Below are 126,794 nucleotides of genomic sequence, written 5' to 3' on the forward strand. Positions count from 1 at the left end.
ATGTCATGGCATAACTAATTGCGATTTATTTTTTGCCATAAAAAGGGGCAAAATTCAATAAATGCCAAGGCTGTTTAAGGTTATCTTCCATGAATATAACATCTCCCTCTCAAATATATGATGCTGTTACAAAGGATATATATATATACGTATTCACATACTGATTAATTTAGAGTATGTATGTTACATTAAATTAATTTATTTTAATGTAATTTAAATCTCTTAAATTACATTGAAATAAATGTTCGTTATTTTCTTCATTTTTGTTATTGGAAGGATGTAGTGGTTAGACAAATTTAAAGAAAATTTAAAATGTTATATCAACCAAAAATTATTTTAAAAACTTTTAAGTGAATAAATAAAGGATAAATTAATATCTCAAAGTAATAAAAATCTAATATATATTCATCTTAGTTTTTCCATTATGTTACATTAAAATTTTACTTTATAATACTTGATGACTTTAAATGAATAAATAAAAAAGACAAATGAATGCAGTAAATTAACAAAATTCTAATAAATTAATATTCATTTTTTATTTTTCTATTAAGTAACATTAAAATTATTTAGATTAGTGCTCCTTCAGTTTTTATTTAAAAATATTAAATTAAAGGTTTAAAATTTTAAAATTTATGTAAATAACTTTAAATTAAAAAAAAAATGAGCTGCAAAAATTTATACAAAATTGACTCTATATATTGTTAGTATTATTGGAATGAGTTTAATATCACAATGTTTCACATTATTAGTTCTAATAAATTAAATTAAGAACATTAAAAAATAGATTTATTTTCTATTTTCTATTTAAAAATTCAACTTTAATTTCAAAAAATTAGTCCGCCAACAACATATTTAAATTTATTATAAATTTACAAAAAATAATATAATTTTCTTTACCAAAATAATTTGCAGGTTCATTGCCTTAATGTCCATCAATCTTTCTCCCTCTTTTTCTAATGAATGTGCATTAATATGGACTGATAAACTATATATGAACAGAAAAGGTTCAAAATAGCTTTCGGATATCAGTAAATGTTAAGCATTTTGGTTACTGAATTGCATCCATTTCTCCATATGTCCTTTCTGTGAAAACCCTTATATACCTTACCTTTTATTTGTCTCACCTCTCCAAGAAACCATCTAATTAGCAACACATCAACAAACCCTGAAAACCCTCAACAAACCAAAAACTTTGACTGCTCCTATCTCCTATCCATCCCTCTAACTTCTCCCATTTCATGAAACCCTAGCTAGCTAGTTTGCTGTTCTGGGGGTTCTTGAAAACTACCCATCTTCTCGTTCCCAACTAATGGATTTTCTTTTAATTTTATTTTTGCTAGAAAATTGATTAGTAGTAGTAGATCATGATCACGATCAATGTAGCCTTAATTCTTTTAAACCATGAATTATTCATTGGTTTGCTGGCTTCTCGCGATTAATTGCAGTCAACCAAGAACTAATCAAGAAAGAAAAAAGAAAAAGAAGAAACTGGCACAAGAAATCGTCCAACCACGACTCTTATTGTATAAATAATTAACCATGGGCAATAACCAGTTTCAGAAGAACCAATTGAAAGAGTTCAGGAGGGGGATACGTGTTGTCCAACACAAAGTATGAAGTAACCCCTAAGAATGTACATGTTGGACCTTTTCTTGTTCCATTCTTCATTTCATGGAACTAACCCTATTAAAACCTTAATAAAATATCACGTCTCCATTAGATTCAAGTACAGTTAGTTGGGGCTTTCTATTTTCCTTAAATTTCTTTTGCACAAATGTTTTGATTAATCTTTCACTTTCAAGCAACAAGGACTCCCCATTCTCCATTGAGAGCAACCTAACTGTAAAATATAAGTGGCTCAAGAAAGTGACAGTTTAGCTAACCTTATGGTTTTCTCAAAAAATGGTCATCATCATCGTTACGACTAATCCTCAACTGAGCACGATTTGATCACAAAATCATCTTGATCTCAAGTAATCATTTGATAAAATGAAAAGCCTTGATTAAACCCACTTAAATACTTCAGCTCCATCCATGATTTCTTTCTCTTACAAGGAGATTGGAAACCAAATAGATGTTTCCCTACCCAGCTAGAAGTCTCAATCATCAGTTGGTTGTTTTGCGGCTTAAATTTAGCATCAATTCCTCACTTATCATACCAAATAAAACTAACTGCATGCCTGATCCAGACCTAATACCTTGATGGGACTTCTTGTATTCGAATCAAGTTGAGTATTTATTTAATATACTTTAGGCTGCTGTTAGGTTGAGTTCTTTTTCTTTTTTTGGGCTTAAATATTAATTAGTTATGGTTGCTTGCCGCATTTAGCTTCAATGGGGGGGGATCCATTCTTATCAAGATGATCTGGGACTACATCTTTTCTTTTTCTGTATGGTAGGGGATGCAAATAATATCTCAATTCCAATATCCACCATTAATGTTCAAATCAATCCACTATGCCACTAGTTAATCAGATTATCCATTCACATGGCACTTGCACTTTGAAAATCAACCTTATTGAGTTCAATCTTCCCTCATCCACAAATGTTTGTATAAATGTATATAAATATATATTCACCTTAGCTGTTTATTACGATATATAATAAAAAATGTAAATACTTTTTAAACCTTCAAATTAAAACATATGTGTTGAGTAATTTATTAAATTATTAAAGTTTTGATTCGATTAGGAAATATGAAAATTTTGTTAAGTGATGATAACCAAAATAGTGTGTTAAAGTTAAAGGATGGTTGTAAAAATAATCAAGTAAGATATATATATATACACACATATATATATATATTAATCGAGTAAGTCAAGTATTCAATCGAGTAAGTCAAGTATCATTCTATGTTAATCGAGTATGAAGTAATATCTCTAATTAGGTTAGAATATTGTTTCTTTTAATCTAGTAAAATGATTCATATAGTCAAGTTATTATATGATTAAATTCCTATATTCGAGTAAAAAACGAAGTTCCTCGAGTAATGCTCTTGCTAGATAAGTCTTGAATTAATTTCAATTAATAAGGTATGATAATTTTATTGAGTGTATCTTGTTTGTAATCAAATAAGCATAAGTTGTGTAATAGATAATCAATTACAAATTTTACTGCATTTGAGTAAAATCAAATGTACTTGACTAAATAGGACTTTGTATTCAAATAGATAGTTCAAATTTCTGGCGATGCAAAATTAATCGAGTATTTAATTTTTATAATCGGGTAATGATTCATATATACTCGAGTAATTTATTTTTTTAATCAAGTAGATATCTATCAAAAATATGCCAAGTCTCTAGACTATTAATTTAATCGAATACTAAAATTCTTAATCGGATAAAGATTTTAGTATACTCGAGTAAACATAACTTTCTAATCAAATATGTATTGAAATTCTCTGTCTCAAAATTTAATCGAGTGAAAGGAAATTTGTAATCAAGTAAGTTGGAAATATAGTCAATTACAAAACATCTATACTCAAATAATAATAAAACTTAGTCGACTAAATACCACTTTGTACTCGAGTAATATTTTATAAAATTTGAAAAATATAGCTATTATAGCGCACTAAATGCAATTTGTCTTGACTTTTCAGAACATTAAATGTTTTCCAGACAAATTGCACATAGATTTTAATTTTGTTGTTCTAACTGAACTTTAAGATGTTGTAGAGACAAAAAAATGACAGTTAAAACACAAAAAATATTCTATCTTCTTGATGGATAGCTTAGCACAAGTATTAAAAAACAGAACACTAGTTAAAAATTGAAGATAAAAAGAGAGAGTTGTTGAAATTATGATATCCGACCCAATCATTAAAAAAGCCTTCAACAAGTGCTTCATCGTTAACATCCAAAAGAAAAAAGAGAGAAAGAGATCAATCTTTTATCTTTCAATCTTTCTCTCTTTGTAAAACCAAGAGAAGTGTTTGTAAATCTTGTACAATATGTATCTTCTCTTGTATCTCTCATTCACATTTTACTATAATCTTGTAAAAGTAAAAACTGATCTTAATAAAAGACATTGATTATGGCTGATCCTGTTTGAAAAATTCATTATTTGTAAAGATTTATAATTGAGTCTATTTTAAAAGCTAGCCAAGTAAGTTTGGTTGAACAAAATCCTTAATAGGGAGAGAAGATAGTCGAGTAGGCATAGCCTAACTACTATACATCTTATGTGTTGTATTATTTCATTTATTTTTACTTACTACTTCAGGTCACTTATTTTTAAAAGGATAAAAATGATTAATTCATTCCCTTTTAAACTAACAAAACTTTACAATATAGTTATGTTATTTCTAACTTAAATACCTTTTTAAATTAAAAAATTTAATAATTTTTTGGAAAACTAGTTTATCTTTTCTCAAATTTATCTAAACTGGAAAGCTAAGAAACAAAGTTTGTGGTGATATTCAAAAGGGTCATCATTGTTTGGGTGAAGTGGACTTTAATTAGTTTGTGAGTTGATCTAAAGAACTCCATTACAATCAATGTTTCTTGCTTTTGGGTTCAGCCCAAGCAAACTGTTTGCATATCATCAGTATACATATCAACTAAATTACAAACAGCCCACTATTTGAGCTTCATATTAACATTGACATTCATTCAAGGTCTAAAACAAATGAAGCCCAGCCCAAAACACAAACATCTTGAGGTACAAAGGGGCATTAATATTAAATAATTTGGAATTCTATATAAAAAAAAAATTCCTGATGGTCTATTACTATCTAAAAACAAATGGGTTAAAAGATAATATGCCAACTTAGACAAGAAAAAAAAACTTTAATTTAGTGCGTTATTAATATTGTATTTATTGAAACATAAAAAAAATCAATTAACATACTAATATGAAATTTAGGTATATACATATATATATAGCCCATTATTAATCTTGTATGCATGTAATAAAATTCATTTTCCCTTTACCAAAAGACATAAATAGTTTTTGGAGCATAATAATTTTTGAAAAATTCTATCGACAGTCCAATAAATTACTTTTCACAGTCCACTCTTATCAAATCCTATAATACTTTTAAAATACTTATTTTACCCTCTCATAGTTTACAGCCCACTCTCTCTTTCTCTCCCGTACTATATATACACATAAACACATACATATATATATACACGTTATTGCTGAGTCAGCTATGACAGTCTACCCACACACTCTCTCTCTCTTTCTCTCTATGTGATGGCCGCGAGGTGGGTTCCACACTCTCTCTCTCTATCCCCCGAATACACATACAGATATATATATATATAATATATATACACATATATATATATATATATTTACACACATACACACAACCCATGGTCGCGGTCATAGGCGTTCCCCGACAGCTGGTAGTCGGGGAACGTGTTTTTTTATTTATTATTTTAATTAAATTTTTTATTATAATAAATTAAAAAATAATATAAATAAATAAATTCTTTTTAAATATCTACATTTTAAGTAATTATAAATTAAGTAATTTTATATAGGTGTGTTTGTGTGTGTATATAATTAATACTAATTTTAAATTTTCTTAAGCATTAACTAATTTAACACCATGATTTAAAATTTAAAATTAGTTAATTTATAATTACTTAAAATGTAGATATTTAAAAAAAAATTATTTATTTGTATTATTTTTTTAATTTTTTATTTATTTATTATAATAAAAAAATTAATTAAAATAATAAAAAAATAATATGTTTCCCATCTGCTGGCAATCGAGGAATGCCCATGGCCATGGTCATATGTTGTGTGTGTGTAAATATATATATATATATATGTGTGAGTGTATATATACATGTGTGTATTTGGAGGACATAGAGACAGAGAGTGTGGGTTGGCTGCCATTGCCAACCCACCTTGGGACCATCGCACAGAGAGAAAGAAAGAGTGTGTGTGGGTCGGTCGCAATGGCGTGTATATATATATATGTGTGTATGTGTTTGTGTGTATATATGGTGCAGGAGAAAAAGAAAGAGTGAGCTGTGAGGGGTAAAATAGGTATTTTAAAAATATTGTAGGATTTGATGAGAATGTGAGCTGTGAAAAGCAATTTACTGGACTGTCAATAGAATTTTCTTAAATTTTTAGGTCATATCTTGTCTTATATTTTATATATTTTTAAACTATTTCATATAATAAATAAGATGAAATTTACGTAATTCATCTCACCTCAAAACATTAACACGCTTGCTTTATACTCGTAAGAACAACGATAATATTTTAACAGAATGAAAAAAAAAAAAAAAAACTAAGAGGAAAATGAGGGGACATGTGCTGCAGCATCATAGTATTTGACTAAGCTCCCTTTGGAAATCAAAACAAAACTGTATCAACTTTGAGTATGGTTTTGCATGATCATATTTCAAATAATAATGACACACAGATGAATCGCAACAAGTAGTGTACATTTCATAAACAATCTAGATTGATTGATAGTTCGATTAATTGCAAAAATATCTCAAGAGGGGGGAGTGAAATAGGATATCTGTAAATTTTAAATTTTAATGACACTACATAGAGAAAGAAATTGAAAGTTTTGAAATATACGATATGTGTTTTGAAACTAAACTTTTTGTTTGATAAGTTTCGAAATATGGATGCAATGTTTTGAAACTAAACTTTTTGTTTGATAGGTTTCGAAATATAAATACAATGTTAAGAAATAAAATTTTCTAATTTTAGATATTTTAAAATCTTAAACCTATAGTTCAAAACCTTAATTTTATCAAAGTAAGGACCTTTTTGAGAAATAATGGGGACAATGTTTATAATCAATCTTCCTAACTTACGAAAACCTTTTTAACTTTTAACAAAATGTCTAGATGTAATTGGTCTCCCCACTTGAAGGATTTTCAATCTCAAACACTATCAATCAAGATAAACAAGAGTTTTATCAAGGTTCACCCTAAAACCATTACATATAATGAGTTTTCAAGGCTAAACTCAAACCTCACAACAATTGATAAGAGTAATTGATTTAATTTTACAACCTAAGAGGATTTATAAAAAAAACTCCTTACTAATGGTTGTACCAACCTGTTACCAAACATTTATACAGAGAGAGCTTAGGAGTAAATAAACCACTTGAATTCGCTTGCTCTTCTTTTTTTCATATTCAATGCACAAGATTGATTTAGGAATGTAGCTTAATGCTTCAATAAATGTTTTTGTTCTTCTCTATCTTGTCTCTCTCCTCAAACACTTGCTATTTATATCAAGATATAAAGTTTTGGGCATTTTTAGCTGTTAGAGACAAGTTTTTACGAAGTTTGATGATATGTTTTGAAACACAACATATGAGGTTTCGAAACATGTATCCATGTGTTCGAAATCTCTGACCTTACAACTGGTCCTGCAGATTAGAATTGCATTTAATACAAAACAAAGACTCTTACCTACCAAGATTTGCTATGATTTCTCTTTTAAATTTGAAATATTTTTCACAAAAATGATTCCAACAACTTAAAAAGTTTTTAGATTCAAGAAAGAAAATTTTCATAAGAATGTATTTCAAATTTTCTTTAATCTGTTGTCAGAAACGATAAAAGTTTTGAAACATAAAATGCAAGATTCGAAACATGAATACTTAGACAAAAATACATTATGAGATGTTTCAAAATATAGCATAAAAAACATGTTTTTTAGAGGATTCGAAATATACTCACCAACACCAAGTCTCGAAACATTACTAACAAAAACATATATTTTGAAATATGAGCAATAATGTTTCGAAACATTATGTTCAAACTTTAGAATTTTCAAACTTTTGAAGTTTATAGTCAAAACTATATATGCAATTTTTGAAACATAATTTGGTTGATTCAAAATATGAGTTTAACACATTGAATTTGAATGCTCTAATTTGATTTTTCATCAACACTTTTTTTCATGTATCAAAAAATATGTCACAACATTGATATGAATAAGCATTATGGGGTTAAGATCTCAAAAGAGAGATTAAAGACCTAATTAGTTGAGGGTACTTATAAAGATACCTTGCTGGTCGAGTATGTAACGGTAAGTAAGAGCAACGACATACTTTTTTTTTTTTAAATTACATAAAAATGAAAATGGGAAAACATGTATTTTTTTTTTTTAAATGTGTAAATAGTTTCAAAATAAGAAACGTTTCTCGTTTTGAAAATAATTTGGAAATACCAAAACGACATCTTCGAGCCATTTTTGTGCTTCGCTGCTTTTCTTCAAATGAGTTTATTGATTTTGTTCAAGGAAAAATTCAAGCATGCTAAAAATTTAAACCTAACAAAACTATGACTTTTTGGCTAAAAAGTAAATCTTGTTTTCTAAAGTTTAGAAGGAACAACTTTACAAAAATACGAGTCTTTTACCATTGTGAGACAAACAATCGACTAAGTTATGAGAGATGCCCCTAAGTAATCAAAAAGCAAGGCTTCGAGCCAAATTGAGTTTATTTTTGGAACAAGAATTTGAATGAATTTAACTGTCACACTAACGTTAATCCTAACACTTGTCTTTTGTCTAGAGAGTTTAAAAGGCTTCAAAATATAATTTGAAAATTATTAGCTAAATCTCATAAGTTTCATTGATTATTAGTTGATTAGGAGTCTTTATTCTGCCAGCTAATCTAACCTGCTGGGTCAACACAAGGGGTATGTTAGACCAAGTCCAAATGTTAATTTTAGCAGCATCATCAATTAATTAAGAATACTTTTTTAGGCATCAATGGGGTTCTTTCTAAAAAAAAAAAAAAAGAAATAAAAAGAAGAAAATAAAATTTTGCTAAAAAAATCTACGGGACATAGATTACATTTTTTTTTTTTTAATAACTCATGTATTCGTGTTTTGTCCGCCTAATTTTGGAGTAGACTGATTTTCTTTTTTGATTCGACTTCTGAATAAATCGGACGCGGTTATAAGTTTATATACTTTCAAACAGACACGCGATCAATCTTTACTAAATAGAGTATTTCTATTTCTACCAAGTATTGAACTTCTGTCATTCTTAAAAAAATTTAAGAACTTTATCAAAGGCAGAGAAAAGAAATATAAGATAGGGGAGAATATATCAAAGTATTTTAGGCATTTTAAAAAAAAAATTAATTAAACACTACACTATCACACAAAAAATAATAATGACAATATCTTATAAATTAGAGGAAGATTTATGTAATCGACTCTACCAAACAAAACCATAAAATGAACACTCGCCATTACAAGGAAATATAATAATATTAATTAATGACCCTTATATAGTATCCAAAATTCTAATACTAATAATAATAATATACCCTTTGGAGTGGCCATCCTAGGTAGCTAGCTTTCTAAAGCTAATTAATAAAAATTGTTAATGCCACAGGAGAGCTGTGTTGGACAATCTTGTCTTGTTCCCATAAAAAGAATAATATATTGCAGAGATTCAGACTCCAACTTTAAATTACGCACATAAATAAATGCACGTCAGCCCACCTGCCCCCACCATAAATATATATATATATATTAATATTCCAATACGACCTACCCCAAAAAAGCAAAGAATTATTCAATTTTTAAAGAATGGAACTAGTACTGTGCCCTACGACCACTAGTAGTCCAGTCAACCTTTTGTGTCATTAATTAGTTTTAATTTATTTAGAATAATAAAAAAATCTATAATATCTAAAGATATCAATGTCTAAGAGTGTTCTGTATAATATAAAAAATATACTATATATTTTATAAGGTATAATATAGTGATAAAATATTTAAAATTTTATATAAAGTATTAAAATTTAAATTAGTGCGGTGACTTAAAATGTAACAATTATCTAGAAGATAATAGTAATATTAAAAAATAAATTTTACATGAACTGTATCGAATATTTATAGACTATATTTACATCTAAATTTATCCAAAAAGAGTATCAGGGATGAATGAAGATCACCCGATCCTAAAAATTAATTGAACGAAATTTGGAGACTCCGATATAATTAAGAAAAATATTATATAACATAAAAACATAATATATATATATAACAAAAGTAGACATATTGTATAGAAAATCTTTAAGTGTTATAATATTAATATATTGGTATTGATATGGATAAGGGATTGGATGTGATTGATTGTCATCCTTGTTGTTGTTAGCGTAAGGGGTGACGCGGATATTAGGTGTAGTTACTGTTGTTAGTTACACGCACATAGTCATGAGTGGTAGGGATGGCTAAACCCCAACCCAAGTGCTTTTAATTATTATTAAACTAAACAATATAGTATATAATAATGATCGATCATCAATCATCATCATGATGACGCCCAGCCCAGCATGCATACACCCATTGAACCAACATACATACACACCACCAAACTATTATAATCCACTAATAACTTATTTTTATTTTTATTTTAATTTGGCCCATCATTATCGTATTTGTTAATGATAAATTGATGCACTAATGATGACCTCCACATGCTCAACTAATTACTAATTTTAATGCTAACCTTTTAATATTTATTTGTCCTCGCGACTGCAATCTTTATCGAAAGGCACTATTTTTTTAAACTCAAAATATTATTATAAATATTTATTTTTCATAAAATTATTAATTAATTTTTGTGAATAAATCTGACTAATGTATTACTAATCTTGTGAGTTAGTGTTTGTTAAGTAAGATATATGATGATACTGGATCGATCACCGATATCTGCCTCCAAGTAAGTACCTGTAAGGGCGGGGTCTTTAATTCCCCGGGAGAACTCCGACGCTCAAGTCAGTAGAAGAAAATACTCGAAATAGAAAGTTACACAGTAGTTAGATCATCCATATCTGTAGAAGTTGACCTCTATTTAAAGCTGTCGTAGAGTATACTCTGAAGAGATAGGATAACCTCTAAACAAGACGTTGGAGAGAATCTCGGTTCGTTCAAAATCAAATATGGGATGAAGATCTAGATGACACGTGACACTTCTTAAGACAGGCACGTGGCGACACCAGGCTAGTAGTCTCCGAGGATAGTATAGTAATTTTGCCCTTAGTAAAATATCATTTCACCACTTGCTCCCTAACTCCTTGAGCTGTGAAGGTGAGGAGCTCGGGCAGCTGAAGGAGTAGTCCTCTAAGCTTTTCTGTTTTTCTGTAAAAAAGAGTTTATTAAAAAATAAATAAGATTAATGATCTCAATTATTGGCTCGCTTCCCAACTCAAAGTCCTCTCACCCTTCTCATGGCCCTCCAACCTTGTGGTCGTGGGTTCGAGCCCCACGGTGGGCGCTAAATGATGATACTGAACCGATCACCTAGGTCTGCCTCGAAGTAAGTACTTGTAAGGGCAGGACCTTTAATCCCCCGGGAGAAGTCTGACGCTTAAGTCAGTAGAATAAAATACCCGAAATGGAAAGTCACACAGTAGTTAGATCATCTATACCTGTAGAAGTTAACCTCTATTTAAAGATGGCGTAGAGCATACTTTGAAGAGATAGGATAAACTCTGAACAAGACGTTGGAGAGAATCTCGGTTGACCGAGTCAATCTCATTCAAAATCAAATATAGGATGAAGATCTAGATGACACGTGGCGCTTTCTGAGGCAGGCATGTGGCGACACCAAGCTGGTAGTCTCTGAGGGTAGTATAGTAATTTTGCCCTTAGTAAAATATCCCTTCACCACTTGCCACCCCAACTCCTTGAGCTGTGAGGGTAAGAAGCTCGGGCAGCTGAAGGAGTAGTCCTTTAAGCTTTTCTTTGGTGTGGATGCACCGAGTATGTCCTACATCGGTTGCCCAGAGGGCAACCATTGAGGGGCTCATAAGTGAGGTGGGTCTCTCGGTCGTCGAATGGCGATAGTTGAGAACTAACCCGCAACTGTGGGCCCCACGATGATGACACGATATGTGTAATACCCCAAAGAGCTCAAATAAGGGTAGTATATATCGAGAATAAGTAAGAAAGAAAACAACACCAGCTGAATACCTTTTGGGCTGAATGCAGACAAAGAACTCCCAAATTAAGCGTGTTTGATCTGAGGTAATCCAATGATGAGTGACCCCCTTGAGAAGTTCCCATAGGCCCATCAAGATAAGTTATCCCGGATCTTCTTATCGCTTGATGCGGGGTGTTACAAAAATGTGTGTCAACAATATATATATATATATATATATAAAATAAGATATGAAAAGTATTTTAGATTTTTTTTTCTTTCCAATATGTTTGTTAAATTTATTTGTCAATCATTAAAAAAAAAAGTCACATGACTTTTTATCTGAATTTTTTCAAATATACTTATTTCTCATTCCCTCAAAATAAATATATTTTGATCCTTACAAATATGAAAAAAAATAATTATATCTTTTAGTGTATTTTAAAAAATTTGATAAAAATATTGGAATGCTTCCTAAAGTTATCTTGATTATTTTAGATCTTAATCTAAAAAATATTTAAATTTTATTTTGATAAAATTTTAATTTTATCTTATTTATTTTAACAAATACTATTTAAATATATACAAAATTATATAAATTCGATGTACAAATAGCACTCCTATATATATATATATATTGTAATAAAGTACGATTGGACTTTCTGACCTGGTGATTGGTCTCTGTGGCATTAGATTTGCATGCCTCGGTCACTTTGTTTACGCCTACTTTTCTAAAAGAATACTCTCTTAGATGTTTTCTTATTCACATATGGATAACATAATATAATAGCATATCACTTCATATCGTAACAAATGAAGGTAAAGATGAAGATGAAGTTAATTAGAGAGATAGAACAAGTATCGGATTGAGTTTTATTATTAATATATTATTATTCTTGTTTTAATTAGCAAAATGGCATTGAAATTGCCTCCGGGGCATAGCTCTGATAAAGAAAATACACTCTGAGATATTATCTTTTGAATCTTCAGGTTCAATGTTCGAGTTCTAGCCAAGAGAAAAATTGAATAGTCAGAGCGATTCTGAAAGTTGAAAATCGCTTGTTGTCTTCATATTTGTGGTGGAATTAGGGATCGAACTGACTGTTGAGTCATCTGATTTATATTTCTTACTAATATCGTGAGGTCGAATAGTTGGAGCGCTTATAATGATATGCTAATTAAAAAAGAAAAGCACTAAAATCAAATATAAACGATGAAGACAAAAAGAAATAAAGAAAGAAATGGCAACCAAATGAGAGCTCTAGAACTTCAAAACAAGTAAGTCTTAATCATCCAAATTCTAGAACTTCAGATTGAGTTATGCATGAAGACTATGAGCATACCCCCCCAAGATTACAAGATAAGCCAACACACTTAAACCCAATTCTTAATCCTACTACTAGTCAATTAAGTGTATTATTATTATTAAGTAGCCTATAATAGCCTTATTCTTATAAAAAGCAGGCAAGCAAGCAAGACCATGTTTGGATGGGGGGGGGGGGGGGGGGGGGGGGGGGGGGGGGGGGGGAAGCATGGTTGAAAGACATGATTATTGTGTATTTTCCTTCCAGATATATATCTCAAATTCAAAGCGCGTCAGATCATTATCTATGAAGAGACCCCCCTCATTCATGCCGCGTAGTTTTCAGACCCTTTCAATTCCAATTGATGCCGCCCAGAGATTCTTTTCACACTGGAGGGGTAAGTTTGTCATTTTACTCCCTCCATCCGTTTCGAATCTTAGGAGATAGGAGACAGAGCCCTTCTACTTCTAGTTAAAAAGGTGGATGGGAACCAATTTGGACTGAGTTGTTGAATGACTTTATTACCCTCCAACCTCCCGTGCACCATGCAATGTTATTAAGGGCATTTTTGTCAACATAATGGTATTGGGGAGTTTTGACGACGGGTCTTAGTTGATTGTTGCCTAACTCCTTGTGGCATCCATCCGTTTGTAATATTAATATTATATTATATTACACCAAAAAGAAATGGGTAAAAACATACCGACTCGAAGAAGGCTGAGGCAAGTGGGAACCATGCTTATCCTTGACTTTCTCATCAAGTGTCACGCCCCATGAAATCATCTCCACCGTCCACGGGTCACTGCTGGAAGCAATCTAGAGCCCTTGACGAAGTTTTGGACGGTCATGATTGCTTGGTATGAGTGGGCCCACCTTACCCAATACACCCACTGTCATTCTTTTGTCATGGAGATGCATACTGTCAAGAGCACCTGTTGGACAGACAAATTGGGTGGAGACATGCTCACCAATAGACGAACATTTGTTCAGGGAAGACTTAGAAAAGGGGGGAAGGGAAAGTAAAAGATAAAAGGTGAATGGAAAGCTCGGAGCTTTCTTTGCGAAGAAAAACTCGGGTAAAGTTTCTCACTTATTTTCTTTGATTCCAAAAGGAGGTCTTTTTTTTTTTTAAATAAATTTTCCATCTTCTTGTATATTTGATCTGGTCATATACTTGAATTGGGTTTCTGGAACTTGCTCTGCAAATATCTGATTCATTTAATAACTTTCTGGATGGTTTGATTTTTGAACCTTTGAATTGAATTCTCTGTTCCCAAAGTTTCTCTCTCTGTGAATCTTATTGATTTTGGACCAATCTAAACTCTTAATCTGCATTTTTTTTGTCCTTTTGGAGAAAAAGGTGTGGACAAAATGGGGTATTTATTTTGAGGGCTGGTCTTAGTTTTCTGCTATTCATGGTCAAATCTTAAGACTTCCTCTACCGCCAAACTCATATCTAACGATGGGTTCATCTCTGTCTGGCTATCTCTGAAATTCCAGGTTGTGACTCCTGATATAATCTCTATTGCCACATCTTGTCTTCCTCTTGCTTGAGGTATTTATCGATCTGTCTATTTGTTTTATTTTGTTTTTCTGTCTCTTTTCTCTTCATTCCCAAATTATGAGTGGATTTCTTAGTTTCAGCCATGGATATCTTCTTCAGGCTTGATGGATCTACATATTGAAACCTTAATTTTGTAATTGTAATCTAAATTTCAATTATTGCCTACGTTGTCCTTAATTTGCCCTTGTTGGTATCCTTTCGATTGATTTGGCAAGATTGACCGGAAACAGTCAATCTTATGGTTGAGATTTATGGTTGAGAGATAGATTTTATCTGGTAGTAGCAGTCGAGTTTTTCTTGTGGGATTGTTTTGTTGATTGTTACAAGTACATGGTTAAAAGAGAAGAGTAAAGCCTCAGGTAAACAGTATTTGCAGGAATGCTATGCTTCTTATGGGATCCTTGTTCAGCAAGTTTATCATGATCAACAGCCACCGTTGCTTGAATTTGCCTAAAGAGCAAAGGGAGTTACTAAGTTGTTCGTCTGCAATATTTGTCTTTCCCTATCTGTTCGGTAACTGAAATCAAAATGCCATCTGAGCGCATCAGTTTACCTTTTCTTGGGAAGGAAGATCAGCAGATGTGCTAATTCAGACAAACCATCTTAGAGGCTTCATATCCTATGATTGGGCCTTTATCAACCTCATGGTTACTTTCAGTCAGTGAAGATCCAACAATTTTGGTAAAAGGGAGCCTAAAGGAAATTCTGGAGTATAAAGAAAATTTAGTAATTGTTTGAGGGGGGCGAATATATGTACATCCATATAAAGATACTCTAGCTAAAAAATGAAGTTTAGAAACTTTGGGGGGACTCCTGAGTTTTCTGGCTACAAAGATCAGCAAACGAGGTTGCTCGTAAACCAATGTCAAGGCTGCCTCTCTTTTTCCTAGCTGTTTCTCTTTGCTCTATTTGGATACTCACAGCAAATTCCGTCACCCCCCCACCCCCCCCCCCCCCCCCCCCCAAAAAAAAAAAAAAAAAAAAAAATGTTTCTGTATACATATTTTACGCATGTGGATAAAAATGGTTAATTCAGCACATATGTTGAAATGAAAAGCTGCTTGTCATTTCACATTCTAATCACTTAATGCTATTCTTTAACTCTTGGGGTTCATTGAAAGGAAACAAGGAATGAGCCTTCTGCTGTTACCAGAAATTCCTAATACCCTAAAGTTGGTATGTGATCAGGAATAGGGTAAACTTTGGCTACAAAACTGTGAATTTAAAGGTCCAAGGTTATTGAAAGTTCTTTTTTGGTTAGTTGAGGATATTTTTAGGAGCGGGAAAAAAAGCATATATAACTTTGGAGAAGGTTGAGTTTTGGCAAAGTAAACAACAAAGCATCACAATTCTTAGTCCTGTTAGCTGGGGATGGCTACAATTCTAGCTCTTCAATCATCTAGCTTTGGAAAAATAAAACGTAAATAAAGTTTTTCATCCTGTTCTACCACACATTTTAGGAAGTGCAAGGTATTGCTTTGAGGTTCACGGTCCTTGTGCCAAAACAATATCTGCATTTCAGATAATGTAGGTTTGCTTTCCTGTGCATCTACGAGTACTGTGCATGTGTTCATGTTCAAGCCTACAACCTAGGGAACAACCTTGCCACAGATCTGTGTTCTTGTCAAGAATAAAGCTCAGGCTGCATCCATGTTTTGAACCTATAATTTCACTGTAGGTTTACTCTGATTACTCTGTAATTTGGTTGATACACTCTTTGTGTTATTGGAGAACTCTGCTCGATGTTAATTTTTGTTATTGCAGTTTGTATTGTCTTTAATGTTATTAATTTGCATATGTTTGCAAAATGATTTTTATCTACTAAATTTTATAGTCCCCTCAAACCCCCAATTGATGGACTTTGATAAGTTCCTTGTACCCCTTCCTTATTTCCTTCTATCCTGTTTGTTTTGGTCTCTCTTCCACAGGAGAGAGAATGTCTCCTTTTGTCATAGGCAGCAGTCGGTTTTTCCAGAGTTTTGACAAGTTTCAATGGGCCAGTAAGGAAAAAGTTATCAGGATTTAAGAACAATAGAAGAGCAGCATGACTGTTGGAGCAGCATGACTGTTAAAATTGACGGTGAAGATAGAATCATCATCTAATGTAAATGACACCTTTAGTAATACCGCAGTACATAATGTGCTTCGACATTCATATTGATCCAGTAGCTTCTCGTCCTAATAGCTAAAATGTGATAAGGGAAAATGAAATGAATTCTTTTGCACTCAACTTGTTGGTTTTTGGGTTTTCAGTACTAAGAGTACAAGTCCTCCTTAATTATTTGAATACCATTGGACATTGTTATGTTAGTAATTTATGAACGTGTCATGACAAACATAATCGTTCTGTGTCTGCATAATTGTTCTTATTTGTATGAATTTCTACCATTACGGTCTGTTTGGCTACCACTTTTTCCCTACATTATTATTATTATTTTTTCTTTTGGCTGGACATAGTCTTCTAATCAGCTTCAGAATAATTTCAGTTGTAAGCAGGCTAATTGGACACCTATCTGCTGTTTCTTCAGGGAAAAACGCAAGAACAGTCACTTGTTTTGTGATTCCACCCGTCTTTGAGAGTTGATTTCAGTTAGAAGTAGACGATGTCTTTAGTTAGGTCCCAAGATCAATATGCCAGATCATATGCAAATTCCAATCTCTACACCCTTAATGGAAGCAATAACAACTCCATTGTATCAACTCCGATATTTGACTCGGATGAGCATAAGATCATGTATGCAACTGATTCTTGTAGCAGCGAGAGTTGTGATCCAAAGTACTTCCTTGACTCCCCAACGGAAGAATTTATAGGGTCATCTGGCCCTATTGACTCAATGAACCGATTTCACCCACAAGGTGTGTCTTCTTACCATCATACTGCTGGTCCTAGGCCCTCCATGATTGTGAAGAATCCATTTGACTCCTTTATGGCCATTAGACGTCAGAATGGTTATCATCCCAATTTTGAGTCAGAATACTTTGACAGTCAGAGTCCGGATATAATAGGCTATGATGAGGATAGGATGAGACTAAAGCTTCAAGAATTGGAGAGAGCACTTCTTGATGATAAGGGTGATCGTGGGGATGGTGATGTTTGTGGCCTTGATCCAGGCATGGAGATTGATGGTGAATGGGCCGATCCAATATCTTGTGCACTGCTCCACGACTCACCCAAGGAATCTTGCTCCTCGGATTCTAATTTTAGCAGTATCAGCAGCAATAAAGAGATATCACTGACATCCCCACCTGGGACTCCAAAGCAGCTGCTTTTTAATTGCGCATCAATGATTTCTGAAGGCAATATTGCTGAAGCATCAACCATGATAGACGATCTTCGGCAAAGGGTCTCAATCCAAGGAGAACCTTCCCAGAGAATTGCAGCTTACATGGTGGAAGCTCTTGCAGCTCGTGTGGCTACCTCCGGCAAAGGTCTTTATAAAGCACTTAAATGCAAAGAGCCCCCTTCAAACGATCGATTATCAGCTATGCAGGTCCTTTTTGAGGTGTGCCCATGTTTTAGGTTTGGATTTATGGCTGCAAATGGTGCGCTTATAGAGGCATTTAAAGATGAAAAGAAGGTTCATATAATAGATTTTGACATAAACCAGGGGAGTCAGTACATAACGTTAATACAAACTCTTGCCCGTCAACCTGGTAAGCCACCGCACTTGAGGTTAACTGGGGTTGATGATCCAGAATCTGTTCAACGTTCCATTGGGGGCCTGAAGATCATTGGACAAAGGCTCAAGCAACTGGCTGAACAACTTAAAGTGCCATTTGAGTTCCAAGCAGTTGCGTCAAGGACTGCATTGGTGAGTCCAGCAATGCTGGAGTGCCAGGCTGGCGAAGCTCTGGTAGTGAACTTTGCTTTCCAGCTTCACCACATGCCTGATGAGAGTGTTTCAACTGTCAACGAGCGAGACCAGCTTCTGCGGATGATCAAGAGCATGAACCCCAAGCTCGTTACTGTTGTCGAACAAGACATGAACACCAACACAGCACCATTTCTAGCCAGGTTTGTGGAAGCTTACAATTACTATTCAGCGGTGTTTGATTCCCTTGATGCAACCCTTCCCAGGGACAGCCAAGACAGGTTGAACGTAGAAAAGCAGTGTCTAGCACGGGACATAGTTAACATCGTTGCGTGCGAGGGAGAGGAAAGAATAGAGCGGTACGAAGTTGCGGGGAAGTGGAGGGCGCGGATGATGATGGCAGGGTTCACGGCGTGCCCGATGAGCCCAAAGGTGAACGAAGCAATCAAGAAGCTTATAAAGGAGTACAGTGAGAGGTTCAAGGTGGAGGATGTGAAGGGTGCCCTCCATTTTGGATGGGAAGATAAAGTGCTGATTGTTGCTTCAGCTTGGAGGTGATGGGTGATGGGTGATGGGTCCGATGGGTATATTACCATTGTTCCAATGTAGCTATGCTCCTCTATACTCATCCTCAAAATGTTTTGAATCATACTGGGTTACTTTGTATTAGCTTCTTCAAGTTAGTAGGAGACACTGGAAAACAAACCCTTTAATTTTGTGTAAGAATGTTAAGGTTTTGCAAGAATTAGGGCTGCACAGTTGTAACATAACCCCTTACCCCTATCTTTCTCCTCCTCTTTGTATTAATTTGTTTTGTTTTGTTTTATCTTCTTTCTGGCTGTATATCTTGATGGCTGCTGTTTCATTGTACTGTGCTTCTTTTTGTTTTTGTACTCTGCAGAAATTTCAACTAAACAAAATATTCTCAAAATTTTCTATCTCCAATTCTTTTTGTTGGATGATTGATCAACTCTAAAGGCAATTTTTTTAAATTTTTTTACCTTTAAATTATGAATTGAAAAATATAAAAAAATATTTTCTAAATTTTTAAAAAATAAATGTTATTATTTCTTAAAACATGAAATCATATTATATTATAAAATTATAATTAAAAGATTAAAAAAAATATATATTCTACAAGTGAAAGGGCTTCAAATGTCCCATTCAGTATTTTAGCAATAAAAAAATATAACGTGAAAGGATATACAAATTTACTTTTTCCACAAACACCTCACTACAAATTATTATTGGTTTGGAGCATAGAAATTTTCTAATGAATTTACTAGAGAGAGATTGAACATGTTATTTGATGTTTTAGACTTCAAATTACATTAATCAAACAATTTCCAATGAGATTGTAGTCTAACTAACAATTTACAAAGATAAAAAAATAATTAGTCAATGATTGTTTATCATAAGTTTACAAAATATATATATATATATATATATATATTCTCCATAAAACCAGTCAGACAAGCGTAGTGATGTTTAGTTCAATTTGGATTTAACAATCCTTAAGAGAGATTTCAAATTTTAGAATCTCTTACATTTGATTGAAGAGATTTCAAGTAATGTTAATTGAAATTGTCATTTCAAGTGCACCATTTTAGATGATACCCATGTAAATTTCATTTAAAGTCCCTTGTATTTCTTGGATTTAGATCCAAATCAAAATGCTTTCAACAATAATGCATTCAAACAACAGGTTTGAAATTTCAAATCAAACGACCCCAATTCAAAGGGCAACCTAAAATTTCTGGCACACCTTTGGTAAGATCAAATTGTAAGAGAGAAAACAAAAATGTTATACAGTAACACAAGTTATCTTGATAGACAAAACCACCAAAATCGCAAACCTAACTGCTAGATCATTTGAGCAATAATTTTCACATATTACTTCGGCAGTGGCACTAGCATTTCATAACTCCCAACAGTTCAATGTAACTGTTTCCCATACAATGATCAACCCAGAATATTATTTCTCAATGGGAAGCAAGAGACGTTGAAGAGGACAGAAGAGCACAGAACTGAACGAAGATGAGCTTTGACTAGTCCGTCCATCCACAAAATACAAACTAGCCCAACTTCATTTTCATTAGCTGTCATAACAAGGATCGGCAAAGCAATAAATAATGTATGTGCATAGCCGCTGATTGTCCATCTTCTGGTCGTAACACAAGTGCTTATCCCTCAAAGCCCCCCCAAACCAATTGGCGTAACAAGTCAGGGACTTTCACAATGATTCTCAGTGCTTGATTCCAACAAAACACAAGCCTACTTCAGCTTGGGCCTGCAACTCTTCCAAGACCTTTACAAGTTTCTCGCGGCATACAGTTGCATCAATTGTTTCTGCAAGCATTTTCCTTACTCTTTCATCATGTACAAAAACAAGAAAAGAAAAGAAAAAAAGAAGAAAGGAGTGAGAAATATATATCAAAAACTTAATAACCTAATTGAACATCCAAAATCGGAAGAAATAGAAGCAGGAACAACCAAGATAGCACTCATGTAAAGATGAATCCTATCATAGTCAGAAACATGGTTGAGATCATGATATAACACAATGAAGAATGGCCTTGTTACTAGATGCATTTGAAGGTATGCATCTACAAGAATCCAGTTGCATAAAGCTTTATACTACAAGTCGAACTAGACACATTGGCAATTATAGATTCAATCGACATATTGGCAATTATAGACTCCCCCTGGTCTCTCCTTTTTATTTTTTGACTTCCAAGATACATTTTTGCATTGATGATCTCTACTACTCCCAAGTAGAGAATGGTAATTCTAATTTCTAGGTGCTACTCTAGTAAACTCTTGCAGTGAGAGTCCAACAAGTCAATTTCATCAGGTAACTTCCAGGAAAAAGAGGAAAACCCTGGCTCCTACATCTTTTAACAAGTCAGTAGATGTATTATGGTGGAATCAGGAAGTATGTCTGACAGCATTGATCCATCAAAGACTAATGTGCAAGACTGCTCGCAACTTCCCATTCCAGCACCATATTCATATGCTACCTAGAAATGAAAAAGTTTGAAAAGTGCACCATGAAAAAAGCCAAATGCCCCCTCCCCCTCCCTCTCTATCAGATAATATTTATAAGCATGTGGAATGTCCATAGAAAGCTAGAATTTTATGTAACCAACCCCACATAGTAGGACGAAAGCTAGGTATATTGTTGTTGTTGTATGTTGGATGTCTATAATCATAGACCATATTACATGCTGCACCAACAACAAATGAAAAGGTATACAGCTGAACCAATTCTTCGTCATCCAATTGAGTCCATAAATGAAAAGGCAAGTCAAGGCCCACATTAGGCATGTGAATTTGAAATATATAAAGCCACAGTACATTGAAGACCATTGGCTACTCAGAATTCAGTTGGTTACAGTTGATCATTAGAGAAACAGTATTCAATTTAACTGACTATAATATAATATATGTTATATGGTCTTCATTTGTTTGTCAGAGTACACATCTTCGTGTGTCTGGAGTATCAATTTTGCCAAAGGAAAAAGATAATTTGAAAAAATAGTTCTAAAATTCAATTGAATATGAATAATATCTGCTGGTTCAATAGACAACAATCACGTCCAGCAAATCGCCAAATGAAGGCGCTGTCTGTTTGCAAGTTAAACATTTTCTAGGGAAATAAATCACTCATTTTCCAGTGTTTGAATGATGGAAAATAAGGAAAATAATTTTATACAGAAAATATCTTACACCGAAAGAGGGAAAATCTGTAAGTTATTTTCTCATTTGCACCAACACTAATAAATTACCATTCCTTACAACAAAACAGATCTACATATAGGAATATAAATATATATATCTATATATAAGTACATACATATAGGTACATAAATATACATATGTATAAATATATCAATACATACATATATACACACACATAAATAAATAACATATGGATATATACATATACATACATATATACAAGTACATGCATATAAAAATACATATATCTATAATGTATGCACCAGTGTTGTTAAAGGCGTGCGCCTAGGAGCAAGGCCCCTCAAGGCGCAGCCATCTTGCCTTGCCATGCCCAGGCGAGGCGAGATCCAGCCAGGCGCGCCTCCCTCAGGCTTACATCCATCAGGCGCAGCTTATTTTTCAGCATGTTTTATTTTTTAAACATTCTTCTTCTTCTTCTGCTGCTGCTGCTAAACTTCTTCTTCTTCTTCTTCTTCCGTTGCTGCTAAACTTCTTCTTCTGTTGCTGCTAAACTTCTTCTTCTTCTTCTTATTCCGCTGCTGCTAAACTTCGTCTACTTTTTCTTCTTCTTCTTACTACGTTGTTGCTACTAAACTTCTTCTTCTTCTTCCTCTGCTGCTAAACTTCTTCTTCTTTTTCTTCTCACTACGCTGCTGCTACTGCTAGCCTGCTTCTTTTTCTTCTTCTTCTTCTTCTTCTTTTTCTCTGCTTCTTCTTCTTCTTTCTTACGTTGCTGCTGCTACTTCTCTTCTTCTTCTTCTTCTCTTCCTCTTGTTCTTCTTCTTCTTCAGTTCTTTTTTTTTTTTTTAATTTTTATTTGTTGATGCCTGCTGCTGCTTCTTCTTGAAGTATGTTTATGTTGTGATTTATTTAATATAAGTTGAATTCTTGAATTTTTTGATAACATAAATGTTGATATGTGATTAAGATCTATTTTATGACTTATTATTCAATTAAGAAGTATATTTTTCTTTCTTCTTAGTCAGCATGCGCCTTGCACCTGCCAGGCGCGCGAAGGCGCGCGCCTCGCCTTGCGCCTCAGGCTCCAAGACCCTTTGCGCCTTAGTGCGCCTTGGGCCTTTAATAACACTGATATGCACATAGCTAATTATTGGAAAATATTTTCACGTCACAAGATAAAAAAAATATTTTACATCAAAACAAACAGAGCCAAAATAAAAGAATTATTTTACGTGTCAAATTCTATACATATGTGATTATGTGAATTGAAATGAACACGGAGGAGTGGTTGTCTTTGTGTGTTCAGTGTCCAGGTCCCCAATGCAATTTAACTACGATAAATTAGCTTGTAATTAGCAAGAAGACAAGATAGAAATTGAATAAAACTGTGAGATTTATGCAACATTATAATGATAGGGGGAAAGCATAAAAATGGAATAATAAAAAAAAGGACAGTATCATGTTCTTAATAGGAGAGAAAAAAGAAAAGAAAAAAGTGCAAATATATAAATATAGCAACATAACAAAGAACTCTACTAGAAGTAGGAAAATGATATGATTTCTTCTCCCAGTTGGTTCCTTCCAGTGAGAAATTGGAATAGAGAACAAGGGGCGTTCCTAGTGCATTAGGCTCTCTACTTTGCAAGGTCTTCCTTTTTACACAACCTTATCTTTGCTTTGCATATAGGAGGGAGGCTTCCACAACTCAAACCTGTGATCTCTTATCAGAGAGGAGCAACTTTACACATTGCAAAATGGAATAGACAGACGACAGAAGGAAAGAAATATAACAAGGTCATGTTTCTTAAATAAATCCCACTGACAACTTTAATTATTCTTGTTCCTGATTGTGTTATTGTTATTATTACTTTTTTTTTTCCCCCACTTTGTCTGATATCCTATAAAGCATGTTTGGATAATAATAATCAATATGCACCTGTGAACAATTGCAGTGTCACCATGACCAGTGCAAATTATAAGCATCGTATTTGTAGGTAAGCAGGAATGAAGGTGCCTGATTCTAGCATCCAAGCGAGTCAAGATGTCCTTCAGCTCAGAGGAAACACTGGATTTGATGCCTTGTCTGCTTGCAGAGTTCTTGCACGTAATCAGTGACATCATCTCAGCAAGTCTTCCATCTAACTTCTCCTTGTCCTCTGCTTGTTTCTTGAAATAGGAATTTAATTCTGAGAACTGGGCCCATACAAACTGCACCTTGTTGTTTGTAACCTAATTTAACATCAAAAAGAAGTTACAAGAGAAAATTTGAGAGTAAATATGTGCAAAGCACACTTTGATCCTCCTCTTCCTTTCCCTATTCCACCTATAATGAAATTTAATAGTCATGAAACTCTACCTCTTTTCTGGCCTTGAAAAGAGCCTCATCATCTGAAGAGACTGGAATGGCATTGGATGATCCAGAAGCATAGCGCTTCACTATAGAAATATTATCAATCAAAGTTGAGATTTTACCACCCTCACTTAAAACAGTAAGGAGCTTCTTCCTTGTGAATGACGGAGGTGAACCATAATCAGGTCCTAATTGCAAGACATGAAAGGTTAATATAATTGTTTTATAATTTTTATATCAAGCATGGAAAACTGCTGGAGACCAATCAAAGACAAGCCAAGACACAGGAAGTCAATCACAAAATGATGTCCAACTCCTTGAGCAATTCCCAAACAAAAAGACATTCATTACTCAACTCTGCTTGCAGATTGAGTAATCCCCTCAACACTTCTAGTGTTGAAGGTGTTCCTCCTACTTACAACTGCTCCCAAGCTCAGGTCAAGAGGGTTGTATTAGGTAGCAGATAACTAGTGTGAAGCTCATTGAATCAAGTATCATGAATTTTAGAGTCTGGAGGTCTAGAATTCAACTAGCCAACTCCGCTTAGTGGAATTAAGGCTTGTTATTGTTAAATTAATAGGATTACTTAAAATGTACCTAAAAGGGAAGTTAAAACTATATAGACTTGAATTACAGCCCATGTTTTATGACTGAATGCCCAAATGCCAGAAAGAACTTAGAACTTGCTATGGTCCCAAAAGCTGTTGAACCGCCATATACCTCTAGGAAGCCTATAGAAAAGCAGAAATTTTTGGATTTTTACCAACACAGAAGCAGATAGGTTTGGTGACTAAGGAGAAAACAAGCAAAGATGAACACATAATGGGAAACAGAGTTTCCTACATAAGACAGGGAACCTCTACTCTGACCAGATGAACCAAAGTCAATGTTGAGAGTAAAAGTGATAATATAAAAGATACAATTAACCCTCTATCTAGCACCTTAAAATTTTAGATGAGATAGTAGTTAACAATTCAACAGTTGGAAATATTGAATATTTTCTCTCTTTATTAAAATGTCCTTCGACCAATAAACAGGCCAATATATGGGGAGGAGGAATATACATATATATACAAATAGGTTTCACAGGCTTTTTCTTAGAGGAGATCCAACCTCAAATTTGAGATTATGTGCGCCCTTAAACATCGTTGTTGTACTTTAGTTTATTTATATATTTATTAGTGATTTAAAAGTTCCATCCTAGATACAAAGTCACCAGATCACTTGGGGCCCTCCCCCACCCAGCGCCAGATCAGTTTCATAATACTGGCATAAATTGAGCAACACCTGCCACAAACTCTCCTGTTTATTTACTAAATCAGTTAAAAGTGCCTCCTTACTCCTCATTCAGTTACATACCCATAAGAAAAAGTTTAAATTTATGTTCAATCACATAAACTTTCTTGTAATTCTGCAAAAAAAAATAAAATAAAAATAAATTTCCTTGTAGCCATTAACAAAACCCCACCAGAATCTTTGCAACCAAGCACGAACAAAATATTGAGTCTTAATTCCTGAAAGAATTAGTTAGGAGAATGATTAATTTTTCCACCGTGCAAACTTCATTGATTAGGAAGATATACATACAGAAAATACCTAAAAAATCTCTAAAAAATCTTCTGCAAACTCTCCTATTTTACAGGAATAGAATAACAACATTAAACTAATCTAATTTACAGATTAGGATTAGTATATCTTCGATATCCTTACTTTGATTTCAAGATTTCTTTTTATCTTTATTCTTCTTTATCTGTTAGGATACTTAGCTATGATCTCTTGATCACTCTCAAACCTTATCCATCCGGCCTCTCTCTTGTCTCTTTCTTCTTCCAACACTCCCCCTCAAACTAGAGAATAGATATCTATTATTCCCAACTTGCCTCTAAGTGCTTCAAATCCTTGTTTCTACATAGCCTTGGTCAAAATATTCGCTTCTTGATCTTCAGTAGGAACATAAGTAAGCCTTATGTCTCCACTCTCTATCTCTTCCTTGATAAAATGTCTATCAATCATGACATTTTTCATTTGGTCATGTTATACCGGATTATTTACTATGCTTATAGCTGGTTTGCTATCACTATAAAGTAGTTTAGGAGAGGTCACAGGTATAGAAAGGTCTTTCATTAACCTTTCTAGCCAAATCACCTCACATATGCATCGTGCAATGGCCCTGTACTCTGCCTCTGCATTGCTGCAAGCAACAACTTGCTGTTTCTTACTTCTCCATGTGACCAAGTTTTCCCCATAGCTTAGTACAATACCCTGATGTGGATTTTCTATCCTCAATGGATCCAGCACAATCCACATCTGCATAACTCCTTATTCCTCTTTCTTTGCTCTTCTTGAACATTAGTTTTTTCCTAAGTGTTCCTTTGAGATACCTGAGGATGTGGTAAGCAACTTTAGGATGTCTTTTGGTTGGGAAATGCATGAATTGACTGATTATACTCACAACATAGGCTATATTTGGCCTTGTGTGAAATAGGTAAATTAATTTACCCACTAGGCGCTTAAATCTTCCTCTGTCAACTCGACTATCTTCATTAGCCTCTTCTCTATTGTTCCAATTAGGCTCTAGAGGAGTGCTTGCAGGCTTACACTCGAGCTTGCTTGTTTATTTTAGCAAGTCTAAGGTGTACTTTCTTTGTGATATAAAGATACCCTCTTTGCTTCTTGCAACTTCCAAGCCTAAGAAATATCTCAGTTCTCCCAGTTCTTTAATTTCAAATGCCTCCCTTAGTTGATTCTTCAAATTCTCAATCTCTTGGATGTTATCTTTGGTGATGATTATGTCACCTACGTAGACTATTAAAATAGTCCTTCCATCAGCTTCCATCTTTGTAAAAAGAGTGTGATCAGCCTGACCTTGTTTGTATCCAAGCTAGTTCAAGGTATCACTAAACCTCTTAAACCATGCCCTAGGAGATTGCTTAAGGCCATATAAAGATTTTTTCAGCCTGCATACCTTTCTTTTAATGTCATCTCTTTCAAATCCAGGTGGTATCTGCATATAAATTTCTTCCTCCAGCTCACCATTTAAGAATCCATTCTTTATGTCTAATTGATGTAGTCTCCAATCTAAGTTGACTTCTAAGGATGGTAATACCCGAATAGAGTTAAGCTTAGCCATTGGTGCAAATGTTTCCTCATGGTCAAGGCCTTGAATTTGAGTAAAACCTTGAGCTACAAGTCTTGCCTTGTAACTGTCAATACTTCCATCTGATTTGTATTTCACCAAACATCTTCCTTGGATGCTAAAAGTGACCAAGCATCCTTGGATGTCGAGCGTCAGAGTGCTTGAATGTATTTCACCAATCATCTTCTCTGAGGATAGGTCTTGAAAAAACAGAATGAGATTGGAAGAATGCCACCAAACATTCCTTTTCCTTAGTTAATTTACTAACTGATAGCAGATTACACTTTAAATCAGGTACATATAGTACTGATTTTAGAGTTAGTCCTGCTATACAAGCTGTTCCTTTCCCTTTTGCAAAGGATGTTGTTCCATCAGCCATAAAAATAGTAATGTCTCGGTCACAAGACTCATAATTGGACAGCATATTAAGACTTGTCATGTGATCTGATGCTCTAGTGTCTACGATCCAACAGCTTTTAGGAAAAGTTTTGGAGATAAGAGTATTTAGCATTACCTTGCTTTGCTAAGGATACCACCGGATTAGAGTTATCTAGATTTTCAGCCTTAATCACCTTAGTTTGACTTAATAGCTCTTGTAAAGCCTCCAATTGATTTACAATTAAGGTGAAGTTTGTTGTGTTTCCCTTTTCAGCCTCCACCATATAGGTAGTTTGCCCTCCGGATTGTCCTCCCTTCCTTTGATTCCTAGGCTTCTAGTTTGCTGGCTTCCCATGAATCTTCCAGCAAGTTTCTCTAGTGTGGTAAGGTATACTGCAGTTATCACACCACTGCTTCTCATTTTGAGACTCTCCTTTAGCTGTGATAGGTGCTTTCCCTCGGGAAACATTAAGTGCTGAGGTTGGAGTATAGACCTCATTGTTGGACTGCCCTAAATCAGATAACATCACCTTCTTCCTGTTTTCTTCTCATCTCACCTTTGCAAAGACCTCTCTTATGGAGGGAAAAGGCTTCGTCCCGAGTAGCCTGCCCCTTACTTCATCTAGGTCTAAATTTAGACCATGTAAGAAGTCAAAGACTCTCTCCTTCACCATCTTGTCATATTTCCTTCCATCCGCATAACACTCCCATGTAATCTCATAAAACAAGTCCATCTCTTGCCACAATTCTGTTAAGGAATTATAATACTTAGTAACAGAACTTATACCTTGTCTTGTGGTTCAAATGAGTGGTCAGATCTGGAAGCATTGGGCTATATGTTCCAGGTCTGAATATATTTCTTAGACTGCCTTCCACATTTCCCTAGTTATGTTATAAAATAGGTAGGTCCTTCCAATCCATAATTCACCAACCAAGCCATAACAATGGCATTCTTGGCCTCCCATATGCCATACGTTGTTGACTCGGGGCTCGGCTTTGAGATTGCACCAGTTAGATAACCTACCTTCCCCTTTCCTCTAACAGTGAGTAAGAATAATTGAAACCATTCTCTGAAATTGGTTCCATTCAATTTGTGTTAGAGTGATATGGAGAGAGTGGCTTTCAATGGCTGTTGGAACAATTGGAACTTGAGTATCCTTCACTGGAGGAGGATTAGTGGTAGAAGTCTCACTAGCTGCTTGTTTTTCAGCCATATCATGGGCTTCAAGACTCCTCTATGCAGCAAGAAACGAGAAATCAGGTGCCAAAAGAACGTGGCTTTGATACCATGAAAGAATTAGTTAGGGGAATGATTAATTCTTCCATTGTGCAAACTTCATTGATTAGGAAGATATATATACAGAAAATACCTAAAAAATCTCCTACAAACTCTCCTATTTTATAGGAATATAACAACAACATTAAACTAATCTAATTTACAGATTAGGATTAGCGTATCTTGGATATCCTTAGTTTGATTTCAAGATTGCTTTTATCTTTTTTCTTCTTTATCTGTTAGGATACTTAGTTGTGATCTCTTGATCACTCTTAAACCTTATCCATCCGGCCTCTCTCTCGTCTCTTTCTTCTTCCAACAATCCCATTTGGTAGGGTTGGCTACATGAATTCTGGCTTGCTAATAATTTCTATCTATAGCAATATCTTCTATAAAGCACTTACAACTCATATCATACCCAAGAATTTCCCACCAAGTTTTTCTTGGTCTTCCTGTTTTTTCCATTGATATTTATTCAGAACCTAAGATGAGCTGGGACATCATGGGGGCAGAGGAAGGATAAGTATTAGCAGGGGAGGGTTGAACTTGGGTCCCACCCCATACTCACCTCGCTGTTCCTGTAAATATCTATTTGTTGCACAAAGCATTAACACAGATACAAGACAAAAGTCTAACATGGCACAAAACATTAATACTGCAGTTTTCAACAAAATCAGAACAGGAGGCAAAAGAGACATGGAAACAACTAGACATTTACCTCATGTGTACGGATAAAAATAATAAGCATTTTCTTCATGGTAGTAGTAAGAACTAAGAAAAAATTTCTCCAGTATTCTTTATTGCCGAAAAGATGCCAATAGAATCCTATCTTTTATTTCAAAAGATTATATTCACCAAAACTAAATAGAAGTCATGATTTTTGAATTCCTGAAATTGAAAGTCTAAATAAGGAAGAAGTAATAACTATAGGCTCACATTAATTCTATTTTGTCTTTCTATGCAAACTCATATTCCTCAACTTTGCAAAGTAATTCATGTGTAAAAACTTGACCAAACTTGATCCATGTGCCTTCCCCACCTAGTTTCCTATGTGTGTCCAATCCAAAAATATGACAGCAACAAGAAGTTAACAGCAACCACAAGCCTATCCCCACCAGGCAGTCTAGGTGTCCACTTAAAAAATAAACACATATACAGTTAATAACAGCGGGAAACGTTTAAGAGGAAATGTCCAATACATGTTGGGAAGTGTCAAATGAGTGTCAATGCTTCTCATTATTTTCAGCACTTCAATCACCACTTCTATTACGTAAAACGTACTGTTGGATAACTCCTCAAATTCAAAATCAGATAGTATGAGATCTTCCCAAAAAACATAGTCGCACATTGGATAGGGATAGAGATAGGAAGGTGATTCCAATTAGGTAGCTGCGCATAAATAGGCCCCTTAGTGTGACACAATTTAGCAACCGGAGTTATTCGAAGAGTTAACCAAGTTATTTCAAGTTGCAAGGTTTTGTCCGTTCAAAAGTTGTATCATTGACTCAGAGTTGATTATCCCCATTTTGGGATGATGGACGTAAGTTTATCAAGACTGCACTATGTTAAATTTTCTAAGTACTCTTTTAATTGCTTTCTCTGTGATTTGTGTGATTCAATCCTAACAGATAGTAAAAAGGGCAAAGAAAGAAGAACAAGAGCAAAGCAAGCCATGATGAAGTGCCAGTTTTTATCACGCAAATCTTAATATCACTTGCCATTTTTTATCTTTAACATTGCCAGTTCCATAGCTGCTCTTGCATCTTCGATACTGTCATGCCCATTTCCAGACTCCTGTATCTCCCTGGAAAGAAATTTTCTGGTGAGCACACGAAGTGCAGTTTTGTAGGATCCACCACGAGGGTGTTTGTACAACACTGCTGTATCAATCACCAGATGGTGAGAGATCTTCAATGCCAACAAATCATTCTCCAATGAGTGTCCAACTAGAATAGTTTCTCTATTGACTAGATGTAGAAAATCTTCCTGAAAATAGAAAGCAACTGTAAGTAAATAAAGAAACAAAAATTAATACACAGCATATTCTAGAAAAAAATGGCAAGACATCAGAAGCAATGCTGATATAAAGGACTAGAACCCATATTAAGTGCTTGGATATTTGCGGTTCATGGATACAAAAGGATCCATAACAAAGGTTTGTTTAGCTCTAGAATAATGCCTTTTTTGATAAATCCAATTTTAGAACATGTAACTGATGCATCATACATCGTAGAGGTGCTTGGGCATGTTGTACTTGTGTCTAGTTTTGATATAACAAAACATTTATATAAAATTATTTTGATAAATCTATAAAGAGAATTTTAATACTTGGACATTGATCAAAAGATTTCAAACTTGTTCAGATTTTAGTAATCATTTTAAACTTGTTCAGATTTTAGTGATCAGGTCTCAACTTGACGCTGAAAAATGAACATATTTGAAATTTATCATATCTGTCTGTCAAGTCTCATGATTTTTGTCTTTAATCTGTAAGATTAACCCATATAAGGAGAGCTAAAAGAAAACATTTTTATTTTGAAAACAATTTTCCAGTTTTTCAATATTGTTCTTAAACTAAATTGTAATGAATTTTTTCATAAACAGAGATCCCCTACTTGAAAGTGAAAAGATGCAAAACCCTGAAAATTTCAGAATTAGTGGTAGGAACCAAATTCTAACTTTTTGTTCTTAGGGATTTTGATTTTTTGGGGGGGATATTTTTATTGAATTTAAATGGAGGGCACATCTTGTTTACATTTATTTTTTAAGTAAATGGAGAATAAAATATAAATTAAAAGAAATGAGGGCATTTACTTAAATGATAGTAAATGTAAATAAGCATAGAGCAGGAAATAGAACAATTGAGCTGAGGCAGACACGTTTCTTCAAACAGAGCAGGAGGTTTCAAAACATAGTTATGTTTCAAAACATTTTTCCAGAGAGTTTGAAAAATCACAAAGTTTCAAAACATTCATCTAAAAGCTTCAAAACATTTTTACATTATATCTCTAATGGCCATATTTTTTACAATGCATAACAGCTCTTTTTCATATCAGACGGCTATTTTCTTCAAAAGCTCAACTGCAATGCCGGAAAGGTGGATTCAGCAAGCATTCAAAAAGCTACAAGCGTTCAAGAGGCTTTAAAGTGTTATATTCTTGTTCAAGCTTTTATTGGTTCGTCTATTGTAAGATCTTTTTAATTCCTTGCTTTATTTGTGCTCCCATCTTCTACATTCTAAGACCTTTAAAGAGGTCATTATTTGTATTAGGATACTGTTATGGGCGATACTACTAGACCTCCAATTAAACCCAAAACTGAATAGGCTTATTTCTATTCCTATTTTGATTAGAATGGGATTATTTCTGTTCCTATTTTTGATTTGGAGATTTGTTTTCCTATTTTTAGTTAGTTTCTCATTACTAGGAGTCTTTGTTTTCCTGTTGGATTAGGAGACTTCAATTAGTTGCTATTTGTTTCCTACTAGGAGTATTTTAGGGTTTGATTATAATTATTCTCTTATAGTATATCAGAAGGCAATAAGAATAATATTATTCCAGCATACTCTGTGTGCAAGAGATCAAATGATTCTCTCTAATTAGTCCTAGCTTTCAACATAGGTAGACAAGGAAGGAGGTCTTTGAAGGGGTTAGCTTCTAATCTGGCTAATCACCAATGGACTCAATCCGCTAACAAATGGGTATTAGAGCCAACCATGGGCGGACAATAATTTCTGACAGGCTTTTGATTAATTCATGAAGAAGTATGGCAAGAATGCATGGAAACAAGAAGAATATCAGACGATTGAGACAGCAGAACGAGAGCGAATGTCAACTTAGATACAAACCCTGATGCATGATATGACGCCATTAAGGTGGGTTCTACAACCTCCGGTGTGGGGGAGGATAGTGTGGATTGGCCAAGACACCAACGACAAGAACTCACTAAGGGCGTTCGCACAGGAGGAGGATTTGTGCCACTCTACGCTAAGTTGGATTTCCCTTGTTACAGTGGCGAGAAAGATCCCTTACCTTGGCTTATCAGTGTGAGCACTTCTTCCGACACTAGTGGACTGCAGAAGAGGAGAAGGTGGGCCTAGCAGCCTTTCACCTGGGAGGAGAGGCACAAATCTGGTTCCTAAATTTTGAAGAGGAAGCTTTGACGTTAACTTGGGTTGAATTCAAGGAAACTACCATGACAGACTTGGTCCCCCCCCCCCCCCCCCCCCCCCCCCGGTTCAAGGAAGTAGATTTGGGGAGCTATCAAAACTGAAACAAACAGGACCGATGGCGGACTATCAACGGAGATTTAAGCAATTGTTGGCAAGCTCAAAGAAGATGACCAAATCACAAGAGGTTGAGATGTATGTCAGTGGATTGCAAGGATTAATACGAATTGATGTAGAAGTACAGCAGCATCAAAGTCTGGCAATGGCTTTGAATTTGGCCAGAATTTATGAACAAAAGAATTTTGAGTCTAAACAAGCTATGGGGCATCCACAAGGGAGACTGCAGCCTAGTAACCAGCTAGCGGCACCAAGATCAAACACCCCTCACAAGTGGAGGTTGATGTGTTTGGAGATGGCAGAGCTTTGTGCCAAGGGCCTGTGCATTAATTGTGATGAGTTATTCACACTGAACCACTTTTGCAAGCGGCTATTTTGCACTGACCTGGTTGTGGACGAGGAAACTAACCAGGAGGAGGAATGGGAATTTTTACCAAAGGCCGCCATATCATTACATGCAATTGCAAGCGTGACAACTTCTCAAACTATGCAGGTCAAGGCTAAGGTAATAGGGATTCTAGTACTAATTCTGATAAATTCGAGTAGCACTCGTAATTTTGTGAGTAGCACATTAGCAGCACAATTGACAGTTTCTAGAGGGCAAACAGGGATTTTCAGTCATACTGGCTAATGGAGTGCGAGTGAGAAGCACCGAGTTGTGTAGACCAGTTGAGTTTACTGTGGGAAAGTGGAAATTGATGGCTGACTTGTTTGTTCTCCGATTAGAAGGGTTTGACGTGGTCTTAAGTGTGGATTGGCTGAGTACGTTGGGCAAAATTGAATGGATTTCATGCACATGACAATAGTGTTTCAACAAGGTGACTAGGTTGTATGCCTTGGGATGGATGGTAAGGAGGTTGAAAGGTTACTTGTGGAGTTTGCCTGACCTTTTTGCCAAACCTCAAGGGTTACCACCACCTCGGAACCATCATAACAGAATTAACTTGCTGCTTGGAAAGAAGCTGGTAGTCGTGGGACCATACCATTACCTGTATATGCAGAAGGATGAAATTGAGAGACAATGTGAGATCATAAATAAACAAGCCAACCAGCACCGTTGGGATCTACAGTTTGCTCTGGAGGATTTGGTGTGATTGAAGTTGCAATCTTCTCATGTCAATAAGAAGTTATTCCCATGTTTCTATGGACCTTTCAAGTGCGCCGCTGCTTTGGCAGCAACGATAATGAGCTATCCTTGCCAGAGGAGAGCAAGGTACACCTTGTGCTTTTTGTTTCATGTCTAAAGTGCTTTCATGAGGATTACCTGCACTGCCACCAGCACTTCTGCCACGTGGGGTGACACCTTGCTTTCACCAGCAAACTCTGTTGGATTCGTAAATCCAGAATGGTACCAGGGAGTTCCTCATTCATTGGGTTGATTTGTCTCTAGCTAAAGCTTCTTTGGAGCAGGAGGAGGTTCTTAAGGCTAATTTTCCTTCATTTGCGCTTGAGGACAAGCACATTTCCAAAGTAGGGGGTGATGTTATGAGTGATACTACTAGACCTCCAATTAAACCCAAAACTGAATGGGATTATTTCTATTCCTATTTTGATTAAAATGGGATTATTTATGTTCATATATTTTATTAGGAGATTTGTTTTCCTATTTTTAGTCAATTTCTCATTACTGTTAGGAGTCTTTTGTTTTCCTGTTGGATTAGGAGACTTCAATTAGTTGCTATTTGTTTCCTAGTAGGAGTATTTTAGGGTTTGATTATAAAAATTATCTTGCACTTGATAAGAAGACAATAAGAATAAACCGTTGAGGCGTAACCCTTCATAGCGACGCACTACACTGCCCGCGTGTAGTGTCAAGTGAGCTAGGGCCGCTATATCGGCACTCGGATATAGTGACAAATGAGCAAAGGTCCTCGCATTTGCTTGAACGGATGCGGGTAAAGAAGCTAGTCTAAAATCAAAAAAAAAAACAAAATCAAATTCAAAGTCAAAGCCAAAGCCAAAATCAAAATAATAGATTAAGGATTGGGTCATGGAACATAAGAATATTAACAGGCAAAGCTATGGAAGTGGTAGATGTGATGATTAGAAGAAAGATTAATATTATGTGCCTTCAAGAGACGAGATGGGTAGGGAGAAAAGCAAAAACTTTATCAAAAACTGAATATAAAATATGGTACACAATAAATGATCGAGCGAAAAATAGAGTGGCGATTATTATGGATAAAAGCGTAGTAGATGAGGTAGTGGATGTAAAGAGAATAGGGGATAGGATTATTATGATGAAAGTTGGTCTAGAAAGAATAACTATGAATATCTTTAGTATATATGCACCATAAGCGGAGTTAGGTGAGGAGATAAAAGCAAAATTCTAGGAGGACTTAGAGGGACTCATACAAATGATACCGAGAAGAGAGAAAGTGATTATAGGAGGTGACTTAAATGGTCACGTGGGTAGAGACAAAAACGGCTATAGAGAGGTATATGGAGGGTATGAATTCAGGAAAATTAATAATGAGGGTAAATCTATTCTAGATTTTGCTATGGCATATGGGCTCATCATAACCAATACTAGGTTCAAAAAACGTGACGAACACTTAATCACATATAAAAATGTCACATCAAACACCCAAATAGATTACTTCCTCATGAGACAAGAGAATCGGTTATGTTGTAGGGATTGTAAGGTGATACTGGGGGAGTGCTTGACTACTCAACATAGACTTTTGGTACTTAACGTTCAAGTAAGAAATTGGAAGAGAAAAAATCACATAAAACAAAATCCAAGAATGAGGTGGTGGGATTTAAAAGGGGAGAAAAATTTAATCTTCAAAGAACAATTAAGGGGTAGAAGGGAATGGAATGGAGGAGGACAAGCAAACTAAATATAGAGGGAAATGGCTACTGCCCTGAGAAGCACGACAAAGGTAGTCCTTGGAGAGACAAATGGTAGAGCCCCAAACCTGAAAGAGTCTTGGTGGTGGAATGAAGAGATACAATTGAAAATAAGAAATAAGAAAACTTGCTATAAGGCTGTATATCAGTGCAACAATAAAGAAAACCTAAAAAATTATAAAGAAGCGAAAAAGGTAACAAAAAGAGCTGTTAGTAAAGCAAAGTCAAAAGCATATGAGAATCTATATAAACGACTTGATACAAAAGATGGAGAAAGGGATATATATAAATTAGTTAAAGCAAGAAAAAGAAAAACAAGGGATCTAAACCAAGTGAAATGCATAAAAGATGAAAACCAAAATGTATTAGTGAATGAGGGAGCGATTAAGGAGAGATGGAAAGAGCATTTCACAAAATTATTCAATGAAGATGGGGAAACAAGAATTAGGTTAGGACATCTTAGTAACTCCGAAGGGAATGTGAGCTATATATTTTATCGATGCATAAGTTCAAAAGAATAAGGTGTTAGAATTATTAGTATATATTATAATTATTATATGTGTGTTTTATTTGTAATTAGATTAAGCCTATAGGTTTAAAGCCCATTATGCTTATTATAAATAATAAGCTAAGAGAGGCTAGTCTCTTAGGTTTTTCTTTCCTAATTATTTTCTCACATGGTATTAGAGCCACCGGTGAGACAAAAACCCTAGCCATCGCTGTATATTTTTTTCAGCGACCGAAACCCTAGCCGTCAAACCCTAACAGCTAACCATCACTGCCCAATACTAGAACCCCATTGTTCGGCCACCATTGGATAACACCGCCACCACCATCGAGTTCGCCGCCCCTAGATTGGTCGACCACCAAAGACTCACCGCCGCTGGACCACCCACGCGCCGGCGAGTGACAGTGCGTCCGCCGGCCATTTTTTTCCTGGCTTCTCCAGATCTGATCGCCGGCGACCCCTCAAGCCACTTCTGATGTCGAAACCCTCGCCATGTCTGATTTCAGTGACGCCGTTTCTGCCCGTGCTCTTCTCGCTCAAGCACCTATTGCCCCTGCTGCCTCTCAATCCTTTACTGTCTCCAATCTTGGGACAATCAATTTTATCACTATCAAGTTGATAGGGTCTACCAATTATCTCTCATGGGCAGCCTCTGTTAAAATGTGGTTCAAAGGGCAAGGCCAAGCGGATCATCTTACCACAAAAGCTGAAAGTGTGCCAGAAGCGAATCAGGCTAGATGAGAACAAGTTGATGCCCAGTTATGTAGCCTCCTATGGCAGTCTATCGATCCTTTCATCATGCAGCTCTTTCGCCCCTTTGAAACTTGTGTTGATGTGTGGAAGGAAGCTGAAGAGTGTTATACAAACGATATCCAGCGTTTGTATACTGTGGTTTCTAATATCAAGAATCTCAAGCAGGAGTGGTCCATGGAATCTTATCTGGGGCAGGTTTGGGCTCTCATGCAAGAATTTGATGCTCTTCTTCCTCTCACTACAACATGCACCGAACAGATTGCTCAACGAGAGAAGTTTTTTATGGTTATTGCTCTCTCCAGTCTGAAACCAGAGTTTGACGCAATCAGGTATTAAATCTTGACCAGCTCTACTAGCCCAACCATGAAGGACTCTTTCAAAAGGTTGTTGAATATGACAGGTGCACATGGTATGTCATCTTCTTCTCATGTTGTTCCTCCAGCCGAATCTTCAGCTCCTGTGTCTCAGGCTTCCATCGTAGGAGGAAATAGAGGACGCAATAATAATCGCTCACGTGCAAAGTGTACCTTTTGTAAGAAACTAGGTCATCTTAAGGACAAATGCTGGAAGAAACATGGTCGGCCAACTGCTCCACCTGCATCATCTACCAGTGCAGCTCATGTATTTCAGAACGATCCTAGTCTTGCTCAATCTCCACCAGGTTCACAATTGGTACCTATGTCTGCAGCTGAGTATAATGCCTTCCTGAAGTTCCACGCCACCCAACCGTCTCATCCTGGTAATCCCATTGCTTGTGTTGCTCAAGGCTCATCTGTTAATCCTTGGATTATAGATTCTAGCGCCACTGACCATATGTGTGGTAATAAACTTCTTTTCTCCTCACTTACCTATTCTGATACCTTACCTATTGTTACCCTGACTGATGGCACCAAAACTGCAATTAAAGGAATCTGCCAAATCACACCCACCTTGTCTTTCTCATTAAATTCTATTTTATATGTTCTTGGTAGTCCTTTTAATTTGATTTCAATTAGCCAACTTACCAAGACCCTTAACTGTTCTGTTATATTTACTCCTATCTCTGTTTGTGTTCAGGACCAGGGTACGGGGCGGACGATTGGCGACATGAGTCCCAGGGTCACTATCATCTTGTTGTGCCTAGTTCGCCGATAGCTTGCACTAGTGTCGCTTCCCCAGATCTTCTCCATTATCGTCTCAGTCATCCCAACTTCTCAAAACTGAAGAAATTAGTTCCTAGTTTGTCATTATTGTCCATGTTTAATTGTGAGTTGTGTCAGCGTGGTAAACACGCTCGTCATTCTTTTTCTCATCGGGTTAATAATAGGGTTGAGGCTCCATTTTCCCTTGTGCACTTTGATGTATGGGGGCCCAGTCGCATCAATTCTTGTAACATCCCGCATCGAGCTATAGGAAGGATCGGAACAACTTACCCTGATAAGCCTACGCGAACTTCCCAGTGAGTCACCCATCCTTGAACTTTCCCAGCTCAAGCATGCTTAACCCGAGGATGTTAATTAAGTAGAAGGAAAACAGAATATATGGAATGTAAATTTAGTAAGAATGCAAGAGTGGAGGATGTTATAATAAAATTGGAAGACCTAATCATACAAAGAAAAGACCATTTTCGATATTTGGGATCAGTAATTCAAAAAGATGGAGAAATTCACGAGGATGTCACAGATAGAATTAAGGTAGGTTGACTAAAATGGAGAAATGCATCGAGGGTGTTATGTGATAGTAAAATTCCATTAAAACTGAAAGAAAAATTCTATAAAATAACTATAAGACCAATTTTGTTGTATAACTCATAATGTGTCAAATACCAGCACGAGCAAAAGACGAGCATATCGGAGATGAGGATGCTAAGATGGATGTGCGGCCATACAAGAAAAGATAAAATTAGAAATGAAGTTATTCGTAATAAGGTAGGAGTAGCGCCAATCGAGGAGAAGATGAGAGATACTAGACTAAAATGGTTTGGTTATGTGAGAAGAAGACCAATAGATGCTCCTATGAGGAGAGTTGATGAAATAAAATAATTAGTCAAAAAAAGAAGTAAAGGCAAACCCAAAGAAGATTTTGGGAGAGACATTAAAGTTTGATATGAAGTGTATGGGCCTAAATGAAGATATGACAAAAGACAAAAATACATGAAAGTCTAAAATTCATGTAGCCGACCCAATATAGTGGGATAAAGGCTGAATATGTTGTTTTATTTGTGCACACGAGATTGAAGAGTTCTCTCTAATGAGTCCTAGCTTTCAACATAGGTAGATAAGGAAGGAGGTCTTTGAAGGGGTTGGCTTCTAATGTAGCTAATTGTCTATGGACTTGATCCGTTAACAGATACACTTGAATAAGCACACCAAAAGTATCCTTTGATTGTATCCATTGTGTGGTGAACCAAGAAACAACATATTACATTGGTTGATTTTAGTTGGGGGTGTGCAATCAACCTTGAAAAAAAACTGAGAAACCGAATCAAACCAAACATTTCAGTCCAGTTCAGATTTTATATAAATCAGTTCAGTTTTAGTTCTTAATTTGCAAAAAACCGAGGTCCTCAGTTCAGTTTTGGTTCATAGTGCTGATAAAACCAAACTGAACCATAGTCTAAAAAACCAAACATAATGTCTGCAGCAACCTTGCATAATGTGGCTCGCCATCTACAAAACCAGAGAAGTACAGCTTGTCTTAGTTTGCAAATGGCATAAGCTTAAGTTAATCATGAAGTTGCATTTCTCTTTTTTCGGGTTAAAGCTGAAGCAATTTGATTGTCTTCGTCAAATTTCAGATATGCATTGTACTCGGTGTTGTTCTGATGGTTTTGCCGCCAATTGGAGGATTAAGGCAGAATAAGGCAAATTACACTCCAAGCAAAGGAGTATGAAATCTACTATTAAGCAGTGCATCAATTGAAATGCCATTAAGTGCTTGAGAAAAACACTTCAGCAGAGATGAAAAGATGATGATGATACTTATAATCACCATGACAAAATGCAAGTGTCAGATTTGTGAAGTAACAGATAGGATCACGGTAGAGTTTTGCTGGATAACATTCCAGAATCATTGAAGCCATCTTGATATTGATGCTATCCTCATTGAATAAATCACCATAAAAACCAAATCCAAGCAACAAAATCTTCTACTCTGTTAATTGCCCCCTTTTTGTAAAACCATCTTCGCAATGATTACCTTACATTTTCTCCAATTTCTAAATAGTGAATTACACTAATCATCAAGTAGAGTTTGCTCCTATTTATTCTTAAGAGTTTTGGGTGTTTCACTTATATATCAGACATACATACAAAAATGACCTCTGTTTTAATCATTTGCTGCTACTTTTCATGGCATAGTGTGAATATATTTGTCACTCTTGCTTTTGTTCTCTTGTCATTTTTCTTAGTTTTCACTTACTTCAATTGGTGAAATAGAAGTGAATTAGCATATTCCTGAAATTATGGTGATATAAAGGTTGATTTATGTTGGAAGCCTGAATTAAATCAGCAAGGATCATGATTTTGTATTTTCTAAATTTTGGTAAAAATCAGTCAACCAAGAAAAGGAACCCGTGCTTGGGTGTTTATATGTAGCTTCAGTTTGGTTTTAATATAAGCAATCTCAAAAACCGAGTGGTTTTCAAAAACAAAAAGAAACAATGACGTTTGCACACCTTGGTGAGGCAAGAAAATCACATCTTATGAGAGGTTGAAGCGGTGAGCCTAGGAAAACCACTTGTCGTAAAGGATTGAGGTGTGCCTTTGAAAACCTCTTAAAACCTATTGTTGGTTGATAGTGAAAATCTCTATTGGGAACTAGGAGAGTGGATGTAGACCTGGTTATAGACAGACCACCATAAAAATTGTTGCGTGTTCTTGTTATTCTTTCATTGCTTAACATCCAAGTCTTTCACATATAATTTTCTCACAAGATTAAAACAATGGAAGTTAGGTTCAATTTCTCTCAATAGCATATAAGAACTTACATTCATCACTTTATTTCAATACTTAATCTAAATAGTTTTTACAAAGAGCGTCTAAATTTTGAATAGCATCAACTAGTGCTTCAATTGATTGTTTTAAAGAAGAGACGTACATAAAGAAAGTTTATTTTCATTTGACTTCACACTTTATAGTCGTTCACACATTTTTTTCTTAAGTATTTTAAATCTAGCTTAATTCATTCCAAGTTTTTAAATTTCCCAATTCACCACCCCTCCCCTGTCCCTGTGAAATTCTTTATATCCTTTGCACTATTAGGGCATATGGACAACGCCTTGGACTTTTAAAGAGGCATTTCTACAATAAAATTAGAGCACAGTCATAAGACAAAACAGAATAAGGCGTCTTTATATCTGAAACCATTTTTCAAGAAGTGAGACATAATAAAAGTAACCACGTTATGTCTAGCATAATGTACAACAAAATAAACATTACCTTTCTTACATGGAATTTGAAATTACAAAACTATTAGCATGGACTACATAACAAGCCCTGCTACAGTAGGCATTTGATAGGAAAAAACTATTTGAATAATTTGTTTATAGTTTGCACAAGGAAAGTATGTTTTTTCCCCTATCAATAAATCATGTGCTATTTCATCAAGACTTCATCATGCAAGTACACACAACATGCAATCAAAAGTTAGCATAAAAACAAGGGCAGAGGACCCAATAAAGACCTGAATATCTTTAAGTGCCATGGTCACGCCACTCAACATTTCACATGTTATTCCACTGAACCTGCATAAATCAAACAATATGCTCAGTTACAAATTAAGATATATAATTGGAGGGTTTAAGGTTTAGAATACTAAAGCCTTGACTGCTTTGACCTATAGTGAGTCCAGTTCAGTTCCAAAGACTATCTATAAGGTCTTCAAACATGCTATGAAAATGAAAACTGGATCATATAACTGCACCATATAAAACATTTACTGAGGTTCTATGTCCACTCCCCCTATTTTGTGACCAAAGAGATCAAGTGCAATTCATCTGAAAGCTATGTCTATTGCAACAGAATTGAGTGGTGCATCTAAAGCACTAGTTATAGCAACTGTTAGCGGGGAGAACAAAAGCACTACTCCAACCGGAGAATTGCAAAACATCCAGACAACCTATAGACTAAATGGTAAGAACTATCTGAAGTGGTCTTAGCTGGTGCGTACATTCCTGAAAAGAAGAGGCAAGCTGAGCCATTTACTTGGTACTGGACCAAAAAAAGGGGACCCTACATTAGAAGCTTGGGATGAAGAAGATTCTATGGTAATGTCTTAATTATGGAATTCAATGCTTTCAGGGATAAGTGATACTATTATGTTCTTAAGTACAACTCAAGAAATTTGGGATGCAATCAAACAAACTTATTCTAAAGTTTGAGATGAAGCCCAAATTTATGAGATTAAAACAAAAATCTCAACAACAAAGCAAGGAAACCGATCAATTACAAAATACTCCAATCTCCTGCAAACTTTGTGGTAGGAAATGGATCACTACCAGTGTATCAAGATGATCTGTAGTGAGGATGCAGCTCTTCTAAAAAGATTTGTTGAAAAAGACAAGATTTATGAATTTCTTGCAGGTCTATACATTGAGTTTAATGAAGTGAGGGTACATATACTTGGGAAAGAGGGCTTGCCATCCTTAAATGAGACTCTAGCTATTGTTCGTGTTGAGGAAGGAAGGAGAGGAGTCATGCTTGAGACTCCTATAGTGGAAAATTCAGTATTATAACAAGAAGAATGCCCATACAACATTCCAATTCTGAACACCAAGGGGGTGAGGCTAAAAGAATACCGGATGGGTCTTAGTCAAACAAGGATCCATTGTGGTGTACATATTATAAGAAGCCTAGACATATTGTAGACAAATGCTGGAAGCTATATAGAAAACCACAATTTGAGAATAAAAGGACAGGCAAGCAGAAAAGGCAGGATGGGTCTTAGTCAAACAAGGATCCATTGTGGTGTACATATTATAAGAAGCCTAGACATATTGTAGACAAATGCTGGAAGCTATATAGAAAACCACAATTTGAGAATAAAAGGACAGGCAAGCAGAAAAGGCAGGAGCGGGCATATGTGGCAAACACTCAACAAGAGAAATGAATTCTTTAGAATTATTGACAACTGAGTTCAACAAGGAAGAAATTACCAAACTGAGACAATTAATTGGATCCCTAGAGAAACCAACTGGATCAGGTACCTGTATCCTAACTTTTTCAGGTATTTCTTCCTTCTCTCATGCACTAAATACCTCAAAAACTACTCTCTCAAGTACCTGGATCATTGATTTAGAGGCCACAGATCATATGACTTGTTCCTCCAAAAAATTTATTTCGTATATTCCTTGTCCTAGAAACAAAAAGATTACTATAACTGATGGTACAACGACTACGATGGCAAGTCAAGGAGATGTTTACATCAACGAATCTCCTACTTTAAAAAATGCCTTGCATGTACCTAAGTTGTTTACTAACCTTATTTCAATTCAAAAACTCACCACAGATTCTAATTATAGGGTGATTTTTCATACCTCTTATTGTGAAATTCAGGAACAAGACACGAGGAGTATGATTGGACATGCTAAAGAGAAAAAAAATCCATATTATCTTGAGGAACAAAGTGGACAGGAGAATAGGATAGCTAAGTTCTTTTCAATATCCTGTATGACTGAATCCTCATGGTCACGTAGAGAAAGAATTTGGGTACAACACCTACGTTTTGGTCATCCGTCTTTTAATGTTCTTAAGATCCTTTATTGTTCAAAGGATTAGGAGGAGAAGAATTTCAGTGTGACATGTGAACTTGCAAAACATAAGAGGACATCCTTTCCAATTAATATGAAAATGAGCTCTCTTCCATTTGCTCTTATACATAGTGACATCTAGGGTCCATCTCCTATTCCTAACATAATTGGAGCTCGATAGTTTGTGTCATTTATTGATGATTGCACTCATTTCACCTAGATTTATCTTTTAAAGAACAAATTTAAAGTGAGTTCTATATTTCCTATTTTCTATAATATGGTAAGAACTCAATTCAATGTTGAGATCAAACGAATCCGATCTAATAATGGTAAGGACTATTTCAATCAGTTCCTTACTTCCTATTTCCAAGCAGGAGGCATAATCCATGAGTCGTCTTGTGTGAATACCCCACAGCAAAATGGGGGAAATATTGCGAGAAGTAAGAAGTAGAATGTTGTGTCAAGATCAAGTGCAAAGGCCGAATTCAGGTCAATGGCCCTTGGGATTTGTGAGTTGCTATGGATAAAAATAATCCTAGAAGATTTGAAAGTCAAGTGGAAGGCCCTTATGAAGCTATATTGTGATAATAAGTCAGCTATTAATATTGCACACAATCCGGTGCAACATGATCACACTAAACATGTGGAAGTTGACAAGAATTTTATAAAAGAAAATGCTTGAAAGTGGTCTAATTTGTATACTATTTGTGCCTGCAGGAAGTCAGCTTGCAAACTTACTAAAGGTCTTCCGAGAACACATTTTCAAAGGATAACATGCAAGCTGGGGATGGAGGATATACATTCACCAACTTGAGGGGGAGTGTCGAGAAATAAGGAGTAATTTTTCAGTTTATCAGATTTATGAATTATTGTTTTTTTCCTATAGTTGTTGGTTGTGTTTTCAGTTAGTTTTATCTGATAGTGGGCTGAGTTATGGTCCTTAACTTGTGTTTGTTTCAGATTAGATGGTTAGATAGTGGTTTCTTATTTTAAGAAAGTGGGTAGTTCATCTCCAAAACTGTATATACATTGAGTCTACTTTCCTTGCCTAAATCCTAGCATGTTTATCTTTCTTTCCCTATCGTATATTTCCTAACATATTGGGATATAATCTTCCAATCTCTAGCATATATTGCAAGGGAAATATTCTGTTCAATACAAGAGAAGAATTATTTCTTTCTTCACATACAAAAAGTAAACAACTGCTTACATTTTCACCTTGAACTAACCCTAAATGAAAGCTCCCAATACAAAGATTACAGCTTTATTACAACTGTGCATTTGACTTTAGCTACAAGTTCCAGCATGATAGATTCTATACACACTTGAAAACCATAATGACACACTAATAGGATTTTGGAATGGCTAATGGCTTTACCATTCATAGGTTGTCTGCAAAAGCTTGCCACTATATAACCCTAGAGCTCTCTGACTTCACATCTTCTTTAGTTTGACTAAATAACAAGCAGCAGCTAAAATAGAAAGAATGTCAACTTCTCTCTACCATTTGATCTCACTAAAAAATACCAAAGCAATGTACACACACAAGAAATTTCCTATTGGCAAGAAAAAAAAAATCCAGATATAGAAATTTAGCTGGCAGTATGTTACTAAATGTTATTTAAAAGAATATCACTTCTCAGTACTTCAATATAATGAAAGAATGGCTGTAAGCTATATCACTTCATGGTCAAAATTGACATATAGTCCCCCAAATAAAGGGAACAAAAGAAAAAAAAAAAAATCAGTATCAATTTTAGACATCTATTAAGCATCTACAGAAAGCAGCACAAAGATGTACCTTGTGTTGTAATCAATGATAGGATTCGATGGTTTAACCAATTTATCTAACACTACCTGTGAGAAGAGAACAGGATTAGCCCATGTACAGGAATATATTAAAGAGTAAGAAAGAGGCCCAACAACATTAACAATGCAGCAAGTACATTGTAAAAAGTTCACCACATGGAAAAAACACAATCACAGAATAAGCTTCACATCATCAGCCCCTACATGAAAGATAGGGTATCAATATCATCCATGGTGATGACAAAGATAATGCTGGTTGCGGTGGCAGCTGCTGAGATAAAGACAAGAAGATAGTAATAACTTAACATAAACATAGAAATATTTGCAACATGCTGGGAGAATAGAGGTTATGAAACTTACAAGAGATACAGTAAAAAAATGACCAGGTCATGGCATTAGAGACAACATAAGATGAAAACAGAACCAGGGGAATGAAGACAAGCATAATATGTCCAATATAAATGTACAATTGATACCAATTCATATAAAACTGCAAACAATTAGACTAAAAGAATAGAGAAAAGGAAAAAGCAAAGCTACTGGGAAAATTAACTTTGGCTTACCTCTCCTTTGATATTGACCAGCGTTACTCTTGTGAGCTCAAAACCCTCTTTTGTTATGCACTAAAACCGTGGGCAAAGAAAAAGGAAAAAAAATAACAATTATAATACTGATTATGATGATAATGATAACAATAATAATAAATGAAGAAGAAGCAGAATGACACATCACAATTAAGTATATCATAGTCAGAAAGTGGAATTTTTCTTTTTTGGTTAGATAATCAGTCAGGAAGTAGGTCTATAGATTATCTTTCAGCCAAGATGGCTTAATCCTGCACTCATGTCCATTAGAGTATTACCTATTTCGGAAATATGGGAGAGCATTTGGTAATGGAACAGGGATCTCATATGTAAACAAAAACAGATTAAAGATGTAGGTCACACTTCCTGATATTATTTGTCAACTCCTGATATACGATGCAGAATACGCATACCCCTGAGGCATTTTTCAGCAAAAGAAAAGCCTAATTAAATTCTGATGTTCACTTAAGATGAAAGGACCTGACTTAAGATACCAGTCCAGCACCAATCATGTTCACTTTGTTATGGTATTTACCATATGATTAAATGATTCACCAAAGCAAAAGCAAGAAGCTGAACATAGCTTTGGGGAACCTAAGGAAATTATTGATTAGAAACACCCATCCATATCCAAGGCATGAAAAAAATCTCTCCCTGTTGAACAGATGACAACAACAAATAATTTTGAACTTCAAATGCATGCCAGTCTGGTTTCACTTTGAGAAGGACAACCAGCTTAGAAAGAACATAAGTTGGTGAGATTGCACTTGAAACATTAAATTTGAAGAATAAAATCCAAGGGCCAAAAAAGAGGAAGAAAATTTTCCACACTTAATGAGGGAATAAGTAGTTAATGTTTGCCACCAAAATGCCAGAGTCAGCAACATATCTGGTGCCAGAAAAGGAGAAAAATTCTTGCTAGACTTGTGCACTTTGGGTTCCATCACAAAAAGGAGTGAGTCCAAAAATTGAAGGGTGGCCATGTGGCCTCCTCCCAAAGCCCATACAATGGCCAAGGATTGAGGATTCAATGGAATGACAGGAAAGAAAGATGATGAATATTTAGGTGTACAATTAGAATTAGACAAAAAGCAAGTATGCAGTGTCACTACACGATTACTCCCACAAGTAGGCGTGCAACACTTAGCATCAAACCAAGCCTCCTTGGTGTTAAGTAAGCCTTCCCCTTCAAGCCTTCAAACCCTATGTTGAGTTATATGGTTATATTTATATAGTACACCTAGAGTTAATCTTATGTTAAAGCCCGTGGCCCATGGTCCGTTGTATTTTGTATATATATAGGTGTATAGTCTATGAGTTTAATGAATGGTATATACATATTAACAGCTAGGGTTTTCTTCCTAAGCTTCACATGGTATCAGAGCTAAAATACAAACCCTAACTGCCGTCGCCATCACCGACGACCACCGTCGGTTGCGTCGCCACCGACTGCTGCAACCTGTAGTGCCACTATAGTAGCAGCCCACTGCGTTCTCGCCGCTCGCACTACTGGTCTGCAACGGTTCTTCATTGTCCGGCCACCGATCATGCCCACAGTCGCCGCCGTTGCATTCCCCGACCTCCGATCTGTTGACCCCCGGAGGCCCATCGTCGTTGCCGCCGCCACGCGCCGCCTCTCTCGCACTGTTCATAGAAACGTTTTTGCTCCGATCTCTCTCTCCAGTGCTTCGATCGCAACGCCGTCTTCACCATTAGACTCGCCTCCCTTAGTCCATCTCAGTCCCGATGGTTTCGTCGCCATCCGCTGCCATTCGCCACCGCCGGTCACCGGCATCCGCCGTCTGTCGTCGCTCCAGCGTGCCTCCACACTTCATTCTCTGTGCTAAATCATCCAGCCTTTCTTTTTGGCTTATTTAACCCCTTTTGGTTCAGATCTGTTGATTTTGTAGGGCTCCCTTTTGTCCAACATGGCTGGTACAAGTAAATCTGGCTCCTTCTCTGGTATTCTGTCTCCCTCTTCGGCCATTGCTATTGAGAAGTTGATGGGCAATTCCAATTATATCTCTTAGTCTAAGGCAGTTGAACTATGGTGTATGGCTCAAGGTTTATAGGATCATCTAACTACCAAGGTCGAGAATGTGACCATAGATAAAACTGAGTGGCAGAGAGCTGATGCTCTGCTTTGAGTCTCCTATGAAAGTCAATTGATCCTTCTCTTCATCCGATCTATACTAACTAAACCACGTGTTGTGAATTGTGGGCTCAGGCCAAGGCGCTATACACTAATGACATTCAACGCTTGTATTCAGTGTTGTCTAATCTGCTCAGTTTACAACAGCAGGGTCTAACTCTTCCTGATTTTCTTGGTCGGATGACCTCTATTAAAGCTGAATTTAACTCCTTGTTACCTGCTGGTAAGACTGCTGCAGAGGATTTACCTTAGTGGGATAAGTTCTTCATGGTGTGTACTCTTGCTGCCATTGGTCCTGAGTTTGCTCCTGTTCGTGATCAGATTCTTGCTAGTCCTACTGTACCTACCATGGATGAAGTGTATTCTCGTCTTCTTCAGATTTCATCTATTCCTACAGTGCCTCCCTCTTCTACAGGTGATCATTCAGTTATGCCTTCACAAGTTAAAAGTAGTGGCAAACAGGGAAGAGATCGTGGTAATTGGGGCAAACACCCCAAGTATAACTACTGTCACAAGTGGGGGCATACTAAGGAACAATGTTATAAGTTGCATGGCCGCTCTCCTCATGTTAATGTTGCTCATGCTGATGGTTCTCGATCTGAATCCTTTGATGGTCATCAAGCTGCATTACATATTGCTTCCAATCCAGTCTTTCATGAGAGGACCAAACATATCGAGATGGATTGTCACTTTATCCGAGAGAAGATTTTATCTGGCTGTAGTACCATAGATTTTGTCTTCACTAAGTCTATTAGGGGTCCTCGAATTGAGTATATTTGTAGCAAGCTTAGTGCATATGATATATATGCTCCAGCTTGAGGGGGAGTGTTAAGTTATATGGTTATATTTATATAGTACACCAAGGGTTAATATTATGTTAGAGCCCGTGGTCCATGGCCCGTTGTATTTTCTATATATATAGGTGTATAGTCTATGAGTTTAATGAATGGTATATACATATTAACAGCTAGGGTTTTCTTCCTAAGCTTCACACCCTACAAGCTAGCTACTTTAGAGAGAGAGAGAGAGAGAGATTTTAGAGAGAGAAGCTTTGGAAATGTTTTTCTTTGATAGAAATGGAGTGAATACAAAATGAGGGGGGGTGGAGGTATATATAGCTATCCACCTACATTCTAGGACCTTCCATCATTAATGCATCTCTTCAACTACTACATTTATAAGGAACAATCTCGAACATAGTAGAAGACAAAAGAACTAGAAGATAAAAGGACTATTAGAATATAAAAGGATAGGTCTGGAACATTCTGGAATCCGCTGGAATAATCTCAGCCATGCAGATGCCACATCATCGCGCTGTCAACAAGTCACTATTGTGTGTTGCCCGCATGGAATTAACCAAAAAGTCAGCATGTAACAATAGGCTTCGGTTAAATTATCTTCAGATTCATTTTAGCTCAGAATCAAGATTTACCGGTCAAAAACTCAATCAGAAACACAAAGAAACAAGTCTTCATCAGGTAAGGCAATCTCTGAAAAAGTGGAAAAAATTGTGGTGGCTGTAGATAGAGAAGTTCTCCTTCTGGTATCTTATCCCTTCTGTACAAATTTCACCTCCTTAAGGCCTCCTCTCCGTTTCATATACTTTTTTTTCTTATAAAAAAAGTATCTTTTTTCAACAAATGGTGTAAAAAATGGGAAAAAAATATTGAACAGTAAATTTCTATCATTGTAAGCTTCTTCTTTTTTTATGGAAGTGTTGATTGATATCTGAAGCCATACCATCTCACAGTCAAGTGCCAATATCTCATGGGGAGGGTTTCCAGATGGAGAAGGAAGAGTTGACAGAAAACCTGCATTTAGAACACTTGAGATAAGGATCTCTACATAATGACTGAACAGCACGAGGAAGAAACATGCACAGATTAAAAGAAGATGCATTGTGATGACAATACAGGCATAGGAATTAAAAAAGAAATCAAACAGAGATTCCTGTCAACCTGGTTGATCATGAATATATCCATTTTCTTCAAGTTGCTTTGCTGTAAGCGTGTAGTATGTAATAGGAAATGGAATATCTTTCATAACATCAATAAGTGATGAAGTCTCTGACTTGGAAATAAACGCACCTGCATTACAGGAACAATAACAACTTATTACTTGCATGAAAAAAAGTTAAAATATCATGATATACATGCAAGATGCCAATTGAATTGCTATCTCTCTAATAATTTAAAGACAATCTGTAATGCGTATAATCAAAAAAAGGAGACATATTTGCATCTGCGCTAGACCTCACTGTGATTTTGAAGAGATTACCGAGGTTTCCTATAGTCTAAATAAACCTTTCTTTTTCTATGATATTGTCTCTTGACTGTAATAATCTTTCTTCACACATTTGTCTTAGTGTTGCAAGCTATGCAAAGAACCTCCTTGCTAAGGGCACTATATTTAGAATCTATATCAGCCGCATATAACACGTAAATACTCATAAATGACATGTAAAAAGAGTCTGTATCGTGAATGGTACATAGGCTAAAAGAGTCTCAACCAACAATGAATCTGGCTGTCATGTTCCTAGGGTTTGAATAGGAAAATTGGATGGAATCAGGAAGATAGAATCAGAACAGAGCTAATTGGAGGGAGAATTAGACTGAAAAAGAGGGAGATAATGTCAGGACCTCGTGTCCTGGTGGTGGAATCTCTCCTTAGGAGAGATGAATTAGGTTGGAGAAAGGTAGGGAGAACAAAGGATTCAGAGGGAGAGAAATCGAAGAGAGGAAGTGAGTCTGATTCTGTTATGGAAATTCGTTGATACTTTCTCATTCAATTGGGAGGCTTTTACAGTTCCTCCTTATCGCCAATCTAGGCTGTTACAACTCTTACAGCTCTAACAGAAGCTAACAACTATAGCTACCGCTAACAGTTTTTTTAACCGCCTATTAACAGCCTCTAACCACTAACTGGTATCAACTCTACACATCGAAAGACCAATTTACCCTTGATTTATTATCGGGTCCTGACAATTACCCCCCCTGTTGAGAACTTTCTTGTCCTCAAGAAAGGGAAAGAAGCCTGGCTGGCTGCGGAAAATGTTGTAGTAGATCAGGGCGATATTCCCAGGTGTTGTTGTCCGAATGGAGATGTGTCCATTGAACCAGCACCTGCATAAGAGGAGCCCCTTGCTTATAAATCACCCGCTTATCCAATATTAAGGCCAGTTCAGCCGGAGGAGGGGCTTCTGAAATAAGATCCGGCAGAGTAGAGGAAACCGGCTGCAACCCCACTGACTTCTTGGGCAAAGAGACATGGAACACCAGATGGATGTGGGACGAGGCCGGTAGCTGCAGCTTATAAGTAACAGTCCCAAACTTTGCCATGATTGGAAAAGGTCCAAAAAACTTAGGGCTGAGCTTGGATACTTGACCGTGAGTAAGAGCACGTTGATATGAATGTCATAGCTTCAAGTAAACCATATCCCCTACCGAAAACTCCCATACACTACACCTGCGGTCAGCAAATTGCTTCATCCTGTGCTGGGCCATAGCCAACTCCCTTCACAGGACCTGCAACACTTCCTGTTGCTGCTGTAAGTAATCATCAACAGCAGCCAACGAGGAAGACGGCAGTGTGGCCAGAAGGTGGGGAGGCTGATAGCCATATAGGGCCTGAAAAGGAGACATCCGAATAGAACTATGATAGCAGGAATTGTACCACCATTGTGTAAGGGGAAGCCACTTGTGCCAGGCCTTGGGCTGAGCCACACAAAGACAACACAGATAGGCTTTTAGACATTGGTTAACCCACTCCATTTGGCCATCTGTTTCCGGATGGTAGGCTGTGGACGTGTGCAAACGAACTCCCAATGACTTGAATAGGTCCTGCCACATAAGGCTTGTGAAAACTTTGTCCCTATCCAATACCATGGTCTGCGGAACACCATGCAAGCTGATTACCTGGTTCAAAAACACTCTTGCCACTTCTCGTGCTCTGAATGGATGAGAAAGACCTATAAAGTGAGCAAATTTAGTGAACCGATCTACCACCACCAATACACAATCTTTACCCTCCGATCTTGGCAACCCATCTACAAAATCCATGGAAAGACAAAACCAGGCTTGATCCGGTTTCTATAAAAGCTGCAACAATCCTAGTGTTGCCACAGACTCATGTTTACAACACTGGCACACATCATACGACATTACATGCTCCTGTACACTCCTTTTAAGACCTGGCCAGTAGAATAGCTGTTTGACTTTGTGATATGTATTCCTTATACCTGAATGGCCCCCTATTGGTGACCCATGTAAGGCCTGCAAAATTTTGGATTTAAGCTGTGTCCGCAGTCCCCAATAACCAATCTGCCATGAAATCTAATTAGCCTGTTAGACATAGAATACCCCGGTTACTAGCAGGGTCGATCAGTAGCTGTTCCTGCAGCTTCTTAGTCCATTCTGCCAAGAAATAACTCGCTGCCACTTCCTGCATCCAATCCGGAACTACTGTTGTAATGGCTGCAACAGTTCCTTCTTCCAAATACCTGGACAGCGCATCTGCTGCTGCATTATCCTTTCCCCTTCTGTATTGAATTGTATACTCCAATCCCATCAACTTACTCATTCCTTTTCTCTGCAGCTGAGTTAGTAGTTTATGTTGTAGGAGAAACTTCAAACTCTCATGATCAATGCGTATCACAAAAGTCCCACTCTCCAAATAATGCCACCATTTCTCTACAGCTATCAATACTTCTAGCAATTCCTTATCATGGACGCTTAATCCCACATGCTTGGGAGCTAAGGCTTTGCTGAGAAAAGCTATAGGTCGGCCCCTTGCATAAGAACAGCTCCCACGCCCACACTGCTCTCATCAGTCTACAATATGAAGGGTTGGCTGAAATCGGTTAAGGCCAAAACAGGGGCTTCACTCATTGCCTTCTTCAACTTTTCAAACGTTTCCTCCACCTACGGGCTACATCAGATATTATTCTTCTTCAACAATTCAGTTAAGGGTCTGCTAATAATCCCATAATTTCGCACAAAATGCCGATAGTACCTTGTTAACCCTAGGAATCCCTACACCGCCTTCACGTTGGCTGGCCTAGGCCAATTGAGCATAGCTGTCATCTTTTTGGGGTCAGTACTCACTCCTTGGGCTAAAATGATGTGTCCCAAGTACTCAACATGCCTTTGACCAAAGACACTTCGATTTTTTCACATACAATTGGGTCACGACCCTAGGGTTTGGCTAGGGTTTAGAAAGGGAATTAGAAGAATTCTGGAGACAAAGAGAATAATTGGAGGGAGAGACGAAGCAGAAATAGGAAGAATTGAGGGAAAACAGGGGAGAACGAGAGAGAGAATGTGAGGAGAGAAATATGAATTCAACATATCATTTTCAACATACACTTCTCTACATACCATAGCCTATTTATAGATTGTTTAACTGAAAGTAGATTCTAAAAACAACACCCATGTGCGCTTCAACAGAATTAAAAGTATCTCATAACACATAATTGTAACTAATTACAGTATTGCCCTTCTAATTCCCATTGGCTCGTGACAATCCCCCATCCTTGAAAGGTTTCTTGTCCCCAAGAAATTTATAGTTGCTGACCCTGTTCTTCATCCAATTCCAGTCTTCACAATCTGATTTCTTCTTCGCCTTTTCATGTTCTTTTCTCTTACTTACTTTGGCCACTTTTTCTCTCCTTCTTAGCTTTATCTAATGAATGAAAGAGGTAACAACCTCACTTTGTTCGGGAGATATTTCAAGCTCTCTTGAAGTACCTCCTTTATTTTCCTCTGCTAAAATCAACACCAACTCCTCTGCATGTTCAACGGCTAAGAAATATCCAACACTATCATCTACTGTGATTTCCTTGGTAAAGCCTAAAAGACCAACAAAATCTTTTGCCACACTATGACATCTTTTAACTTCTTTTTCCTCCTCATTGGCACTATTCTATAGATCCTCAGGAATTAGTTGTGTATTGTCATCAGGTATTGGAGGCGTACCTATTTCTTCAAGAAAAATAAACTTGAAATCTTCCAAATCCAGAGTTGCTGAGGTCCTATCTCAAGTACACAGCATCTTTTACTTCCTTATCTTCAACAGATATCTCCTCCATTGGAGTATCTTTTACTTCCTGATTACTGATGTACACCAAAGGCCCACTTTCAGCAGATTTTCCTCAAGTGGAACTACAATAGCTTCTTCGGCAATTACCATTCTTTTCTTGTCATTCTAAATTGTTTGATCCCATTCAGGCTTTTCCTCATTCTTTGCAGCTACCACTCCCATTCTTAGGACCTCATCAGCCTCATACTTCTCATCAACTACATGACCACCATCTTTCTCTTCCACAGCTACTTCATCAGCTTCCTGTACTACTTGATTAGCAGCCCATGCTTTCTGTATATGGCTTCCAGTGCCAACTCTTGCAGCCTAACCTTCTCAGTTGCTTGTTGTACTATGGTTGGAAACATCATTCTCACCATAGGCCTTAGTGTATCGTGAAGACCATTAATGACTCTTGATAAAAAAAAATAAGACTCGATCAAAGTTGGATGAAAATTGAGCACGAGTGCTTTCAATTTCTCAAACCTAACCAGGTACTCCATAACCAAGCCCTCTTGTTTCAGCTTGTTAAGCTCTTCTTTGTAGCTCTCATCTCTGATCTGATTGAAGGAAGTAGAGTATTCCTTAGAAAAACATTCTATCGGAATACTAACCTGAAATTTATCTAAAAATAGAATCAAAAAGTCGCCCAGCTGTCTACTGAGGTCCTTTGATTCATTTTCTTGTTGCAGCACATAGTCCTTCAGCCATCTCCTCAGTTCAATTCCTTGAAAATTCACTGCTATAACAACCTCTTGCTCCACTTCTAAGGATCTCTTCGGAAATTTATTCCGATACTAAAATTCAACAACCTTAAATTCACAGAAGGCTAGATCTAAGTCAACCTTTTAGCTGCTGCCAAACGGCCTCCAAATCAATTTCCGAGTCACCCTCAAACAACCTACTAGCTCTAAACAGTTTCAGAAGACCAATTGTCCTAAGAAGCTTCGGAAACCTACCATGCAACTTCTAAACCCAACACTTCCACTTCGCAATTACTTCTGCTGCACAATTACTTTTGAAAATCGCTGATCTGAACAGCTTCGATCAGCTTTTCAGAAATGGCAAGCTTTAGCAGTTTGCCAGAGAATTTGTCACACTCTCCATCGCAAGGTCGGAAACCACCTTGCTCTAATATTTCTGAAATCTGATAGCGACTGCAATGGGCTCCGATCGCTAAAATTCCTTCTCATTGATGTCACACTCTTAGCAAAGACTCACCTCCCCTCAAGTCTACTTCAAACTTAGCTCCAAAACATCCAGCCTTGCCTCAAAAGGGACTAATTGTGATCAACAATCTCCTGTGATCGCCTATATTTGAATCACACAATGCAATAGCCTCAAAAACAGAGGATCAATTAACAGCCTCTAGGAAATAGAAAATTGATTACCGCTCTCAATTACAACCAAGAATCAATTTGTCTGATTTGCCTTCAAATTCTAATTGAACTCGGATCTAATTTTCAATAAACCTAATCCGCTTTTTGAATTAGCTTCAAAGAATTGCTTAGATCTACTTTAGCAATCCTGAATCAGCTGCTAAAATTACCATAATCGATGTCGCGAGTTCTGTCTGATTTGCCTTCAAATTCTAATTAAACTCGGATCTAATTTTCAATAAACCTAATCAACTTTTTGAATTAGCTTCAAAGAATTGCTTAGATCTACTTTAGCAATCCTGAATCAGCTGCTAAAATTACCATAATCGATGTCACGAGTCAGCGGACTCTGATTCTACCTTCCAAAATTGCCTAGATTAGCTCTGAGTTCGCCTTCCTAATCTTAGCTTCTTGAGAGTTCGATTGGCTCTCGTTGCCCTGCTTGTGAATCGCTGACTCTCTGTTTCACTTCTTGACCCGTTTCCGATCCAATACCCGTTGTGCCACTCTGATTTGCATTCAAATTCAACTCAGTATCACTATCGGCACTCTCCTGGCCTGTGTCGTCTTCAATTCTGAGCCGAAGTTGCTTTGCTATGCTTCACTTTTCAAATCTGAGTTTGCTTTGCTCAATTACGCCTTTCAAATCCAAGTTCAATTCCGCCTTACAACTGGTCGCTATCTTCCCATGATCAACGCAAATCAGGATCCCCAGTGGATTGGCCACCCAATCACCATCCAAAGGCTTCGTAATCATCGGAATTCACATATCTTTATTGTGGCTCAAAATTACCAAACTCTACTTCAAAGAAACTGATCTGATCTGGTATGCTATCAAAAACACTTGAGTTTATCCCCTACTTCCAGATTGCAGTTAGGATCAGGATCAGTTGCATTAGATTCCTCGCTGAGGAACGTCGCCTTCAAAATTCAAGCTAAATTAGATTATGGAATCGGCTTCGCCTACAATTCGCCAAGAATTGTTGGCTCCATTCCTTCTCGCCTCAGTCACTTGTATCTGCTTCAATTACCAACCGAATTTTACTCGCCTGAAGCACCAGAAATCGCCTAGCTAATCAAAATTAGATGCACTGAATTGCCTTGGCTAACTGCTAAAACTTCTAGATCACAGTCGAGAATCATCGGCTCTGATACCAAATGTCACGTACCTAGGGTTTGGCTAGGGTTTAGAAAGGGATTTAGAAGAGTTCAAGAGAGGAAGAGAGAAAAATTGGAAGGAGAGACAGAGCAGAGATAGGAAGAACGGAGGGAAAACAAGGGAGAACGAGAGAGAGAGAATGTGAGAAGAGAAATATGAATTCAACATATCATTCTCAACATACTATAGCCTATTTATAGGCTGTTTAATTGAAAGTAGATTCTAGAAACAACACCCATGCACAGTTCAACAAAATTAAAAGTATCTCCTAACACACAATTGTAACTAATTATAGTATTGCCCTTCTAATTCCCATTGGGTCATGACAAATTGGTTGAGCCGAAGAATCTCAAATGCAGTCCGGAGATGGCTGAGATGTTGGCCAAAGGTTGGGCTATAAATCAGAATGTCATTAAAGAAGGCTAAGATTAATTTATGTATAAAAGGCTCAAAAACTTGGTTCATCAAGGATTGAAAGGTTCCAAAGACATTTGTTAACCCAAAGGGCATGACATTGAACTCATAGTGACCTTGGTATGTCCGAAAAGCTGTTTTGTGAATGTCCTCCGGTTTCATTCGGATTTGATAGTAACTAGCCCGAAGGTCAAGTTTGGAGAAAATGGTTGCATGTTTAAGCTCATCTAGGAGGTCTTCAATTATGGGTATAGGAAATTTATCTTTGATGGTTATGGCATTCAACTAGCGATAGTCTATGCAAAATTGCCAAGATCCATCTTTCTTTTTAACAAGAAGGACAGGAGAAGCGAATGGACTATGGCTAGGTTGGATAATACACTACTGCAACATATCTATAGGATCGAATATTGACAGGTTCCGAATTAGGTTTAAGTGGAATAGCAAGATCAAACGCACGCTAGGCAGTAAAGATAAGGGTTCCACAAAGAGATCCTTAAACTCTTACAATAGATTATGCAAAGAGTCGTATTCATGTACCTGCCACAAAGATTGAATTGGGCTGCTGACTGTCACCAATAGTTGATCCCCAACAACCGAATCTCCTCATCATCATCCTCAATGGCCTGCAGTGAGAACAATTGTGCCACATAGTTCAACTTCAATTTTAACAGCCTTTGCAGCCTCTTCCCCATTATTATTTTGGACGTCCCCGTGTCCATACTTCCCACCAAGGTCACTGCCCTTCCTTCTTTAATAATGGTCACCTCTAGCTTGTTGAAATCAAAGCAGATGGAACAGATGGTTTTCATCCAGTTAACTCCCAATACCACATCGCAGCCTCCAAGCCTCAACAATCTCACGTCCATCACAAACGTTTCACCTTGCATCCCCTAATGAAAATTCATACAAGCCAATTAGCTTATCATTTTTTCCCCATTGGCACTGTCAGTGGTTGTGTATTGGTGGTTGTACATCCCAGCTTCTTGGCAGTCTTTTCGTCTAAGAAACTATGTGTGTTGCCATTATCAATCAAGACCATCAACTTATGGTTCCTAATCCTCCCTTCCACCTTAATAGTTTTACTGTTCACCAGTCCACGCAAAGCGTGTAAAGAGATCTCACCATCTCCTGCTTCTTCCACCACAATCTCTCCCTCTTCCAGATCCTCCTCTAACATTACCATCTCCTCGCCCCCTTCCAGCATTAGCAATTGTTTTTTGTTGAAGAATATGGATAAAGAATAAAGAAGTCTTTCAAGCCGAGGAATCTTTCAAGACAAGAAGACTTGGAGATAATTAGAGTTTAGTATTTTATTTATCTATTTTATCTTTTTGTTTTATCACTTTTATCTCTTTGTCGTACATTTAAATAGTGTTGTAGTCTGGTCCTAGATATAAGAAAATCAAGATAATAGGGATGTTATCTAGGAGAATTCTTAGGGTATCTCTTGTATAAATATTTTTGCTCATATCAATAAAATTATATGAGAATACTGCTTCCCTTTATCCTTTTTCTACATGGTATCATGGTATCAGAGCCTCGTTAATAAGCTAATACAATAAACCCTAGGACCTTCATTGCTCTGCTCGAGTGCCTTCATTGCACTAGTTAGAAGAACCCTAAAAAAAAACCCTTTTTCTCTCTCATCAGCGCTTTTGTCCAAGTCAGAACACCACTGTCCAGCCACCATCTACCTACACCGCCACTACCATTGGGTTCACCGTCATCAGATCGGCTGACCACCAGAGACCCGCTGACCAACGGAGCCCTCACGCTCCCCCATGCTCTGTCGTCCAGCTCGCCTCCGACCACTCGCGCCGACGTGTGACGGCGCATCCGCCACCCTTTCGCCTCTAGCTGCTCTAGATTAAACCTCCAACATCTGTTTAGCCCATCCCTAGTGTCTAAATTCTTGTGTTCAATGTGCCTTCATTACACAAGGTTCCTGCCAATCGTGCCTCGCTCTTCCGTCACAATTGTTCTTCCTTGTTCCTATTAATGCCAAACCATTATATCAATCGGATCAGAAACTCCTGCAACCTCCTTTGTGTCGTTTCTCCTTGGCAGCTATGTCAGAAACCTTGGTCAGTCGCTCCTCCACTCCAACCATCACCACTGGGGAAGGAATTTCAGTGGATCAGTTCTCCTTTCCTGGTGACTTACCAACAGTTCATCAGTCCTATCGATTAGATGGTCGGAATTTCCTTCAATGGTCTCAGTTGATCAAGACTCTACTCAAAGGACGAGGGAAAGGCAGTCATCTCACCAACAATTCCTTAGCAGAAGACGATCCCAACTTTAACGCTTGGGATGTCGAAGATTCACACATCATGTCATGGCTGTGGAGTGCGATGCAGCCTAAAATCAGTCGAAACATTATGTTCCTTAGCACTACCCGAGAGATTTGGGAGACTATTCAGCAAACTTACTCAAAGGTCAAAGATGCCTCAATGATCTTTGATGTTAAAACAAATATTGATGTTGCAAAACAAGGCCAATTGTCTGTCACCGAGTATTACAATCTAATGAGAGGCCTATGGTTAGAGCTTGACCAATATCAAGCTATTAAGATGGTATGCAAAGAAGACACTGCCACCCTCAATCGAATCCTTGAAAAAGACCCGATAGTGGAGTTCCTAGCAAGCCTAAATCCCAAGTTTGATCAGGTTCGTATACAAGTTCTTGGTAAAGATAATCTACCTAATTTAAATGAGGTGTTTGCTATTGTGAGGAGTGAAGAAAATAGGAGAGGTGCTATGCTTAGTGGATCTAACATGGAAGGGTTAGCACTCCTATCCAATACTAAGGAAGGAGTAGGAGGAAAAACATGGAAACCACCAGCAGCCCGAACCAAGGCTTCTAAACGTGAAGGATAGTGGTGCACTTACTGCAACAAGCCCCGGCACACCAGAAAAACGTGCTTCAAGTTACATGGGAAGGAGGTAGTTCCCAGCTGATTTGGTGAGTTTCGGAATATGAGGACTCAAGGTAATCCACAAAACTATCCCTTAAGCTATCTTTCAAAAATGGAGCAAGAGAAAGAATCAGAAAAGGAAGAAATAACCAGTTCTGAAGCAGATCTCAACCAACTCAATAAAGAGGAGATAAAAAGGTTGAAAGAGTTCCTAAAGGCCATCCAAGATGGAGGTGCATCTTGCTCTATTGCACTGCAAGGTAAACAAGTGTATTTTACTCCTTTTTTAGCCTCTAATACTGATAGGAATAACACATGGATCTTGGATTCAAGAGCTACTAACCATATGACACCCAATTTCCATGTTTTTGAGACCTATGAGCCTTTTGAAACAACCAAACAAATCACTATTGCCAATGGGACCTCCATTCCCATTAAAGAAAAAGGCAAAGTGAGTTTTGGCCCATATTTATCAATAAATCAGATACTCTATGTACCAAATTTAACCCTAAGCCTTATCTCCATAAAACAACTCACAAAAGATCTCAATTGCAATTTTGTTTTCTCTCCATATGGGTGTAAATTTTAGGCCATGAACACGGGGAGTATAATTGGTGTGGCTAAAGAGCAACACGAGTTGTACATCCTATAAGGGAGGAGTTCTTTTCCTAAAAAAGACAACCAGCAGGCAGCCTACTCAACCCAAAATTCAGCATCTGATCGAGCTACAATTTGGCTTCACCATCTCCGTCTAGGTCATCTTCCTTTTAGTCTATTGAAGGGAATGTTCCCTACTTTATTTAAAACTCTTGATTCTAGCAACTTTCAATGTGATGTGTGTGTTATGGCAAAACATCATAGATCTTCTTATCCCATTAACAATAAACTTTCATCAAAGCCATTTTCTTTAATTCATTCAAATGTTTGGGGTTCTTCAAAAATACCAAACTATTCAGGGGCAAAGTGGTTTGTTTCTTTTATAGATGATTGCACTCGAATGTGTTGGATTTCTCTTTTAAAAGATAAGGCTAGCATTGGGACTATTCAACCCTATTTTTGCAAAATGATCCACACTCAATTTAGAACTCCAATTAAAAAATTTAGAACAGATAATGGAAAGGATTATTTCAATGCTCACTTACACCATTTTTTCCAAAATGCGGGGATAGTTCATGAATCTTCATGCATAGACACTCCACAACAAAATAGAGTGGCTGAAAGAAAGATAAGACATCTCCTTAATGTCACTCGAACCCTTCTATAGGAGGAGGCTGTTTTGACAGTCACTTATGTAATTGATAGGGTCCCATCCAAGGTTCTTAATAATCGAAGTCCATTCCAATGTCTAACCGATTTTTTCCCGGACCTAAAGTTGCATTCTCCTTTGCCTGTCAAAGTTTTTGGATGTGTATGCTTTGTTCACATACCTAAGATTCATCGGGACAAACTAGACCCTAGAGCCTTCATTGAGTCTCAACCCTTCTTTGACTCTCAGCCTAAGGGGGAGGATAATCAATCTGAAACCAATCTGGACAGCCTGTTCTCCCTTCCAGAAACAACTATCAATGCTATCCATCAACTCCTGAAACCATCCCAGCCTTCCTCTCCTCAGTTCACTCAATCAATAGCCTCTTCTCTTCATCCAACGAAGCCTGAACCAGTAAACCAGCAGTTGTATTCTTCTGACAGGTACAAAGGATCCCCCTATGTGTACAAGAGAAGCCAGCCTAGTGATGGTCCACAGCCCACACCAATTGTAGCCCCTGATTCAAGCATGGAAGAACACATACCTAGATAAACAAATACAAACCAGCTAGAACTAGAATTTACTGATTTGGATCTTCCAATTGCAATCCAAAAACGAGTCAGAAATTGCACTAACATCCCTTAGCTAATTTCCTATCCTAGCATCGTCTTTCTCCCACCCACAAAAGCTTCTTAACATCCCTAGATTCTATTGTTATTCCAAAATTAAAGGAGGCACTAAAGGATCCAAATTGGAAGGAAGCCATGTTAGAAGAGATGAGGGCTTCGCACAAGAACCAAACGTGGGAATTAGTGTCTCAACCCAAGGGAGTTAGACCTGTGGGTTGCAGGTGGATCTTCAATCTAAAGTATAAAGCTGATGGTAGCCTAGAAAGATACAAGACAAGGTTAGTTGACGAGTGCTACACTCAATCCTATGGAATTAATTACCTTGAGACCTTTGCCCCAATAGCCAAGACGACAACTGTTCGAGTACTTATGTCATTAGTAGCTAATCTAGGGTGGAAGTTGCACCAATTGGATGTTAAAAATGCATTTTTACATAGGGATTTAAAGGAAGAGGTGTTCATGGAATTACCTCCAGATTTTTCACAAAACAAAGCAGGACAAGTATGCAGGTTGAAGAAGGCATTATATGGACTCAAGCAGTCCCCACGAGCCTGGTTTGGGCGATTTTCTACAGCAATGAATACTATGTGGTACCATCAAAGTCGAAGGGACCACACTTTCTTCATCAAACATACAAGAAATAAGGTAACCGCTTTATTGGTTTATGTTGATGATATTGTTGTGACAGGTAATAATGAAGCTGAACAAGAAGGCCTAAAACAAAAGCTTGCTAAGGAATTCGAAATTAAGGACCTTGGAAGACTAAAATACTTCTTAGGGATTGAGGTAACCTACTCCAAAATAAGGGTATTCCTATCTCAGCATAAATTTACACTTGACTTATTGGTCGAGACAGGTCTACTAGGAGGAAAAGGAGCACAAATTCCAGTAGATCCAAACATCAAGTTGCTGGAAAACCAACATGGAGAAACAACAGATAAAGGACAGTTCCAAAGATTGATGGGTAAGTTAATATACCTCTCACATACTAGGCCAAACATAGCATTTGGAGTCAGCCTAGTAAGTCAATTCATGCATAACCCCAGTGAGGAACACATACAAGCACTAAGAAGAATTCTTCATTATCTAAAGGCTATACCAAGAGAAGGTATACTGTTTGCACCAGGAGCTAATCTAAACGTTCAAGATTGCACAAATGCAGATTATGGAGGCTCCCTAGTGGATAGACAGTCCACAACTGGATATTGTGTGCTCTTAGGAGGTAATTTGGTGTCTTTGAGGAGTAAAAAACAAGGGGTGGCAACAAAATCAAGTGTTGAGGCTAAATTCAGGGCTATGGCCCTTGGTGTGTGTGAACTTTTGTGGCTAAAGATAATTCTTGAAGACTTGAAGATTCAAATACAACACCCCATTGAGCTATTTTGTGATAACCAATCAACAATAAATATTGCCCATAACCCGGTACAACATGACCGAACCAGGCACATTGAGATTGACAAGCATTTTATTAAAGAAAATTTTGAATCTAGATTGTTACACATCTCCTATGTTTCATCTAATCAACAGGTGGCAGACATCCTTACTATAGGATTGCCCATTAAGCACTTTGAGGAGCTAGGAATGATAGATATCCATTCACCAGCTTGAGGAGAAGTGTTAAAGAATAAAGAAGTCTTTCAAGACAAAAAGACTTGGAGATAATTAGGTAATTAGAGTTTAGTGTTTTATTTGTTTAGTGTTTTATCTGTTTTATCTTTTATTTTATCTTTTTGTTTTATCTCTTTGTTGTAAGTTTAAATAGTGTTGTAATCTAGTCCTAGATATAAGGAAATCTAGTTAATAAAGATGTAATATAGGAGAATTCTTAGGGTATCTCTTGTATAAATATTTTTATTCATATCAATAAAATCATACAGGAATACCGCTTCCCTTGCTCCTTTTTTCTACAGTTTCCATCCTCCATCTAAACGTTTTTTTATCTTAGCATATGTAAGTTTTATGGAAGAAAAAACCTATTTTGGAGAGTCTTATCCTTAGAGGGAGACTGGTTTCTTAGAAGAAAATAGGGACTTGTCCCTTCCTATTTTTCCCTCTTCCTCAAATCATTCTCCTGCTTCCCCTCGGGATATTCCTCACAGGTCACTAGAAAAGATACGTGGAGAACAACATCAGTCTCCTCCTTGTCCATTAAAGGTTTATTCAAGAAGAAACACTCCAAATACTCAACCTACACATGTTGAATCACTGGAATCGAGTTCTGAATCCTAGAATTCTAATGATGAACCGGCTCAACAAGGGCAGCCTTCTAATGCAGCCATGACCAGGTATTAACTCTCAATCTGAAACTAAGTTTAATGACCTAGATATCCCTATTGCCTTTCGAAAAGGAACCTGAAATTGTATCAAGCATCCTCTCCATTTGTTTTTGACATATTCTCATTTATCCCCTAAACATAAAGCCTTCTTAAGCAGCCTTGATGCCATACCTATTCCTAAGAATCTGTCTGAAGCTTTAAGTAGTGAGAATTGGAAGAATGCCATGAAAGTGGAGATGGCAGCTCTTGAGAAAAATCAGACCTGGGAGTTGGTGGATTTGCCAAACGGAAAGCGGCCGGTAGGATGCAAATGAGTATTCACAGTCAAGTACAAATTTGATGGGTCTTTAGAGAGGTATAAGGCTAGGTTGGTGGCTAAGGCGTATACTCAAACCTATGAGGTGGACTACTTAGAAACTTTTGCCTCTGTAGCAAAAATGAATAGTATCAAGGTACTATTGTCCTTAGCAGCTCACTATGACTAGTCATTACATCAATTTGATGTAAGCAAATGCCTTCCTACATGGGGAGTTAGAGGAAGAGATATATATATATAGAGGTTCCACCAAGGTTTGGGCTTCAAATTGAAGGGGAAAATGTTGTATGCAAATTGAAAAAAGGTTTGGGAGATTTACCAAGGTCATGCTCGAGTTAGGCTTCAAACAAAGTCAAGGTGACCACACCTTGTTTATCCATCACTCAGTTACAGGTATGATAACAGTGCTTCTTGTGTATGTTGATGACATTATTGTAATCAGAAACAACCTAGAAGGGATGGATCAGTTAAGAGTGTGTTTGGCAAAGGAGTTTGAAATCAAGGAGCTGGGAAAATTAAAGTACTTCTTAGGCATAGAAGTAACAAGATCTAAGAAAGGGATATTTATTTCTCAGCACAAATATATACTTGACCTATTGAAAGGAACCAGCTCACTTGGAAGAAGGACTGCTAATACGCCTATTGAACAAAACCATAGGATTGGGGCTGATCTTGACACGGGTACACTTGATAAGGGCTCTTATCAAAGGCTGGTTGGGAGGCTTATCTATTTGTCACATACTAGGCCGAACATTGCCTATGTTGTAAGTGTGGCTAGCCAATTCATACATGATCCGAGTAAGAGTCATCTAAAGGCAATACAAAGGATCCTTCACTATCTAAAGGGCACACTAGGTAAAGAAATTTTGTTTAAGAAGCAAGAAACCTTAGGGCCTGTTCTCTTTCCTGTTTTCAGGGTGTTTTGAGTTTTCAATTTTTCAAAACACTAAAAACATATTTACTTTGTTATTTTCAAAAACACATTTTCAAAAAAAAGAAAATATTTTGTAAAGGAAATTCAAAACAACAAAAAGTTATTTTGACTGTTTTCAACCAAAACAAGTGAAAAATCTAAAAAACGCGAAAAAACGAGTCTCTGCCACTTTTCTCTTTCTTCCCCGTTCTCACAGCAAGTCACTAAGGGAGGCTTCCCTGGAAAATAGGGGGCGAATTACAGAAGCCCCAAACGACTGAGACACGAGACGTCATCCGTCGCGACCATATTTTTTGCGGCATCTCCTTCCTTTTTCGTCAGCAACTCAAATCCACTGCCGTCGTCGTTCAGGCTTCCGCTACCGCCGCTTTGCCCTCCACCACCGATCTTCCATAATGTTGCTTTGCTGTTGTCGGCCTTCCACAGTCGTCGCTTGCCGTCACATGGCGTTCTTCCATGGATTTCTTCTGTGTGGTCTCTATTTTCCTTTTTCCATTGAAGAAGCTTCCACCCAGCTTCCACAAGAAGCTATGCATTATAATATATGTATATACTTGTGTCTCATGATTTCCTTTTCAATTTTCTTTTTTTTTAAGTAAAGCAATAATCAAAAAATAAAATGGTGGTAGGTGCAAAAATATTATACCAATGAACATACTATTAATGATTATCACATATGTATAATGTCTTCTTTCCCAATTGATTTGATTAGACTTCTTGTGGCTTGAGATGTGAGAGTTGTTGTATTCATAAGTTTTTTGGGACAATATTGTTGGCTCTTCTAAGTCCTGAAGTGTATGACAATCAAATTCATTGAATTAAATGTCATTAAAAAAAAAAATTCAAAATTTCAAACAAAACGTGTTTTCAAGTTTTCTGTTTTGAGAAACAATTTTTCAAAATGACAAATAGAACGTGTTTTCAGTTTTTTGAAAACAGCCTACCAAAACAGAAAACTAAAAATGAATTCAAAACTCAAAACTGAAAATTGAAACGCAAAGAAAACAGGCTCTTAACTTTGGAAGCCTACACTGATGCAAACTATGCTGAGTCTCTTGTGGATAGAAGATCCACTTCCGGTTATTGCACATTCTTAGGGGGGAATCTTATCACTTTGAGAAGTAAAAAACAAAATATGATTGCAAGATCAAGTGCTGAGACTGAGTTTAGAGCTATGGCTCTAGGTGTTTGTGAGCTATTGTGGTCAAAAATTGTGTTAAACGATCTGCAGGTTAAGTGGACAATTCCTATGCAGTTTTATTGTAACAATAAGTCCACAATCAGCATAGCCCATAACTCGGTTCAACATGACCGGACCAAACATGTGAAGTAGACCGACATTTCATCAAAGAAAAGCTTGAAAGTGGTATGATATGTACTCCTTTTATCCCTATAGGAGAATAGTTGCAAACATTTTAACCAAAGGATTATCAAGCCAAGTGTTTCACAAACTTTTGAGCAACTTGGGAATGTATGACATACACTTACCAGTTTGAGAAGGAGTGTTGGCAGACATCTACTTCTTTCCTATTAGTTCTTCTTACCTAATTTAGTGCACATTGATATTATGCACGATCAATGTGATTGATTTCCTTAGGTGCTCTTTCTTTATTTGCTTGATTGCATTGTTCAATGCTATATTCTTTTCCTTTTGTATATTTCCTAATGTAATCTAGATTATCATCTAATTAGGAAAACTCCTAATTAAACTTAGGAATGTTGCCTATTATGATAGGCATGTATGTGTATATATCAACTGCTACTTTAGCCTTAAGGAATAAGATTGGAGATTATTTTTTCATCCTTTTGACAATTCCTAGCATCCTTTGGGGTGTTGGTTGATCGGTTTTCTCGCTAGTTGCCTTGGGAGTTAGCGATGTCTATTGAGGCAAGGGTGTTGGTGGTTATTGATAATGTGTGTTGAGTTGTATATAGAAATAGTTAGCATGATGTCATGGCTTATGTCATGAGTTAGCATGATGTCATGGCTTATGACATGAGGTAGCATGATGCCATGGGTTATGTCATGATAGTTGTATATATATATATGTGTGTGTTTCATCTCTTAGTTTGAAATCATATAGAGATATTCTTCAAACCATCTCTCTCTCTCTCTCTAAATTCTCACATGGTATCAGAACCATCGATGAGAGAATCATAAGCCGCCCGCTGTGTATCATTCTTCAGCGGTCTCCAAACCCTAAACTTCTTCTCCTTGCAGCCTCTGTCAAGACCAAATCTCCACTGTCTGGCCATCATTTGCCAGCACCACTACCACCATAGTGCTCGCCTCCATCAGATCGGCCCAATCCCAAAGACCCATTGTCGTTGCCAAATCTACCACACCACCAGACAGATCTGCTAGTTGAGATGTTTTTGCCTCGATCTCTCTCCTCGATGCTTCGATCGCGACGTTGTCACCACCATTGGACTCCTCTCCCTAAGTCCATCCAAATCCGGGTGGTTTCATCGTCGCCAACTGCCACCCACTACACGCCTCTGTCACTACTCCTTCCATCCCATTTTAGATCTAATTTGCAATCCTCAACATGTTTGACCTCAGTCAAATCACTCCTACACGTGGTGAGTCCGTTTCACCATCTGCTGCCTTCCAACATTTTTCCCTTTCCAACATAGGAACCCATGTTATCACCTCTGACAAGTTGATAGGGTCTACCAACTATCTATCATGGGCAGCCTCTGTCAAGCTGTGGTTCACAAGGCAGAGACAAGTAGACCATCTCACCACAAACGCAGTGCAAAGGATGTCGATCCAGTCAACAAAGCTTGATGGGAATAGCTTGATGCTCAGTTGTGTAATATTTTGTGGAATTCCATTGATCGCTCTGTTTTGCAGCTCTTTCAGCCATTTGAAACCTGTTATGAGGTTTGGACAGAAGCCGTTGAATGTTACACCAATGACATTTAGGGTCTATACACAATTGTCCACACTATCAAGAACATCCAACAGGGTCACTCTATGGAATCTTATTTGGGCCAAATGCATTCTCTCATACAGGAGTTTGAAGCTCTTCTTCCATACTCTAATTCCAAAGCCGCTCATAATTCTCAATGGGAAAAACTAGTCATGGTCCTTACGTTCTCCAGTCTCAAGCTTGAGTTCGAGCATATCCGCCATCAGATCTTAACCAGGTCCACTAACCCTACTATGAAAGATACATACAAAAGATTACTCAATATGGCTGGCAATTCTTCCTCTATTGGTACTTCTACAAGTATCCCTCCCGAGGCCTCTACTATTGTGTCTTAGACTTTCGGCGATAATCAAGGCCAGTCCGATAGCCGCTCTCGCCCTCACTGCAAGTTCTGTAAAAAGAAGGGGCATGAGGAAGATACGTGTTGGAAGAAACATGGTCGACCAGCTGCCTCTCCTGCATCTCAGACATCCCGAGCAACTCATATTACCCAGAGTGCCCCTAGTCCAGCATCGGGCCCTCCGATGGTATAACCCTACCAACTACTGACTATGAGGATTTCTTGAAGTTCCAAGCATTTCATCCATCTACTGGTCATTCCATGGCTTGTGTTACTCAAGGCTCTTCTATTAGCCCTTGGATTTTGGACTCTTGTACCACCGATCACATGTGTGGTAATAAGGATCTTTTCTCTACTCTTAACACTTTCTGAACATTTACTGACCATCACTCTTACAGATGGCACTGATAGAAGACCCATACAATTCTGTTACCAAAGACGGAATAAGCAGGGGCAGAATAGTGATAAGGGAAAGGGAGAAAATAACAAAAGTGATTAAAGGGTAACGTGGGTAGAGCAAAGTAGGTGGCATGTGCAGACAACAGAATCGGTTAGAGGAGGATAGCTGGAATAACATATAAATAGGAAAGATAGTAGAATAGAGAGGGGAATTTTTGAAGTAGTGAAGATATTGGGAGAGAGTGGAACTCTCGAAAGTCCACTTTCTTTTCATTTACTTAATTTTCCAGTTGTATTTCTCTCCATTTTCAGTAAACCAAAATAGATTATCTTCAATAATCTATCATTTGGTATCAGAGCAGCAAAATCGATCCCCATGGTGAACCTTAGTGAGCGAGTAGGGGACCTGGAAGGGCAGATAGATGGGTTGTACAGTGGGCTAGACTCGCTGAAGTAGGAAGTGTAGAAGGTGAGAGGAATCGAGAAAAATATGGCAACGATGATGGATCAATTTGCAGTCCTGATGGCACAATGGGATGAACAAGAGCAAGGGAGAAAAGGGAAACGAGAGGGGACAGAGCTGTCGCAGGGTTCCTCTTCGTTCATGGAGAGAACGTCGGAAATGAGAATGGGCAAAGGCAATGGGGATGATGGAGTCGAAGGGACCAAAAGGTTAAATTACAAGGGGAGGCACCTGGAAATGCCGATCTTTGAGGGAGAGGATCCAGATGGTTGGATTTTTAGGGTTGAAAGGTATTTCATCGTCAACCAGTTGACGGAGCTAGAGAAGTTGGAATTAGCAGCCCTTTGTTTTGATGGACCAGTGCTCGCATGGTTTCAATGGGAACAAAGGCGACATCGGGTGTGGAGTTGGGAAGAACTGAAAGTGATGCTAAGAATCTCAGGGTCCCCCCATGTGTTGGAGGGCCAATTCATTAATGGGTTGAAGCCAAAAATCAGAGTGGAACTGAGAGTGCTAAGGCCGAATGGATTGGATCAGCTAATGGAAGTGGCCCAGCGAATTGAGGAAAGAAACATGGTCGTCAGAGAAGGCTCTTTAGGAAGTGGTCAAAACAGGGGAACAACTCACTTCAACCCATTTCTGAACCACCACCGATCAGTGAGTACAGTTGCCCCACTAGCGTCGCCAAAGTCAGCAACAGCCAATACGGTTGTGCTACATCGGAATCTGATTGCCAATAAGAGGAGTAACCAGCCTTTCAAGAGACTTAGTGAGGCAGACTTGAAGGCCAAAAGGGAGAAGGGGTTGTGCTTTAGATGTGATGAGAAATATTCTATTGGGCATCACTGCAAAAACAAGAAGTTACAAGTCATGGTGATTTATGACGAAGAGAAGGAAGAGTTGGGGGAAGAAGAGGAGACGGAAGGAGGGTGTGAATGGGAGGTGCAGGAGGCTAAGGGAGAGGAGATAGAATTATCTATGAATTCGGTGGTAGGGCTTACCCCACCCCAAACCATGAAGGTGCGAGGGCAGACTACTGGCCAAGAGGTTGTGGTACTTATAGACAGCGGGGCTACTCATAACTTCATAGCAGCTGAGCTAGTACAAACACTGGGACTGCCAAGGTCAGAGATAGCAGGCTACGGAATGATCATGGGTACGGGGATTGTTGTGCAGGGCGCCGGAATTTGTAAGGGGGTACTTCTTTCTCTTCAAAACTTGGAGATAACTGAGGAGTTTCTTCCCTTGGAGCTGGGCAACTCGGATGTCATCCTAGGAATGAAATGGTTGGCAACCTTGGGCAAGGTACAAGTTGATTAGAAATCCCTAACTATGAGATTCAATGCAGGAGAAATGATGGTTACGTTGCAAGTTGATCCAAGTTTAAGCAAAACCCTTGTCACATTAAAAGCCATGATGAAAGCACTAAAGGACAGCAAGGAGGGTGTGCTTCTTGAATTAGGATGTTTGTCGGCAGACTATGGGGAGTTTAATGTTGTCGCACAGGGTGGTATCCAGCAAGTGTTGGCCGAGTTCAGTGAAGTATTTAATGATCTAGAAGGGCTGCCACCAAGAAAGACACAAGAACATGCTATCAACTCATAGCTGGGAGCTGCCCTGGTAAGCGCAAGGCCCTATTGCTACCCCTATGTTCAAAAAAATGAAATTGAGAGGCTAGTACGAGAGATGCTTGTTGCAAGGATTATTAGACCTAGTACTAGTCCCTTTTCTAGCCCTGTTTTGTTGGTTAAAAAGAAGGACGAGGGATGGAGATTTTGTGTAGATTATCGAGCCTTGAATGGTGCTGGATAAATTTCCTATTCCCGTGATTGATGAGTTGTTAGACGAACTACATGGGGCCACGATGTTTTCAAAGCTAGACTTGAAGGCCGGATACCATCATATTAGAGTTAAGGAAGAAGATGTGCCAAAGACGACATTCCATACTCACGAGGGGCATTACGAGTTTCTGGTCATGCCCTTCGGGCTGACCAATGCACCGGCAACATTTCAGTCCCTCATGAATGAGATCTTCAAAGGTCAGTTGAGACGATTTGTGTTGGTTTTTTTTTTATGATATTTTGGTATTTAGCAATGACTTGGAGGCATATGAGCAGCATTTGAAGGAGGTGTTGAAAGTGTTAGCTGAAAACCAACTCAAACAGAAAAAAATGCCAATTTGGACAACAGGAAGTGGAGTGCTTGAGCCATGTCATCTCACGTGAAGGGGTGGCTGCTAACCAGTCCAAAGTTAAGGCCATGCTTGAGTGGCCAAGGTCGGGGTACTCAAACAGAAAAAAATGCCAATTTGGACAACAGGAAGTGGAGTGCTTGAGCCATGTCATCTCACGTGAAGGGGTGGCTGCTAACCAGTCCAAAGTTAAGGCCATGCTTGAGTTGCCAAGGTCGGGGTTGATAAAGGAATTACGGGGGTTTTTGGGGCTAACAGGGTACTATAGACAGTTTGTGAAAGATTATGGGAAGTTGGCTTGGCCTCTCACAGAAAAACTACGAAAGAACGGGTTCAGTTGGGATGAAACAGCTGATAAGGCTTTCTAGATATTGAAGGAAGCTATGACCTCCTTATTGGCCTTACCTAATTTCACTAAACAATTTGTGATGGAAACGGATGCGTCCGGATCAGGTTTAGGGGTTGTTTTAATACAAGAGCATCGCCCCGTTGCCTTTTACAGCCATGCACTTAATCCTAACAGCCGCAACAAGTCGGTGTATGAGCGGGAGTTGATGGCAATAGTGTTCGCTGTCTAAAAATGGAGGCATTATTTATTGGGTCGGAAGTTTATCATACGCACGGATCAGAGGAGCTTGAAGTTTCTAATGGAGCAAAGATTGGTAAGTCCCGAACACCAAAAATGGTTGCTGAAACTGATGGGCTATCAGTTTGACATCCAATATCGGCCCGGGTGGGAGAATAAGGCAACAGATGCCCTCTCTAGGATCAATTACTCAGCCAGTCTTTTTGTAATAACAGTTCCTAAAGCTATTCAACTTGAACAGCTGGCTAAGGAAGTGGAGGCAGACGTGGATTTGCAGAAATTGATCCAAGAAATACAGCGTGATCCTTCGGCCAAACTCGACTATCAGTGGGCTAATAATCAACTTTTATTCAAGGGCAGATTATACTTGCCTAAGGGATTGACTTTGATTCCTATATTGCTCCAAGAGGGGCACGATGGGAGTTCGAGCGAGCATTCAAGGTTCTTGAAGACATACAAGAGGATAGCAAGGAATGTGTATTGGGTTGGAATGAAGAGGGATATCCATCGCTATGTGAACCAATGTGCCATTTGCCAGCAGCACAAATACCAAGCCTTATCACCGAGAGGCCCTTTGCAGCCACTCCCTATTCCGAGTCAAGTATGAGAAGATATAGCTATGGATTTTATTGAAGGGTTGCCTAGATCCGGAAATATGGACACGATATTGGTTATGGTGGATAGATCGAGCAAATATGGACATTTCATAGGACTCAAACACCCTTTTACTGCTAGCAGTGTGGCTGCGATTTTTGTGAAGGAGGTGATACGCCTACACGGGGTGCCTCGATCTATTGTGTCCGATAAGGACAAGGTCTTCATGAGCCATTTTTGGGAAGAATCATTTCGCCTCCAGGGCATGAAGCTATGCAGAAGTACAGCTTACCACCCCTAATTGGATGGGCAGACGGAAGTACTAAACCGAACACTAGAAACCTACCTACGATGCTTTGCATCAAGAAAACCAAAGGCTTGGTTCAGCTAGCTACCATGGGCAGAGTTATGGTATAACACTTCTTACCACACAACTTCCAAGCTTACTCCCTTCCAGGTGGTTTATGGACGGGAGCCACCAGGGTTATTGAGGTTCGAAAGGGGTTCTACCCCAGTATCGGCAGTGGAGCAGCAATTGGTTGCTAGGGATTAGATGTTGGAGGAACTGAAGGCTCAATTGTTGCAGGCTCAACCTCAGATGAAAGAAGTGGCAGATGGGAAAAGGCAGGATGTTCAGTTTGAAGTGGGAGACATGGTTTACTTGAAGATCAGGCCCTATCGCCGCAAGTCGCTAGCTGCACGTCCTCATGAGAAGCTAGCACCTCAATTTTATGGCCCATTCGCTGTGGAGAAGAAGGTTGGGCAAGTCACTTACAAGTTGTCCTTGCCTGCGACTTGCAGCATTCATCCCATCTTTCATGTGTCCCAATTACGCAAGGCCAACGATATACTCGCCACCCTAACTGATATACCTAGCCAACTCAGTGAAGAACTAGAGATGTTAGTGGAACCAGAGGCAGTTATTGGAGTACGGCTGGGAACGGGTAAGAACCTAAGAGGCTTGGATGTACTCATTCAGTGGAAAGGGCTGCCACCTTTGGAAGCCACCTGGGAACCCAATGACATGCTCCAGCAACAATTCCCTGATTTCCACCTTGAGGGCAAGGTGAGTTTATAGGGGGAGGCATTGATAGAAGACCCATACAATTCCGTTACCAAAGACGGAATAAGCAGGGGCAGAATAGTGATAAGGGAAAGGGAGAAAGCAACAAAAGTGGTTAAAGGGTACTATGGGTAGAGCAAAGTAGGTGGCATGTGCGGACAACAGAATCGGTTAGAGGAGGATAACTAGAATAACATATAAATAGGAAAGATAGTAGAATAGATAGGGGAATTTTTGAAGTAATGAAGATATTGGGAGAGTGCGGACCTCTCAAAAGTCCACTTTCTTTTCATTTACTTAATTTTTCAGTTGTATTTCTCTCCATTTTCAGTAAACCAAGATAGATTATCTTCAATAATCTATCAGGCACCAAAACGCCCATTAAAGGTATAGGAAAAACCTCTCCTACCTCCTCTTTCCCTTTAAATTCTATCATTTATGTCCTATGTAGTCCTTTTAATTTGTTTTCTGTTAGTAAACTTAATAGAGAACTAGACTGTTCAGTTACCTTTACCTCTACTTCTGTTTGTGTGCAGGACCAGGGTACGAGGCGGACGATTAGCGTCGGGCGTGAGTCATGGGCCTAATATCATCTTATTGGGCCTAGTTTGCCAGTAGCCCACACCAGTGCGGCTTCCCTAGATCTCCTCCACTCTCGTCTCGATCATCTCAGCATCTCCAAACTAAAAAAGTTAGTTCCTATTTTGTCGTCATTATCCACTTTTAATTGTGAGTCATGTCAGTGTGGTAAACATGCTCGTAGTTATTTTCCTAGTCGTGTCCATGATAGGGCTACGGCTCCCTTTTCCCTTGTGCACTCTGATGTATGAGGGCCCAATCGAGTCAACTCTACTCTAGGTTTTTCAAACTTTGTTATTTTTATTGATGACTTTTTTCGTTGCACTTGGTTGTTTCTCATGAAAAGTCGGTCCGAATTGTTTTCTGTCTTTCAAACATTTATTATTGAAATAAAAACACAATTTGACGTTTCTATACGTGCTTTCCGTAGTGATAATGCCCCTGAATATTTTTCCTCTCAGTTTACTACTTTCATGACTGCTAATGGCATCTTACATCAATCTTCCTGTCCTTACACACCCCAACAAAATGATGTCGCTGAGTGTAAAAATCGTCATCTCATTGAAACTGCCCGAACACTACTTTTACATGCCAATCTTTCCACCAAATTTTGGGATGACGCTATTCATATTGCTTGTTATCTGATCAATCGCATGCCATCTTCTATGTAACAAGACAAAATTCCTCATTCTCTTTTGTTCTTTACACAGCCACTTTATTATGTTCCCCTTCATGTATTTGGATGTATGTGTTTTGTAAATTCTTTTTCACCTAAACAGGATAAACTTATTGCCAAATCTCTCAAGTATATCTTTCTAGACTACTCTTAGTTGCAAAAAGGCTGTAAGTGTTACTCTCCTGAGTTGAACCGCTATCTTATATCTACTGATATCACATTCTTTGAACAATAGTCTTTCTTCTCGATTGCTCAGCCCGATTCACAGAGTCTTGACCAAGTATTGCCTATTCCTTTCTGTTCTCTTCTGTTGCCATCTTCGAGTCCATCTGTCTCCTCCTCTATGGGCCCCTCATTACTATCTTCAAATCCACACTCCATGGATCCTCCACTTCTTACATATCACCGTCGTCCTCAGCCTACTGTCAGTGTCAGCATTCCTCTAGAATAGGGCTCTCTTGACTCACACTCTTTGTCAATGGTTCCTCCTACCACAGATCCTGCGCTAGCAAGCCTTCCTGTTGCTCCCTGCAAAGGTACATGATCCACTTGTAATCCACACCCTCCTTATAATTTTTTGTGCTATGAGCGTCTGTCACCTGCTTTTAGTGCTTTTATTTCGAGTCTTTCCTCTGTTTTTGTTCCTAAAACCACAGGTGAAGCCCTGTCACATCCAAGTTGGCGCCAAGCTATATTCGATGAGATTGAAGCCTTACACTCAAATGGTACTTGGGATTTGGTGCCTCTACCACTAGGAAAGACTCTCGCTGGTTGCCAGTGAATGTTCACTGCAAAAGTGGGCCCCAATAGACAGGTGGATCGTCTTAAAGCTCGTTTAGTTGCCAAAGGCTATACACAGATCTATGGACCGGATTACAGTGATACCTTCTCTCGTGTTGTTAAAATGGCTTTTGTTCGCCTATTTCTCTCTATGGTTGCTATGCGTCATTGGCCACTCTATCAGTTGGATATTAAAAACGCATTCCTCCATGATGATCTACAAGAGGAGGTTTATATGGAGCAACCACCTGGTTTTGTTGCTCAGGGGGAGTTCAATGTAGTCTGCAAACTCAAGAAGTCTGTCTATGGTCTAAAACAATCTCCACGAGCGTGGTTCAGAAGGTTTAGCACTGTGGTTCAAGCCTTTGGTCTCACCCAAAGTGAAGCTGATCATTCGATTTTCTATCGACACTCCTCTTCTTTATGCATCTACCTTGTTGTTTATGTGGATGACATTGTTATCACAGGGAGTGATCAAGTTAGCATACAACAGTTAAAGGAACATCATCTACATCAACACTTTCAAACCAAAGACCTAGGCAGACTCCGGTATTTCTTGGGTATTGAGGTTGCACAATCAAGAGATGGTATCTCAATTTCTAAGAAGAAGTATGCTCTTGACATCTTAGAAGAAACTAGCATGGTGAATTGCAAGCCGAATGATACTCTAATGGACCCGAATATCAAACTCTTGTCGAGATAAAGGGAGCCCTTTTCAGATCCTGAAAGGTATCGAAGATTGGTAAACAAGTTGAACTATCTCACCGTCACTCGCTCTGACATTGCTTTGCTATAAGTGTAGTTAGTTAGTTCCTCAGTTCTCTATGTAACTCTCATTGTGATGCTGTTATCCGAATTCTAAGATACATCAAAAGAGCACCAGGTAAAGGGTTAGTCTATGAGGATAAGGGGTAAAGGGTTAGTCTATGAGGATAAGGGACACACAGATATTTGTTGTTATGCAGATGCGGAATAGAAGGATCTCTTTCTGATCGTAAGTCAACCTCTAGGTATTGTGTTCTTACAGGAGGAAATCTAATTTCTTGAAAAAGAAAGAAACAAAATGTAGTAACTAGATCAAGTGCAGAGGCAGAATATTGGGCTATGGCTAATGCAACTTGTGAGCTTGTTTGGCTTAAGCATCTCCTTCAAGAACTTAAGTTTTGTGAAATGTCTCCTATGAAGCTTATTTGTGATAATCAGATTGCCTTGCACATTGCTTCCAATCCAATGTTTTATGAACGGACCAAGCATATTGAAATTGACTACCACTTTATTAGAGAAAAGTTGGTTGAATGTATTTTTGTTACAAAGTTTGTTAACTCCAATGATCAATTTGCAGATGTCTTCACCAACTCTCTAAAGGGTCCTCGGGTAGAATATATTTGGAACTAGCTTGGTGCATATGATATCTATGCTCCAACTTGAGGGAGAGTGTTGAGTTGTATATAGAGATAGTTAGCATGATGTCATAGCTTATGTCATGAGGTAGCATGACATCATAGCTTATGTCATGAGGTAGCATGATGTCATGGCTTATGTCATGATAGTTGTATATATATGTGTGTTCCATCTCTTAGTTTGAAATGATATAGAGATATTTTTCAATCCATCTCTCTCTAAACTCTCACAATGTGCTTGGAAATGGCCGAATGTGGAATCACAAGCATTGGTGGAGATTCAAGGTGCCTTGCCTGCTTATTATTTGGTGGATCACCCAGATTTGGTGCAGTGGGTCCTAGCTTCTAATGGTGTGTTTTTGGTGAAATCTACTTTTTCTACTTTTGTAGAGAGGTGTGGTAATGTGCCATGGAGGAAATTGGTGTAGCATAGTTCAGGTGTCCCAACCTATGTTTTCATTCTTAGTTAGCTATTAAGGAGAGGTTGTCCACCTTGGATCGCCCTAACCTGTACATCTATTTTCCTAAAAGGTGTTTTTTATACAAGGCAACGACAGAAAAGCATAGTCACCCCTATTTTGATTTGGCTTATTTCCAACAAATCTTGGTGTTCTTTCAACGAAGATGCAAGTTCACTTGGTCATGGCGACAATGGGACCAAGGGATTCTTTGGGAGGCTAGAAAATGAAGTGGTAAGAGTTTGTGGCAAATTGTTAATCGCCTTATTCTTCAGGTGATGGTTTATTTCCTTTGGCAAGAGCAAAACAACCGATGCTTTTATGGCAAGGAGCATACAAAGAAGCAAATGGCTTACCAAATACATAATGTCATGTGGACTAGGTTGACTATACTTCAATTCCCTCATTCATTACAGGGAGTTGCCTTGGTGCATTGTAGACTATCTTCAATAGGTTTCGAGTATTTGATTATGCTTTCTATTATATATGACCGGAGGCTTGTTTGGTTTAATTTGTTTTTGTGTTTAGCTCAAGATATACCCTAACTTATATATATTTCGTTCATTCTATTCAAATAATTATTCATTTACAGAAGGGAAAAAAAACCCTAAACCATAAACCTAAACCTAAACCTGTCTAGTTTTAGAAATATTAAACATTCCCAGCTATTTGAAAATTCTTACAAGCATTAACTTTTGATTTCTTATAAGAATGAAACCTAACCTTCAATCAAAATTCAAGCCTACATCCACCCTAAACTCTTTTTTTCTTTCTAAATCCTAAAAATTGAAGCTCTAACCACCATATTCTGTTGCAGGGTAGCCTTTTCAAATTCATTCCCTACTAATATAAAACCAAAAACTTGAGTAGCCAGTAGCCACATCATTTCTTCATGAAAAGCAAGTTCGAGTTCTATGCATCAGAAGAATAACATATCAACCCTTAATTCCACTAGGTGGGGACCAAACTACAGATGCATCAAAGGGATTCATAATTTTTGAAATTGCCAACAAACCTTTCTCAGATGTCTGGGCAGGTTTCCCTGAACCTGAATCAACTTCATTCCTTTTCCTCTTAACCCTGCACGTAAGTAGTGCATCTATGGTCTGCATTCCATCTGATACACAGCTAGCACAGAAGAAATGCAACAAACATCATCGGAGCATTGGAAAATTGTAAGCACGTGCGTGCGTGCGTGCGTGTGTGTGTGTATGAGAGAGAGAGAGAGAGAGAGAGAGATGTAATATACCACTTAGTTGTAAGAAAAGGAAGACAGAAAACAAAAACGAAAAGGAATCATAGTAATTACCAACCTAAGAGCTAATACTGCTCTAGGAATACTACAGCATTTTTTGAAACCTTTGAGTATTTTAGCCTGTGACAAGTACATGGCTGCATCCAGGCCAGGCACATAAAGCATAACCACTTTGGGAATCAACGGCTTGTTCTGCATCTCAAAAGAATGTCATTTCAGTATATGCAGAAGGAAAAAGGGAATCTGACTGTAGAACACAACACTATGTCCAACATACATTAAATTTTGAACAGAATGCAACACATAAAAGGCCTAATTTATATCAAATGCTTTTCTCAATTTGGCATCCAAAATGGAACCATCAATATTAACTTCCATTTAGGTAAACAGTTAACCCAGACAATCAGTAGTTCTGGAGTTTTGAAGCACTGGATCATCCATACTGAGTCCATATTTGGTGTTCCGCTAAAATTACATGACGCAAGATACTGCTAGGAAGGGCTTGGTTGATACTGAATTTCAGGCTTTAAATGGTAGAAGAAAAATAAGGGTTCCATTACTTTGATAAAAATCCATGATGGCATGAATCCTTCAGCAAGCACCCACATGACAAGTCCTTGAACGTCCTGCTTCAGCAAGCAGAATCCAATTAAAACCAATTTTCACTGCATTTAATTTTCCAAGAGCTTGCATATTTACAGCTACCCACTTGCAAATTTAAAGTTGATCCAGCTTCAGGTGTCTTAAAAACAATGTCTGCTTTTGCCTGCATGAAATACAGAACCATGGGTCAATTGACGCCCAACAATTAAAAGCAGAATAGTTGGTTGATGGAATATTCAAATGCCTAGAAATTAGTGTTGTTAAAACTTGCAGACCTTGCCCAGATGCGCTGCAGGTTGTTTAGCAATATTTTTCTATAGAAATAGCGCAAATCAGTGCCACCATTCTTTGGTAATTAGGTTTCTTTAATTAATTAATTTATTTATTTATTTATTTCTGAGTAAATTGCTAAAAAATATACTGAACTTTAACCATGATTTCAATTTTTTTTCAATAGCCTTGTCCAACTTATTATTTGGTTTCAATAATGGACTGTAGTTTGCCCCCGTCAATAATTCCTGTTAAATGATGACATGGCAAGCTTAAATAAATTATGTGAAAAAATGAGGTGTCAAGTTCCTTCCTCATGTTGTCTGTTTCAATGTTTTGATTCAGTTTTGCACAAATCTGCAAAGCCCCAACATTTGGGAAATTTTTTGAAATGTCATCAGACATTTGAGGTGGCAATGTCAGGCAAGGTGGCAAGTGCACTTGTTACATTCTTCGAATAGTCCTTTAAGTTTATCACATCATTGTTTAGAGGGAATTATTGACAGGACAAATGGCGGTCCATTATTGAAACCAAATAATAAGTTAGATATGGCTGGTGTGCACAAGGTGTCTCTGATAAGTTCTCATAGAAAATTGGCAGGGATAACTTTTTCAGAATCTCTATAAGAACACATGATATATCCATCTCAAATAAGCCATCATGTGTAATAAGAGTTAAATTACTACAATTAATTATACACGTGTGTATGTTTGGGTACTTGTATCACTCTAAACTATCAACAGCCATCAGGACTATAAAAATTAAAAAAAAAATCCAGATTTTAGTGTTGCTCTATGCAGGACATGAGTGGCTTCATAACCTCTCTCTCCAAGATAGAGCAAATCTCCATGATTATCTCTAAGTACGAGCTCATCCCCACCGATTGGCTAACTGTAATATTATGCTGTGCCTTACTGGGTGAACCAGGTTTGGGTACTCACGGCACCCTAAAGTTGGCCACAGGATTTTTCTGCCCTAGTATTTGTGGCAAGTAAGATGCTCACAACACTCTTACCTCGACCATGTGAATTCTTTGCCTCAACATCTTATGAGTTGTCGTCTTTGAATATGATCACCACACATTCCTCCATAAGGTCAAATCGTATGCCATTCCACATGAATGTTAAGAGTGCCTCCCACTGACTACTACTTTGCAATGGCTCCAACAACCTAGGCAAAGGCACAAACTAGTATCTCCTCCATGCATAACCATTAGGACTTTGTGGAATAGAGTTTAGAATTAAAAGTTTGTGAAATAAGCTGAATTCTTGAAAGCTTACTTGAATATTATTGAATCAGAGTTGAGGTATTTATACAAGTACAAAATATCTATGCTATCTCCTAGAAAACAGGAATGAATTCAAATTTAGATAGCAGTAACTAATATTCGAAATGCTGGAATTATCTTCTGCTTTCAAGCTGTATCTTTCCCTAGAATCTTGGAGCTTAACTTATCTTCTAAGCTGCCTTATCTTTTAAATCTTGAAGTCTTATCTTATCCAACTACCTTATCTTCCCTCTTTAAACCTGAACATCCAATCTCATCGTCTAACAGTTTGTCAAGGACAAACCCTCCATTACATAGGTATCTTGATTGACCAATTTTCAAAGAAAGAATTTGTGACTAGACATGTATAACCCACATATGGTAGATACCCCTCAGGTGCTATCTTTAAATTCTACATCATCTATGGGCACTCAACTATAGACACTACCCCCTCATTAAAGTTGCCACCAGCCACTACCAATGAGGAATCACTTCACTAACAGCATTTCAGGATACAACCTCTGACCACATCTGCTGGACACTTAACTATGTAGCGCTCGAAACTCCCTTGGTAAATGATTGCATCATATAGATGGGATCTTTACCACTAAAATTTTAATTCTCCACTGCTGCTCACTTACTCAACTGCCTTTTAACTCTCTCCCTACCTGCACCAGCTCATTGCCCATCCTAATCCCCAGCCTCAACCTCCCCCAAAACCATTGCTCGCAATATGAATAATGGAAAATATGTAGATACAAGCCGTCTCCCCGTTCTGGTCCCTAACAAATTAAACTCTCACCTAGCAGACCAGAATAAGGCAAAATACGAACTCTTAGGTCCTCGAATCATTGGTTCTTCCAATTCCAGAGCAACTAATCAAAACACCTCTCATCCTTCCAATTAATGGATATAAAAATACCTTAAGACTGACGTAACATGATAATGTAACAATGTGCCTATTATATTTTTACATATACATCATACATGGTAACAAAACATATATCAGGGAGAGAGAGAGAGAGAGAGAGAGAGAGAGAAAGACAGAGGGTACATCTGGACCGTAGACATCAAAGAAAGTGGAGCGGCTGCTACTGTCAGTAGAGTGATCTTCTTCGAAAGCTTCTTCGAAAGCTAGGGTTTCGACTTTGCGCTTCGAAGAAGGCATCTCCAGCCTCTCTTCTCCGGCTTTGCTATCCATAATATATGTGTGTGCCAGAGCGCGAACAGAAAGCGGACTAACAGAGTTAAACCGCCGGCACCGAAGAAGATGCCGGAATTTCACGGGGTCCGCGGGTCTTGCTCGTTCCCAAGTTCAAAGCGCCGTTTTAAGCTGTGCTGTTAGTTCTCAATTCTTTTATAGTTTCATTTTATTGGGAATTCTTTTTTACTTTTTGGTAGGGAGAACTAAATTTACATATTAAAAAAGTAATTATAAGATTCTAATCAAACTTAAATAATTATATATAAAATTATTAAAAATAAAAATGCTAAATTTATCCTTAGGGAGAAAATTTATGTTAATTGAATATTTAAAAGGAAAAATAGAGAGAAAAAAAGTAAATAAAAATGTACCCATTAACCTTAATCAATCCTTGTAGCAAAGCAAAATTTTAAATTATTTCCAAAAAAATGTAAAAGACAATCACTCAATAACATAAATCAAGTTCAATTCTTTGAATCATAGAAGTAAAGGTCTTCAAATTACGTTTGAATTGTGGAAGTAAAATAATCACTAAATCAGTAATTTTTTATTAAATTTTATTATTTTTCACCTTAGTGAATATAATTTTTTATTAAATTCTCAAACACATAGTTCTTTAAATTTTCTTTTTTCTCTCAATAAATATAATTTTTAATTAAATTTTCAAACACTACTATTGTGTCTCAGACAACATTTTCTTAGACCAAAATGTTCATTGTGTTGAATTCTTAACCATGCCACACAATAGACGAATAAACTAGCCTTGCAGGGCAAAACCCTTGTTCAGGATAAAGTTTTGACACCTTGTAATACAAGGTCTTGACACTTTGTCTAGGGTAAAGATCCGACATGAGCATGGCCCATCCTTAGGGTAGATGATCTAGCATCGAGTGTAGGACCATAGCCTCCTTGTCTAGCACACAATATCGAACCATGGCCATCATTGTGCCATGTTCCATTCAGCACAAGGACACTGTCTTCGGGGTAATTTCTCTTATATTGGAATAATGCTTTAATAGGCAACTTTTTCCTAATCCATGCTTAACCCATTGGGCACTCTCCAAGCATAGTTAGGGAGATTACGCCATGTGCCCAATCACCTATCATAATCCTCCCCCCTTCTCCCTAGATTATGGTATAAATAGGGGTCAATACCCTCATTTTGGGATAGGTTTAAGGACGCAAGTGAGAGAGATAAATGTTGTATCAAGATTTAGATTTAGCTAACTTAAGCATTAAAAGGTTTGTGTGGGACAACTCTCCTCGTGCCTTCTAATCGAGCTTTAATCTTTCAAGGTGCTTGTTTATTAAAAGACCTTTTCCAGACAAAGAAATAGCTTGTCTTAGACAAAGATTAGTAACCCACACAAGGAAAAAACCCATCTTGGACAAGGACTGGTGATATAATTGTATAGCAATGGCACCACAACTTAAGAGGGGGGTGAATTGAGTTATTTTAAAATTTTGTTTGAGATTGAAATCATTTTGCTAAAAAATATTAATTTTGAGAGACTAATGTTAATTTTGAGGAAATGTTTAGCATAATAAATGAAGCAAAGAACAAAAGTAAGAGGACACAACCAATTTACAGTGGTTCAATCAAATGGCCTAATCCACTCCCTTAACTTCCCACTAAAGATTTTAAAACTTCACTATTGTCTCCTACTTGATCACAAGTGGGTTTTCTAGTCCCCAAAACTAGGAAATACAATCCTCTTACAATCAATCTAGGCCCTTTAGCACACTTGCTAGGAATTATAGCAAGATAATGAAATGAGAGGATCTGAGAAGTAAACTATCATGCCCCAAATTTGTAGGTTGTGACCAACATTTCCCCTTAAGAACAACAAGGAATAGTAAGCCTTGCAATAAAAATTCATTATAAACCTCTAATAAATACATTTCCAGACTTTCCTTCATATCAATACAGCAAGAGAAAAATACATATTAAATCTTTAAGTACAACATCAAGGCCTATCCTCCCATAATATATAAAAGGGCAACTAAGATTTCAAAACTAAAATTAAGCTAATCCTTCCGCCCCTTCAACAAACCCCCATGGACATTTTGGTCAGAATTGCTCTATACATACGATTACCCAAAAAGAATCCACACCACTAGAGTCATCCTTGAACTTCGCTTATTCCTCACTTGGAATGATGTTAAAGTAAGGTGAGGCACAAAGCTTAATAAGTATAAATAAAATAAATAAGGGGTAATAGAAAACTAACGCAAGATAGAATTACATTACCCATTTACATAAGAAGTGACCATGCCATAATGCACAACACCACATGCTCAAGTTATACTTCACAACATCACGTAACCATGTACATCATACACATAAATCCATACTATGCCTCACAACAATATGCCCACATGCTATGCCTTATGTCATCTTTGCAACACATGCTAGTGCTAAAATATATGCATACGGCTCTTAGGGCTCACTCATTAATAATATGCTCGAACCATATATATACAACCCTTAAGGCTCACAATTATCAATATACTCAAATTATGAATACGGTCTCATATGCCTGGTAACACATGCTTATGTTAGTTTTAAATGATGGCAAATATATCCTAAGAGGGGGGTGAATTGGGATTAGGGTAAATTTTTCGATAGATTAAAGATCTATTGATAGCAGAACACTATGTTTCAAAATATCAAAGAGTTTGTTTCGAAATCAACATTTTTGTTAACTATGTTTCGAAATATAAGTAAGTATATTTCGAAATCAACCTTTCTGTTAAGTATGTTTCGAAACCTATTATGATATGTTTCAAAACCTTGTTCTTTATTTTGCTTATTTTGAAACTTTTAGCTTTTGAAGATGTTTCTTTTGAAAGTATAAACACTAAGAATAGGCAAATAAGATAGTAAAGTGAATGCACACGAGACTTATAGTGGTTTGGCACCCCACCTAGTGATCAACCACAACAAGGGTTTTACCACGGTTCACCCTAAAACCTTGTACACTATGAGTTTTTATGGACAACTCAAACCTTACACCACAATGAGTTTTACGGCTAAACTCAAACCTTACAATCAATTAACAAGATAAATAAAACTTATCTTTTACAACCCAACAGTTTTAATGTAATGAAAAACCTTACCAAATGGTTGTACAAATCTCTTGGTATGAGGTGAGGAAAGCTTAGTAGGATAAGACGTCAATTTTAGTTTGCATCTCCTTTTCACACCACAATGCACATCATGGATTGATTGAATTGATCTTTTTTGAGAACTTGTAACAAAGATTTGGTTCACTTGTGCTTGTGTATGTCTCTTGTAAGTGTGTTCTCGAGTGTATGCTTGTAAATGGTATTTCTTGTTTTCAAAGAACTGATGTATATCAAAGAGATAGAGTTTTGGCTAATTATAACCGTTAGAGAAAAGATGATAAAGTAGGTTTCGAAACATACTTTATAGGTTTTGAAACAACACACTTTTATACTGAGGTTTCGAAACATACATCACATGTTTCGAAACATCTAGCCTTTACAGCTTGTTATGCACTTAGAGACAAAATGAATAGGGGACAATACTTTTAAACACAAAATGATTTTGTTTTATTCTCCATTTTCAAATTTTGAAATTGAAACATCAAAGTATGGAGAATAAGTCAAAAGAGACTTTTAAACAGCTTTTGGATGAAAAGAAATTTAAAGAGCAAAAGCATGTTGATTTTTTCAAATATTCTGCATGTTTTGAAACATACTATGAAGGTTTCGAAAAATGATTCAAAAACATATATCAGAACATATGCAACATGGTTTTCAAATGCTCTGCTGATAGAAATGACAGAGGTTTCAAAACATACTATATAGGTTTCGAAACATATGCTTAGATTTCAAACAAGTTTCGAAATAGCATATAAATTTAGCAAACATTGAAACCTTATCAAAAGAAATTTCGAAACATGTATAGAAACATGGCAGAATGATGTTTCAAAACATGCAAACTTAGTTTTGAAACATGATACATGAATTTTGGGTTTTTCAAATATTTGAGCATTTGCGCCAAACACTATTTATATATGTTTCAAAATATGAAAACTTTATTTCGAAATATGAGATTCACATAAAAAAAATTTATACTAAGATAGGTTTTTCGTCAAACACATTTTCTCATATATAAAAAAATATGATACAACAGCTTAGACAACTTGAATGTCACTGGCATGGTCCGTTAGCAATGTCCCTGCCCAACGCAGAAGTTAGCGCCTGTGTAGTACACACCTACCCTGTTAGGCTGTTACTTGAAGCAGTCCGAAAGTAGTACCCCTACACATTGCCCACCATATGGATATCCTTTTTCCCCTCAATGCGGTTATAGTCGCAGCACAAAATAATAAGTGCGCTAACTATTTATCATGTATACAAACTTAATTTGTAAATATATATAATTTCATGCATGATCACATGCTACTCACCACTATGATTATGCAAATGCTTACCCATGTTCATATGCCATTTTCATCTTTATACTCATGATTTGAGATTCAAGATGTGATTAACCAAGATAATTAATACAAACCCTTAATATTTGCATTATATGGTCCTTGGGGCCCATTTATAATCCAACTCAAGGCCTTAACATTCATTCTCCGCTATAGTACATGTAATCATAAAAGCATACTCGTAATATATTTTCCATGCATATGCTTACACACTCAGGATCATGCCCATGAGTACACTTCTAGCCCCAAGAATATTTAGACATGATGAGGAATCAAAAGATGAACACTTAAGCATTGGCAAGATTTTTAAGTATCGAGCAAATGGAAACGGTCGACAAAACACCTCAACGATCAACAACTAGGGCCTAAGACTCAGGAATGGTCGACAACCTTGTTATAATGGTCGATAGCCAGCATCCACACATCTGACGGTTGATACCCATGGCACGATCGATCGATAGCCAAAGCCCAATTCCCATAAATGGTTGACAACTTCGATACTGGACGACCACTAATGCACTTCCATCGCAAAGCCACATGCATAAAGGACCTCAAAACACTCACATAACATGCCCAACACTCATAGGTTCTTAATCTCAAAGGTAGGTACAACATCATTCTCAAAGAAATATAGGGTGATACAATACCCTATTTCATTTTCAAAAAGATTCTTTTAACGATTCAAGAAAAATGACGAGATCAACAAGATTATACATGGTAAAATAGGCAAGAATAGCCAACACAAGAAGGATTTAAATAGGCAAAAATTCCAAGAAATTTTAGATTTTTGGTAGATTTTTAAAGGCTTGATTCAAGCTTAATATTTGGTCAAATACCACAAATGATATGTCAAAATTGAAGTTCAGGAACCCTAGTTTCTAGAACAATGGACGAATTCACAATCAGAAATAACCACAAAAAGTTATTCCACAAAAATCAAAGCAAAGCAGAACTTGTAATAGTAAAATTTCTAGATTTTCGACAAAGATTAACAGGGAAGTTAAGGACTCAAAATGAAGCCAAATAATGCAAATAATATATCAAAAAAAGCTTAAGAAGTCTAGTTTATATCCCAACAAACGAATCTTAATTCAGAAGTAAGCACAAAAAGTTATAAGCCAAGGTTTATAGCAAGGTCAGATTACACAAAAATAGAGAAGTTCCTGATTCAAACAAGTATTTCATAAGACCATTACAGGCTCAAATCTTAGCCAAATAACTCAAGTAATATGTCAAAATGAAGCTTATGAAATATAGTTTACAACATAATAAATGGATCTCAATTCGGATATCACAACAGAAAGTTATACTGTAAAGAGTATAACATGCGCAAATCTAGCCAAAAATTAAGAGTGACCGAAATACAAATCCGAAAATAAGAGATTCAAGATACAAACATTCCGAAACAAAAAGAATAAATATTTGATATTGAAAAGAGGTTAGAAAATTGTTGAATAAAAAGGAAAAGAAGATAAGAGCTTGCATATGAAATGGAAAAGAACGAAGAGAACTTACCTTTGAAATGGAGAAGGAAGAAGGCCATTGGAAAATTTAGAAGAAGCAGGGGTGCTACACGCACAATGCTACTATGCTAGAAATCACACAAGGAGAAGAAGAATCCCTAGCTACTTGCCGCCCCCAATTTTTGTAGCTGTTGTTTCTCCCCTTCTTTCCTTTCTTTTCCTTTTTAAAACCCACTTGTGCACACACATATATATCTATATATAACATCCCATTTAAAACAAATATCAACCAAATCAAAATATACATAATATATATATATATCCATATATACTTGGCAGCCAATTCCAAATTAAACCCTCAATTTTATTTTAACTTTTTCCACCCATTTTATTTACTCCTTTGCTTTGACCATTCATGTAACAACCCAAATTTTCACCTCAATTTTTCTTTACAATTGTTAGTCCTTTAGGTAATGACCACTTAAGAGAGGGGTGAATTGAGTGATAAAAAAAAAATTGTTTATTCAATTATTTATATGATTATTCACTCTATATTGAACTGTATCTACGCTACGACAAATAACAATTAAGATATGAAAGCAATAAAGAACAAGTAATGGACACAACGATATATAGTGGTTCGATATATCTCAAACACCTGATCCACTCTCCCAAGATCTCAACCACTCTTAGGGTTCCACTAAACTAATAAACTCCAAGGTTTTCTCTTAGCTTACCTTAGGAACTACACATAAACACCTAGATTTTCACAGGGATCTAAGCAACTGAAACAAACCACGCAATAGTTTAATGGTTACAAAGATCGTCCTCATAGGGACACAAGTAAATCACAAAATCGAAATATTATAAGGCAATGATAAAATAAACCGATTATACCCTCAGTTGATGGAGATGAAAATGGGTCTCTTTTCAGCTCTTCAACCTCCGATTGCCTTTGATTGATCAATAATGCATGAAAGCCTTATGGATCTCGAATGAAACAGTAAGGGATTTGAAGAGTCTTTTTTAGGCTCTTTGAATATTCAGAATGTAATTGTAGAGGCTTCAATCCATGCCAAAGATGATTATATACTCCTTAGGGAAACCTACTTTACTTTTGAAATTTTTCTGTCCGTTAGACTCAAATAGTTGACTAATCAGAACCTTTAGTCGACTATTGTTGAATCTTTAGTCGACTAATAGCAATTAATAGTCAACTTACATGCATCTTTAGTCGACTTACCTAGAACTTAAGTCGACTCATGGAGAGTTTTAGTCGACTAATAAAGAAATGTTGCTTGGCTCAGTCGATTAATGCTACAAGAAAAAGAACACTTATGCAGAGATGCTTTCTACTTAGTCGACTAATACTATATGGTTAGTCAATTAATGATCACAAAAGCTAAAAAAGAATTTTCTCCATCAAAACATCTTTGCAAAATGATTTGAATATACATACTTTATTTGAATTAAAACCATAAAAATATTAGAAAATAAAATTGGGGGTCAATGATTTTTGCATAAATTAAAATTGATCTTTTCGTTAATTGTCAAAACTAAAAATAAATTAAATATGTTAAGTTGGCTCAACAACAACAACAAAAGCAAATTGACTAAAATTATACATTGCAGGGGCTCTTACATACACATCATAGCATCAACTAATCAAATCTAACAAAACACCTCATTTGAGCTCTTGCCTACACTCACCTCCAGAGACCTTTTCAATCGAGAGTGCCCCGTACACATAACTATCAGTAAGGATTTGACACCACTGAATTCGATCTTGAACTTCCCCTTCCTCCACCTCGAATGATGTTAAAAACAAGGTGAGCCACAAGGCTCAACAAGTATATTTAGAATAAACGGTACCATAGGATATTGTAACAAGAACAAGGCTTCCAACATACGTTCCCACGTCATGTCTCAAATTATTGTACATATTCGTTATACTTTGCGTTATATACCCATGTCAAGTTCTGGGTTTATATGGCACATATTCATGATTATGCAAATGGTCGTTTGGGCCTAGTTCATATAATACGACGTGTCCCGCCATACACACTCATGTTCACATTACTTTCTATGTTGCATACCCCACGTTATGGTTTATTTCATATGTAACACACACTTATGCTCATGGAATACAATGGCCCTTAGGCTCACATATGCCAATATGCTTAACAATATCATATATAACATTCATGCCCATAATACTCATCAACCATATGTTGCCTTCTTTGGCATGGCGCATGGCACCACACGCTTACCCTGCTCAGACATCATCGGCACAGCGATAACAGTGCCCTCGCTTAAAGGCCAAGGGGACAAAAAACCATCATGTAGAAACAAACTCACTTAATACAAACACACACACACATATATATATATATATACGATGTCATGCATGAACACACACTTCCCCATATTTTATGCAACACATCGTTATATCCTTATTTGTATGTTCCCGACACACTTATGGCATTAGGCTCCCGCCCAAAATTTATAGGTCCACGTGTTGATATTTCACATGATTTTGGGGTCAGGATCTGAACCCCTATATGGCATAAGTATTTGTATCACGTCACTTTCAAGATTAAGGGTAACCTTCATCGTTACTCACATTATTGACTAATCCAAAATATTTGATAATATTAAATATTAGACGGAGGTTGGTTGGTTGACCACCACAACCCTATAGGATAACCATGCAGATACTCGAGTATTGCCACAACCACACCGAGTCTTCCCGACTCTCTAAGAACCTAGCCCCACATCAGTTTGACATCATTCCCAAGGAAATGGGGCTATACAAAGCCCCATGACAATTAAAAAGAAAAATCGCAAGGGGTATTTTATTTAATTTAAACCATCTTCAACAACTCATTAACGACTTATAAGTTTAATATTCGGAATCAAATCGAGGTAAGGGGGGAATAAAATATGTGAAACAATAAGGACTTACATAGGGATCAAAGAACACGAAAAAGAGGTTAGGAACTTGCCTTTAAACGGTTGATTCACGTCTTTCCCATGCTTCTACTGCGAAGTAATATGTTTATAAAAATTAATGAAAAATCGGCCCCAAAATAATTAAATTTAACCATGAAAAATCCATAATTTAACAATGAAAAATTTATAATTTAAATTTATGATACTTTTAATAATTTCACCCACTCACCTGACCACTTTAAACCTTGATTAACAAAATTATCACCCAATTTCCCCCCATTTTCTCTTTCTTTAGCTACTAGCCCCCTCTTCTTCTTTTCCCTCAATTTCTCTCTATTTGATGGCTCGAAAATGGCCAAAATCGGCCTTAAATATAGCAAAATGGAGGAAGCTTGGCAGCCCAGCGTGCGCCACATGAAGCCTCCTATAACATCCCGAAATTTGGAGATAAATATTTATTATTAATTTTGGTATTTGAGGTCATTATGAAATATTTGAGGATGTAAAAGAAAAATAAATATTTATGTTGTTTTCAGAATATGAGAATGAGAATAATTAATTTAATTGAGAGTAGTTAATATTATTAAATTTTTGGCCATTGAAGTAATTTTTGATTTATTGGAATTGAATAATTTAGTTAATAGTTGATAATTATTACTTATTGGGTATTAGGAGATTTAAGGAGAAATAATAATTTATATTGTTTGAAGAAATAGGAAATTTAAGTAATTAATTAAATTATTTGGGAGTATTTATGAAATAGTAAAATAAATTAATTTAGTGAAATTTCTGGAAACTTTGAGTGTCAGTTGAATAAGTGAGAAAAAGCGTTAGGGGTGTATGTGTTAATTTCCAGAAGTTACGGGGTTTTAAATGTAATTTTCAAAAATGCCGTGAGATTCCTTTAAGTTTAATGGGGCGTGTATATATTATCAAAGGAACAGCTAGCGTAGCTAGCACGCGCGCGCAAGGTGGCAGGCGGGATGCGGGATCGATTCTTGGCTGGGGCGTGCGTGCGGCTTGGGAAAATTGGCTGATTTTTAATCAGCCTCTAAGCACCTGAAACGACGTCGTTTCGGCAAGGTAGTGGGCAACCAATTGCGCGGCCATATGGCGCGCTCTCAACCGCCCAATTGAAGCCTCCGTTTTGCTTCATTTTAAGGCCAATTTCTGCCATTTTTGCAGCAGAAATCAGCAAGGAAATTGAAGAAGAAGAAGCAGCTCGCGCATAGTGAAGAAAATGGAGGAAATTTGGGAGAAATTGGGGATTAAATCAAGATTTAATTGAGTTTTAGTTAGCCAGGTAAGTAAAGAAATATGTATTAAACATTCTGTACAGTTGGAATTTTATTTTGGGTCCAATTTTGTTAATTTTGGGAGTTTATGCGAATTTGTAGCGTGTATTAATTTGGTGGCGTTCAAGCATGAAAATGATGTAAATAGCTAAATAGAGGCAAGCTCCCTCTACCCTTGCAATCTTTTTCTATTTTGTGAACCCCACACCTTCCCTTAACTCGTTTTGGTGTCACGTATTAATTATATGAAATGAGGATTTTATTAGCGTGATTTAATTTAAATTAAATATGAGACTCGTTGGGATTTTATTTGCAGTGTGCCTACGTGGGATTTTAGACGGCTAAATTATTTATATTACACGATAGATTTAGTTAATTAAAATTATGATTTTATTAATTGCTAGAAAATGTTTTACTTCCCACCGGGAGTGCAAGTAAGGCAAGGAACGACCGTGTAAAGGCAAACTCTTAATCCTCTCCTTATGTTCTTTAATTCCCGTGAGAGACTCTGTGGTTTCTCGTATTTTATCCCCCCTTACTCTAATTCGGCGCCTAGCATTATTTATTGAGTTATTATTCATTTGTTATAATTTGAATAAAATCCGGGACTTCAAGAATTTTATTCGTTATGTGCCTACAGGGCTTGTATCGCCCTCATTCCTTTCGGAATGATACTAAACCCAACTTGGGGACTAAGTTCCTAGATGTGTGGGTTTATTTATGGTTTTCTCGAGTTTATTTATGGTTCGGTTAGGGCTATCGAGCAGTGGGGCAGTGGTTGGCTATTTGATGGCATGGAGTAGATTATCGTACCTGTAGTGCATGCATGTGTAAGGCTTAGCTTCCGCTGTATTAATTCTTGTGTATGCATGCCAGGGTGGTTCCTGTCTTGTGTTTCATTCTTTTCCTTTCCGTAAGTACTCCCGTTCGAGAAGTTCGGGTGCTTGGAATATCCCGGTGGGGGTGCTTACATTATTGATATCAGAGCATAGTTTGAGTTAGTTTTGGGGGACGAGTTCCTGTACACCAAGGTTGTCGGGTAGAGTTAGGGAGGTCTAGATGAATCGAGTAGGGTCAGGCTGCGTTAAGTTAAGTTTGTTGATTCGTGTGAGAGACTGTGTCCCAATTTATGATCGTGCAGGGGTGATAAGTGCACGTTAGGATAGGACCTTGAGGTGGTATGAATGGGATTTATTTAGGACTTTTGCCTGCCCTAGGATTTAAGAGGTTGGTTTAGCCTTAATATATTGCATGATATTTGGTGCTATATGCAGATTTTTAGTATTCCCAATGGAACCCGAAGGCCTAGATCTCAGTGTACCCCTACCTAATCCAAATGACCTCGTAGCATTGGATTGTTTATGGTGTCAGTGGGAATAGGAGTTTGCTTCTGGTTGGGGAGGCGAGCAAGACAATGAAGAATACCTATAGTGAGTTATATGTATTGGCTTGATGAGTTGTTTTAAGAGATGATTCACGAGACTTTTTGGGGATTGTCAGAAAGACAAGTCATGTTCGCCCGTGAGCACATGAATGACGTGTGAAGGCGGCTGACTAAAGTAATGATGAATGATGTGAACCTTCGTTTCCATTATGATGCTTTTTCCAGGCCTGTGAGGCAACAAGCTGCCATTTGGGAGCCTTACCAAGGGTTGGTACAAGACATGCCCAGGATTGGAGCACTATTGGACACCCAGATAGTCCCAGCTACCGTGAGGGGACTGTCACAGCCACTAGAGGGACCTGTTGAACCCAGCTCCAGCGTCATTAGCAATGAGGACTTAGCTTACCTGGCAGATGAAGCTACCTCGGTTGCCAGGGGTGATGAAATGAGTTCTACTTAGTGTGATTATTAGGGGGCTATAATATAAATGTATGGTTTTAAATTATGAGTTTTATAAGGATGGAAATTATGTGAGAAATATCATGTACAATGTTTGAAGGTATTATGTAATGAGATGTATTTAGTAAATGTATGAGCCTTACGATCCTTAAGAATCAAGTAGCTATTGCCATTAGCAAAGAGTATCCTAGTGACCTGATGTGATGAATAGTATGAACCTGAAAGTTACAGGTTTAACCTGCGATAGACATTTTGTTGCGGACTGTTTTCATTAAGACCGAGTGGATCTGACACTTGACTTGTGGTGGACTTGTTGGGTCCCTAATCATTGTCTATTGGTGATGTGGATTAGAGATAACACGTACCTTGTCTAAGGGAAGTGATTAAGGGAACTTTTAAAGCTGTATTTAGGGCGCACGTTGTTCATGATAGGGGTGTGTATGGCTGGATTTCTTCCCCGATTGTGAATGAGAGATGGATACTCTTGACTTTCTTGAAGATTTACTAGGGGGATTGCTTTAATAAGATATTGACCCTGCAATTGAACCGGGCAGCCTTGAGGCATAAATGTCCTTTCTTCATAGCAGATGATTTGTCAGGCTAACTCTAAGGTGTTTTCTAATGATTGCTTGTCGTACTCGTACGACTGATATTAGTCCATGGCCATGCTATTTTGGCTTATCGACGCCTTCGCAGTATTTATGGATTGGTTGGGACCGGTGACAGGGATAGAGGTCTGGAGTTCCTTGGTCTCGCCAGGTGTTGCCGATGCCCTATAATGGCTTTCGTCAATTTCATGAGAGTTGAGGTCGTGGTAGAATGTGAGCTGGAGGTCCATGATTGGATTTTACCAAGAGTGGTACGGAAAGGTCCCACATAGTGGGAATGTGCTATAGAAGTCCAATGGTAAATTGAGGTTCTAAGGGGGTTTGCATTTCCTTGGAGGTTAAGGGTAATAACCCTAAATTTAATTGAATCTGGACGAATAAATCGGAACACTAATACGAAGTCCCAAGAGAGATATGTGATGGGAATTAACTGAAGGACGATTAGGGGATTGTGGACTTAGAGCTTTCCACAATTAAGTTGTTTGGAGATTTGGCATCACTACCCGGATAGGGTATAGGTGTTTAGTTCTCACAGGTGGAGCGGAGTGCAGGCGACGCCTGCGGTTGGCATGACGAAGGACTAAGACTGTGAGATTCTGTAATAAATATGGCAAAGCAAAGGTCGTAGTATATGTTTTGGGCCGCCGTGGAGCAACTATAATAAAGTGAATGAGAAATAAGAAACCCAGATTGTTGTTATGAGAGATACTTGGGTGTATGGCTAGGACCAAAGTTAGTTGTATATCTAAGTAACTGTTGGGTTCTGTTGTAAGGATAGTAGTTGCTATGAGTATACTCGGTATTAATCGCGGACCACATGCCCTAGGGTCGGTTGTTGACCGATTGAGCAGATGAGACTCCTCTGGGTGCTGGTCAAGTGGTACATCGACGGAAACATCAGATGCCTTGTTATGCCAGTCAGAAGAATGCTTAACCCCTATTTTTAAGTTACTTCTCCCCAAAAGCGAGACCTATGAGGTGCCTTGCAAATTAGAACAGTTACAGATACAGTGGGGTGCTTTCAGTCGAGCAGGCTACAGAACAGATAAAACCGGTTCTAAAGATCGTGTTCCAGCTAACTTATGGAGTCTATGAGGAGGTCAAGGTTAGTATTTAGCAATCTAGAGAAGGTATGGTCAATTAGTTATTTATAGTTAAGATTAGCAGCAGAACAAGATTGAGGGTTGGTGGTCACCGAATAAGTCATAGTAGGAATCCACAATTGGATGTGCCAATTCTTTTAGGAGGGGAGATCTGGTGACATTTTAGATCTCGAGATGTATTGAGTGGAGAACGTTTATCCCTTGATAGTTCTGATTAAATGGCTATCCATATTTATTGACGGGACCCCGAACGTACGAGACAAATTGTGGGTGAAAGTACTGCCCAGAAAATGCTATGTACCTGGTTAAGAATCAGTTGAAAAAAGTCAGACTAAAGGATATTGTTGTTGAACTCTTAATTGAGTATGCAATATCATTTCCATGTTCCTATGCTTCGCATGTATGTAGCAAGTTTCGGTCACGTTACTGAGTATTAGTCTCTCGTTATGTAGGAGGATGACTCAACTCCTGTCACTACCAGTTGTATTTGAAGTTAGCTGCATTTACATTGAGGTTTGTACTGCGAATCAGTTTATCATTGGGATTGAATACCTTTGTATTATGAGCTTGTTTTTAGGTTGATATTTGGTTGAGGTATTACTAACGGACTTGCGATGAGATCACGAGATAGCTTTGGGGAACCGACGGTTAGATTATGATATTGTATTAGGAAAGCCTTGTTGTTGTATGTAATGTGTTCCTTAAGCTGGTTAAGGTATTAGTGGTCATAACGTGGTTCGATTGAGGTGATGGATTGGGAAGATGTACTAGTGTATTAAGTCAAGTAGGATACGTATTAGACTCAGACTTGTGGGAATATTGGAAAATGATGATATGGAATGTCCCAGAAGAGATGTTAGGTATTATCATGAGAGATGTAAGCGTATCTTGATGATATGGACTGAACGCGAATTTCGAGGATGAAATTCTATTAAGGAGGGGAGAATTGTAACATCTCGAAATTTGGAGATAAATATTTATTATTAATTTTGGTATTCGAAGTCATTATGAAATATTTGAGGATGTAAAAGAAAAATAAATATTTATGTTGTTTTGAGAAAATGAGAATGAGAATAATTAATTTAATTGGGAGTAGTTAATATTATTAATTTTTTTTGCCTTTGAGGTAATTTTTGATTTATTGGAATTGAATAATTTAGTTAATAGTTGATAATTATTAATTATTGGGTATTAGGAGATTTAAGGAGAAATAATAATTTATATTGTTTGAGGAAATAGGAAATTTAGGTAATTAATTAAATTATTTGGGAGTATTTATGGAAATAGTAAAATAAATTAATTTAGTGAAATTTCTGGAAACTTTGGGTGTTAGTTGAATAAGTGAGAAAAAGTGTTAGGGGTGCATGTGTTAATTTTCAGAAGTTATGGGGTTTTAAATGTAATTTTCAAAAATGTCGTCAGATTCTTTTAAGATTAATGGGGTGTGTATATGTTATCAAAGGAACAGCCAGCGCAGCTGGCACACGCGCGCAAGGAGGCAGGCGGGACGTGGGATCGATTTTTGGCTGGGGCGTGCATGCGGCTTGGGAAAATTGGCTAATTTTTAATCAGCCTCTAGGCTCCTGAAACGACGTCGTTTCGGCAAGGTAGTGGGCAACCAATTGAGCGGCCACGTGGCGCGTTCTCAACCGCCCAATTGAAGCCTCCGTTTTGCTTCATTTTAAGGCCAATTTCTGCCATTTTTGCAGCAGAAATCAGCAAGGAAATTGAAGAAGAAGAAGCAGCAAGCGCATAGTGAAGAAAATGGAGAAAATTTGGGAGAAATTGGGGATTAAATCAAGGTTTAATTGAGTTTTAGTTAGCCAGATAAGTAAGGAAATATGTATTAAACATTCTGTACAGTTGGAATTTTATTTTGGGTCCAATTTTGTTAATTTTGGGAGTTTATGCGAATTTATAGCATGTATTAATTTGGTGGCGTTCAAGCATGAAAACACTATAAATAGCTAAATAGAGGCAAGCTCCCTCTACCCTTGCGATCTTTTTCCATTTTGTGAACCCCACGCCTTCCCTTAACTCGTTTCGGTGTCGCGTATTAATTATACGAAATGAGGATTTTATTAGCGTGATTTAATTTAAATTAAATATGAGACTCGTTGGGGGTTTTATTTGCGGTGTGCCTACATGAGATTTTAGACAGCTAAATTATTTATATTACACGGTAGATTTATTTAATTAAAGTTATGATTTTATTAATTATTAGAAAATGTTTTACTTCGCAGCAGGAGTGCAAGTAAGGCAAGGAATGGCTGTGTAATGGCAAGCTCCTAACCCTCTCCTTATGTTCTTTAATTCCCGCAAGAGACTCCGTGGTTTCTCGTATTTTATCTCCTCCCTTACTCTAATTTAGCGCATAGCATTATTTATTGAGTTATTATTCATTTGTTATAATTTGAATTAAATTCGGGACTTCTAGAATTTTATTCATTGTGTGCCTATGAGGGTTTGTACCGTCCTCATTCCTTTCGGAATGATGCTGAACCCAACTTGGGGACTAGGTTCCTAGATATGCGGGTTTATTTATGGTTTTCTTGAGTTTATTTATGGTTTGGTTAGGGCTATCGAGCAGTGGGGCAGTGGTCGACTGTTTGGTGACATGGAGTAGACTATCGTACGACCCTGATGTTGTTAGAGTTATGCCCCACAAGCCATTTATATTTACATGTAATTGATCATACTTTACATTTTGATTCTTTATCTTCAATAAATTGTTATAGCAAGGCATTATATTTTTATTTGTCATTGATGATTGTTATAATTATTTATTATAATCCATACTTGACAAAGTCCATAGATCAAATAGGCTCATGGAATATGGTCGTGCATAGAGATGACGATCATGAAACATTTTCCTTTCAAGCATTGATCTTAAATGTTCCTAGTCATAGAGTTATTAGGATTGGATACTAATAACTCGGATAGACTAGCACATATGATGCATGCTTAATTAAGAGAATGTCTCGTTTCATGGACATTGGTGTAAGGACACTAGTGCATATATGTGGGTGCTTATTATAAGAATAAGTACATTGAATTGATCCACTACAGAATTCCTAATGGTTATTATTTAATGTCAGTTTTAGTTGCAGAGTCAGTATGATGTACAGGTAGTCCGTTAGTCCCTGTCAACTCTGATGGTTAAGTAGGATTTACTCTATTATTTTTTCACTATGGCAGGTCATTTCTCACGTCTCTTATAGGTTGGCACAGGTGTCTATTTGTATTTGTTTATCGTGTGACCGCTGTACTAGCGGAGTACCCGTAGTGCATGCATGTGTGTGGCTTAGCTTCCGCTGTATTAATTCTTGTGTATGCATGCTAGGGTGGTTCCTATCTTGTGTTTCATTCTTTTCCCTTCCGTAAGTGCTCCCGTTTGAGTAGTCTGGGTGGTTGGGATATCTGGGCCGGGGTGCAACCATTTTGGGCACCCTTATGCTGGAAAAAATCCAACAAAAATGCCTCTTCAGCCGCGCGCGCAAGCCTCAAATCCCCGACCCCCACCTTCACATGTGCACTAGCGACTGCCTATTCTAGCCGCCTCCTCACATATATAATGCACACAATTAGTTTTAAGGTGAATCCTAACCCATTTTTGAAATTCTTACTTAGACCCAGAAATTTTTGGAATCCAGCGCATACACCCCATTTAATAATTACACTTATACCTCGAATTTATCAAATATTTACCTATTTCCTTAAATTAATATAAATTAATATTTTCCCTTAAATTCACAATTCTTTAATAACCACCTCAAATATCGAAATTAATAATTATTATGTACTTCCAAACTTCCGGGATGTTACAATTAAACTCTAACTTTAACTTCACCTCTTTTTCTTCCTTTGACTTTTTTACATAATTTATACTTCATTTACTTAACTTTTCAAAAGAATAACTAAAATCCTCATTTTTGGCCTTAACTATTCCATATCCTAATATTCCATTTATTTTCAATTTTCAACTTACCTCAAATTTCATTTATTTTTGACTTTTCAAACATAACACATATAATCCCTCATTACTTTACATAGCTGGAGGCTTAAAAATCAAGTCCATTAGAAAAAAGGTCGACATACTAAAGGAAAATTTATATTATTGTGTTTGGGAATAGAAAGGTGGTCGAAAGTTTCTGAAATCTTTGGCATCTAAGTAATATTTTGGGGTTTGAGGGTTAGTTTAGTATAAAAAATAAATTGATGCATGTAAATCAATGGGGGGTTTTATATATATTATGTTTGGGGAGTTAAGGCCAAAAGAGAAGTGAGGATGATGAATGAGTTAAAAATCATTGAGAGAAATTTGAGGATTGGAAATGGGACGGTAGCGCTAAAAAGGCACAACAAGCCATTAACTGAGTGGCCCTGAAAAACCGACTAGCCTTTGAGAACTGAGTGACCCTAGAGAATTGATTGACCATTGAGAGATGAGTGGCCTTGAAAAATAAACAAACGGTGAGAGGTGCAATTACCCTCCGCACAAACCCTCCAATGCTTAAGTCAGTCCAAGTTTGAGAGCAAAATGGAGTCTCAGCAAATGAGTGAGCATACTTGAGTAAGGAGGCAAGCCTTATAATTGGTGGATTTTGGCTCATTTAGACATGCACCTAAATTGAGTGCCAACTCGTATATTTCGAATGGGATCTATCACGTGGGTTCGTTCCATATCCCAATTGTCTGTTGTTTGCAAGACATATCAATTTCTCCCTACTCTTTTATCCGAGAGTTTTGGGTGGAAGAGTATCTTGCCCTACAGTCTTCCTTCAAATTTCAAGGTCATTTCAACTTTGGCATTTTCGTATTGCAAACCTTCATAGGCATCAATGGCTCTAAGATGATGAAACAGGTGTCTCGACAAACACAGATGGTGCCAGAGTTTCTTCCTTTGGAGTATAAATCCTTATGTTCAATACTTACTCGCTTGAGTGCATTGACTTGACTCCTCCTTGCGTTCCTAGCTCCCAAGGGGGCGGGAGCTTTTCTTCTCCTTAACCATGGTGACACTTGTTGAGGTTATGGGTGTAATGCCTATGGCCGCAATTAGAAAGAATATCAATATTTTATTTTTGCGAGTTAGCATAACTTTTGCATCCATGGTCCTAGAGAATAACCATATTTTGTTTTCCTGGTTCGGCTTAACCCCTACGCCAGTAATTATAGAGAATAACCATATTTTGTTCTTGCAGTTCGTCGTAATTGTACGTCTTTGATAAGAGAGAACAACCATATTTTATTCTTGCAGTTTGGCATAACCCTACATTTGTGATAACCATGTTTTGTTCTCGTGGTTGGGCGTAACCCTACATCCACGATCGTTATATTTTGTTTTCGCAGTTCACCGTAACCCTATATCCGCAATCCCATGTTTTGTTCTTGCGGTTTAGCGTAACCATACATCCGTAATCAGAGAGAAGAACCATATTTGATCTCGCAGTTTGGCATAACCTTAAGTCCGCGATCAAAGAGAATAACTATGTTTTGTTCTTGTGGTTTAGCATAACCCTACATATGCGATAACCATGTTTTGTTCTCGCTATTCAGCGTAACCCTATGTTGGCGATCGTCATATTTTGTTCTTACGATTCGAGGTAACCCAACGTCTACAATTGCCATGTTTTCTTCTCACGATTCGGCGTAACCCTATGTTCCGTGCTTATAGAGAAGAACCATATTTTGTTCTCACGATTTAGCCTAATCCTACATTTGCGATCATTATATTTTGTTTTTACAGTTCGGCATAACCCTACTTCTACAATCTGTAACGACCCGCTCCCACAACATGGGCGCTACCGATGAATAATCGCCCAGATTACTCACACAACAACCAAACTAATGAAAGGGTTGGACTATGTTTCATCATGAAACGCCCTAGGTGGGCACTAAGCTTCGTCATTCCCTTCGCTCCACTCGAGAAATCTGTCCCAAAACAAACAAGGAAACACAGTGGATCGGAACCCAAAATCAGAGTGAGCTTCACCTTTATTCAACTCCCCTTACGACAAGCCAAAGACAACCCATGCATAAAGCTAACACATCAACATCCACTGAGTACTGGGGATTCATGGGAACATACCTTCTCGGTCTTTACCTGATCCGAACTTGGCTCCACAAACTAAAGCTATACACTACAAGCAATCTCACAAACACCCCTCATACTACGATGAATATAACAACTACATATATCTAGCGCACAACAACATTTACAATCGCAATCAAGAATATATACAGGAATACATATGAAAATATAAGAGAATATACAACAGCACATCTCAGTCAACAATGCTAGTTGCCACTTCATCCTTCCTATGCCATCCTTGCTTCCATTTGGACTTGCAACATCTACAACATGAGGTAAAACCTCATGAGTCATAAAGACTCAGTAAGGGTGCAATGCATAAGTAAATGAAGCATGAGAGAGCATGTAATGTAAAAATGCAATGCAAAACGAGTAGTCTTCTATGCTCTCATAACCTCCATAGGTTAAGTCATCGACCAACCCTTCCCACCACATTAGTCCATATGGCCATAGGTACATTAGAACTCATACCATGCAAGTGTTACCACTACATGCAACTCATAAAGACAACCATTTATAAATGTGTGCAAGACCACCACCCTTGGGGTCATTCCTTACTTGGCTCGAAGCTTCTCCAGCCTCGACACAAACTCCAAACTCTTCTAGGATCACTGCCTCCCCGGTCGAACCTAGATGCCACACAAATTCCATTAACATCAGACATTAACCCAATGCCTTCAATTTTACCATATACCCTTAAATCACCCGATAACAACTCAACCAAAACAACCCCAACTATGGTATAAACCAACCAACTATTCACATTTCATTAATATCCCATATTAAATTACCTCAATTCATCTAGAGGAGAAAATCGAACAAATGCAAACACCGGCCTTGCCTTCTTGATTACCATCTTGAGCCCAAATCTCCATTTTCGAGCTTCTGGCACACTTTTACCGTCAATTTGGTAGTTTTTATTAATTAATTTCTCGAAATCGACTTTTGGGCTTCTCGGACCACCTGAGGTCCTTTCAAAATAACCGGAGATTATTCTTTTCCAACACCATGTAATATGGGGTATTACATAATTGCCATGTTTTATTCTTGTTGTTCGGTGTAACCCTACGTTCGTGCTCATAAAACAGTATTTTATTCTCACGATTTGGCATAACCCTACGTCTGCATTCAGAAAATAGTATTTTTTTTTTTTTTTGTGATTCGGCGTAATCCCACGTTTGCACCTAGTTTTCTCCTCACTACTGGGTAAAGAGCAAGGCAACAAGACTGTTAATTTTACTTCATTATCAAGCTATTAGCGAGACAGCATACCTTTAATTTTTTCCTTATTGTTGGGCCATGTACAGGGTAGTGGGACTGTTTGTGGGAAAAGGACTTTAGATTGATCTTTCCTTTTATCTTGAGAAATGAGATAGGTAGATAATAATGGACACAATAATAATAATAATGCATTTACACATATGAATACATGCATTTTTGATATGGTTATACCAAATGTGCCTATGTCCACAGTTTAGGTTTAGGCCCGCAAATGCAGATAATTCATATGAAAAAGAAACAATATAACTAGAGATTAGTCTTACACATTTTTCTTGACAATGAGTACGATTTCTTCACTTTTCTTCCCTTTTGTGGATGACACATAACAAGCACATGCCTTTCGTTGATCAGCTCGGACTTGTCCCACACCTTGAGGTGTAGGAAATTTCATCAACAGATAGCAGCCCTCATGTTATTGAGTACGGGGCGACCCAAGATCACATTGTATGCAACCAAGGTGGCTCTAACCACCATAAAATTGGCTTGTTGTGTTATGCTTTGAAGATCGGAGCCTAGTGTAACACCCCGCCTTCCAGGGCATTAATATATGCTATGATTTTTTTTTTTTATCAAACATAAACTGGCATAAATCCTTAACATAACTTTTATTTAATAACACTCCCAAACATAGTAAATGAATGATACAATTTAAACATAAGCAGAAGCAAGATCAGAACCTGCATGAAACCTTGAAAACATAACTTGGGTTCATCAATATCATTTACCCAACACATTTATTTAAAATCTAAATAATATAGCTGAATGAAACATATAGTCTAGCCCTATATGAGACCCACAAAATTTCTGTCGCGATCAAGCCTCGATCACCCCCTTGCCCCTCCGACCGCTTTCCTCGTTTCGAATGTGGAATATTCCAAGGACATAGTCCAATATTAAAAGATGAAATCTTCTAAGTGAGGGTTAGACAAGCATAAATGAATCCATGATGCATAGACATTTATAAGCAGATACCCTTAGTGTAACTTCCCTGGCCTACCAGCCCGGCACAGAACCCTAAGCAAAATCCCGAACCTCTGTAAGATAATCCTAACGTTGTTCCATCAATTGCCCTTAGGGAATTACGGCTACACTATTAGGGAGACATCCCAACCCCATGCACGAGTTTCAATATGATGATAATATCATGCCATGTGAGTATCACAACTTTTCATGTAACGATATATGAACAAATATAGCGAAATTGATCATAACATATGTAAATATCATGCATAGAAAGGTAATCATATCGAATATGGGTTATGGGGACAAAATCACTCACCTTACACGAAAATTGGGATACCTCGAAAAGTGTGCAAACTGCCTCAATTTGCGTGTCAACTTTGAAACTCGCACTAAATGTTTCACCTCAAGTCCAAAAGCACCCTTATGGGCAAAAAAAGCCCCTTATTTTGGTCGTCCAATTCGTTCAAAAACACCTTCGATTTGAGCCTCCCATTTTTGAAATTTTCAACTATCAAAGAGCTCTATTTATAGGCGATGTTGAAGCTCCAAATGGCCTTGGCTGCCTTGCCCATTGCATTAAGCATCTTTACCACCCCTAGATCGACCTAAAAGCATCAATATTCGCCTGCAAAAGCGAGTTGCAAGTCTCACCATTTTTGGCTAGCTTTCTTGGCTGATTTTTTTTAAAAATTTCGGCCACTCCGGTGGCGATTGTCGGTTCATCATCACCCCTTGGCCCTCCCTGACCGTTGCCCATGCAACCCTAGAAGCTTTCAGCGCCCCTCGTGGCCTGGTCGATTTTCCATTGTTGCCATCTTTGAGTTTTTTGCATTTTGGCCCCTCAACTTTTGGCCTTTACCTTTTTGGCCCTTTTTTCTTAGCCCCCCGAACTTTCCAATATTGCATTTGAGACCCTCAAGTCTTAAAACATCTATTTGAACCTGAAGATTCTAAAAAAAAAATATCGTTTTGACCTCCCTCTGACAATTTTAGGGAACTGTACTTAGGCCCGAATCTTCATTTTGGCCCTAAACCTCTTTGTTTCTTCCTGAAACCACTGAAGGGTTGTTCTTTATGAAAAGAAAACCCCCCCTCAAGCTTTCATTGACTTCTCGAAAGTCTTTTTTAAGGATTCAATTTTTGCAGCCTGAATGGCAGCTACATTTTTGCTGTATCAAAAATTGTTCCCGATTCGATTTCTTTTGGTCTTAAAAATCCTGTCTCGATATGCTCGTTGAAGGCGTTCATTTTTCCTTAGACATTTAAGCTTCCAGGTCTTCCCTTCGACTAGTTCGATAAATTTTTCAGACTTTTCAGATACCATTTTCCTCTGAATTTCTATTTTTCCCTTAAAATAATAACCCATAGTTCTTGGGTATTACACCTAGTGTGATAAAAAATTGGATTGAACTGGCTGCTAGAATTGTCTCCCTGTTAAAACCATATAATGGAGATGAGGCATATTTCAGTTGGTCATGCACAATTCGCATATGTTCGAAGCAGTTCCAATAAATAAGGTTCACCGAAATGCGACTATGCACTAGAATTCTCCCGATGGGATGTTTTGTGATGATAGCTGAAATCACCATCGAGTCTTCATGTGGGATGATTATGTCTCCCCTGTCAACTGGTGCGAACATAATGGGTTCTTCATTTTCTTTTGTTTCCGTTACTGAATTGACTTGACAAGCCAAATGGGCATAAGCCTTTTGGGAACTGGAGTTGTCCCTAGCCAAAATTTTGCCACATAATGTAACATATATAGCTTAATGAGTTGGCTCATTGTCGAGAGGTGGAATTTGTATGTCGTTTTTATCTTTGTTTCTCTTTCTCTCTCTCTCTCTCTCTCTCTTGTTGTCTCTGATTAAGGCTCTCTTGCCCTTCGGGCCTCTCATCCCTTCTTTGTGGCTCTCGATCGGTCCCCTTTTCTTTTCGTATATATCTTTGTAAGTGTCATTTCTATATGAGCATTTCAATTTGATTTTTCAGTTTCTGGCATTGATCAATGGAGTGGCCACGAGTTTTATGATATCTGCAGAATTCACCCTGATTCTTTCCCATATGATGATCAGTTCTTTTTGACAGTCTGATAAGGTCCAACATTTCCACAGCTACTAATATGGTAGACTGTGTCTAAGTGAGCCAAGTGTAATGATTGAATTAGGGCCTAGGGGGATCCAACCTCCATACCCTTTCCTGTCACTTATTGAACCCTTCTTCACCCTCCTGATCTTTTCTTTTTCATTCTCCATTTTCACCTCATCCCACTATTTTCATAGCCTCAATGTGGAGTATGTATCTATTTACTCTAACAAACAAATATGCCAAGGACTTTGTGGGGTCCAATGATAGTGACTCTTGGAAAGATATTAGTTATGCCCCTTGCATCATAGATTTCCATTTTTAGTGGTAGGTCTCGAATGTTAAGAGTGGAGTTCCAAAATCTACTTGCATATTTTCGTAAGGTCTCTTTAGCTCCCTGTCGAATGTTGAGAAGATGTGTTGCATCCATCTTTTTTCGACTACTAATTACAAAGGCTTCGATGAATTTTGTTCTTAGCTGTGCGAATGATGAAATGGAATCGTAAGGTGATCCATTGAACCAGTTTTGGGCATGCCCCATTAAAGTTAACAAAAATGCTCGACACATAATCTCGTCATCCCATCCATAAAATACCATTAGTGATTCATAATTTTCAACATGATCCTCCGGGTCATCCTTACCAGTATAAGGGGTAATTTGTTGCATCTTGAACTTTTTGGGTAGTAGCTTCCCCAATATGTTTTGGGTGAACAGGGACTTCCTTCTAGGCTTTTCCTCAGTAGTTGTAATCAATTTTTTCTGTTATAACACTTCTTCTATCACTATTTTCATGTCATCTCGCCTACTCATTGCAGTGTTACTATTGTCAGCCCCTTTATTTCTTGGCTTTGAATTTTTAATGAGACTTTTCTTTCCTCTTGTGGGTATACTTGCCACAGCTTTTGGTTGTCTTTCACCTTTCGTGCTTCGCCTATCACCTCTTCTCTTTGGTAGTTCAACCTATACCCCAAATTTTGTCGTGGGGAGGCATTAAGGTCTCGCGATGGGGGTTTTGAGCAATTTCCTTGATGGGGTGAGGATCGAGAGTGGGTGTCAGACGTAGCTTCTTGATAAGAATTAATTTCTTTATCCTTTTGTTGAATTCTCCTTGGTGGCACAAGTTTGGGCACAAATCTTCTTAGTGTTGTCGACAGTGTCGTACTGGAGACCATACTTTGAAGTAATCTCGCCATGTCTCGTAAGGCCTGCATTCCTTTGATATGTTGTTGTTGCAACACTTCATAATCTGCCCAGGGGATAGTAGAAGAAGCCTATTGCGAAAGGCCTAGTTGATTATGGAGTTCATGTTGATTTATCGGGTTTTGAAACCTTGGTAGAGGTGGTTGGGTCCCCACTTGTTGCTAGGGGTCAAAGGGAGTTGACTGAAGACTCCCTAGTTGTTGAAAGTTGGGTGGAAGCTAATACGCTCTCGTTGGATTTTTTGAGTCTCGTGAATGAAGGAAAATTTCAACACCTTGAGAAAGAGTCCATTGATTACCTCTGTTGCTTGCCATTGATAACATTTTTTGTTTGACTTTTCATTGCGTTTCCCACAGACAGCGCCAATTGTTGTTTCCAAGTTACAACAATGAATTTATAATATGGGAAAACGAGATTGACGTCCATGTGTAAAGATTGTCAAGAGTCCAAAAATAATCTGAAGGCTGAAAAATGATCAAGGGGGCCTTGAAGGATGATTACTTGCTGATGCTTATAAATAAGAGCCCTGAAATAACCGACTGCCTTAGAAATAATCTACTGGCCCTTTAGAATCGAGTGGCCCTAAAAAATTGAGTGGCTTTGGAGAACTCACTAGCCTTTGAGAATCGAGTAGCCCTAAAGAACCGAGTGGCCCTGGAGAAGCAACTGACCTTTGAGAACTGAGTGGCCCTGAAAAATGAACAAATGGTGAGAGGTGCGGGTGACCCCCCCGCAAACCCTCCGATGCTTAACTCAGTCTAAGTTTGAGAGTAAAATGGAGTCTCAGCAAATAAGTGAGCATACTTGAGTGAGGAGGCAAGCCTTCTATTTATAGAGGAAGGAGAGGGGAACACGTGGCAACCATCCTGGATTTTTTGGATGGTATATTCCCGGCATATTCCTAGCATATTCGACTTGAGGGTTTGAAGAAGCACGAGATTCCATATTTGCTCGAGGCTACTGCTTGAACCGAGAGGCCTCTCGATTTTCAATAAAGAGGCTCTTGGTATAACACAAATCAAAAGGCCTCTCGGTTGGGGCCACCATAGGTGGCAACACTTAAACTGGGTGGGGGCCTCTGGGCCCCCCCTTTAAACCAAACTGAGAGGCCTCTTAGTTGTGGCCACATAGGTGGCCACAGTTTGAACTGCGTGGGGGCCTATTACTCCCTAATTATTGTTTCTTCAGCTAGCATTTTCTACTTCTTTATTTCCCAATTGACGAGTGGGGGTCTTGTTAGTTGGATTAATTAATTAGGTAGAAGCCTGCGGCTAATTAATTAATTACCTTGTTGTGGGGCTTCTCCTCAATTGTTGTCTCTATTCAATTTCCAAGTACTAATTTATTCCTCAATCTCCAATTGCTAATTGATCTTTAAGCTCCAATAATTTAATTTTTTTCCACTCCAAAGCTTCACCTTGAATTGTTTATGAATTGAAGATTGAATTGCTATTGGCCGAGTGGTCACATGGTTAGTGGCCTTGGAATATTTATTTTTCAAATTATGTCATGTTGCTTAATTTGCTAGCTTTATATTGTTTAATCTCCAATTTTTCCTTGTAACTTTCCCTATTAATTTGGTTTTTGTCTCTTAGTTAGTGGATTTCAGCTCATTTAGACATGCACCTGAATTGAGTGCCGACTTATTATTTTGAATTGAATCTGTAACATGGGTTCATTCCATATCTCGACTGTCTGTTGTTTACAGGGCATATCGAAGCCGACTTCTTATTATAAAATGTTGAATGCTTTTGAAATCCATCTTGAAATTTCAAATGTTTGGAAAGAAGCAGTCGATTGATTTTTTTCATCTGTTGACAATTTCTCTACTAACAATTTAAAACTGCTAGTTTTTCAAGCATTTAATGTAGCTAATTACTAGTAAATCAGATTTTAAATGCATTAGATGGCCATAAATCTATAAATAAAGCATGAACCTGCAAGAGAAGAGGCCAATAAACAAGTGCAACTGCTCAAATTGTTCTGTCCAACATTCAAGTGTCTCAAGCTTTCAATTTTGACATTCAAAGATGTAGGTCCCTTAGGGAATGACTATTAAAAAGGGGGCGAATTGAGTGATTAAAACTTTTAGCAATTTTAATTAAGAATCTTAATTTATGATTTTACTAGGGAATATGTTTGACAGATATGTATACATTGTGTTTGAGATTTGATGGAGATCAATGCAGCAATCAAGAAGGACAACAAGGCAGCACCAATGATCCATTGAACATCCATGGTGGGCCAATGACAAGGGCCAAAGCTAAAAGGATGAAAGAATCTTTAAGTAGGCTAATCAAGGAGGCTTGGGCCAAGAATCATAAGCAATTTGGATTGGGTAACCTGGAGGAATCACAAAAGTAGTTGGGCTAAAATATTATAAATATTATTCATGTCCAAGTGCAACAAGATTAGGTTAGTTTTATTATTCCAACTTATAGTTGGATTATGTCAGTTTTATTATTCCAACTTGTAGTTGGATTGTGTTACTTTTCTTATTCCTACTTCTATTTGGATTGGGCTAAGTAAAACCCATTAAATTTAGGATTTAGTTTAGGATTATGTTTAGGATTATATTTGCCTATAAAAAGACTATATCAATGTGTAAATAAGACATATAATTTTGAAGGAAAATTTGAGACCTTGTTCTTTTTAAGAACTTTTTGATATTATCAAGTTAATGCTTGTGGCGATCAAATCCAACTTGTCTTCCACCTTCTCATCTCGTTCTTGGGAGTGGCGTCTATACCTTTGGTTCGTGATTCTCCAAAAATCATCAGGTCAAGGTTCTTTCTTTCTATCTTTTATGAATCTGTTTTAATCTTTCTTGGGGTTCTGTTTCGATTTGATTTGTGGGTGCCATATTAGTATATGGGGTTTGCATCATCTTGGTATCAGAGCTTTGGGTATTAACTCAGGTTTGATTATCCAAGTTTAATTCTTTTCCTTGTGTTCTCATCATCTTGTGGTTCATATTGTTTGTTTCATCATCTTGGGGTTTATATCGTTTAATTCATCGTTTCGTTATTCATATCATTTTTTCATTATCCTGCTATTCATATTTTTTATTTCATTATCCTATTATTCATATTTTCTTGCGTTCATCATCTATTCATAATCCCGTATGCAAGTTATCAAGTAAAAATAAATAAATAAATAGGTTGTATGAATTATTCTCTGTGTTCTGCAACTTAACAGTTAGAAAAAAAAAATTGCATGAACTGTTGGGATTCCACATTCTGGTATATTCGTATTCTGCAATATCTATTCGTCTTCCCATAAAATTATTTGCAATCCATTTAAACTGCTCAACTTTCGTGTGTTCCGTTCGTATTCTGCATCTATTTTTCATACAAGAGAAAAGCCAACATTAAGGAGTGATACACGAGTGGAGTGAAACACGTGAGGGAGTGCTGAGGTCTTCTCTAACAAGTTGTTTCAAGGTTTAAACATATTAATGGACAGAGATAAAGATACAGGCAAGGTCGAGAAAGTGAATGAATCATTCATGTTCCAAGCAATGCATCAACAATTTGAAAGGATGAACATCATGTTTGGAGAAATCAAGGACAAATTGGAGAAACAATATGCTACTATAACTAATTTGCAATGGGGGAAGCAAATGAGAGATCCAAATTTGCATGGTAACACTAACCAGTATGAGGCTGACTATGGGAAAGATTTGGAAGCTGAATATAGTGCTATTAATGGTAGTAGGAGCCGATTCAGAGGCGGTTAGAGAGGTAATGGTAATAATAGATTCTACTGTGATTGGAATGATAGAGGAAGATGAGATAATAGGTTTGATAAGGATCTTAGCAATATTAAGATGAAAATTCCTTCTTCTTAAGAAAAATCGAATCCTAATGTGTACCTTGAATGGGAAAAACAAGTGGAGTTGGTCTTCAAGTGTCACAACTTTTTCGAAGAGAAAAATGTGAAGTTAGCTGCAACTGAGTTTGTGGATTGTGCAATAGTTTGGTGGGATCAAGTAGTGATAAATATAAGAAGAAACAGGGAACCCCTATAAACAGTTGGGAAGACATGAAGGCTGTTATGAGGAAACGGTTTGTTCCTAGTTCATATTATAGGGAACTATACCAGCAATTACAAGGCCTTACACAGGGGTCTAAGAGTGTGGAGGACTACCATAAAGAGATGGAAATAATCATGGCTAGAGCCAATGGGGAGGAAGATAGAGAGGCCACTATGGTACGATTTCTACATGGTTTAAATAGGGACATTGTCAATCTTGTTGAATTGCAACATTATGTGGAGCTTGAGGACATGGTTCATATGGCTATGAAGGTGGAAAAACAACTCAAAAGAAAGGGATCCATAGCTCGATTTGGTAACAATTTGGGTTCTACCTCTACATGGAAGCCAAATTGGGGTAAAAGGGAAGATAAGGTATCTTTGGAGCCTAAGGCCAACATTGCTAAGCATAAAGATGGTAGAGACAACAAAGATAAGGGAAAGGTTGAGGCATTCCAAGGGAAAAATAGAGACATCAAATGTTTTAAATGTTTGGGAAGAAGGAACATAGCTTCTCAATGTCCTAATAAGAGGACTATGATTCTAAAGGACGATAGAAATATAAAGTCTAAAGTGGAGAGTGATGAAGATGAAATGCCATCTTTGGAAGATGCTACTAATGAAGAAAATATGGAGTACCCCGCTGATGGAAAATTACTTGTGAAAATGCATGCTTTAAGTGTGCGAGTGAAGGAAGATGAAGAAGTGCAACAAGACAACATCCTCCATACTAGATGCCATATTAAAGATAAGGTTTGTTGTGTAATAATTGATGGGAAGCTGTACTAATGTGGTTAGTACTAAATTAGTGGAAAAATTGAGTCTACCCACTACGACACATCCTAGGCCATTCAAATTACAGTGGCTGAATGATTATGGGGAAGTAAAGGTAACCAAACAAGTGCTAGTATCATTCTCTATCGGAAGATACAAGGATGAGGTCCTATGTGACGTCGTACTAATGCATGCTGGACACTTGTTACTAGGGAGGTCGTGGCAGTATGATAGAAGGACTATCCATGATGGGTTCAAAAATAGATATTCATTTGTTAAGGAAGAGAGGACATTCACTCTTGTACTATTAACACTAAGTCAAGTTTATGAGGATCAAGTGAGATTAAGAGAATGTGAACAAAAGAAGAGATGAGAGATAGAGAATAGAAAAGAAAAAGAGAGTGGACAAAAAAAGAGAGGAGAGGCTAAGACTAGAAAATAAAGAGAAACTAAAAGTGTGCAAAAGAAAAATGGCACAACCATGAAAAATAGAGATAATAAGAAGGAAAAAATGATTGTTTATGCAAAAGAAAGTGATGTGAGGGTTGATTTTCTAGTTAAGCGGCAAATATATGTGTTATTGTATAAAAATGTTTATCTTTCTATTAACGACCTTAACAATTCTATGGATAATGTTTATCTTTCTCATTACATGAAATCTCTCACATTCTCATACGTAAAATTTCTCATACTTCTCATAAAATTTCTCATGCTTCTCCCCCTTTTTATCATAATCAAAATAAACATGGTTAGTGGAGAAAATAAAAGAGAAAAATATAATACATTATGAGAATAAAGACATAAACAGTGTCATCCACGAGAGAAATTAACCAACCATAATCCATATGATCATAATGGATAATAAATAAATGGTGTTGATTATATAGAAATATCGTGAAACACCAAAAAAGTACATCATAACTACCATGAGGAAAAATTACTGTATGATATGAAATATCCAAGCATAATGAAAGTATTTGAAACTATGATGCAATAAAGTTATTTGAAGATAGCATTTTTCATAGCCTGAAAAATAGATGTGGCGAACGATAATATATGCAGGCACACATATGCATTGTATAAGAGTTTTCATAAAAATATTCATATATAGGAGAACACATTAAGCCATCTAAGAATAATCAAATAAAGCATCAATGGTCAAAATTGTTCTCTTTTTGGTTTTTGAGTAATAGTTATATTTTTTAAAATCAGCTACCAATTACTTGACTAATATACAAGCATTCTCAATTGGATTTTACAAGCAATTGATTATATATAGGCTTCACTTGAGTATGGCCAAGTCATTACTTGACTAACTCATAAACCACAAAGACTTTATATTAAGCACTTAACTACCAGGCTTTGACTAATAGAAGCATATACTGATACTCAATTAAGGTTAAGCATAGAGACTAAGCCAGATTGAATGCAATCTTTATTCGACTAAAATATATAAGTACTCGAATACACAACACACATTAGTCGATTGATGAGAAAGATATATTTGATACTAAAAATATATTCTATATAAAAAAAATAGTCCTTACTCAATTGATTATAGAAAGACAGGGAGTTTATATAAAATACCCAAGTAGGAAATAATCAATTAAAAGAGATTTTGTTAAAACACATAATCGAATGTTTTGAAAACCATACAAGGCATTATTTGACCGAATATAAAAAATTCCTTCTTTAGTTACTTGGAAGCCTATAAATTATGTGAGTTCTCCCATGAGACTCATCTCAAACTCACTTTTCATTAGATTTTCAAAATTGTTGCATAGCTTTTAGCTTGAACCTCCAAACACTATATCGTCTACATATACTTCTTCATCTATGTAGCCATTTAAGAATGCACCATTCTCATCCATTTGATATAACATGAAATTCATGTGAGAGGTAAAGGCTAAAAGCATTCTAATTGTTTCTAACCTAGTCACGAGAGCATATGATTCTTCAAAATTAATGTCTTACTTTTGGCAATATTCTTTGGCTACAAGCCTTGCTTTATTTTTAATGATGTTTCCATTTTCATCTAGTTTGATCTTGAGAACCCACTTGGCTCTTATTATGGATCTATCTTTGGGCCTAGGAACTAATTCCCATACTTCATTGATCTAATTCTTCTTGCATATCCAAAATTCATCTTCTAAGGCTAAATCTTATGCAAGTTGGCTTGATATTAGATATGAAGGTCACATTGTTACAAAATTGATGCAAGGATGCCCTAGTCTTCACACCTTGGCTTGGTTCCCCAATAATTTGATCCATATGATGATTTTGTACAAATTTATAACACTTGGGAAGCTTACCTAAATCATCATCATCTAACAATTTCTTTTGGGTTGATGGTTCATTTTTGTATTCTTCTTTTAATTTCAATCTCCTTATATGGATTTATTGCTATCTCTTATTTTTCTTTGGCTCAAATGATTCATTTATCATGAATGGATTCTTCCAAAGTGTAACAACCCTTTGTTGGATCTATGTCATGATTAATGATTTTACTCTATTTTGGTGAATAGATATATTTTTATATATCTTGGATTATAGAGAAATCTAGAGGTTGAAAATTTAATAAAATGGGTTGATTTAATGTATAGGGTTGAGGCTAATGTGAAAAGCCCAAAGGCTTGAGATAGTTAAAAATTAAGTAAAACCCATTTCTAATGGATTGAGCCTAAACTATGTGGGTTGTGAATTTAGTTAAATTCAAGTGAATTGGGTTGGACCTTAAGTGTTGGGCCAAGTTAGAAAATAAACTCTTTGGGCTTATGTGAGTTAAGCCTAATTAGTAAGAGTTAAATTAATGGATTGTGGTTGAGTCCATTTGCTATGTGATGAGATAAATTAAAGGGAAATGTAATTTAATTATGAAATGTCAAGAAAGGGCTTGAGGTCCTTATGTTGAATGTGAAAAAGTTAAAGGTAAATGGAGAATTATATAAATGGGTTTGATAAAGAAAATGAGAAAAGAAATGAGAAATGACAAATGTCCAAAAGGGGCATGATAATAGTTGTGTTTGTGTGTGCAAGTGACGGCAAAATGGTCTTTTGGTGAGACACGTGGCCCTCTCTTTCCCCCATTTCCCTTTCCTTTGTTTCCCTCTATTTTCTCTCTTCCTTCCACTTTCGAGAAGTCTTCCCCTTCTTGTTTTTATTCATCTTCTTGATTTTATTCTTCTTCTTCTCCATTTCCATCTCCTTCATTTGAAGCTTCAAGGGTGAGTTTTAAGTTGGAAGACAAGTTCTTCTAAAGAAAGGCAAATTCTCTTCCATTACCTTTTGTTATGCAAGATTTTATCTCTTCTTGAATTTATGTGTAAATCTATTCGATCTCTCTTCAATTTTGAGCATATCTTGCTCACTTCCATGGTTATAAACTATCATCATTTGATAAAAAAGAAATTTTCTTGTTGATTGTAAAATCTTTGTAAAAATCCTTCAAAATTTATGGGTCTTGTTCATATGATCATTTTACTACAAAAACATTAATTTTTTGCGACAATTTTTTTGTGGTGGTTTTAAAAATCGCTGCAAAATATGGTATTTTGCAACGATTTTAAAAAATCGTTGCAAAATTTAAAAATTTTAAATTTTAAAATTAAATTTTGTCATGATTTTCAAAAAATCGTCGTTAAATTTATAAAATAATTTTAAAATTAAAAAAATAAAATTAAGTTAACATTTGTGATGTTTTTGAAGAACTACTACAAAATTCATTAAAAAAATTAAATTTTGCAGCGATTTTTGAAAAATCGTCACAAAATTTTAAAAAATAATTTAATAATTAAAAAATAAAAATTAAATTTTTCTACAGTTTTTGAAAATTGTCTCTAAATTAATTTAAAATTAAATTTTGCAGCAATTTTGTAAAATTTAGTAAATAATTTTAAATAAAAAATTAAATTAAAAATTATATCACATTTTAATAATTTATAAAAAGATTTAAAAAATTATGTTAGCACTTCTTTTTTATTTTTTAATCAATTAATCAATTAATTTATTCAATTTATTTCAATTAATTTATTTTTAATTTATTCCATTATTCTTTTTAAAAATTTAGTTTTAATTTAATCAATAAGGTTATTTTTTTAGTTTATATTAAAAAATATAAAATATAATTATAGAAAATAGTAGTCAAATTAGTATATAATAAATATGTGTGAATATATAACAAGAAAGCTTTGCAGATCAGATGGTTTCACGCATGCACGCGAACAAGAGGTCTCGGGTTCGAAACTGGGGGAAGGCGCTGGAATTAAATTTCTAGCATTGCCACGTGGCACACAGACATACAGCCACGTGGTGCGGGGGAGGGGGCCAGGCGCGGGCGGCGTGCAGACGAAATCAATGCGCACGCATGCAAGAAATGCAAGAAATAATGGTGATTTCAGAACCACCACTAAAATTCAAGGTTTTTGGAATTTTTTACGACGATTCTAAAACTGCTGCTAAATGTTTTAAAAATTGCTGCTAAATCTATTATTTCACAGCGGTTGAAAAAAATCGTCGCTAAATGCTTTGCAATGACTGTTTTAGCGGCGATTTTTAAAAACCACCGCTAAATCACTTTGCGGCGGCTAAAACTATCGCAAAATGCAAAAAATAAAAATCGCTGCTAAATACCAATTTTTTTGTAGTGTTTGGGGCTTCATTTACTCCAAAATTATTTAAGGAATGACATAATTTTGATTAGATTAGAGCAACACAATTATTTGTTGGGTTGTTTTGTATTTTGTCTGTATGTTCAGTTTAGGTCGTGGTAACTTGAGCATGCTCTATTGTTTTGGGCATAACTTTTAGTAGAAATATTCAATTCAAGATCCATTTATTATGTTGTAAACTAGACTTGATGAACTTAGATTTGATATGGGGCTTGAATTTTTTGGCCCTATTGACCTTGTTAATTTCTTCTAAAAAAATTTGTAACTTACTACTCCATGTAATTCAACCTTACTTTGGTTTTTATAGTATAACTTTCTGTGGTTGTATCCAATTTATAGTCCCTTTATTTCTATGTAAACCAGACATCATAGGTTTCGTTTTGATATAGGATTTGAAATTTTTGGTCATGATTTGAACCCATAACAGCCTTGTTGAATTCTACCCAGAATGCTATAATTTTACTATAACAATTCTGACTTGTTTCAGGTTTCGGGCAATAACTCATTGTGATTATTTCTTATTCCAAATCTGATTAATGTTTCAGAAATTAGAGATTCAAGAATTTGATTTGATATATCTTTCATGAAATTTGACTGAGAAACGTGCCCAAAATAGGCCTTTGAAATTACCCTTCGAAATCTGAAAATTTTCTAAAATTTGGTCTAATTAATTTTTTTTGTGTGGGATCTTTCTTAATCATTGATGATTGACATGAAATTGGGATATGCTTATGTGATGCATGGTTTTATTGATTTACGCACCTATTATTTTGTGTGGTCGCTATGTCTGTGGGTGAGAAAAGGATATTTTATGAGCGCTTGATGGGGGTGAGGTGGTTATCAACCTTGTAGGTGAGGCACAACTTTTTTTTGCTTGTTGATGTATTTTCATGATGCATATATATTCATGTATGGATATATTGGTCGTGGGAGCCTTGGGAATTATGTAAAAAATTCCTTACTATTAGTGTATGTGCATGAGCATGGAAATGATTACATAGTATGTATAATAATCACGACATGGGAAATTGATGTAAATGGAAAACTTATGGGTTGTGTTATATTGATATCTTCTCATAGAGTTGTTGTTTACTCTATCTTGATTATCCAGGCATTTGATTCTATATCTCCATGCTTTATAAATATACTTGTTGAGCCTTGTGGCTCACCTTGTTTACTCTCATGTCATTCCAGGTAAAGGTAAAACAGTGATTGAGGGCGAGTCCAATGGGGCTAGAGCCCAGGGTTAGAGGTGTATAGAGACCTCCCAGACTAAACGGTCCATGTTAGTGTTTGTGATGAGGGCATGTTGTGACGAAATTTTATATTGTAAATTTCGTTAGTGCCCTTGTATTTCATTTTGTGTAGGCCATGATGCCAAAATGTTGTAAACCTTTATGTTGGCTTCCATTGAATTCATCTAAGGATAGTAATATGATGTTGTATATTATTGTTCTATATCATTATTGTGATGACCTTTTTTCAGATATCTTATGCTAGCGAAACTATCAGGGAGTGAGCCACTAGGCAAAGAGTTTGTCCTAAGATTATACATTCTATAAGCTTTACTAGTATTTTAATATCCAAGGAAGATCTTGGTCACTTTTAGCATCCTAAGTTGTCCTTAGTATTCAAAATATAACATTTACATCCAAAAGCTCTAGAATAGGACACATTAGGTTCCTTTTCATAAAAAATCTCAAATGGTGTTTTTTTTATGCCTTGCCTCAAATTTAACCTATTTAAAATGTAACAAGTGGTATTAATCATTTTGGCCTAAAAATAGGTAGACAAACTATTTTTCAAGAGTATAGTCCTAGCCATATCTTGAAGAGTTCCATTTCTCCTTTCAACAACACCATTTTGTTATGGGGTTCTAGGTGCGGAGAATTGATGAAGAATCTCATGCTTTTCACAAAACTCCATAAATAATCTATTATTAAATTCACACCATGATCACTTCATAGATAGACAAAGCTTTGAAAAGTTTCATCATTTGAAGGCTAAAACATAATCCAAGTAAACCTAAAGGCATCATTTACTACAACAGATATATAATATTTTCCACCCAAACTTCTAGTTTGCACGGGTTAGAATAAATCCAATTGTAAAAGTTGTAGAGATTTATTAGTTGAGATTTCATTTTTGGATCTAAATAAAGCTCTTGTAATCTTACCTTGACAGCAAGCATTACAAAAAATTTCTTCATTGATTTTCATCTTAGGAAGCATGACAACTAGATCGAAATTTTCTTGATTAGGTTTGGATTCACACGACTTAATATATCTTTTATACCACAAAAAGAATATCCTCATTGTAACGACTTGTTAGAGGGATTGGGCAGCTTGGGTGATATAAATATGGGAGTTGAATTTTTATTTTAAATGAATGGAAATTTTTTAGGATTATATGTGTGGCTAGGTATGGTGGAGGAATCAAGCAAAGAGAGCAAGTCCATGTTGTAACACCCCACTTTCTTGGGCATGTTATAACTTAAGAAATTTGGGATATATTTTTTTTCCTTAAGAACAATCTCAACATCATATTAATTCCTAAACTTTCCATTTACCTACCTAGCATGAGAATCATCATACATCATAAATGCTAGGCTAGGTATTCACCAATAGCGGATGCATGAATCGAACCTAAGCATACATCGAACCATATTAATAATACATGATCGCTTCGGACATATTCCATAATACAAGACTGTTCATTAACAGAACATAAGTTTTTCAACATGACTTGAAACCTAACATAACATAACCAAATCTTTATGAATAAGCAGACCATCGGATCTACATATAGAATCCATCGGCGACGTCATCACGTGCCTGAAACCTTAACTTTATCATTAACCTTAAATAAGGTTGTACATGACATTTCCTAAAACGTTTACATTTCGTAGTAGCAGACTTAAACACATGGGCTACATAACATTCAATCATTTCATCTTGCACTTTGCTAAGTGCCATATCATGCCTCATTCATCCTCGTTTCTGCTACAATCTCCATCTGAAAAGTTTGAATATTTTAGGGACAAAGCCCAAGTTAGATGATAAATCATCTAAGTAAGGGAACAATAAACATATTTCATGTATGGATGCAATATGTAACATAACATCATTCCTTTCGTTTGAGTCGACTACACCCAACTGCTACTCTCTATTTTAACAGTCTCCTTACTAGACCGAGGTGTATGGATGCATCCTTGGTAGAGTAGCGACGCCAGTCCTTAATCCCAAACCCTTATGCGTTGCATGATAAATATTATCATTGTGAACATATCCATAATTCATCACCAATACATGTAAATGCACTCTACATGATGCATAACATAACATAGCATGTCAATATGATAAAATTATTTGCATAAAAATTGTTTTGGGTTGAACCACTTACCTTTCGCACTAAGTTTCGAACACCTTGAAAAACGTGCACCATCTCGATTTACATGCCCGACCTCAATTATCATGCATAACCTCAATTTTTGCACAAATCACTTCACCTCAAGCCTCAAAATACCTTATTCATCATATTTATTTAAATGAACATCAAGACCCATTTTTCTATAATTTCTTTGCATTTTTATTTATTTTCTTTATATTGTTTCCTTTGAAAATCTAAAATAAATACCTACTCGAATATTTCTCCACATATTTTCACACCAAAATTCATAAAATACTATTCCAAATAATCTGAATTTTTTCCAGAGTTTTCCTAGATTTTCTCCTATTTTTCTATTATTTCCATAATCCCATTTTTCTCCAAAATTTGCAAAAATAAATATTTCTCACATCATTTTCCAAATTTTTCTCCACAATAATACCCAAAATAATTTTCTGGATTTTTTGAAATTTTTTTGGAATTTATCCTATTTTTTTTTTTTTTTTTATTTTTCTTACCTTCTCTAATTATCTTCTCCGACGACAGCGACCTGCAACTTGCTCTGATGCTCGATCTAACTTCACCTCCTTGAAGATCTCCTCGATCCGATCACAATGGTGCCCTTTGATTCTCGAAAAACCAACCAAAAGTGCTTTAAATTGGCCAATTATAATCCAGCTCCGGCGACGCTCGTTTTTCTGACAAACACTTAAAACACATTCAAATGAACACGAAATCTAGCCAAACATTCTTGAAATGATTCTAAAAATATGAGGAATAAAATCCCCTTATCCCTCTCCCTCAATTTTTCCTCAAGCATGAGAATTTCAAGACTCGCCCGATTTTTTGGCGACCCTTAAAACCGACTCAAATGAACACGAAATCTCACCAAAATTTTCAGAAATGATCATAAAAATATGAGGAACAAAAGCCTCTTATCCACTTCCCTCAATTTTTTCTCAAACCCTCGAATTTGAGAGATAAATTTTTGAAGAATTCTTGTTATCCCATAACCTCTATTTATAGGCAATCCCGGGCTCTCAAATGCTCATGGCTACTCCATATGAAGCCTCTAAGGCTTCTACCTTCCCCAGATCAAGCCAAAACATCATCATCAAACTTTCAAATTATTCACCAAAAACGACCGAAAAACATGAAAAAATCAGCCACCTTTGTGGCTAATGTTGGCCTAGGTCCCACCTTGAGCATCCCTTATCACCTTCCTTGAGCCTCCCATGGCCTAAAAGTGGCTGTCAACGACCAGTAAGTGGCTAGTTGGCCATGGCAGTCACCTCACTATTCAAGTTGCAAAAATTGCACTTCAGCCCCTCTATAAATTTTCAATTTCACTTTGGTCATTTCTTTAAAGCCCCTAAGCTTCCCAGTAGTTCCATTACGACCCTTAAGCTCTATACCTTTCATTCCATCCCCGAGGATTCGGGAATAACGTCCTTTCGACTCTCTAGGGCAAAATTAAGAAATTGCACTCAGGCCCGAATATACATTTTGACTGTAAACCTTTTCATTTCAACCCAAAATCACTGAAGGGTTGTTCTTTATGAAAAATCGGAGGCCCCTCAGGGTTTCGTTGTCTTCCCAAAAGTCTTCTACGACAATTCAATTTTTCATCCCAAGTCACAGTTGTACCGAAAACTATCTCTGACCCGAATTCTTTCGATGTCATAAATCATGCCTTGATATGTTCGTCGATACCATATCATTTTAATTAGATATCTCAACTCCAGGGTACTTCTTGCAGTCGATTCGGTCACTCATAATTGTACCAAAATTACCTTATAACCTTAATTTACCTGAAAATTGTATTTTTGCCCTAAGATAAATTACTCTTGAGCCATTTGAAAACTCTTGGGTATTACACATGTTGAATAGTCAAATGCATCAGAAGGAAGCAAAAGAAATTATATAGTCAAAGGGTTGAATAGCCAAGTGAAAGGAAGAAGCAAAGGTGGAAGTCAAAGTAAGGAAATGGTTAGAGAACTTGGAAAAGTCAAAATTGAATTGGTTGGGTGAGGGGGTTGTCGAAATTAGCAAAGTTAAATATCTATATATATAATAATATTTGATTTAGCGCATATATATTTATATATGTGTGTGTGTGGGTATAAAAAGGAAAAGAAAAGAGAAAAATGTGGGGCATATTGGCAGAAAAATGGGGACTAGTTAGCTAAAATTGGGGGGGCTTGCCATGCTTCATCTTCTTTTCTTCTTCTTTCTTCATTCTTCCTCTCATTTTCTCGTTCTTTCTTCTCATTCCATTTCAATTTCCATCTTCCTCCATAGCTTCCAAGCTTTCCCCAGTCATCATAAAAGCTTCTTTCTAGCAAGAACCAAAGGGGGAAATCATCTAAGGCAAGTTCTTCAACCTTCTTTCCATCTTAGAAGGCTTATTCCCAAGATTTGCTCTAAAATTCTTATTTTCGGATTCACTAACCTTGTTGTGTTCTTCAACTTATAACTTCTTGTGGGTATATCCAAATTTTGATTTTTGTTCTAAAAATTAGACATCCTAAGCTTCATTTGGATATATTATTTTTTTATGACCCAGGTTTCGAGCTTCACTCAAATAATCCTGGGAGAAAGAGACCTTCCCCCTTGGTTCACCCTCCAAGTAAATCCAGATGCGATCATGACCTATACACACTCATAGTAGGCATTCAAGAAGCGATTGTCCTCCCTATGGACCCTCATTTACATCATGCGAACAGAACCCCAAGAGGGGCGACATGGCACACTAAGACCCTGCCTCCACAAGGATTCAAACCTCTATACTTACTTTAACCTTCTAGTGCTTTACCATTGCGTCATGCCTGTAGGGGCCATTTGGACATATTATTGGGGTTATTTGACTAAGTTTTGAGCTCATAATGGCCCTGTGAACCATAGCTTGGAATTTGGAAATTTACTATTTTTGTATAATCTGACTTTACTTCGATTTTTGGGATATAACTTTTTGTGTTTATATATTCCTCTAAGCATTTGGTTGTGTTTTGAGCCCGTAACAATCCTATTAATGTTTGCACAGAATTTGAAATTTTCTGACTGTTACGAGTTATGTAACTTGTTTCAATTTTTGTAAAATAACTTTTTATGGTTATTTTCGATTGTGAATCCGTTTGTTGTTCCATAAACTAGAGTTCTTGAGCTTCAAATATTTTTTTGTGTATTTGACCAAGAATTGAGCTCGAATTAGATCCTTAAAAATTATCTTAAAATCTAAAAAATTTTTAATAATGGATTTTAGTCTCCTTTGCTTTGTTAAATCTTATGATAGCATGAATTCTTGTTGAATTTTTTTTGAAATCTTCAATAAGGTTTTGATTCACCCTATCTTCTTAAGGAATGATGCGACATGAATCCATATTTTGGATAAATATTTTTGGGGAATAAATATGCATGCATAGACACAAAAAAGAGTTCAAAATAAGATGTTTTGGCAAGCTGTTGTCAGAAGGTCATGATGGGACACTTCGAAATAGTTGTTCCTATAATAGGACTCGTGAGAAGAGTCTAATGAGAATGATCTGCCAGATGTAGTGAGAACTTGTGATAACTCAAAGGATTAGGTTGTGTGTTTGTGCAACATAAATAAAAGATATGTGTGGATTACACTAAGGCATAAAGAGAACTAATTGATGTATGATTTGGAGCTGGCAGCTGGGGTATGTGCTCTTGAGGTTATGGAGACACTACTGGAATGGTGGAGCATTTTGATGTGCTCACGAACCACGAGGAGCCTAAGGTACGGTTCTCGCAGAAAGAGCTAAACGAGAGGTAACGATAGTGGATAGAGTTCCTTGAGGACTACGACTACACTATTTCGTATCATCAGGGGTGTGGCCATGAGGTCCAACACATAACCTGGGTAGATAGCTATGAGTGCCAGATGTTAGAGGCTTGTTGGCCTGCTGGCTATGAGCGTAGTGCCAAATGGATCGTTTGTCCTTATCGCTGGCTTAACGTTTTAGCTGGATCTGGTGAGCAGATACGAAAAGAATGTGTGATTGATGAGTGTTATGGTTTATGATTGATGATTGTGGTTAACCCAAGAGTTATGATTTTTGAAATGCGGGAAGGCATTCTCAAAGATATGGGGTAGGATGTGCGTGCCTAAAATGTGGAAGATGTGTGGCCATTTATGAAAGAGTCAATCAACAAAATTATTGAATGACACGGTATACTTGTAAGCATTGGACGTGTAAGGAACGCAAACAGAGGTGTTTGTTAAGGATCAAATAGATATTTGATTTAAGGTGTGCAGGTAATGAGCTATATATTATCTTAGTTACCTTAACAGTCAGATGAAAATTTCGAGACCAAATTTTTTTTAAGAGGGGTGAATGTAATACCCGAAAATTCTAAAGGACTCAAGGTTAAATTATCTTAGGGGCAAAAAATAGAATTTAAGGATAAATGAAGGTATAACGATAATTTATTACCGTATAGATGACCGAATCAACTGCCGAGAGTGTTCTGGAGCCGAGATGCCAAAGAAAATGATGTGGCATTAACAAGCACCCCGAGATAGGATTTATGGTACCGAAAGAAATCAGATCGGAAATGATTTTCATACAGCTAAAATGCAGCTGCCAAGTAGGCTGCAATACCAAATTGTTATAGACGATTTTCGGAAGTCAACAGAAGCTTGAAGGGTTTTCGATTTTTCATATAACAACCCTTCAGTGGTTTCAGGAAGAAACAAAAGGGTTTAAGGCCAAAACGAGATTCAGGCCTAAGTGAGTTTTCCAAATTGCCTAAGGGAGTTAAAACGATAATTCTTGAAATCTTCGAGTCAAATGAAAGTTTTAGGACTTGAGGAACTTAAATGCAATTGTGCAAAGTTGAGGGGTTATGTGAAAATGGGTTAAAATGGGAAAACCAAAGTTGAGGGTCCAAATGCAATTTCAAGAAAACCTCCAAAGCATCCATGGCCGACCAACCTCCAATTGCTGAAATCAGCCATGGAGACCCAAGGCAGTGGCGGGGGCCTCTGGGCAAGGCCAAAACAAGCTTTTTGGCCAACAAATGGCCAAAATGGCGTCAAAATCAGGCCAACTTTCGGCCAAAAATGGCCAAAAGTT

The 126,794-nt window shown here is 37.1% G+C and overlaps 2 protein-coding genes across 7 annotated transcripts; one reads left to right on the forward strand and one right to left on the reverse strand.

The window, feature by feature from the left end:
• Nucleotides 1-14,096: 14,096 nt before the first annotated feature.
• Nucleotides 14,097-19,384, forward strand: LOC127799640 (scarecrow-like protein 1). 5 transcript variants are annotated; one of them, XM_052333853.1, is made up of 3 exons: nt 14,097-14,258; nt 14,683-14,737; nt 17,233-19,384. In XM_052333853.1, the coding sequence occupies exon 3, from the start codon at nt 17,350-17,352 to the stop codon at nt 19,114-19,116; it is 1,767 nt and encodes a 588-aa protein (XP_052189813.1). In that variant the 5' UTR covers nt 14,097-14,258; nt 14,683-14,737; nt 17,233-17,349; the 3' UTR covers nt 19,117-19,384. The 5 variants fall into 5 exon arrangements, with proteins under 5 accessions (XP_052189813.1, XP_052189810.1, XP_052189814.1 ...); XM_052333850.1 differs by having other exon boundaries at nt 17,275-19,384; XM_052333854.1 differs by lacking the exon at nt 14,097-14,258 and adding an exon at nt 14,327-14,542.
• Nucleotides 19,385-20,292: 908 nt separating this feature from the next.
• Nucleotides 20,293-83,600, reverse strand: LOC127799351 (small RNA degrading nuclease 5). Of its 2 annotated transcripts, none has more exons than XM_052333306.1 (14): nt 83,332-83,600; nt 80,846-80,902; nt 80,697-80,762; nt 80,195-80,328; nt 79,897-80,009; nt 51,030-51,158; nt 50,812-50,882; nt 46,899-46,958; nt 46,328-46,383; nt 42,462-42,522; nt 31,119-31,386; nt 24,617-24,798; nt 24,197-24,489; nt 20,293-20,907 (listed from the first exon to the last, which is right to left on the reverse strand). In XM_052333306.1, exons 1-14 carry the CDS (start codon nt 83,476-83,478, stop codon nt 20,898-20,900), a joined length of 1,647 nt encoding a protein of 548 aa, XP_052189266.1. In that variant the 5' UTR covers nt 83,479-83,600; the 3' UTR covers nt 20,293-20,897. The 2 variants fall into 2 exon arrangements, with proteins under 2 accessions (XP_052189266.1, XP_052189265.1); XM_052333305.1 differs by having other exon boundaries at nt 20,293-20,927; nt 83,332-83,599.
• Between the last annotated feature and the right edge of the window lie 43,194 nt (nt 83,601-126,794).

This window comes from Diospyros lotus, chromosome 4 (assembly GCF_014633365.1).
Source record: "Diospyros lotus cultivar Yz01 chromosome 4, ASM1463336v1, whole genome shotgun sequence".
In the NCBI taxonomy this organism is placed as follows: domain Eukaryota; kingdom Viridiplantae; phylum Streptophyta; class Magnoliopsida; order Ericales; family Ebenaceae; genus Diospyros; species Diospyros lotus.

Excerpts from the sequence above, each read along its gene's own strand:
- LOC127799351 (XM_052333305.1), bottom strand. The coding sequence starts at position 83,478 with ATGGATAGCAAAGCCGGAGAAGAGAGGCTGGAGATGCCTTCTTCGAAG. Across the intron at positions 31,387-42,461 it reads TGGCACTTAAAGATATTCAG|GAAGATTTTCTACATCTAGT; the intron begins GTCTTTATTGGG and ends TTCTATTTTCAG. Across the intron at positions 20,928-24,196 it reads GACACTGCAATTGTTCACAG|AGTAAGGAAAATGCTTGCAG; the intron begins GTGCATATTGAT and ends ACATGATGAAAG.
- LOC127799640 (XM_052333853.1), top strand. The coding sequence starts at position 17,350 with ATGTCTTTAGTTAGGTCCCAAGATCAATATGCCAGATCATATGCAAAT.